Below are 135,404 nucleotides of genomic sequence, written 5' to 3' on the forward strand. Positions count from 1 at the left end.
AAACTCGGTGGTTCCTTAGTATAATATTGACCTCATATTATAGTAGCCAACAAATATTGATGGGCATTTTTTCAACTTATTTTTAAGACATTATTACAAGACATACGAAAGGCACTCCAAAAAAAAAAAGGGACACGGCATTCAACGAATAGCAACAGATATACATACTAAATTCATATTCAATTTGGCATTTTTAAGATATACGAAAAAAAAAAAAAAAAACCAGTAATTTAAGGGATTCATATAATCTTTATTCTTTTTGTAAACAAAATCAAAACTAAACACGTTAAAGACTAACTACTCTAACATATATACATATATTTAGACTACATACACGAATCTTTGAAAACAAACTACAGTCCAATTAATCCTAAAATAAATTGAAAGGCACCAAAAGGAAAAGAAGAATCAGCGCAGGCGGAAATGGGGGTGCGCCTCGAATCTCCGAGAGGCATTATTAAAGATGATAATGGAAAAAAAAACCTCTTTAATTTTCAAAGGGATTTTTGCGATTCTAGTGGATTTTTGAGGTTGGACCTTTTGTAAGTACTAAACAAACTTATATTTTTTTTTTAGGGGGGTTTCCCGGCTGAAAACGATTCAAACTCATCTCATTTATAGGGTTTTCCATTCGATTTTAAGAAAAGAGAGAGGAAGTGCGGTGGGTGATGTTGGGATGGGGAAATGATGAAGGAGGAAGAGAGGGTAGGGTAGACAATAGGAGAGGAGAGCTGACAAAGATAATGGTGGGGATGAGATACGATGAAAGAGGATAGAAACCCTAGTGGTTTCTTACATAAATGACTTTAAATAATTTAAAATGTGGGCTTGGGTTGGTGAATTTTTAAATTTGGTTGTTGCTTTAAAATATGGGCTAGGTATCAAACGTGGGTTGATGCGAAATATTTAGCCGATTCGGATTTGAGTTCTAAATTAAATAACGGCCTTTTCAATTAATGTGTGCTAAACGTTATTAATAACAAAGTATGTATTTATTAGTGCTCGGATAAAATAAGATTATATGATAATCGTAATAATATCTTGAAAATTCAACAATAAATAAACGTATTCAAAATAAATGTGATGCGTGTGCATAAGTAAAAATCGATAAAAAATTACGAATTATAATAATTCAAAAATAATAATAATGAATATTATTATAATCATAATAATAATAATAATAATAATAATAATAATAATAATAATAATAATAATAATAATAATAATAATATTTGTAAGTTGTATTCAATAAAACTAATAATTATAAAAAGTAATTATTTTCGAAGTTGCCAAAATATACTAGGAGCATAAGTAGCTATTTTGGGGAAGACGGGACAAAATCGGGTGTCAACAAGAATCAACTCCAAAATCGATATCATATATATTATTTTATTGAAAAATATACATATGAGCATTATGACGTAGAAAATGAACCTGAACATGATTATTGATGTGAATTGTGGCTGTTGCATCCTTTCACCCATTTATGCGAAGATAGAAATGAGAGAGGCCGATTTTACAAAGTTAAATTTTTTTGAAATTAGCTAAAGTATAAGCAATAATTTTGTTATTCTCCAGACCATTTGAACATATTACATGAATAAATTATTTAACCACCATTATTAGACATCAAAAGAAAAACAAAAACCTCTTAGAAAATATACAAAATCTCAAGATTGTGCAAGTTAAAATTCAAACAACAATGAACTGAAAATTACCTCTGCAGAAAGAAAAGAGAGGGACATTCTTAGTGTTGCTGATTGTGCTCATATTCTTAGGTCATAGTTCAACGTTTTATGAAGTTTTATTTTAGTGCATAATTGATCAGTAATTGCAAAATTAATAGTAGCAGTGACTATCGCTAATTGCAAAAGTAATGGCAGTGACTTTTGGACTTTGTAAACTGAAAAAATAAAAAAATAAAAATGTTACACCATGTAAGAGTCCGTGCTACTTGACTTAAGACAAAATGAACGAGTTAAGAAAGTTCAAGGAAAGTTAATCGAGTTAGTAAGAATATCGTTATATATATATATATATATATATATGGTTGCCTTAATAACATGGCAACCTAAAGAATTTGAAATCGTGTTATGAGTAAAAAATGTGAGTACCCTTTTAAATTATTTGAGATTATTAGTAATGATATAGAAGATGGACAAAAGATATGAATATACTTTTGCGATTGATTTTTCCAGCTTTGTAAGTTCTCTATATTTAAAATTCTCCGAAACACGTAGGATTATATGTATATGAGTATGTATATATATGTGTAAGAGGTTACATCTTAAGAGCTTAGAAGTTAAACGAATCTAAACGAAATGAATTGAATAACTTCAGAAAATCTGATTTTTAGCCATATTGTTGGAGGCAATCTCCTAGTATTAGGAATGTTTTCAAATAAAATGAAGTTCATTGAGTCTAGTTTTCAACGCAACAAACCACTCATCAAAATGATATCGGGATAAGGAGATATGGACGATGCAAGTTGGGCTGGCAGGGCACATGCATTTACATTTACGCCCATGAGTCATTTCGCATATCATTAATTAATTATGGAAAATTCATTTGAGGGCTGGTCATTTGCATCTAGGAGCTTCCAAGAATATTAGAGAGAGAGAGATGCTTTTGAGAAATGACGGATCCCCAAGCTCAGGAAAATTGTTGTACGTTGCGTTGCCTTCAATTTCAGCTAAAAATCAGCCAAAATGAAGAGTGTTGACGGATACTTAGGTAAGAAAGATTGTTAATAGAGAGATGAACGGAGAAAATAGCGTTATAAACTCGTTTGTTGTTTTGTTGAGATTTATGGATCGGAGTTTTAGTTGAATTAAATGGATGGGATTAGCTGAGTTATGATGTATAATAATGGTTGGTACTGTTGTTGATGATATTTTGATTTGTTTTGTATGATTTTATGAGTTTTGTGATGATATTTTGGGGCTATTTGGTATGATTTTTGTGGGCTGTTTTGTGATGATATTTTGAGAATTTGTTTGGTATGATTTTCGTGGTTGTGTGTATTGTTGATATTGTTGTGATTATTTTGGGTTGTTGGTGAGTTGGGACGGATAAGAAAAATAAAAATGTTGCCAGTAAATTTCGTTAGATTGTTTGTTAGCTTACAAATATATAATGACTTTCATCTAATTGTGGCGTAATTATTGCCTTGTTATAGATTACAAACTTGGACACAAGACGAATAGACGCGCTTCAAGGTATGTAAAACTATCCCTTCTTTCTTTTTGGCATGAATTACATAAACGAGCGAACAATGAACATACATGACTCCAATGAATTCTAGTTCTCAGTAGTGCTTGACATGAGAGTTGTCTTTGATTCTCAGTATTCTAATTATTCTATTGAGTCTCGGATGATGATTTAATTTGTATATGGTTGCTCATGATATTCTACTAAATATAAATATATCATTCACGTACAAGAGTATGTATTTATGCCATGTAGTTCACCAAAAGAGTCCTAAATATATATATATATATATGATTATTTCACCGAGACTTTTACTAGAGGGCCAGATGAGGAATTATATAGATATGCATGACTTTTTGCATTGGTATCTTTGATTATCATACTTATCTCCCTTGTCATCTTTTGTTCGATCATGATCTTCTTTATTGTATTTCATTTTATATACTACATTTTTCGTCTACCCCTTTTCTTCGGGGGGGTCGCGTTTCGTTGTTGGTTTGGTGATCCTCCAATTTTTTTTGGAGAGCTCGTTCGTCATTTTAACGGATCCTTTGATATAGACTTATGCAATCCGGGGGGTACGGCGGGGCCTTGTCTGTCATATTTCACTATTATACTCTTAGAGGTTAAACATGTGTGGGTTGTATATAGGTTTTGGTCGACTATATCGATATGGTTCGTTTTGGATATTCCCGTATATAGTGTATTAATTATGTTATGTTTTGATTAGTTGTGACTCCTCGGAACGGACTTTATGATATATGACGTTATGAGTCTATAAACTTTTACAAATTTCCATATTGTCCTTAGTTTCGGTCTATATCTAACGAGTCCGTATACGAGTGTCCGGCTCGGGCACTAGTCATGGCTCATCGGGTTGGGTCATGACAAAAAAAGAGTAATTAATAGAATGTAATTAATTAAGAAATGAATTTTCTGTTTTTAATATCTCATATAAATAGGAAAAAATAGGAAAAATGTCAAAAAAATGAGAAAAAAGATAAATATGAATGGTGGCCATAGAGAGGTGCCGCATCATCTTATCTATGCCTAGCTTTATAATATATATAGATTCAACCCCGTACCTTCTTTGTCTAAATATTTATTTACTTTTATTCCGATTGATGGAAGTTGTGTGCAATGGGCAATTTGCACGATTGCCTTCTTTGGGGGTGGTCTTCAATTTTTGTGCTTCGCCTAAAATATTTTTCGAACCACGGAGTCATAAAAATAAAAATAAAAATCGCAAGGCAAGGCTTCGCGAAAAGTCTGGCCTATGCGGAAGACATTGCCTTAGGACGTAACTAAAAGTCTACCGGATATGGAAGACTTTGCTTTATACGGCAGACAAAGTTTTGTCTTAAGACAACGTCTGCCGCATAAGGGCATACCTTTTTAATCAAATATTTTGACTTTTTGCAAAGCCTTGCGTTGCGATTTTTTTTTATTTTTTTATTTTTTATTATAGTTAGAATTGCTAATGGGGAATTTTTCTACAAGCCGCAATTTAAGGGGCAAAAGTTAAAGACCAGTGCCTTTGAAGGACAGTCCTCGCAAAAACATGGCAGTGCAAGGGAACTGCGTCTAGAGGCATTATTAAAGATGATAATGGAAAATCTATTCTATGTTTATTGGACCTTGTAGTACTAACAATTGGGCTGAATGCAGGGCTATGTTGTTTGGGCTATAACAATAGGACTGACCAAGATAATTGCTAAAACAGATGAGAAACTTACATAAATGATTACATTTTGAGGGTTAAAAATTTGGTATAACTGTACTTTAGCTAATTACATTTCATAGCTATATTAGATTGTATTCACGCGCTACAGTAGATTGTATTCAAAATTCGGATTGTATTCAAAATTCCGCTGCGTCAGATTTCGCTGTATTCAAGTCAGATTTCGCGATATTCAACTAAGTTGTATTCAATTTAAATGTATTCAACTCAATTGTATTCATTTGTAGCTACTTTTTCACTGTATTCATGAAATGACTATCTGTATTCATAAACGGGCTAAGATTGAATAAAACGAAAAGTTTGAATACATAAAAACATAGATACACCAAAAATCAACAAATACACCCTAAAAAAATGAATACAATCTAAAAGTTTAACTAAAAAAAGCTTTAAAAAGTGAATACAATTGCCGTATTTGTGAATACAACAATATCAACCACTTTCCTAATTTTTTTTTGTGAAAATTTCACAACAACAATAGCAACTCTTATGCTAACAAAATACACCCTAAAAAAATTGAATACAATCTAAAAATCAGCTACGAGATTTTTCTAGGAGACACATTTAAAATGAAAAGTAGTTATATGTAAGTTTCGTTGAAATTATATCTTAGGCTCCAGCTTTTCTAGAATTATGACGAAGTGACCACAAGTTTAAATGTCAAATATTGCTGTAAAAAACATTGAATTGCTTGAAATTCCACATGCATTAATAACGCCCTTCATTTGCATATCATTAATTAATTATCATTGACCTGTGACCGGATCTGGGGAGAGATGCTGAGAAATGACGGATCCGGAGGAGGAGACGACGGAAAATGATCGGATCTGGAGGAAGATATAGAGAGATGAACGGATGCATCGGAGTTGATAGCGGAGTTGTAGGGTTTGACTAGAGGATAACGACGACGACAATGGAGGTTGAGATACTCAAAGCTACCCTTAAATTTTCAATCAAGATATAAAATAATAAAAATAGAGTATTCTATTTTAAATATATATGTAGTTATTAGTTATATTTAACATATTACTCTTAGCTATGAGATGTAATTAATCTAAACTATAGCTACTAAATATAAATATGTACTAGAGTTAGTTATGTCATGTAGTTATCAATAATTAAGTAAACTTCTAATTTAATTCCCGTTCGAAACAATCAATTTTTTGCAAAGAAAAGTTTAATTTTTGCCTTTCGCTTAAAAAGGTGATCGAATGTTATTCCTAGCGTTAAGGCAAGACTTTGCAAAAAGTCTGCTTTTGTAGTCTTTAAAAATGCTTTATAAGGTAAAGTAATGGATGTTTTATTTTTCCGGAACACTAAAATCAAATTTTTATGTCACGAATAGAAATATTTTAGGCGGAGAGCAAAAATTAAAGACCAGCAATTTGAGGGGCAAAAATTAAGACCACCCCCAAAGAAGGGCAATCGTGCAAATTGCCCCGAAAAAAATAACCCAAGGGGGAATGCTACAAGCCGTGGAGGAAATTAAGGAGTTTGTCAATGAAATAGTAGTGTTATTGTGACGCTGCTACGGAGAAGCTAGGTTGCGGATAAACTGGCATCTCTCAGGCATACCCAGCAGAATTAACTAGAAAGTTCATTACTTATCTATCGCTAAATAGCTCATAGCTAACAAAGTTTGTTGATATTCCGTCGCTAAATAAGATTAGTAAAGAATTTTACTAATTAACTACAAAATTTATTTGTCGCTAATTCCTAAATTTTTTTGTGTAGATGATTTATCCAACTAGATAATGAGAGTTGATATATTTCTGAATCAGACATCTAAAGACAGCAGAAATTAATTTTGACAATTGTAGCTAAATATTTTCTTACACGTTTTGGTCTAACTCTGACATTCATCCATGCCGGTTAGAGGTTGGTATACCTATCTCTCATAATTCATGACAGGGTAAGGTTGTATGTCCCCACTAGAATTGTTTATTCTTTACTTTCAATAATTAAGTAGACCCGTTCGAATAAAAAGAAAAGTTTATAGAATGTTATTCTAGCGTTAGTTTTACTCTTAGCTTGAAGCTAATGGATGTGATTTTTCTGAACACTTCAAAATGTCACGATAGAACATTGGGAATCAAAATGTAATTTTCTCACATGCAATGCCAAACGAGAGACGCCTATAGAACACGTAGGAATCATTAAGTGGTCGTTTGGTAAGTAGCCAAAATTATCCCGGGATTATAATCCCGGGACTAATTTATCTCACCTTTTGGGATTATTCTATACCATCTAAAAGATGGTATAAAATAATCCCGGGATAAGTGGGATAAGGTGGGATATCCCACCCTTGGGATTGTGCTTCATTTTGTACCGTGTTTGGTAGGAGGTATAAATTTATCCTGTAGACCCGTTCGAATAAAAAGAAAAGTTTATAGAATGTTATTCTAGCGTTAGTTTTACTCTTAGCTTGAAGCTAATGGATGTGATTTTTCTGAACATTTCAAAATGGCCCCATAGAACATTAGGAATCAAAATGTAATTTTCTCACATGCAATGCCAAACGAGAGACGCCTATAGAACACGTAGGAATCATTAGGGTTTTCGTTACAGAAGGTTAAGTTAAGATTATGATTACCCGTTTGGCCATGAGAAACTTTTTACTTTTTTCCAGAATTTTTTTTGCACTTTATTTGAAAATCAACATTTGGCCTTGATAATTCCAATTACAACTTGAAGTTGTATTTAGAATTTGAAAAACACCTAAAACCCTGTTTTCATTTTTTCTCTCACTTTTTTCACTTTTGGTTAGGAGGTAACCAAATTTATTTTGCAAAAAACTTAACCAAGACAAAACTTCAAATTTCCAAATAAAGTTAAAAATATTAGATTTTCATGACCAAACGCCTACTTAATATTTTTGTTTTTAACTCATGGGTTTAAGAAACTGATGCTAGTAAATGTCAAATTTATTTACGTGACAAAATTGTCATTCGATCGTTGTGTCAAACAATCGGTATTTCCTTCTTCAAATATATCATACGCACTAAGGCAAGTAATTAATCACCAATTAGTAGCTACAGTACCAATTTTCTGTATACAGTTTAAAGACGATTATGAATGTAAAATTAGGTTTGCAAGAATCGGCAAACAGAGTTTAAAGGACCGAAAGAAGATAAATCGACAGAAGTGAAGCAACGAGGGGGCAGGGGCCTTGGAAGAGGCAGAGAAGACCCCATGAGTAGGGCTGTTCACTACTTAATACTTTTTTGGTTTTTTTGAAAAACATAATATTTGGTTTGGTTATGGTTATAGTGAAAATAACTAGTAAATAACAAATTTATAATTATATACATAAATTTATAATTATTTATATGTATAATATTAATTTTCATAAATAATTAAAGATATTTTATACCTTTTAATTATTAATTTAATTTTAATCTACTTATTTTTAAGAAACTGATGTCTTAAAAGAATATATCAAATTTATTTACGTGACAAAATTAATAAATCATTCGAAGGCAAAAAAGTAAAAATTAATCTCTTTTTCAAATATATCATAGTAGCTACAGTACCAATTTTCTGTATACAGTTTAAAGACGATTATGAATGTAAAATTAGGTTTGCAAGAATCTGCAAACAGAGTTTAAAGGACCGAAAGAAGATAAATCGACAGAAGTGAAGCAACGAGGGGGCAGGGGCCTTGGAAGAGGCAGAGAAGACCCCATGAGTATGACATACAGTCAAGTACAATTACTTTCAATAGGGCCTAAATCATGTTTAACCATAGATCATATATTAGCAAAAGGACATAGCACCGACAATAATTCATCAAACTAATATTAAATTGTTTCTGCGGAAATGAATCAATGGCCCATTTATAATTTGAATTGAAGAAAATGATCGTGCAAAAATGTCGGTTGTGCTTAATCAAGTTCTGGGCTTTAGTTTGCAGTGCGCTCATGTGTGTTGTGCATAGTATTTCTCACTACAAATAAGATAATGCAATTGGATGGACAACTATTTTGATTGATTCTTCTTCGAAAGAGGGGATAATCTACGCAATGCGCAGGGTATTTGCCGTAATTTCTTCCTAAAAAAAAATAAATAAATAAAATTGGCAATTCATTTCAAAAGAAATGCAATAAGAATGTTATCTCCACTCACCAGAGCGATGAGTCCAGAACTTTAGACTCAGAATAAATCTCATGGAAGTGAAAAACGATTGCATTAGCTAATTAATACTCCCTATATATACCATCCCATATGTAATTAGGGGTCGTTTGGTATGGCGTATAAGAATAGTACCGAATAAGGTGTATTAATTATGTTGGGATTAATAATATTGGATTAGTTATGCTAACATTATTTTTAGCGACTGTTTCGTTTGTTGTATTAAATAAATTGAGTGTATTTGAATATGAATAGTACTGAATAGGATGTATTAAAATATGAATAGTACTGAATAGGATGTATTAGAATGGGAATAGTACTGAATTGGGTGTATTAGAATAGGAATAATACTGAATAGGTGTATTAGAAGAGAAATATTACTGAATAGGTGAATTAGAATACGAATAATACTGAATAGGGTGTATTAGAATAGAAATAGTACTGGTTTAGTTTTACATGTGTTTGCTATGTATAAGAATAGTACTAAAGCTAATGTTCCCATTGATAATACTAACGGTAATAGATATATTATTTTCTCTAATACATCCTATCAGATGACCCCTTAATGTTTCATGGAATTTCTTGAGTTTTTCTATGAAATTTCCAAATTAAGGGGCTTGTAGTATCTCATGGGCCAACTTGAGTGGAATAACATAACTTCAAAGAGTTACAGCTATGTTGATCAACATTTATTTGACTTTGTATTGTTACCGAATACGATATACAGTAAATCTTATACTGCATGCGATCTTTTTTCTTCGTTTAATATCCAATCCAATTGTTGTTTGGTCGTCAATTGATCTTATTATATTGGTTATGTCTTGTTATCATAACTTCCACTAAAATAGTGAGTGCGAGTAAAACCCAAATTGCATCTTTTTCATGTGCAAAATTTCTCTCGAATCAAAGAGAATTATATATGCCATTGCCATTACTTTGTCAGGAGCCGGTACTGTATTAAATTCAGGTCTTCAGGAGTAAAACACATGTAACACGTTTATACATGTTGATGTTTATGTATTTGCTTCTAGTTAAATGAATAAAAAAATTCTACCTAAAAAGTAATTTTAATTCTTAAAGATTATTACTATTTAAAATGTAATCATGCCAAAAGTTTAACAGGTTGGTGGAACAATATATATGTCTGTAATCCGCATTGACTCATTCAAAAGATTTAAGGGTTCAAGGATTCAATGACTCTAATCTGCATTAACCCATTCAAAAGATTAGTTTAATCGAATGACAATTACTTACACAAAATTGGACAAGTTTTGTGAAACAATATAGCGCTAAAAGGAGAAACACGTGAAGTTGATTGAATTAAAAATTTAAATTATACAAATGGCTCATTTTTTAGTAACCTAACTTTATAGTTTCAAGTTAAGGAGAGAAAAATATAAAGGTTGTTTCAGGTCTAGTAGGTTAAATTATGACTCCCACCACCCAATCCATTTTTTAATTCAAATAATCAAATGGCTAAACAAATTACCCATCTAAGCTGGACTCAACTTGTACCTTTTTGGTACCTAACTTTCTTTTTTGCTCCCTCCAACACTTTTGTTTGTCACGTTTCGTTTATTGAAAGTCAAACTATATGTACTTTGACCAATAACATTTTAAGATGTAATTTTTCATTAAATTAATATAAAAAATTACAACTTATAATATTTTTCATATAGTTTTTGAACATATAAATTTTAATTTTAAAATATTAAATTAATCTAATTTAATTTAGCTCCAAAAATTAATTAAATTAGATGACAAATTAAGTGGGCATCACTATAAATGACTATATCTAATGTAATAAAATTTAAACTTTCTTTTCTATTGCTAAGTTAAGTGGAGTAGTGGTGGGCATTGCGGTATTTTAAAATATTAAATTTCTAATTTATCGATTTTTGGTTTTTAAAATTAATTAATACCATTATCGTACCAAATTAATTCGGTATGGTTCGGTAATATGTTCGATGGAGTATTATAAATACTCATATAGTGGAGATTACCCAAAAAACGTCTCGATTATTATGTACTGAATACCTTACATGTAAATTTATACAAAAAAGACATTTAAATCAAGATAGGAGTTTAAGAATTAGTTTTCTAATAATACTAGTTTATAAATTTGTTAGTATTATAATACTAAGATATATGAATTGTATATGTAATTATATACTTCGGTATGTATTCGGTATTTCGATATTTTCTTTATGAATACCGAATACCGTACAGAATACCAATTTTTTTAAAAATACATACCAAATATCATAGCAAATATCATAATATAGAAATCGCGATATAAATTTTTTTTGATTTCGGTATGATAATCGTTATATACCATATCATGACCACTGGAGTATCTAATAGTGAAGGCATGCAAGCGGCAGCTACAGTTTTCTGTTTTGTGTAAAACGTGATTCAAACTGTTGGACCTATGTAGCTAGAAATGGCATAAAAGCAAAAGGCATGGAGCCGTCTAATAGATTAATTAATTAGGAAAAAAGGTCTAAGGTCTGACGCGATAATTAATTTCTATACCCCACAACAGTACTCCATGTCTCTCCACTTTCACATACATCACATAACAGAGAGACGGAAAATGGAAATCGGAGTTCCAATTATACTCCTTTAACTAGTATAAATAGATCCATATATTTCAAACTGGAATACACAACCCTCTCTTATCTTTCTTCATTCTTTTCTTGTCCCAACTCCATTAAAAAAACAAGTAAAATAAATAATATTTAATCATCAGTATGGCAAGCAGTACTTGCAACAAGTCCTTCTGCAGCAACTATATGTTGCTAAAGCCAGAAGAATGTGGTATATTAGATTTGGCAAAAATATTGTTTTCCAGTAAAATTGGACAAAAAGAATTCGTAGACTGCCCTAATGAAGAAATGACTAAAGAACCTTTGTCAAGTAGATGGGTTATTTTTTTTTCCGTTCTAATCCAGAAACTTTTTCTCGCAATAGCTAAACCTTTGGCAGGATTTGGCAATGCAATTGAGTACTGGCTTAACCTTCAAAACGTTAACGGTGGTTTCTTCCGTCTTATTTTCAACTCCATAAGAGGTATTCCTTCTGTCTCAATTTATGTGACACATACCTCTCATTTTCTAAATGCGGCTCTATTTTTTTATTTTTTTTTTAATTGGTGTGGAGGCTTATGATTTGTAGGTAAAGCTGTAGTGCCGGATAAAGAATCAGCGGCCTTCTTGTCATTTATTGGAAATTTGGATAAAAGAGTTGAGCTAGATAGTAAGATTGTTGAGCTTGGAGGTAGAAGATACGATGAGGCAATCAGTATGATGGCTGCCAAAGCAGCTTATGAGAACAAAGCATATCTTGACACTGTCGTAAAGGATCACTGGAAGGTGAACTGCCTATAATATTTTCTCTTGTTTTTTTCCTTGTAATGAAAAGGATGTGCTTAGATCTTGCCTTTCAATTTTATGCAGATGGATCTCGTGGGCTCCTTTGACTTCTGGAATGGTAAGATATGTATAAACTATTGCAAACATTGCGATTATATCTTGGGCTAATGACTCATATGGTCATTCAATTATTGAAAATGATATAATAAAATTACTAGTACTTTTTTTCATTCTTGTAGTTACATAAGACTCACTCAACTATTGAAAATTGTATAACAAATGGTCAAGTAATATTTAATTATTTTGTAACATAAAAATCAGTTTGTTATTGCAATATCTCATAAAATATACTCTTTAGGAGGAAACGTATTTTTCATAACTATTTAATGACGTGACATTCAATGTTTAAAACCCAAAAGATAAGAAAATATTTAACTCTACCATATTAATCAATATAGGTCTATACGATCCATACCCAGCTATTGAAATGATATTCTTGCTATGCTATCATGATAAAAAATGTACCTTCTGCCTAATCCAACCCAAAGCTAGCTCATGAGTCATGAGGGATTACCACCAAATAATCTACTCACAATCAATACGTGGGACCTGACACTTAAAGCATCAACCACCTGCAATCAGCTACTTCCTTCGTTTCAAAATAAGTGATTGTCATTTTGGGCATGCTCTTGAGAAAACTACTCATTCATAAAAGAATGTTTTTCCCAACTTACCCTTAATCAAATGTCCCGAAAACACATGTCACACAATAGTACCAACCTAAGAATTTCATCCCAAACTTCATACCCGAAGGTTCACATGATGTCTCCAACAATTCCCTAATACAACATACGAGTCGCTAACCGGAGTCTAACAAAAAAGGTAAGCCATAACCTACATGGAGTGCCGAATAGGAATCCCAAACAAATCACTCGAGCGCCTTGCCTTCCTCAATGTTGAGAAAAAATTACTTGCTCTTTAATGATTTTTTGGTTATTTAAAACTCCATTTATTTAAATAAGTGTAAACTTGGAAGAAAAAAATTAATATTTTCTTGATTTTGTGAAGCACCAATTATTTTAAAACAAAATGAAAAGAGGAAAACATCACGTATCATGAAACAGAGGGAGTATATCCTAATACTGACTATTGTCATTAATCAACATGTTAATAATCTGTTATGATATGTTTCAATATGCGAATTAAATGTTTGTTATGGCGATTTCGAGGCCATATTTAAAGTGCAAGAATTCTGCACAAATATTTATATGCATATACATTAAAAGTTAAGATAGTTACAAGAGAAATGACTTATGGTGAAAAGAAGTCATCACATCACCCTTTTTTCTGAAAATTTGACACTATCGTCTAAAAACTCAACGGATGGATTTTACATTTCTTTTTCTAAACAGTTTTCTCGTCTTTTTTCTGGCTTTTAACAGATTATCAACAAAAAGCTAACACACAAGCATTCGTGCTTCAAGATAAAAATGTCGACCCCGAGCTAATTGTTGTTGCATTTAGAGGAACAGAATTCTTCAGTTCCGATGATTGGATCTCAGACTTTGATCTCTCTTGGTATGAGCTGCCTGGCATGGGCAAAATGCATGCTGGATTTATGAAAGCTCTGGGGTTACAAAAGAGCCTCGGATGGCCTAAAGATAATGTTCAAACTGATAATAATCAGCCATCTCCAGCCTACTATTTCCTCAGAAAATTACTCAAAGAACTTCTTGAGAAAAATGAAAAGGCAAGGTTTGTGGTAACTGGTCACAGCTTAGGTGGAGCACTTGCAATTTTATTTCCAGCAATATTGGCATTTCATGAGGAATCTTGGTTGTTGAAAAGATTAGAGGGTATTTATACATTTGGTCAACCAAGAGTTGGAGATGAAAATTTTATTGAGTATATGAAGGGGCAATTAACAAAACATGAGGTTCCATACTATAGGGTTGTCTACAGCAATGACATGGTAACAAGATTGCCGTATGATAATGCTACCTTCTTGTTCAAGCACTTTGGAACTTGCATTTACTACAACAGTCTGTACAAAGAAAAAGTAAGTTACTCTTTGAATTTATGTATATGTGACGGGCGTGCTGGATTTAGTGCATACAAATATAATTCGTTCAATGACAAATTGGGTATAATCATTGACAGGTCATTTTGGGCACAGCTCATTATTCATTTAAAAGGTTGGGCCATTTGGGACAGCATAAATGGACCCATAAGAAGAAAATTATTAATATAGTCATGATATAAAAGAAAAATTCCTTATTAGTTTGTTTTGGTAATAATTTTGAGTTTGTCATGTTGGGTGAAACTCATTGTTTTGCCCAAATTGACCTGTTCATCTTGACTCAAGCAAATATTGAGTTATAACCATCCCAATCGTATTCCTTCAACCTATTTAACTCGTGCAAATATGATTCAAATTGCGCATTTGACATCCTTGTTATGTAACGTGGTGCATACAAAGGCGAAACATTAGGCAAGTTGCTTTCAGGTCGCCTATGTCTACACATGCAAAAAGTTATGTAAGATGTATACATACAATAAGATATAACTCATTCTAAATCTTGAATTCTCCTATGGTAGCATAGAAAAAATAATTATTCTCCTTTTTTTATGTTTATCTATTTGACGACTATATGTGTTGTTTGAATGTTGTAGATTATTTTAGGTGAAGAACCAAACAAGAATGGGTGGGCGATGTTACTGATCATACCAAAGATGTTGAATTCGGTTTGGGAGCTGATCAGAAGCTTTATTCTACCTTGTGTAGCCGGAAGGGAGTATAAGGAAGGCGGGCTTCTTCTTTTCATGAGGGTGATAGGCATTATATTTCCAGGCATGCCAGCTCATTGTCCTCAAGATTATGTTAACTCTACCAGGCTCGGATCACCCACTGATGATGTCGCAAAGTACCAAAAGATTGGCGTAATCCCAGCATAATTAAGAATTTGCCAAGTGTGTGCTTTCTTAGTCTTATTAATTTAAGCCTCTCAAATGAAAACGAGCATTTTTTAGTGTAGCCTAATCAGCACGTGAATAGGAACAAGGTCCTTCTTTGCAAAAATGTTTCTGAATTCTCATCATATCAGTAGCCGCAGAAAGCATGACTTATTGAAAATATCAAAGAGATTGTTTAGACAAATCATTTTGTCTATGGTCGATGTTCCCTCCACCAATTTGGAATGTATTGTATATGTTGCTATAAACATGGAGGCATTGTTGAAAAACATTTGCCGGTTGTTATTCCAAATAAAGTTTAAACTTTGCACACTAACAATAGATAACTCTATATAATACACAATTATTAGTAACTAGTATACTTAACCGCGCTTCGCGCGGTAGGAAAAAGAGTCCTCTTATAAATATAAAAATTATAAATTTAATGAAAGAAGATAAATATAAAAATTATAAATTTAATGAAAGAAAAATGAAAAGCACAAAATAAAATGGATGCAGATAAGTAAAACAAAAGTATAGATCTCAATTCCCACATTTAGTCTAAAATATATGTTTCTACCGAGGATATGAAATTTAAAAGATAAATGCACAAAATGTATATGTCAATAAGCATTACAAATGTAGATTTACTGAAAAGTAAGAAATGAAGGTAAAAAAAAAAAAAAAAAGGGAGGGAGGAAGGGGGGGGGGGGGGGGTGGGATAAAAATATAACACTTGTGTGTTAACCTCGAGTCTCTTTGAGAGCATCTACTTGATACAAACAAAATTAAATATCCAAATGAATTACAACCCAGAAGCACAAAGTAAAACAATTTAAGAAAACTAAAAATCACATGTCAATTAACAAAATTAAATGGAAAACAAATAAAGGCACACTATAAAAACAGTCCTAATGCGACTACTAACTAAAGCAATGATTATAAAGCACGCCATAATTTCACGATAATTCTCATGATGCCTTTAATCGCGCAAAGATATTGAATAGAGCGTAAATATGAGCCTATGGACCTGAAAAGAGAGAGGAATAAAAAACAAAGAAATATGAGCATATGGACCTGAAAAGAGAAATAAAAACATAGTACGTGCTTGTTAACTGTGAACCTCTCTGAATGATTGACCTGAAATTAAAATCACAAACGTTGTAGCCTATAAGCACAAAGTAAATAAAAATAACTTTCTGACTTGAAAGAGTAAAGGTATACTATAAGAATAATCCTACTCTTATGAGATGTTCATCTTTTAATTATAGATGGAAGCTTCTAGAGTTCCGTGAGAATTCCTTCATCTATTTTGTGGTTCAGTTTATTCTTCATGATAGCTTTGCCTACAAAATTAATATGAGTAAAGTTAAGCAACAGGAAACTATTGAAAACCAAGATAATAAGTTATGTCCTATGAACATTATTCATACTATGAAAGTAAGAGGTTGAAGTATTTCGACATGTATCCAGGACATCCTAACTTGCTTGTGATTAGATAGATGTATGAACTCTCATTTATGTTATAAAAAAAGTTTTTTGACACCTGTCCAATATAATTTAGATGAAAGATTTAAAATACCAAAAACCATTTATAGATCTCTTCTGTTTTAACATAAATATAGTAACTTAAGAAATCACACATCCAAGTCTAACCTCAAGTTGGTTACCAAAGAACAACAAAATTAAGAATATATCGAATGAGAAAAGTGACTTGCCAATTTATTCTAACTTGGATGTCTCTCTTTTTTGATCAACTTGGATGTCTCTCTTAATCGTGTTAGCTTTATCATTCTTCAAATTATCAATTCCACATAAGCAACTAAAAATATTCTCAATATGAAGGAAGATAGATTATAAGAATTATGAATATAACTAGTTAAATTGCCCGCGCTTCGCGCGGTTAGATATATATATTTTTTCTAAATTTTGTTAATATAAGGGATAAAAAGATTATACTATACCAAAATGAGTAATTATCTTTTTCCTGGTTTATTTAACATTTAAAAATTCTAAACTTCAGCTATTCATTTAAATAAAACTCACACAAACTGCTTCGGTTAAACTCAACAGGCGCTTCAGCCGCTTTCTTTGTCTACTTCATTCAGCCTCTGTCTTACTTTAGCTTCACCATACCGTTTCACGGTATTTTTCCCCTGTTAAATTTCATCTCATCTCTCCATATAAAATCAAAAATCTGCAGAATACACGAATCTTTTGCTTTACCGCTTGGATTGGATAAGTAAAAAAGAAAAATAGAACGATGAAACAGCCATGATTATATAGTAAGAAAACTTAAGTACTCACCATTAGGGCATCTTAGATGGTAATGTAGGGGCAATTTTCATGAGGAGCACAGCGGAGCAAGCAATGCACTTATGCAAATTGGTCCTCCTTTTGTGTCGGGTACCTGCACATGCATCACCCTCTAATCATTCTACAATATATAAGTAATTCATTCTAGTAAAACTTCCTGCAATAGTACAAAATCCAGATATATTAGTCTATTTTAGTAATCATCAACCATGTTTAAAAGGATAGGTAAATGATGAGCACGTAAAAGACAGAACAAAAAAGAGGGATGATGCCTTTATGTAGAAAATCGTAAGACATGAAGGTTTGTCTTGATCCAAGCAATTAACCATACCTTGGTATAAAAAAGATGCTGCAAAAACGAAATCGTGCATACCTTGACTCGCGAGTCACATAAATATAAGCCTGCTATCACCATTCACCAAACAAAGTGTAAGGTATCCATATTATCTCTGGTGAACTCTTGAAATGGAGCCTGGTTCTTTCACTGATTTTGTCTCTTCTCTCCCAAACAATAAGAAGAATAGTCGACAGACATTGTTCACTGAAAATACATGAAAAAAATATTCAAAAATTGGTCATACCCTTTCAGCAAGCGCTGGGTACCTTTCGGCTCCTAGTAATGTATAAAATAATTTTAGCTCCTCAAATGCAAAAGCACTCTCAAGTTATTAATTCAAAAAGAGAACTCAATTAATAAAGCCAAACCAAATAAATGAGAGACAATGCATTCATAAGCAATACATGCGCCAAAATATATACTCTTATCAGTTGCGTTTTTTCTTTCAATCAATTTCGTGTCTAATTTAGTAAGACATATTGTCTCAATATAGCTTAAAACTACAGATTTATATGAAACACTTCATTTTATTATATTCTCACACATATAAGACATATGAATTGTAAATCCATAGTAAATGTTACTTGCTGGCCACTGGATAGAAGCATGGTAAGCCGGTCTTATACTAACCTTTCTCCACCAAAACCCAATTAATCATTTGTATAAATCAAGCACATTCATAAATTATCCAAATTAAGGGCAAATGAAAGGATAAGTAGTAAAGCCATATAACATGTTTGTTGCAAAGGAACAAATTAAATATGCTTTCCATCTCTCGTTAAATCGTTGCCTCGTAACCCGGTGCAATACATATAGTATCTGATTGAATAACACAAACTATGCTTGGTTTCTATTAAGTGAGTCTCCCACAAACATGTGTCTCTTTGTTCTCAATCAACGACCTTGGTTTAAGCCTAAAATTTAAAAAGCAAATTAAGTAATTGTTCGAAGATTGGACGAGCGAAAAGGAAAGAGAAATTAAATTCAGGAAAAATGGTCCTCCAAAAAAATGACTAAAAGGTGCAAATAAACAATCAATATGAAGTGAATTTAAGAGGCCTAAATTCCCCTAACATAAGAAAGAGTGGCAACCCTACATGTGGGAAATTCCAGTGGGAGATACTTTTCAATATTGGTATCGATACGGTGGTCTCTAAGCCACTTTAACACCATATTTTAGGCGAAGAAACCATTAATTTAATAAACCCTAATTCAAACCAATTATATTGACATAAGAAGAAATTTGATAAACCATAATAGAGTCAAAATAAATGCATTGTAGAACCGAACCTATTGAATAAACCGCAATATAATCTCTTGAAAAGAAATCTAAGCACAATTGAATAAAGAGATAAACACATACTACTATAAGATAAGTGAAGAAGGGGAGTCAAAAGGAATTTCCTGGAGTGGAAATTTGACAACGAATAGACTCATGTTGAGGCTTTTCAGCCTATGTCTTGATTTGTCGTTCATTTAAAAAATGAAACAGGATGATAGGCAAAAAAATACTCCTAACTGATTTAATCACAAAAAGAAGAAAGAAAACGAAAAGAATGACACTTCATACAGGAACAACGTACCAACAAAATTTAAGAGATGAAGTGAATCTGTGGAAACCGAGGCAAGCCGGTCGGAAGTAAGAAAAATAGGATTTGATGGAAAATCTTAGAATAGAATATCATATTAAGAAAACCAGTGAGAAACGGATATAACAACCTTATTTTGGTGTCCACAGAATCTCCCCCAATTTTCAACATGCACAAGTAATGAGCATAAACTTGAAGTCGCTCAAGGGAACCATTGTTACCCACCCCCTGACCACCGGTTCTCTTTGCTTTGAGGCGAGGAATAAACCGTAACTGTACTATGTTTCTTCTTCTTCTTGCGAAACATGAACTGATTTGTTTGAGAAGAGGGAAAAGGCGTGAAGAGGAAGAAGAAAGTGAGTGGAAGAAGCGGGAAGACGATTTGACAAACTACGTAACCTGGGAATGAAGAAGAGGAGGGGGAAGGAGGCGTATGTAAGGGTAAGTGGCGTTTCGGTCAAAAGCATGGGACGTAAGTGGCGAATCGGTCAAAAGCATGGGACACCTTTTTTTATTTATTGTTATTGAATTTTAAATGTGAAAAGGGCAAAAAATTGTGGTAAAAGATAAATAGGATTTCTGGCTTTATAAAGTGCCACGTTAGCGGGCCCAAGTCCTGCAATTATATAGATATATAGATTAGAAGAAAAAGACCTAGTACAAAGACAAGAGTTTACCCATTCTCTCTAGCATATCAAACTCAAACGCTTGGAATGAACAAACGAATCCACAATGTTTCGTAACCAAATGTACCAGTGAGCACTACTCACTTAGGTCATAAATGGAGTTTAATAAATTCCAATTCACGAGACGCCCAAATTTCAGGAAAAGACGTGAGACCACCATAGTACTCCAAGAATCTTAATTAGGAGCATGTATTATCTCCTCCACGTTATCACATTCATTCATCTAACTTTAGCACAAAGTTTGCCAGATTCTTGTAAGAAATAAAAAGGCGTTACAAATAATTACTCGAAACACCATCTCCACAAAAAACCTCACAGGAACAACCATCTATCACAAGGTTCTCAAGTAGAGGGAATTTGTTGATAAAATGCCACTAGGGGTGTACATGCACCGGGTTGGTTCGGATTTTTTAAACATCAAATCAAACCAATTGCGCCGGGTTTTAAAATTTATACACCAAACCAAACCAATAAAATTCGGATTTTTCAACCTCGGGTTTTCTCGGGTTGTTCGGTTTTCTCGGATTTTTCGGGTTTTTTTTCGGAATAGTCTTGATACAAAACATATAACTTTTACTTTAAATATTTCTTTAGTCCTAGTAAGATACAATTATATAATTAAAGTGTTTCTTAAGAAAATAACACAAAATGTGAGAAGAGTGATGACATTATATTAAAATATTCAACAAAAGCTAATATAATCGGTTAAAATAAATATTGCTAATTAACAAGCCATAAAATAAAATGACCATAATCTAAAAATATTAAGTCATGCTAAAATAAGTATTAATTATATGACAAAGAAAAAAAAACTTAAGTTATGTATTTTTACTATCTAAATCAATTATGCAAAACTAAAGAATAGATATCCAACATTATTGTCATTTCTAGTGGTAAATTGAATTTCTTTTGTTAGGATTAGTGTTGAGTTAGTTTTGGTTTAGACTTTATTTGAGTTACTAACATCCATAGGATATAAAACTTATTGACATTCAAAATTCTAAGTTCAAGCTTGAATAATATGATAATAGATAAAAAATTACGAAAAAAATTTAAGAAATATTTATAAATTACTTTACAGATAAATATTTTTATGTATAAAATATTTTAAAAATTTAATACATGTAATGTCGGGTTAGTTTGGTTCGGTTTGACTTTTTTTAGTTAAAACTAAACCAAACCAATTATGGTCGGGTTTTTTTTTCCAACACCAAACCAAGTCAAACCAAACCACTAGTCGGGTTTTTTTCTCGGTTTGACTCAGTTTATTGGTTTGGTGCGGTTTGTCGGTTTACTTTGTACACCCCTAAATGCCACAATGTCCTTTATTTGACATAAACTTTGTGCACTGTCAAATTCTTGACAATAGTCTTTGCATGATTTCTACTTTGCACTGTCCACCCACCTTGGAGTAAGTAAATACAAGAAATTTCAGAATTTTGGACTCTATTTGTGATAATTTACCACTACAGTCAGTGAAATTCATCTTCCCAAATTTAGGCTTTGATTTGCATCAAGCACAACTCTTGTGGATAAGGCTCAATGATTTGCCCCTCGACTCGTAGTAAACCGAACATGTAATCCGAAAATACAACATCAATATCTATCTCGGCATCATATAAAAAGAGTGACCTTAGATTAGAAAGCATTAAATAGTATGAACAATCTGATCACCCTGGATACTTAACACAACAAATGACTATATTTCACAAACTGAATTTGTTCCTTTTTGCCTTCAAAACACCTTTTATTTCTTTATTTGCATATAGTTCAGGCTATGCTAAGATGATTAACTCTCCAAATTGACCTCTAATTGATGGATGAATCTCTATAATCCATAGATACTGGCTGGTTAGTAATCTTCTACGCTAATCATGTTGCCAAAATCCTAGTTAATGCATATTTATGAACCAATATCCACAAAGAGCGAAAGAGGTAAAAAGACAATCAGTCAGTGTAGTAAGACCGTATAATAAAACCTTTTGAGCAATACATATGTTAACAGAAACTTTGAAATCAATAAGTCAAACTTAGCCCAAGATGAATTCGACTTAGCTGTATATTGTAGCAATGTCGTAATAGCCTTCTAGGTTAAATGCAACAAGCTATTTCCTTGCACTTAAGATTTTTCCAGCCTGAATAAGTAGATTAATAGATACATGACTGAAAGGGGGTCAGTAAGGAGTTCAACTTATTCAAGAAAAAAAAGAACATATTTATGAAAAATCATAGATGTTTAAGATTGTATCTGATAATATATCAAATTAGTAAAGGTAAATAAAAAGATTATAGTATGTAATTATTTTCATCATAAAAAGGGATCCACCTTCAATTAACACATCATTTTGCAAAAGATCAATGCCGGGGAAAAGTTCGCTAAGCATCGAAAATAAACCAGTACAACAATGTCTGCACTAATCTCCGCGCAAAGGTAGAAGGGATTGCTGAAATATGTAATTGATAAATAAAAACCCTAGGAAAAAAAAAGTATGGATACCTTTTCAAACCGTCGTCTTTGTCAGAATGGTTTACGATGACGGTTTTGCAATAAGCGAGGTTTCTGAACACTTCTTCAGAAGCAATCTTCCAAGTATCGGCTTTCCAATGATGGGGCTTTCTGATTTCATTAATAATGGCTTCAGAAATGGCAGGTGTGGGTTGTGGAAAAGGGATTGAGAAGGAAGATCAGTTCTTTCCTCGGATAATGAAGACGAAGAAACGCAGGGTAATTAAGAAAATTGAAGACGTGTCGTTTAATATGTTTATTTGAAGATTAAAGACGCGACTTTTAATAATTTAATCTGATGAATAAATCATTTTTCGGGGAAAATAAGGAAAAAGGCCAAAAATTTGACAAAAAAGATAAATAAGAATTCTGCTCTATGAGGACGCCACGTAGGCGGGCCTATTGCCCAGCTTTATATTGTTGGGGTATATACCATTAACCATGCGTTTAGACATGGTATATTCTAACAATTGTGTCATGGTTAAAAGTCTAAGTGGGAGATTGTTGGGATATATACTATTAACCATGTGTTTGGATATAGCATTTATTATAGAACAATTATTTATTCATTGTTTAATAAAGATTTAAATAGATCATGTACTAGTATGTGTGTCCTTTGCTTATATAATAGATGATTTAGTGTATAGAGTTTATAGATGATTTAGTGTATAGAGTTTAACTTATACACAGAAGATTAAATCGTCGGTTCTTATAAGTATAAAATTTATGTTCATAATCTAATATGAAAATTGGACAAAGCCATCGCTATGATTGTAGCACAAGATTAATATAATGTATCTTCATTATGGGAACGGTATAGTTCTGTCTTCCTATGCTAGTACATTTTGTATGTATTGAACGGACCAAATAGAGATAAGTGTTTTTGTACTGAATATATAAAATAAATTTTCTAGTTCATTAAATGTACTTATACTCTTAATCTTGATATAATTATTATGATCAATGTGATTTGTTCATTATTTTGATTTATTAAAAGGTATGACTCAATTGCGGGTCTATGTATTCCTGGTAAATTGGATAATGGCAAATTACATTTGTGAAATAATAATTAGTTGATAGAATCCATGTCTCGACTTTGAGATTGATGATGCTTATAAGTCTCATGTGAAAACCCTGCAGGTGGATTTTGTATCCGTCACATGATGTAAGTTAAGCAGAAATATAAAGGATTCAATTAGTCAATGAATTGAATTGTTAGTAATTTAATTTAATTGATTGACATCTATAATCTTAACATGTGGAGTTAAATAAGTTTTAATATATGATTTCGAAATTGAGTGAAGTGCGATTCGATTTTTACGTGGAATAATTCGTAATTTATTATGGTAGGATTAATTCATTTTTTTGAATTAATTCCATAATAGGAAGACTCGTTAATTATATTCTTTGGTCTCTGTTGTGCCCGAATAATAAAAAATTAAATGAAATATTATTTCTTGGTGGAAAATAAAGACCCAACAGGTTTTGAAAAAGGGTGAAAACCCTAAACCTGTAGTTATAAAATAGGGGTCTTATTCCATAAGGAGGCTAAGAGTATTTGAAGTTTCTTCAACTTTTCCATAGAAATTCGCCCACGCGAATTTCACAAATTTTGGAATTATTCGGGTTACACAGCAGAAGACTGTGGAACTGGAGGATGAACGCGTGGACAGCTTTTGCTCGTGCTTGAAGGTTCGATTTGCAGCCGCGGTCACGCTCCAAGAGATAAGTATCAATTTTATGTTTGATTAAATTTTTTGATTATGTGTTATCTATATTATATGCAAGTTCAATCCTGGTTATTTGCTTCCGCTGCGTATGCGTATATTCCATCAATTGGCATCAAGAGCCGTACTTGCATCTAACTAGATAACATGACGTATATTTGTATGTAAGTTCGATTATATACATGAATACACAATTTTTAACCTGGGTTCTTCCTTTTAGCCGAAATCAATTTATTTGATTAGTAGTATCTTGATAACAGTGGTATACAATTTTTACTACGTGTGGGAATGAATATTTAACATTCTCTGTTCTTGCAAGATAGGTTATTACTTATTGTATTGCAAAATTAAAAAAGAAGAGAGGGTGGCGGCAATGGCATAGAAAATCCGTAGATTATTATTATTATTATTTTTTTTAAAAAAAGGGTAGAAGGGCAAAGCTAAGGTTTGAGGCTGGCGGCTGAGTGACAATTATATAGCCAAGTCCCTTTTGGCAGTGGAAAGCTTTTCCTAATGACAAGCCAAAATTCGTGTTTAGCCGTGTAGGGGAATTCCTTATTTAATGCTCCGGAGGTTGGAACTTGTTTCTGTTTTTCGATGCTTGACTCATACAGAGTATTTGTTATTTTTCCCTACTGTGTATAATTGTCCTTGATGTTGGGATTACAAGGTGGCGGCTGGCAAAACCAGTTTTAGGTTTTGAACGGCCGCGTCATGTCGTAATATGGCATGGCATATCTATTTAAAATAGTGTGAATTAAGAATTTGTGATTAATAACTAGTTATAATCAAAGTGGTTAATTTGTTCGGAATCTTTGAAAATTCTTAATAGCTTTATACATGTGAGATTATATTAACACGTGGATTGAGAGTTATGATTAATAAATAGGATCCATTAATATGGTTTATTTATTTGAGGCATTGGAGTATTCTCAGTGTATTGTGAAAATTGTCCTTGAATAAATGTATACTAGTGATGGTGGTTTTATCTACTGATAGAAAATCTACTTTTAGACACTAGTAAAGCTTAATTAATTCATGAGAAGACATATTGAGGTTTTCACTCAAAAGGAAAAAACATAATATCTTGGATTCTCAAGTGTATTAATCGAGTGGACAATTTGTTGTAATTAGGTGTTGTGTGTCTTACCCAGAAGAAGGGACACAATGTATGCCTTGAGCTCGTGGGATAATTATAAAAGGAGAATAGAAACCTGGATCAGATTATTTCATCCTTAGTTATGCCTAAAACGGTTATTTTGACGAATTTGTTTAGTAGTGGAGATCAAGAATTTCACGAATTCTTATTGACCTGAAATTTGGTGTGTTCATTGGAAACACATAGTAAGAAATAATTTTTGAGGCTGTTTAGATGGGTTAGGTTGTTCTTTCTGATTAAAACGTGTTTTAAGTATGAAAAAATACTCTCTAGGTCAGTTTTATTTATGTATCATGATTACACATGATGATTCAACATGAAATTGATATATGATAAGGATAGATCAGATTATGTTTTCCTTAAATTGCCTGAATCTGTTGTTTTTTGGATTTGGTCATAGTTTTGGAGATCAAGAATTTTACAAACTCCGATTGACCTGAAATTCAATAGGTTCATCGAAAACGACCCAGTAAGCAATACACACTGCTTTGCAGTGAATCATGTTGTTTTTCGGTGATTCGGGGTTGTTTAGATGGTGTTTTGGGCAATTTTCGTTTTTTTAAAAAATAATTTTTTTTAGGAAAAATTACTTGGCTATGATCTAATGGTGATAGAGATTCTTCTTTATGGTTTTCATTACTAAATACTAGTGAAATAATAAATTTATGTGTTAACTTTAGGTCTTCCTCCCAATCGGATAGATTTATTATGGGTTGTCACTAGGTATAATCACTAGTTATTGATAACTTGTATTAACTCTGCATCTGAATTACATGTTGGGTCAATGGAACTAGAGATAATGATTATGATATTCACTTGGCATAAATTAGCAGCATACTCTTCATCTGAGTTAGCTCTGGTTTTAAGTTTATAGAGTGAATATCTGACATCACATACATATGTTGCATGAATTGTTCTTTTATATTGAAATTTGTTGTTCAAGATGCATGGATATCTATGTGCTGTGTTTTGAATTTTATATTCTATAATTATATAAACATGCTAATTTCCAGAAAGCAACACTGAGATTATGTAAACATATTTTAAAATTTTGTTCGTTGTTCTTGATTCATGTATATTAGTACACTAATGATGATATGTGATAAGAACTACTAAACAAATGTATATGTTTTTTAAATTCTATTTTGGCTGGAAAAAAAATTATATGAATTGGTCATGGTTTTGGAATTCTGATACATGGTTTGGAATTCTGATTTTTGATGAACTCCGATTGACTCGAAATTTGGTAGGTTCATCGGAAACGACCCACTGAGCAATACTCACGAGCAAAATTGGGCCCTTTTTGGCCATCTAGGGTCATTTAGATGGGTTTTTGGTCGTTTTTTCTGTTTCCTGGAAACCTTTTGTTAAATAATTTTTTTTTATTTCTTCAAACAGTGGTGGTAGGGTTCATTCTCTATGGTCTCCATTGTATGTAACAGTGATATAATGAGTTTATATGTTGACATAGGTCTTCTTCCCCATCGGATAGATTCATTATGGTAAATTACGTAGCTTCGGTCCTAGTTAATTGATAGCTTGTCTTGACTCTCCAACTGAGTTACATGTTGGTTCAATGGAACTAGGGTTTATTAAAAGTGATATTTACCTAACTTAAATTAGCAGTTTACTCTCCATCTGAGTTGGTCCTGTTTTAATTTATAGGGTGAATTATCTAGCATGACTCATATAGTTTGCATGAATAGTTAAGTTTCCCTATCGAATCTAGCTATTCAGTATGCATGGTTGTATGTGTGATGTGTGTTTTGAATTTTATTATTCTTACTGCATAACTAATGATCTATTTAATGATTATATCTCAAATTCTCAATAGACTTTATCCAGCCCACTTACTACTAGTCAGGAATTTCTTCTGATAGAGATAAGACATTAATTAAAGAATGCATTATATGTAACTTTTGTTAGAAAGAATTTATTTTCAGTTTCTAACCAAACAAGAGATGGATAGTTAGTTTATTTTTCTTGTAACTCTTGTGTTATTGAGTTTGATAAACATTTTATCTCTTATGGTACATTGATGCGTGGACACTTTAAATTAATAACACTTCTGAACTGAATAATGTTAGTCTGTCCGATAAGAGAATTTATTTTTCTTTCGTGAATTGAATGAACTTATCTGTGGCACTTGTGTCTAGGTCATTTTAATCTGAATAGAATTTCAAAGTTGGTCAAATGATGAATTTTTGAGGTTCATTGAAAGTGGAGGCACTACCAACTTCTGAGTCTTATTTAGAAGGAAAAATGACTAAGAGACCTTTTCTCTTAAAAGGAAATAAAGTTAATGATAAGTTAAGCTAATCCATTCTGATTTGTGTGGTATAATGAACTTCAAGACAAGAGGTGATTTTGAGTATTCTGTGACATTCATAGAAGATTACTCATGATATGAATATATTTATTTGATGCTCTATAGGCCCGAATGTTTTGAAAATTTCAAGGCATTTAAAGCAAAAATGAAAAGCATCAGGGAAAATATATTAAGTCATTGCGATTTGATCGTAGTGGCGAGTACCTCTTTGTAGAGTTCATTAGTTACTTGTTAGATAGGGGATTGCATTTTCAATTGTCTACACCAAGTATTCTACAATAGATTGGTGTGGGAGAGAAAAGAAATATGACTCTTTTGAAGGTGGTAGGATTAATGATTGACTTATTTATATTTGTTTTTTCGTTTTGAAATATGTCTCAGAAACTGCTAGTTACATTCTTAATTTAATTCCTTCTAAGGTAGTACCTTTGATACCCATAGAACAGTGGATTTGATGTAAGCCAAATCTGCAACATGTTTGGATATGAGGTTGTCTAGCACATGTGTTCAAAAGGAAAACAGATAAGTGGGAATCAAGAACGGATGTACGCATGTTTATTAAATATCCAAGGGAACGAAAGGAGGTTTATTTACTGTCCTAAAGGAAAATAAGGTAATTGTTAATACAATTGCTAGATTTTTAGAAAAGGACTATTTAATAAACCAAGTTCCTAGAAGTAAACTAGTTTTATAGGAACTGAGCAAAGAAATAACAAATAAGTCATCTAAAAATTCAGAAGTTCAAGAACCTCTAACCGACAAGTCAGGGTTGACGTTCCATTACATTTAAGTAGTGGGAGAAACGTTCATAGACTTAAGGAAATTCACTTCCCCTAAGTACTAGGAGTGATGTTGAGCAAATAACACTATATGAAGGCGTTAATATTTCAATATTGAAAGAAACATGCTTGATAGTGTGACTATAATAGTAGTAGTACTTAGTCGTAGTGGGAGAATAATAACCAAGATCGGTTCGATGTATACTCTTGGGACAATTTCATGATAGGATTCCTGAAAAGAAATACATTTTTTTGGAGAGTTTCATGATAGGATCCTTGAAGATCTTAGTACAGAACCGATCAATTACAACGAAGCACTACTAGATGAAGTTGCATCAGAAAACAACTTGGTAAGTTATTTTTTGCAAAGAGCTTATTGGCTAAGACTTTTGGTAGTCGTGCAAAAGGAATACATATGAAAGTTGTAAATGCATGGTTAAAGGTCTAAGTGGGAGATTGTTGGGGTATATACCATTAACCATGTGTTTAGACATGGTATATTCTAACAATTGTGTCATGGTTAAAAGTCTAAGTGGGAGATTGTTGGGATATATACTATTAACCATGTGTTTGGATATAGTATTTATTATAGAACAATTATTTATTCATTGTTTAATAAAGATTTAAATAGATCATGTACTAGTATGTGTGTCCTTTACTTATATAGTAGATGATTTAGTGTATAGAGTTTAACTTATACACGTGAACAACTTTTGCTTGTGCTTGAAGGTTCGATTTGTAGCCGCGGTCACGCTCCAAGAGATAAGTATCGATTTTATGTTTGATTAAAAAATTTGATTATGTGTTGTTTATATTACATGCAAGTTCAATCTTGGCTATTTGATTCCGCTGTTTATGCCTGATTTCCATCATATATATATATATATAGATAGTTGAAATTAATAAATGCTAAGTAACCTTCAATAACAAGTCAAACTGTACTGATAATGCCAAAAAAATTTACAGTAAAAATTAAATCCGTTCCGGATGTTATATATATTACATTGACTTGAACTGCGTCCAGAAGCATAAAGAAAAAATTCACTTTATCCAATGGAATTTATGGCACACGAGACTTGAGTTCTAAACTTGGCACTTCTGTTGGTGGATATTCTTAGGGAGGAAGAAAGGATCTTAATGATCTCCACGGTACGACTAATTTTTTTAGCTTTATGCTGCTCATAATTTCATCAGATTTCCCAATGCAAAAGCTATTTGGCTTATCCGATAAGTCTTGAAGATTAACAACATACTTTTGATCTGGAAATTGTCCAGATAGTGTGTACAAGTGGATTTCCACGGTATCACTCTTGGAATCCTTTTCACATTTCACGAGTTTTTAGCGTGGAAGATTTAAAAAATTACCAAAAGACCGACACTAGCAGAGAACAATAGAGTATTACTAATATATTGCCAGCTGTTTGAACTTCTCAAAGTCCATTACTACTCCTATAATATTGGCAAGGCATGTCCATACTGAAAGATGCTAAAGTCTCACCTGAACGCAACTTCCATAGATCTCTAAAAAGCATAAGAGACAGTATAGTCTTGTACAAGAATTCATCCGTTTTAATTTCTTCTTCGTTAAGCTAAACAAAGTCGATCGAAATGAACACTTGTATATAAAAGACCTTGGTAACAAATAAGCTCTTAATATTGCTATGTTGATCTGCAAAGATAGTACCTTCATAAAATAATTATTACTATAGTCAATTAATCGCACACATCATGGAACGTGTGAGTAGCAAGAAGTACCTTCAACTGAAACCAGATGAAGCAAGTCTTTTCGATCTCATACGTGTTCTGTTCTCTGGGAATCTTGGGAGCAAACAATTCATAGAATCTTTGAGAGTGAAAGAGATAGCCTTGGAACGTCGAGGATACATCTTTCTCTCCATGTCCGTGCAAAAAGCTCTTCACTTCTTTTCAAAGCTTCTGTCAATTTTAGGTTCAATTTCAGAGTTCTGCCTAAATCTTCTTGCTAGTAACCAAAGTCTTCCTACATTGTTGTTGAGAATCCTACAAGGTTAGACAACACTAGATTTGTCTAAATTCCGGTTTTCTTAAATTTGACATTTCCATTTCCTTCGATATAGTTTCGTTTTCTGACTTTACTGTTATAGTGGATAAATTGAAATTAGTCTTGTTTACTTTGGTAGGGAAGGTAGTGATGCCAGATAAGGAGTCAGCCAACTACCTCTCGGCTATTGGATTTATAGACACAAGAGTAAATTGTCATAAGAAGTTCAAACCTGAGGATAAAACATATATTGTTGCGCTTTCTGCAGTGGCATCAAAAGTAGCCTACGAGAATAAAGCTTTCATCCGAGCTACTGTCGAAGATCAATGGAAGGTCATCTAACTCGCATTTCAATAAGCTCATTCAATTAGCAGGGGGGGGAAAGATAGTACTGTTTTGAAAAACTTGTGTGCTGTTTTTGTTAGTATTAATTGGTATGCTAGCTCATATACATTCATTTTACCTATTAGTTCAACTACTGCTTTACTCTAGTAATCTGTAGACGTTTTGCTTTTTGTGCAGATGGAGTTGCTAGGTGAGGGTGCCTATGATTTTTGGAATGGTAAGATAATTATATAAGCTAATCAGAATAATTGATTGGGTAGCTATAATGTGGCAAATATGTGCAATATTCCATTACATACCATTAACTTATTTTTCAACTCTTTTCTTACTAATTGGCTAATGTTAGAAGTGTAACCAAACTGGAACAGAGGTAGAACAATCTCCATGCAATATCTTAGTAGTTTCTCTGACACAAGTTGTACTTGGCAGAGTATCACCAAAAGAAATCGACTCAAGGATTCATATTTCATGATAATACAACCTGTCCAGACAGAATTATTGTGGCATTTAGAGGCACCGAACCCTTCAATTCAGATGATTGGAGTACAGATTTCGACATATCTTGGTACGACTTCCAGAACATGGGAAAAGTCCACAGCGGTTTCATGAAAGCTCTAGGCTTACAGAAAGATAAAAGTTGGCCTCTCAATATCCCACAAGACAACCAACACCCGGTAGCATACTACACAATCAGGGAAAAACTAAGAGACTTCTTTCAGAAAAATAACCAAACCAAGTTTATTCTAACAGGGCACAGCTTAGGCGGTGCGCTTGCAATTCTTTTTGCAGCTGTTCTTGCATCGCACAATGAGTCCTTTATACTGGAAAGATTGGAAGCAATTTACACATTTGGGCAGCCAAGAGTTGGAGATGCTGAATTTGGTGATTTCATGAAGGAAAATTTCAGGAATTATGGCATTGGATATTATAGATTTGTCTATAGTCATGATATTGTGCCTAGATTGCCTTATGATAACACTACCCTGTGTTTTAAACACTTCGGAACATGCCTTTACTATAGCAGCATATATGAAGGAAAGGTAAGTACAACAACAATATCTTATAATCTACCCAAAGAATCTTAACTTGTTTTATCTTTTAAGGTTACTAATATTACTTTTGCATTATGTGCAACAGATTGTTTCGGAAGAACCATACAGGAATTACTTTTCTCTGAGATCACTAATATCAAAGAGGGTCGATGCATTGTGGGAGTTAGTGAGAAGCTTTCTTCTTCCATATCTGTATGGAACAGAATATAAAGAAAGCTTGCTTCTCCAAGCACTTAGATTGTATGGACTTCTATTTCCTGGCATGCCGGCTCATGGTCCTCCTGAGTATATTAATGCAATTTGTTTGGGGGATGCTACTTTACTCATCAACGTTCATAAATGATCAAGATGATTCTCAACTACTTTGATGTCTTATTGGAAGAAAATGGATATTGTCCCTCCATTAATCAAGGTTTCGTATTTTTATTTTTATTTTTTTGAAAGCGTCATGGTGGTCCATTTAACTAGTAATAAAGCGCGTATCACATTGATCCATAAACGACAAAACATCTAGATTTTTTTTTTTTCTTCTACTCTTCATCGGATGATCAAATGTAAAGTTTGAATTTCTATTGAGTAATTATTCTGTTGCTTTTAGCTGTTTTGTAATGTTTTGAGACTTAGAGCCCGTTTGGATTGGCTTATAAGTTGCGAGAAACGAACATAAAAATTTTTCACTTTTTTGAGTGTTTGATTGGTCAACCGAATTAAAGCTGTATTTTTGTTTAACGTAAGTTCAAAAATAATTGGGCAATTTAGGCTTAACTTATCTAAAGTAATTTATACGTGAAAATAAATTTTTAAAAATTTTTTTTTAAGCCCATCCAAACAGGCTCTTAGAGCGTGTTTGGCCTAGCGGTTTTGAGGCCAAAAGCACTTTTTTTTTGCTCGAGAAAAAACACTTATTTTGGATATTTGAGGTGTTTGTCTAATTAGTAAATCGCTTTTTTATGTAGAAACAGAAACAGTTTTTCTGCGGTTGGAGAGAAACAGAAAATTTCTGCTTCTTGAAAAAAGCAGAAGCAGAAAAATAATTTTTTCAAGACAACGATATCCCTGCCATAAATACATATTTACCGAGTATATCCCTCATTAATCCATTAATTTCTAATCAATAATTCTCTGTGTTAAATTTTAATTTGTGGAATGATTTTGAATTTTGTTTTGGTTGTAGTTTTTTAGTATATTTAAATCATCGTGTTAATATTATATCAATACTTAATATTTGTTTTTTTATTTATCTATGTATTATATTAATTGAAAATTTTAATATGCATTATTAAATTTTAGTTAAATAAAAGTAAAAATTTAATTGAAGTCTTCCATAATAGATATTTAAAATAATTTCTCTTTGTGAAACAATCTTAATGGTAAACGTCTTGTCCTTTTTCATAATTTGACACTCAAAAGTACTTTTTTAAGAAGATTAGTCAAACACAATCTGCTTATTAAAAGCCGTCATAAGCACTTTTCAAATGAATTGACCAAACGCAAACTGTTTCTCACGAAATGCAGCAATGAAATTATTCTTTTTTTAAAAAACGCTTTAAAAAAAAGCATGGATTCAAAATAAGTAGTTTTTTGCCGCTAGGCCAAACAGGATGGTTACATTAAGATGGAATGAAATTATACTTTATTTTCTCAGAGTATTAAAAGGTAGAATGCGGCAATGAAATTATTCTTTATTTTAAAAAAAAAAAAAAATAAACAAACAAACAACAACAACAACAACAACTTAAAGGTGGGTGGAGGGCTAAAGGATGGTTACATTAAGATGGATTCAAACAACTTTATAAGTTAATTTTGGTGTTTTTTATTTAATGAACCAACTACAATTCTATCCTAAGCTAATCGGGTTGAGTTCTGTGAATCCTTTGTGACCTAATCCATGAAGAAGCGTCAAATATTTTATGCTTGGCAAAAAATGTTTGGAGAAAGGTCAAATATATCTCTGGTTGTACGTTGGGTCCAAATATACCCTCCTCCGTTAAAGTTGTCCAAGATGGACATCAAATACAACGTGACACTAATATTTAATAAAGTAGATGACATGTGGCATGCCATCTCACCACTCCTAACCCATTTTACCCCTCTACTATTTTGTTCTTCCATCGCTAAAATATTTTTATCTTTTGTTGCATCTTTCAATCTTCAAATCTCCTTTGTTAATGGATTCTCAATCTGTGTTTTCGCACAAATTGTGGCCGTTGCTTTCCTCTATTTGCTGGTTTTCTTGGATTTTCACATTCGGATCCAATTTCCAATTTAATTTAATTGTCGATTGAACGGTCAATCAATCAATTAGGAAGCTGATTCCCATATAAGAATCGTATGTTTCCTTTCGATTGGTTCCAAATAATGCTGATGCAGCTTTCTCTTGGATTATTATGCACCAGTTCGTTTTAATGTCTTTTCTTTTTAATTTTTAGGTATATTATTTAATTTATATTTATCTTTACATTATTTATGTTTCATTTTCTAACTTTTACCTCTAGTTGATTCCATGCAATTGCTCGTATTTTTTTACTCTTTTTTTTTCATTTAGTATAACTGCGTTATTTTTTTAATTTTTTTATAACTAAACCGCCTACTATTTTTTTAAAATGAGTCATAACAACTTGGCATATAATGAGTAATGACATTAAAGTAGAATTCATTGGTGAAATGAGGTTATTGACTTACACTTTCCTCTTCTTTTGAATTATATTTACTTAAGTTATATTGGAAGTATAATTAATTAAGTTAAAATATTATTAATTTGAGAAATATATAGAAATTATTTTTTACAATGTTAGTTACAAATATATGATTATTAATTAATATTTTTTTTGAGAAATAATTGTATCTTAAATACCTAATTAATATCATTTATAAAGGTACATATTTGTCAAATATTAACTTTTAATTTTTGATAATTCTTAATCAAATTTTGTGATTACATTTGTGCGATCAAACAGTACATTTATAATTAATCTATAATTACATTATGACAAACAAACATGTCTTCGAAATTACTAATTACACTAAGGCTGCATTTGTTTTTTTTAAGATTAAGATGTCTGGATCTGAATATTAAGATATTGTATATGGATCTGAACACTGAATGATTAAGAATGTTTGTTTTTTATCATCTAAATGTGTATAATATATCAATATTTAAACATAATAAATATGTAATTCAAATAAAAATAATAATTAAGAATTATATCAAGAAAATATTAGATAAAATATTAATTTAAACAACAAAATTATTATTTTAGAGATAAATTAATGTATTTAAAAATATAAATAAATATTTTATGCATGATATATTGAACTATCTGAATTAATAAAAAATGATATATGGATAAATAAATTGTTGTAATAAATGTAATCATAAAAATTTAAATTCAACACAATGATTGTGTTCCTACGGACTATCAGAATTCAAACGAAAAAAAGTAAATATTTCATCACAATTTGACATGAAACAAGAGAACAAATAGTTAAGAATAAGTGAACCAAAATCATTGAATGTCAAAGAATCATAATTTTCCATGATTTTCATCAAAGATATATTATATAAGATCCAAAGTGTCCATGATATCCTTTATATTATAACTCATATAAAAAATGCCTCCGCACCGAAAGAATAGGTGAAAAAAAAAAAATCAAAATCGCTGAATCCGCCGAGAGCATAAAATCGACATTGTGTTATTCCGCCCAAAAGAGCAGATTATAGTGTAAGGAGTTTGTAGAAGACACAGTGTTTAAAGGTTTGTCGTTTGGAGAAGAAAGCGTGGTCTTTTTTTAAGAGTTTAACAACGAGTTTAGTACTTGAAAGAAAGTGGGCTTAGGTCTGAATAATATTAAGACACTTTAACAGATTTGACCGATCCCAACTAAACTTTTCAATAATTATATTTAGGCCTTCCTAAAATATAACATATTTAAGTCTATCTAATTAACATTTAAAAAAAATAAATTATAAATTTAAGCAAAAAAAAATAGATCATCTCTCCTATCCCCAAATTTCAATTCCTAATGTTTTGGATTATGTCAATATATATCCCTTAAATTTCATAATTTTGACTATATTTAGATTTACAATAAAATGTTGTTACCAATTCCTTGTTTATCTCTAAAACAGACCCTATGTCACAAAAATAATAAAAAATAAAAAGTTGCAAACGAGGGAGATTTTTGAAATATAATGCAAAGAATATTGTGAAACAACGGGGTTATAATTGTAAAATTCCAAGGCAGGCATATACGTTTTCAGAAAGGGATTAGAAAGCACGAGACAGATAGGTTTGGGGTTTGAAGGAGCTTGAGCGGCGCGAGGAAGAGCGAGCGAGCGAGCCTAAATAATTAATTTTCGGATTCCTAGGGTTTTGGAATGAGCGAGTTAGGGTTAATCATATATAATAAGGTCAGTGGATTTTGATTATTAATCTAATCTAATTTCTTTGGTATCTGAAAGAGGTTAGAGAAATCGGTGAGTTTGTTATAAAAATATGATGATGATGATATTTGTGTGTGAGAAAGAGGTGTGTATCTGTTACGTGCAGGAAGAATCGTCGTGTGTGAGCGAGTCGTTTATAGAGAGGAGAGGTGTGGTGAGCTCTTTGAGTGTTTATCCGACGATTTGTCTGACAAGTCTTCGTTACCATGTCGGAGAGGAAGCTCGTGGTATGTTTTGCCTTCTTTCTTTATTTTTATTTGGCATGTTTGCGTTTGATTATTACATCTTAATGTGATTACTTCCTGATTTTAGGTTTTAGGTATCCCATGGGACGTCGATACAGAAGGTCTAAGGGAATATATGATTAAATTTGGGGACTTGGAGGACTGTATTGTCATGAAGGTCAGCTGCTTTGACTTTTATCATATGTATTTGTATCAGATATATAGCAACTTTAATCGACTAACTGGGTGCAGTCTTGTTTTTGGTGGTGAAAATGCCAGTTTTTGTTAATTGTGCTACAAAAGGCTATATATCTGTTGTCTGCTGGAAAGCTTACAACTTTTAGTGCGTATAAAATCTCTTGTGAAATAATTAGGGCTGTTGTATAGTGAAACGAAAACATAACGAATTTCATTCGGGTTGCCCCCAAACTCTTTGCCCCTAGCAGTTTGGAGAAGGTTGTTATTTCCAGTAATCTATATGAAACAGGGCACTAGACTCGCCACGTGACACCTCTCATTTTTGGGGTTTCCTCCTTTGTCCTTAGATTTTAGAACTCCTAAAATAACAGCGTTCCCATTAATTACAAGCCAAAGAGTCGCAATAGTTCGCTAATTACAAACTGAGAGGCGCAAATAGTTCATGAATTACTGAAAATAAAAGGAAAAAACGCATCCTGTCCCTGGAATCAGTTCCTTTTTTCCCACTAAAGACATTCCATCTTCTTCCAATATACTGGCGGGTTTCGACGCATATGAGTGTCACCAACAAAAAAAACACACAACAAGACACTCAACTGCTACTCCTGAAGGTGACGTTACAATGCAATGCGGACGACACTATTGAAGAACTCAACGAACTGGACACCCTTCAATTTCAAAAACTGGCATTACTGTCGCTACAATACCAATTCAGAAATGGTATACTATCTATAAGGATCTATCACCTTCAAAATTTGGGAGTCAGTTCTCTGACCATGTTAGAGATGCATGCCTTTAAGGTTTTCTTTTTCTTTCATCGTTCTATTTTTTGGTTTCTTTTTTGGCTCCTTAGAAGAGTTTAAATAAAAAAGAATGGCAAAGTTTGCAGGGAGAAAATTAATTTAGGGGCAGTGACAATGGATCTTTAATTAAAATCAGTGGGGAGCCAAATAAGGAAGAATAGTATTGGATACAGATTTTTAGGGATCTCTCGAAGAAAATTTGGATATTGAAAATTAAGACTTGTACAATAAAAGAAAAAAAGGGTAAACAATTCAACGCCGTTGTTGACATCTGAACTTGTGGTTTCCTTTTTTAATTTAACTTTATAATTAGGAGTACATTATTACTTTTGGTTACTTCCTACCCTTCCCTTTTTCTACGGTCATTTTTCCCTTTTATAATAATGAAATTAATTGAACATTTTGAAAAACAAAATTCAAAAGTGCATTCTGTTTCGAATCCTAAAAAAGTACATTACATAAATCGTTAAGATATTATGTAACTTTCTTAGTTTTTATCTTTAAGGAAGTTTTAGATTTTAGGCGAGATTTTAGATTCTAGAGTCCCTTATAAAACCAAGGGAAAGAGGCTGAGATAAATCACTTTATGGAGTATAAAGCATCTTATGGGCTGATAGAGTGTTTTTCTTTCAACAAACTACCCACTAAGATCAAATGCTTCAGCTGGATAACGATCCACCTCAAAATGCCAGTCTTACTATAGATAATCTTAACAGGAAAGGACTTCAACTGGACAATAAGTGTTTTTTTTTCTTTTTTGCCAGAAGGAAACAGTCAATCAAAGTTTCTTCATTGTCCAGTAGCATTTAATTTTGGAGCAGTTTTTCACTATTTTTGGATTAAGTTGGGTGATGCCTCAGAATCTGAGAGAGGCATATGTGAGTTGGAGTAAATGGAAAGTTGATAAGGCCATCAAGAAGACCTGGTTGATGATCCCTGCTGCTATTTTTTGGAGCCTTTGGAATGAGAGAAACAGTAGGTGTTTTGATGGCATCTCAACTCCAAGTCACTCTCTTAAAGCGAAATGTTTAGTTCATCTCTTTTGTTGGACAATGATTTTATTAGCACTTTAGCTCTTGACTGAGACATTGTATTTTAGGCAAACAATGTTCTCCTACACTTTTGTTCTTTTGTAATTAGCCTCCTGTAACTTTGTATCTTCTTGATGCGTATCTATGAAACACATTACTTCATCAAAAAAAAAAACAAAAAAAAAACTGTATGTAGTTTGTTGGGGAAAAGATGACACGTTGTGGTTTCTTCATTCTCATTTTTGGACACGTTAAAATATGAGAGCTATAAAATCACAAAATTATAACTTATTTACGGAAAAAATAAATATGTATTTAATTATGTTGGAGATATTATAGTGCAGAAGTGTACTCCCTTACACTTTAAATGGAAAATTTAGAGCATTAATTGTATGAGGAATTAAATATAATATTTAGAAAATCAGATGGAGTTTTCAAAACTTATAGTATAAAAGATTGAAACAAATAGAAACAACATTTTTGTGATTTTTAACAAAACAAAAGAAACTGCCGATATTATATTTACAACTAAAGGTCTCATAATTTTTGTTAAAGATATTTGAATACATTAAAACTATACAATTGTGACGAGAACGGGTAAAAATGTAGTTTTGTTTATCATTTATGTAGGAGTACCGTACATTTTATTTTTATTTTTATGTTTGTTGTATTTGTGTTAGAATTATATGGTTTTCATAAATTTAATGAGGTTTTGATAACTGCGCGAAGTCGGGCCAATTTTACTAGTTAGAAAATATAGCAGCACTATCCACTTAAAAGATGTCACTTTTGGAACCCAACCAAGAATGTGTCCCAAACAGGCTAATTTCTTGTAAACTACCCTGGTGGGCACATCTTTTCTAGTAGATTGCATTGGGTTACTTTCTTGAGAAAGTTAACATATATATTAACCAGCACCAAGGAGGTGCTTGTATCAATATTTACAAGTACAAAAAGCCTTAATGGATTTCGGAAGGAATGTAGTACTCCAAGGACCAAATAACAATAATGTCAAATAGGACTAGAAGCTACCATTTACATGCTCCTACTTTACATGGTTGTGTTCGTCTCCAACGTATTCTTTTTGTCCATTTTTCTTTCTTTGGATAATAGGTTAACAGCCTGAACTTATACCAAACTTGGTCATGTTTGTGTACTTTGATTCTGGTGTGTTTTTCTTATCACTTGGATGATTGCTTTTCTGACAAGTATAAACTTAAAATCAAGAGCAGTATGTCCAGAGCTTGTACCTTTTATCCCAACAATTGTTTGTGTGTGAGGGTGGGGTGGGGTTAAGAGACCACGAAAAATTGCCATTGTTTTCCTAAAATTGTATGTGAATGGGAGGTCCTCAACAATGCGGTTTCCGGAGATTGATCTCTTTTACTAGCTTCCTAGAAGTGTGTGGTCTTGTTAATTTAGTTATGATATATTTGCGTTTTAATGCTTCTAAAAGTCAGGGTCTCTTTCTGGCGCAAAGTTTCTTAGCATCTTATTGAAGAAGACTAACATGTATAGATCTTCATTTAGGAGCGTGCTACTGGTCGTTCTCGTGGATTCGGCTATGTCACATTTGCTACAGTTGAGGATGCTAAGGTGATTGTGGTTTTTATTTGTTGGTTTTCATGTCATTGTTGCAACCATGTTTGTTTACTGCTCTCGAGTAAAACCTTCGTACATGTTATGGCCTTGTTCCTTGTAGTTTTGATGCGAAGTTGACTCTCTATTCTTATCCATTTGTATGATGCAGAATGCGTTGTCCAAGGAGCACTTTCTTGGAAACAGAATGCTAGAAGTGAAAGTGGCGACACCTAAGGTGCACTGTTTTTACACTTTCATGAACTTTCTTTGTTACTTTAGTATTTCTTCCAATGCTCTGCCATTACTTTCTAGGCCAACTACTAATATATTGCAGTGGCTATATTTGATTAAAATGGAATGGGTGACATGATTTTATTATTGATCTCTTTATTTGGTTGAGCATGAAAATTGCACTTAATCAAGTAAAATCCTAATTTTATAGTTATTGTGCCTCTAAAGGTCTTAGTTAAGGTCTAATACAGATGCTACTCATTCTTTTGGCAGGAGGAGATGAGGGCTCCTGCAAAGAAAGTGACCAGGATTTTCGTTGCTAGGATTCCGCCATCTGTGTCTGAAGCTACTTTCAGAAGGTATCTTGGAAGGATTGCTTAATTATGATTATTTTTAGCTGGTTGGTTGTTTTATTATTAGAATTTAGATCCTAATTTGAGTTTCTTTTGCAGTTATTTTGAAAAGTATGGTGAAATAACAGATCTATACATGCCAAAGGTTCACCTGTCTCTCTGTGACCTCATTATTATTACATATTTGCGTTGTCCTGTTCAGGCACTAAATTATAGTATTCATGACTAACTAATCTTACCCAATCTGCAGGATCCATCTACTAAGGGACATCGTGGAATCGGGTTTATTACTTTTGCAAATGCTGGTATGTGTCCCGTCCTTTTTTTTTTTTTTTTGTAGTTATTTTTTCCCCCTAGTTTCCAGGTTTTTTTTTCTGGCCACCTTCAGTTATTCCTCTGCTTAATCCAGCCGTTAGGAACATGTTTTTAATTAAAAAATAGGTATCTTATTTCTGGCGGGAATTGTATCTGATGGGAACTCTGTTTTTTATAGGAACTGTGTGAGAGAATCCCATGTACATCTTTCTATGCTTTTATATAGACTTGTTTAGACACTCTTCTTATATTTCAGGGAGGGAAAACCATGGAATGTTCTAGTTGCAGATATAGTTTTCCTTCTCTCTAGTATGTGAGGGTATAAATTCTTGTAATTGCTTTAGATATGAAGATCTTGGACCTTTCTGCTTTCATCCATTACTCCTAAAACTTCACTTTCTTGATGATAGAAAAGTACCCTTTGCTTCAGATATTAGTGGTTGAAATATTTCTGTTATTTTTGGAGTAGACAGCTCACTGGCAAATGCATGAAAGATAAGTTTTAACCCGTCACCTAACAACGGGAAAAAAACAATCTGGGGAATAACACTTTCTTATTTATTCTATGCTTGGTATATTGCCTTTCGGGGTGCTTACTTTGAACCTGATCATGGGTTGATGAGAAGGAATTTGACATTTGAGGAGTTTTTACAGTAGCAAAGCAGAAGTTTTGATCTAATCTGAGTCTTGATTCGTCCTCTAGTTCTTTGTCAATTTGTATGAACCCCCCCCAACAGTTACCATTGGCAGTCTAGTTATACACCCTCGGTATTTTGAGTTACATATGCGTCTCACCTTTTACTGTACTTGTGCTTCGTCTCATAGAATTTTTCCTAAAGATTCAGTTTCTGTTAATTTGTGTAGGCATGTGGTAGGTACCACCTTGTTTTTATTTTTTTTAACCCTCAGAAGGCAGTCTCCTACATGCATGCTCTTATCATATGTCTTCTAACAGACTACAGTTTCTAGTCCGTCTTGTAATGATTTCCTATGAATTGAGTCACTCTTGGTTTCTTTCCCAGAATCAGTTGATGATCTGATGAATGACACCCATGAACTGGGAGGTTCCACAATTGTGGTCGACCGAGCAACACCCAAGGCAAGTTAAACATAACCAAATTTTGATGTATCCCCGGTGCAACACCAGATGTCGTTGGAATTCACATTTTCTGCTGATGATTCATTGACATTTACATTTTCTGCTGATGATTCATTAACATTTACATTTTCTGCTGATGATTCTAGGAAGAAGATTTCAGACCTGTTAGTCGGATGTCTCAGGGTGGAGGAGGATATGGTGCATATAATGCATATATTAGTGCAACAACTAGATATGCTGCGCTTGGTGCTCCCACCTTATATGATCATCCAAGCTCTATGTATGGAAGTAAGTGAACAATGATGAACAACAAATAATGATAAATGTCTTAAGCATGATGCAACATCAATCATACTTCTCATTTAACATATTTTCTATACTAAGAGAACTTAATTAAATAAACCAGGAGGAGGAGGAGGAGGAGGATTTCCATCTCGTGGCGGCATGGGCAACAAAATCTTTGTTGGTCGACTACCTCAAGAGGCAACAACTGAAGATCTTCGCCAGTATTTTGGTAGATTTGGCCGTGTTTTAGATGTTTATGTTCCAAAGGTAAGAATTTCTCTTATTTTATTCCTTGTTGGTAACAGATCTTGTCTTAAATAATTTAGTGAATTGTATTATTCTTTTAAGATGGTAATGCTTATCTGGTGTAGGATCCCAAAAGACCAGGGCACAGAGGGTTTGGTTTTGTCACATTTGCTGACGATGGTGTTGCTGATCGTGTTTATCGAAGGCCTCATGAGATATGTGGACATCAGGTATTTGTTGGGATTCCAAGGGCCAGCTTCTTTATCTTTAGCAACTCCATCCCCGAAAGAAAACCATAGACACTGAAGTATCAGTTAATCAGGTTTTGTAATGAGACCATGGCTGAGGAGAACAACCCCCGCACCTGCCACAAAAAAAGAAGGAATTATAGAAGGCATATAATTAAACTGAGGACTAGATGCAAGTCTCAAAAAAAAAAAAAACGGAGGACCAGATGTGCGTGAAATTCTTGTCCAAACCTCTAGAACACACTTGGTGGGGGATATCTTAAATTTCCCTGTCCATAACCTAGGATGTTCTACGACAAAATTAGGGCATTGGAAGATTGTTCAAAAGGCTATAGAATTGTACGAACTGTTTCTGCAAGACTTATAGCTTATATTGGTTGAAACTGACCTAGCCATTTTCGTGGATGTACTACTACGAAAGGAGGCCACTAAAAGATTGTTCTAAAGACGTTAAAGTTGTATCTGCTTTTTTCGCAACACCTAGATAGATATATACATCAATGTGAAGTTACCTTTTGGGAGTTTGAACTTTTGCCTTTTGAATTCTTACCCTCCTAAAAGGAGAGCAGCTTGTGGTACCCCTTTTGGCTTCACTATTATCAGTGACATTCATGTTATGCTGTGTGGATCCTTATTCCTAGTTCGACCTTGCTTTTTAGGTTGCAATAGATTCTGCCACTCCCCTTGATGATGCTGGTCCAAGTAGTAATTACATGATGGATCCTCCTCCTGCTCCTGAAGCATATGGGGGATACGGTGGTCCTATGCGTAGCTATGGCAGGATGTATGGGGGCCTAGATTATGATGATGTAAGTATTTGAACCTTACTCCATTGGATAAACTTCTCTCTATGTTATCCTAACTTTTGACTTCCTTGATAAAATTGCTTTTTTATTGTTAACATTATTGTCATGGAAAGGCAACCCTCTGTTCCCTTGACTTTTTATCTGGGTGATTTTAAACTTCCAATCCTCCCGTACCCCTCTAGAAAAATGGTCAATTACTGGACCTAATTCCTGATTATTTCAGCTGTTCTGCCTGGAAAAAAATTCGTTGGTGAAATTTGTTCTCCTATCTGACTGACCTGGGCACGACAATGCATCGTGATGCTTTTCTTGTGAATGATTGTGAATGGAAGAACTGTCATGTTGACGACATCTATCCATCGTTCAGTGCCAATTATTTCAACTTAAGCAGCAAATTTTTTTATCTTGTTGATATTTACCATTCTCACAAAATAAAATTATTTATCCTGTTCATACCTCTTTCAGTTTTTTCCCGCACATCTATAGCATAGATAAAGGGCAGGATTGTATTGATAAACATATATTCAACCTTAGGCTTATGAACTGTCTGTTCCTTGTTAGTCCTTAACTTGTGAATAGATGAGAATTCTGATGACAACCTTTAACTATGTGACTTTTCTGGTTGACAGTGGGGCTACGGCCTGGGTGGAGGGAGACCTTCAAGATCAGATATGAGATACAGGCCCTACTAGCGGGCGTGCTAGTAGCTTTGTGTGGAAGCTTGGTGTCGGGTGTCAACATAGACATGTCATATTTACTCAGCTTATTAGGTGGACATCATAAGACGTGCTACTGATATTTCCTTAATTTAATTGAAGGAACAGTACTGATGGATTGTGCAATTCACTTAATGCTTGACCCTTTGTATTAGAATTATAAAATAAACAAAGAACAAGTTTTTAATTTCCATCCAAAAGTACGGTAGTTGTAGTAAAGTGGCATACATAGACAACTGGGCAATGTTTTATACTTCTATCTCTATGGCCTAAATTTTTTCTGGGGATATCGGTCAAAAGAGTGATCCGACTGGTCGGAAGAATGATTCTGCTTAGCCCCTGCCTAATTAACGTGGCTGGGTGCAAAAAGAATTTAATTGTAGTTTTAAAATACAGCTGATACTGTCAAAGCACCGTATCATTCGAAATTGGAACACTGAAATCTGTCATGAAGAGTATTTCACTTGTACAAGTACGATCTAGGGCTTTTTTTTTTTAATTACATAGGTGGTAGGGGAAGGGAAATGGGGGGAGGAGATTTGAAGTCTCACTAATAATATGAAGGTTCAGATAGCCAATCGAATTATTAGATCTCTACTACGATCTAGGACTTGGTACTTGTTAGATGAATTTTATTTTTTCAGTGAGTAGGATTTTGCCAAAAAAAAAGTTTCCATTGGTTTCTTGATTATAGATAGTTTGTACCAGTGAAGTATATTAAGTTGGTCTTCTAGTAAGGGTGGTCGGACATCATTAGGACATGTTGCACTTTTTACGAGCAAAAGAATGCATCTGATACCCCCACTGCATTTTTATTTTACCATAATTGGTTTTGGCGTACGTATTCTTGCTGCGTATTTCATGGTCATGAGACTGAGAGGTATCATCTGTACAGAATTCCGCCAGATTCAGTGACTAGGCCTGAATACATAATACTGAATAGAGCAGTCGGCTATGAGTTATCAGTTCCTAAAATCACCAATAACAACAGATGCTCCAGGATTTGACTTGAATTTTACTTTAGAATGCCTGTACACAATTAAGGGATACGGCAAACAAAGCAACTGCTAAATGAGGCAATCTTGAAATACTCCCGAAACGGAATGATTCTCTGAGAATCCCTTCGAGACTGACGGGGCTGGCTTTCCGAAGTTGCACGTCTCATATCTTGGGCCTTCAGCTGAGCATGTCTAAGCCTGTTCGCAATCTTATCCATGGTTGCTGACCTTCTCCTTTCTAGTTTCATCTGAAATGCAAACAATAGTTAAGTCCTTTGATGCTAGTCCTATCTTTTAGATAAGTTCCTGGATAACTATGCATAAATATCTTCACCGGACCTCAAGCTTTTGGATTTCTGCTTCAGCTTTGGCCTTCTGCAAGTTCTCCCAAGCAGTTATCCTGGCTTCCTCTCTTTGCGACCTTCACAATGAGGAAAGACGGAACCATTATGCATATTTAGTATCATTGCTCTTTGATAATCACCTACTACGGTTATATTTTATTTGGGAATCTAGAGGTGAAGGCTAGTTATTCCGCTACTTGTCTAAATAGTTTCTACATTCTTTTACATTCTTTTGGAGAAGCACTACCAGCTCCCTTGAGAATATTTGGTACTGAAGGACAGGTTAGCTGCCCTAGCAAACATAAGAAGCAAAAATAAGCTTGAAATGAATGCTTACTTTGAAATGCTGTTTACTCCATCTGCAACATCCCACGGTGAAATTGACTCACTCACATCTGGTAATTCTTTCTCGGGTTTCCTTGCCTGGCTTTTCCGAGATAGCCCAGAAAAGGGGGCTCCTTTGTCAACCTGCACGTCTCTAATCTCGATTTTTGCAACATGCTGCTTGCTCTGCCCCACTCCAGGAGGGATTGAAGGTGACCTTTCTTGGGGAGAGGCATGTGTACTGCTATCAGGGCTCATTTGTGTAGCCATGTCTCTCCTCGAAACTGTGCAGGAAACAGAATCTGGCTCCTTGGTGTCATCATCTGGCCATTTGGATTCACCAGCAACAGAATATTATTGAATTATAGTGGTGTCCTATGCTAAAGACAAATCTTTCCCAACACCTTGTCTGTTGGTGATTTTACAATATGTTCTATAACTGAACAATGGTGTTTGGCTTGTCAACTAAAATAGTGCTTAACAAATCTCAACCGAAGGGTGGAAATCAGGAAGGGACTTAGGGTGTAGTTAAGAAGCATGATTAATGTCAAAAAGTCATGTCGACACTGCTTGTAATCCTAGCATAACAAGACGATTATTCATCTAAATCAATGATACAATTGCATACAGCTTTTGCATCTGTCATAGCACATAATTAATTGATTCAGATGATAGAAAGTCCTCACACTTACCTTATGATGAGTTTGTTGCTTTAACTTTGATTAACCTTCTGTTTTAGAGAACACTTGTTACAAGATCCATGTATCACTGTTAGTTTATTTACTGTTTTTAAAATGTACCAGTTAGTTATTCCCAATCCCAATGCTTTAATCTGCAGGCTAGAACTTCCTCCTCTCAAGCATCAATGTGGAGACTAGAGTCTTAGTAATTAAGTTTAATCTATATGCATTTAAACCTGATGCATAGACAGTACGATCCATCGAGGGCTTCTTTTGCAAGAACTAAGAATAATATTGCTAATGCTCTTTGATAACCAATTAAGATTCAACAGATGAAACAAAATTATGGTAAAAACTAATGAAAGTATAGCTTATCTATTGGATAACAACCAACATTCAACAATTTGTCTAAAGAATCATATGCATTCAAATGCATAGGCTAATGCGGAAGACTCTAAAGCACACAAATTATCTGCAAACGGGAGGAAATTCATACCTTGGGAGCTTGTTTCTGAATATTCACTGGACAAATCTGACAGATGGGGAGCACTAGTTGCTCGAGCCATATTATCCTCAGCATATAGAGCACCAGGGATTCCAACACCTCTAGCACCATAATGAATGGATACACCATTAGGCACAAGTACGCCTGTTGTAAATGGTGAATTTGCAATGAAGTTACTCATACTTTCACCTTCTAACACTGGCATGGAGGGTGAATAGTTCGGTAAGTACATAAGCCCAGGCGCCCCAAGCGGTCCACTTTTTGACTTGGGGCGCCTGTAGAGTTGCGTGTTTGGAGTCTTCCAAACACCGTAACTCGACACTGGGCTAGTAATCCACCTTTCAGCATCATCCCATTTTGAAGGCACTGTCCTTCCACTATTGAAAGGCATCAATGCAGTGGCACTAATATGCCTGTTAATTGGCAATGGGACTCGTTCAGAACTCCAGCCCTTTTGATATCCTCTGACATGATTAATATCTCCATATTCTGGTGTTGCTGGGCTAGTATACAAACCCGAATTCCTCAAGGAAGTAGAATTCTTCTTCATGACTTTCAATAATGGCAAAATGCAAGCCACATTCCTTGGTTAAATCTTGCAACAATGACTCTATCCAAATAGGTAAGAAATTAGGAGACCATAAATCCAAAATAGTTTCAAAATGTTTCAGCTTTTGCCTATCCAAAATTTACAAATTTTACCTAGGTTATGGCCTGTCTTAAACAGCACAGGGAAGCTATTTTTTTCTTACAAGAAAAATATGAGATACTTAAATCCTGGAATTGTGGTCAATTTTGGGAATTAATTTAGAGGTCACAGTCATCAAAAGTGAGGACCACTGGAAGAGTTTTAAAGTCCAAATACTGCCAGCATTGGAACAAATTTATTACTAGTAGGTTCAAAAGAAAATCGACAAAACCTTACAGAGAAGCCGATTTCAAGCCCCCAGAATTTAATTAACAGTATCTCCTGCCCCCAGAGTTCAGAACAAGAAGTAAAAAAAAACAATCAGCAAGAAAGTTGGTTATTCCAATTGCCACTTATGTACTTCTATATACACAAAATTAAAAAGGAAAAAGTGCTTCTTGCAGAACCCCCTAAAAAGGATGAGAGATAAAGGGGAGAAGCAAAAGCAGAAAAAGTTCCAAACTTTTAAAGCAAATGTGATTAAGTAAAGCTTACCCTTTAACTAATGCAGAGAGTTCAGCTTTTACCAACTTCTGTTGTGGTGCTCAAAGCTGATTAAAGAGTGTGAAGAAAAGTTATTGGCAGTGACAAATGAGACAATTATTTAATACCCACAGAGTAGAAAACATAAAAAGGAATAAAGAAAAGGAGAAGGGTCACCTAATGTGAAAAAAATCAAGAATTTAATAATGTAAGATTATAGTAACCGGGGGTTCAATGATTATGGGATGTTTGAGGATTGGACCCTGCTCTTTATTTATTTTAGTGAAAGAAGAGTGAAGTGGTGAAGAGAGTGAGATTTTTGTACCATAAACTTGAGCATTAAATGAGGGAATAGAAGAGAGGTTTTGTAAGTATCGAAAAGGAAAGGAGGACCGACAGAGAGGAGAAGAGCCAAGAAATGGTTGAGAGTTGGCACAAACAAGTTTGTCCAAAAGAAGTGGGCATTCCCACGTGAGTAACCTACCTAAATTACGGGTTATGCTGTTTGGAACATTGCCCCTAATTCCATGCATTTCTTTGTATTTAACTTTTTCTTTTAAAAAAAAAAAAAAAAATTGTGTTCCGATATATATGTACTCGATTCTTTTAGACCAATGAAAAAATCACTCAATCTTTTTTAATCTTTATTGAGATGTGAACATCTCAACTATTCATTGCTTATCTTGTACTTCTCGTTAGTATATATGTATTTTTTTAATTATTTTTATTTATTTAATTTTTCTCTTTCTTCTTCATAGCTCTGAGCACCAAAATTTAGACCAATGAAAAAATCACTCAATCTTTTTTAATCTTTATTGAGATGTGAACCCGATCTTTAAAATTTATATTGACTTTATTGACCTCTAGGTCACATCGATCGTAATATATAAATCTCTTTATTTAAGTGTTACTATCTTCTCTTTTATTTTTATTTTTGTTCCTTTTTTTTCTTTTTTCGTAGAAGGTTTTTGAGGTGGGGGCCTGTAAATAGGAAGGAGAATGGTCAATGGATGATTTTGATGACATTTAAACCCATGCATTGAATGGTGATGATTCTAGAGGAGATCAAACAAATAGGCAGGAACTCCTAGGGTCCTAGCATACATGGCTAAAATCAGCTTATAAGTATCTGATCATTGAAAAAGAATGGTACTTTATTCAAAAGATTTGGTTATCTATCTCCCATATTATGAGACTCAGGGCTACCTTCTATCGGGTTTTCATGATAGATAGTGTGGGAGCATGTGGTATTTACTGATGTTCATGGTGGAAGCTAAAAATATTGTCTGAGTTTTTTGACTTGGTATAAATATTGAGTTCTCTTGGAAAATAAAATGATGGACATAGTTCTGTTAAATTAAGTGATATTCTATTGTAGTATATTCTTAATTTGTACTACAAAGAGGCCTAAGAGGGTGGTACGACTGTCGAACAATTGGGCACTAACGAATACATGCAGAAATGACACTTGAGAATTTTTGAATCTAAGCTTTGACGGGAAAGCTTGTTTGTCCTGATCTAGTGTGGAAAAGTAGTAGGTGCTCGATAAATGACTTATAACATTATAAAAAATGATATACTAAAAAGAGACAAGTCATATACTCCGTAGTATCTGGTGAAGTATTTTTTTTTTGAAAAAATAGACCATACCTCGTTTTTTTTCTTTAAAAAAATAAGCCACGTATCAACAAAAATAATTAATTTTAACAAAAACTTATTTTAAAAATTTATTTAAATAATTAAAAAAAAATTAAAAACAACCCATCCTCTCCGATAGGCCTCACCGCCACTTTAATTTGGTTAAATTTTTAATCATTAAAAATTAATTTTAAAAAAACTCTTTTTAAAATCTATTTAAATAACTAAAAAAAATTGAAAAAACCCAATCCATCCTCTCCGATAGCCCACCTCGCCGCCGCCAGTGAAATTTTTAATCATTAAAAATTAATTTTAACAAAAAGGTTTTTAAAATCTAAAAAAACTTATCCTCTCCGATAGCCCACTTCACCGCCGCCAACGCCCCCGCCGCCTCGCTTCAAAATCTATTTAAATTTTTAAAATTAATTTTTAATGATTAAAAATTTAAAAAAAGAAAGCGGCCATTATATTTGAAGTGGGCTAAAGGGAGAGGATGGGTTGGAATTTTTTTTAATTATTTAAATAGATTTTAAAATAGAGTTTTTGTTAAAATTAATTTTTAATGATTAAAAATTCAAAAAAAAAGAAAAAAAATTGGTCTCACGCTCTTACTATTTATTGTAAATTTATGTAAATTTTTACATATAAATTTGTACTTTGTTATAAAAAATGATATACTAAAAAGAGACAAGTCATATACTCCGTAGTATCTGGTAAAGTATTTTTTTTTTAATAAGCTTAGCATGGAGGCAAAGGCTAGCTTTAATTTGGTTATAGTGTTAGGATTTCAAAAAACTTTTTATGTTTTCTTGAAATCCAAATTATAAACTCTTAGCTTCAATCTTTTAAATTTTTTAACATTGAACCATTATATTTCTAAAGTTATCATATCTACTATTTATTGAAATTTAATAAATTTTTACATATAAATTTATACACCCATCTCTAACCATAAGAACAAAAAAAACAAAAAAAAAAGTATTTTAGCACGGTAACATAGATTCATTATTAGAACCACAGTTGACATTATTCAGTTAGTTAATAATTCAAATGTTGAAAGAAATACTAAGGGACTCACATACGAAAAATGAAAAAGGAAGTACAGCATATCTTAATCCATTATTCTTGAAGGAAGGCCATGTCGACATTGCACTTGAAAAGTTCCTTTTTTTGTTAAGAATATATGGGTAAAGCTAGATACTCATAGTCCCACAATTTAGCAGACAGAGATATGAAATTTTGCTTATGCAGTTGGAAAAGCAAATTTATGAGTATCTCCAACAATTCCAAGTCTGATCCTAAACAGTAGAAATTGACAATTCCGATGTACTAATCTTGTGTATAAACTTTCAAACTTGCAAAACCAGTGTCATTTGCGAGAACGTCAATTCTATGCATTTTGATTGAGATATCGTGTATATATTATTCTAGCCAGGAGTAGTGGTGTTCCCTTAAACCAAAGAAAATGGAAAATGAAACTTTTTACGGCCCCGTATGGACATGATTTGAATTCAATGATTTGAAATCAGTTTGATTAAATTTTGTTTGGACATGCAATTTGAATTTCTTAAATTGTAAGTTTTCTCATAAACATGAAAACCCCAAAAGTTGTGAAAACTATCAAAACCTCCCTAAATCTAATACGATCTTACCAAATGAGCAAACTATACTTCATAACAAAGTTAATACGTACAACATCTATTAGTCAAACTTTAGTTCAATAAAAAGGAAAATTGAACATGAGTTGTAGTGTAACTACTCTTTAATATAATCCTCCCACGTGGCACTAACAATCTCTTCTCGTCGAGCTTGCATGTCTGATCAGATGACTGAGAAGACGAACCAACATTGTTACTTTGAGTCAAGTTTTACATTTTAAAAATATATCTACCAACTTATGAATCTTTTTTTATAAAATATAAATTTGAGTCAAGTTTTACATTTAAAAAAAATAAATTAAAATCATGATTTGAAATCCCAAACCCTACTTTTAAAGAATTTTAAATTTTGTGCAAATTTCAAAAATCAAACTACGAAATAATGATTCCAAATACTAATAAGTGGTTGAGATTGTTTCAGTCATGACTACAAATTGAGATTGTTTCAGTCATGACTACAAATTGAGCTTTCATTAATAGGGAATCATTTAACAATCAAGCCGAGAATTTGGTACCAGTTGGTTCTTATTTTGGCGGCATAAGATCCCGTTTGGATTAGTTGGAAAAAAGGGACTTTTAAACATAAGTATTTAAAGTACTTTTAAATGCTGAAAGTTATTTTATAAATAAGCAATTACGTATTTGGATAAAAGTGCTTAAAGGGTTTTTAGAAGTAAGGATATTATTAGAATTAACTGAAAATATAAGGAATAAAAGGATAAAGTTGTTGGTCAAACCAAGATGGCTTTTAAGCTAAAAAAAATAAGTTGGGGTTGAGCAACTTCTTGGTTTTGGCTTATTTTAAGCACTTTTTAACTTAATTTAAACTGTTTTTTATTTTTACCAAATACTTAAATAAGTTAAAAATAACTTATAAGCTGGTCTGACCCACTTTTAAGCCAATCCAAACGGGCTCTAATTCTGGTATTCGAACTATATTTTAAAGTAAAGTAGCGAATTACTTTATGTTAAAAATGGAAGTATTAGCATTTTCAACTAAGCATAGGACAGGGTATTGTATATTGGTTTCATTTAATTTGTCATTATCCCTTTTCTTTCTTTGGCCCTGCCTTAGCTTGTTTCGTCTCGTGACTCGTCTGTGATTTATAAATTGTTACCGTTTGAAAAGAAAGTTTTCAGAAGCTTGGCTGTGCTCGTATGACCAAAAATATATTTCGGAAATTGATGTTTGGTTTCTAGTCTAGAAATACTAGATAATGTGAAGCCCGTGCTAAACGAAAAATGAGTCGGTCTGATAACAAAATTATGAAAGTTTTATTATATAAACACAATTACAATTCAAATAGCATTTGTTATAATCCTATATTTTTACGTACAGACTAAAGGATTGAGCGCTAGCTTTGGCGAGCTCCTTGTCTTCCACGATTGAAATGAAGGGTTCAAATCCCATTAATTGTATATAATTCCTTTTTCCTAGTTGCTCTCTCCTCTGATGTAATAAGAAGAATTTTTTTTTACAAAACAACTAATGTATCTTAATCCTTTTAAAAAAATATGTGTACACAAGTCTTAGTGTTTTACGGGTTCAATCTTAATCCACCTTTTTTCTTTTAGTTTTCTCTATGTTTAGCTTTAATTTTTCATGAACTTATTATGACTCGCCGGATACACCCCTTATATTTTAAAAGTCAAACACTTATACCTCCTATGCTACGAAAATTATACACCTTCACCCTATGAGGTATATTTGTACTAAGTATATTAAAATGTAATTATTAAAAATAAATTACAATTATGAATAAGAAGCTATTATTTATTTATTTTATGAAATTTAATAAAGAAGATAAATATTTCTTTGAATATCTTTATTCACGCATTTGATTAAAATAGAGAATAAATATTTCTAAAACATGTATCTTTAGAAACTTATTAATAAGAAATGAATACAACTTAATTATAAGATATACCAAACTATTAGTAATAATTTCCTATACTTTAAACACAATTTACTTTTATTTTATTAAAAGATATAAAAATCTTTTAAATATTAATTAACACATTTTTTTTAATATTCTGTTAATTTTGTACAATAACCAAATGTGGAAGTAAAATTTAATCATCCCTTATATCTGAATTTTTTTTTCCGAATGAAATAAATAAAAAATCTTATCGTAAATATTTATTATTTTATGCCTATATAAATGGAGCAGTAATGATCCGGTCCACACAAAATATCACTACATCATTGAGGACCCCACGCATGACTTCTTTATGCAATGGCTTAAATAAATGCCCTCAAAATGAATTTTAATCTCCAATAAGTAACATGCACACGTGTAGAAAGCCAAAAAAGAGTTGCAGAATGAAGCATCATTTACTCATACTTTTGAACTTATTTACGTAAATGCCATTTGGTCGACCACGCTCCTGATTCTCACCTACTCTTCTATTATAGTAGAAATTTTCCAAGGAAATTATTTTCCGCTTAAAGAAGGGAAATGATAAATGACCTCGCTCTGTTGGACATAAGTCATTTTCCTTCACAATTATCTCAATATTTTTTTAATTTTACATCTCTACTTTATCCTTTAACTAACATCTAAACACATATTATTAATCTTTAATGCTTAGAAGTTTTCATCAAACGCTATTCGATGTGCTAATATTATTATCAACATTTAACAAGTTATTTTTATGAAATTATTTTTCACTCATCCAAGCAAACACCGATAAAAAATAATTATCCTCTGAAAAGTAACTTACGTTATCATCAAGCACACCCTGACTTTCTCTTAAAATTTCAAGGAAACCTCTAAGGATTTGAAGGTTTGAATTACGTAATGCTCATGCTATCAAAGGACCAAACTATAGGGCTTGGTGGAGTAACACTAAGAGTGTCCTAGAATTTAATATGTGTCCAGATACTTGTTTTTTGGTTGATGATGGATTGTCGAGTAATGTTGATAAGATATGATAAAATTTCGATGAGAGTAATTCTGTTCTTATTACTAGATTATGTACACACTCAGATTCTCTTTGAATCTCGAATCGTGACATGATCAAGCTTCAACATTAGTTTCTTCTAGCTATTCGGTCAAGTAAATTGCATCTTACAGGTCCATAACCCAATAAAATAGATTTGATGAATATTCTTCAATTGCACAACTTTCAGCGAAAGGAAAAAAAAAAGGGAAGGGAGATACAAAGCAAAAAGGGAGAAAGCCTATATTTGATTATTCTATTCTTAACTAGTCAATTTCATTTTAAATAATAGGAAAGCCATTTCTAAAATATCTTGGCAAGAAAACAGAGACGTTTTAGCTTCGTACCACACGATTGCTTTACCACAAAAATACATGTGGATGAAGACTTGGATCAAATTTCCCACCACAAAACCATCAAAAAATCTAAAGCCAATGTCTATCTTCCTCAAGCCTAGGATAAGATCTTGTTCATAAACCAATTTCTTTGTAAACAATAAAGTCTAAACTCTAACGGTCTAACTCGTCAATTTCTGGAACCCCATACATGGTGGAGTAAATATCTCAAAAGGTCACTCAAGTATGAAGAATTATGTTGTAAAGTCATTAAACTTTGTTTTGTATCAATAAAATCACTCAACCAAATTTGTCATAAACAAAACTCCACGTTACTCTCTTAACATTTTGGATTTGGAAAATAATGCCCCTTCAAATGTTGAATGGGATAATAAACTCCCTTGATCTTAAACCCCTCAACTCTTGCAAAGTGGAGTTTTTCATGAAATAGCATATCCTTGTTCATGAATACTCATAGGAAATTATACAAAAAAGAAGAAGATAAACTTACCTGATTTGACCCTCGTAGAGTAGATTTGTACGTTGCAAGAGGTTAATAGATAAACTAAAATTAATATTTTTGAAATTCGTATGAAAGGTAGAGAATTTCAATTGATTTTAAACTCTACTAATATGAGCAAATCTTTGTCAGAATTTAATTGGTTATTGATGGGTTTCTTAAAAGGAAAGAGATTATTCATTAATAGCTTAAGTTTGTAACTGATGGTTTTCTTCGACTGATGAGGAAATTGATAACTGTAATTTTCAATTATAATTACTCTACCCATTACAATATGAAAGGTTGTACTTTTTAACGCACAATCATTAATTATTATCCAATGCCGTATAAAAAAAATTAAATTCCACAAGCTTAGAAAATCTCTACGGAGAACACCATATTCATGGGTTGTCTTTCTTTAATTTAACTTTTTCTTTTATTAATCTTTATTAGGACGTGTATTAAAGAACCTAATAATGATCGGTACTGGAAGAGCCTCATTAGCATTATCTTTTTATGGGTAATGAGATCCAAGGAGCGATGGATGAAGGTGTGATGTTGAAGAAATTTTGCCTCAAGGGTTTGTGATTAAAGTCAAGGAGAAAGGATTAGTTGTGTCAAAAAGTGTGCCTCATGCCCAAATAATAATTTTAAAAAAAAAACAAATTAGTTAAATCATAATTTTTTATATTAATAGCAATCAAGACATTATAAAAATATGTGTAATAATCTAACTCATTTCTAACCATTGATTTAAGATTAAGAGAGTTTATTATCCATTCAAAATGTGAAGGGGTATTATTTTCCAAACCCAAAATGTTTAGGGGGCAAAGTGAAGTTTATTTTATGGTAAATTTGTTTGAGTGATTTTATAAGAGAAAAACCCTAAGTTAAGTGATTTTATTGATACAAAACAAAATTCAATGACTTTATTACGTAATTTTTTATAATTGAGTGACCTTTTGAAATATTTACTCTGGTGTTACATTACGTTAAGAAAGTTTAAGATATTCTTGACAAAGGGCTAGCTTTTCTTAAGATACAAGGGAATTTTTTTTTCCCAGCTTACTTAGCTACAGCAGACTGTAACAACAATTTACGAGTTTGAAGGACTCAACATTGTGACAAGGGGTATTAGAGCCAAAATTGTGAAAGTAATGACTAGTGGGAGTCCGCAACTTAAATGACCCAAAAAGTGGGTTCGAGTACCAAAATAATGCAGTAAAAAAAAAAGTAACCAACGTATCCTTTGCGCACTAAATTAGTGCGCAATAGGACTAAACTACAAATTTACAGTTAATTCCTATTGCGTACTAAATTAGTGCGCAATAGGGGTTATATTTTTTTTGTACAATTTTAAAGTTCTCAAATTCATGTTTTTTTCATACTTTGATCAAAGATTAGTCATGCTTTAAAATGCCGGAATACCAATATTTTATATAGAACCTGATATATTTTTCTGCAAACAATAATGTAGGCTCAATACATTAAGTATACGTAAACGTTTGGATCGTTATTTTAGGGGTTGTAAAGTGCCCCGAAGTAAGTTTTGTTTGTTTGAAAACTTGCCATCTTTAGGTTTAAGTGTTTAATTTTATAGAGCAGTAATCTACTGCGTTAATGACGTCATTAAAAAAAATTATTTGAATAACGCAGTAAATTAATGCATTATGCAAGTCCTATAAATTTTTTATCCAATAGACTTAAGTAGTGATAAAAATAAGATAAAATTATCAAATAATGAATATAGAGAGAAAAAGTAGTTTAAATTGGTGAAACTTTAAACAGTCATAACTTTGCGCTCGGACGTCCGATTTACGCGATTTTTTTTTTTTGATTTTGTATTTTTTCCGAGATCTAGGCCGCGCGCAAACTTTCGCAAGGAGGTTTGGCCAGGCCAGTTTTTGGAAAACGTCTTTTATCCCATTCAATTTGAATTTTGCCCCAAATCGGTGCACAATTTTTATTCATCTTTAGTAAAAATCTAGTGATAAAAAATATATTTAAAGATAGTAATCCCGTGGTAATGATGTTTTGAATGTCAATTTCAATGCTCGAAATTCAATTTATGAAACCAAGTTAGATAGCATTAGTGAACATTATAAAAAATAAAAAGTGTCTACATTGTAGCTTTCACCAACTTGGCTTGGTGGTTTACTTCTTTTTTATGCCAACCACCTGGGATTAAATCTAGGTGGGAGCATTGAGAAAACAACTTGGGTGCATGAAGCATGGTTTAAGTAAAAATTAAGTATACTTTTATATTATTTTACTCTTTGTTATCATTTATAACTAACTCACGTGATATCTTAAACTATAAATAAAACACTTAAACCTTTAGATAATAAGATTCAAACAAACAAAACTTACTTTTTGTGTGTTGTTGTAACGTGTAGAAAATGAATGAAATCATGACATTTACAACTCTTAAAATGACGATCTAAACCTTTACGTATACTTGATGTAATGAGCCGATATTATTGTCCGCAAAAAAAGATATTAAGTTCTATATAAAATATTAATATTTTGGAGTTTTGAAGCATTACTAATTTTTTATCAAAGTATGAAAACAACGTGAATTTTAGAACTTTAAAATTATACAAAAAAATATAACCCCTATTGGCTGTTGCGCACTAATTTAGAGCGCAAAAGTTACTTTGATAACTTTTGTTTTTTATTGTTAATGTTGTTGAATTGCCTTCTTTGGGGTGGTCTTTAAATTTTGCCTTTCATATTTAAATGTTTAAATTTTGCCGTTTGACATTTAGTTGTAGATCTTGGGACCCATAGGATTCCAAACAAGGTTGCGAACCTTGTGGACTTTAAATTTCGCCGCTAACAAGTACATTATGGTTAAGGAATTACACATTTATACGGCCTTACACATACCTCATGTTATGGGCTTACTCGATGCGGGCGTACGATAACTTTGATAATTCCTTCACAAATATTAGGTATCATAAGACAAACTTTTATCTCGGGGGATGGGGTCGGCAATGGCTCTTCTACTTGGATTTAGTCCTCTCCCGCGTCTTACATGAATAGGATTTTACCACGGTGATATGTTTAAGATTGATAGGATAAAAGTTTTGGTTTTTCATAAATGTTTTACCTTTAGGAAAAAGGCGGACGCCGCATATCTTAAATTTATTGATGTGTTGTGGCCTAGGGGTCGGGCGACCGCAAAAATCACCCTTTACGCACCTAGCGAAATTTAAACTATATTTTACTTAATTTTTTTTTATATATACGTCCGCGTCGACGGTACCCTGCTTCCGCATGATCGGAACTGTCATGGAAATTTTAATATGTTTGTTCATGGGTACGGCGGGGCCGACTCACCCCAAACGTAAGGGCATTTTTTTTAAATACGCTATCATTTAAATTTGTGATAGGACGGGGCGATGTGTCCTTGTTGTGAGAAGTAAAAGGTCGATAATCGTGAAGGCTGTCGAAATGGATCAACAGTAATGGACTTGGATTTCCTTCTTACACAAATTGAAGGAAAAAGGGTCATAAATACCTTTCTATTTTGGAAAAAAAGCTAAAAATATCTTCTAAATTTATTTTGGATAAAAAATACCCCTACATTGTAGTTTTCAAATATATCTCTTTCTTTTTATGATGAAGATTATCCCCAAAAAAAGAACCCAAAATCATTTTTAATTATCATTCTTTGTACATTTAAACTAACTCACCCAACTAAATCAAACCTACGTATTAGGGGAATAAGGGAATCTTATGAGTTACTAATTAGTTGGTTCAGGTTTAAATGATATAACGAATTTAAAAAATGATTTCGAGTTATTTTGGGGGATAATTTCCGTCGAGATAGGGATATATTTGAAAACTTTAAGAAGAAAGAGGTATTTTTAATTCAAAATAAGTTCGGAAGATATTTTTAGCCTTTTTTTCAAAACAGAAGGATATTTTTGACCCTTTTCCCTAAATTGGATGGAGAGATTTTGCGCCAAGTCTTATTACCTGTAATGTAATGTCCAATCAATGAAAGTTTGCAAGACTTGATGTCCGTTATAAATCAATGAAAGTTTACAAGACCTACTGTTCGTTATAAATCGCTTTTCGAAACTTGTTTCATATTTTTAAGGAGAAGAAAATTATGAAACAATTAAAAAAAAAAATCACCTTCTTTAAGTTCTGTTAACATATTTTTTTAGTCTAATTATTTTTAGTCTAATTATTTTTTGCAAGACTTGATGTCCGTTATAAATCAATGAAAGTTTACAAGACATGTTCGTTATAAATCGCTTTTCGAAACTTGTTTCATATTTTTAAGGAGAAGAAAATTATGAAACAATTAAAAAAAAAAATCACCTTCGTTAAGTTCTGTTAACATATACTAACTTTTTTTTAGTCTAATTATTTTCTGGACTTGATGTCCGTTATAAATCAATGAAAGTTTACAAGACATACTGTTCGTTATAAATCACTTTTCGAAACTTGTTTCATATTTTTAAGGAGAAGAAAATTATGAAACAATTAAAAAAAAATCACCTTCTTTAAGTTCCGTTAAAATATACTAACTTTTTTTAGTCTAATTATTTTCTGGCTGTGGTCTGGTCTGAGTTTGCAAGACTTGATGTCCGTTATAAATCAATGAAAGTTTACAAGACATCTTGTTCGTTATAAATCACTTTTCGAAACTTGTTTCATATTTTTAAGGAGAAGAAAATTATGAAACAATTAAAAAAAAAATCACCTTCTTTAAGTTCCGTTAAAATATACTAACTTTTTTTTAGTCTAATTATTTTCTGGCTGTGGTCTGGTCTGGTCTGAGTTTGCAAGACTTGATGTCCGTTATAAATCAATGAAAGTTTACAAGACATACTGTTCGTTATAAATCACTTTTCGAAACTTGTTTCATATTTTTAAGGAGAAGAAAATTATGAAACAATTAAAAAAAAAAATCACCTTCTTTAAGTTCCGTTAAAATATACTAACTTTTTTTTAGTCTAATTATTTTAAAATTCGTGATGCGGTCTCGGTCCGAGTTTGCAAGACTTGATGTCCGTTATAAATCAATGAAAGTTTACAAGACATAAATCACATTGTTTCATATTTTTATAAATCACTTTTTAAGTTCCGTTAAAATATACTTGTTTCATTATTTTTAAGGAGAAGACTTGATGTCTGTTATAAATCAATGAAAAAAAAAAATCACCTTCTTTAAAGAGAAGAAAATTCAATTAAAAAAAAAAATCACCGTCTTTAAGTTAAAATATACTAACTTTTTTTAGTCGAATTATTTTCTGGCTGTGGTCTGGTCTACGTTGTGCAGTGTATGCCATGTAATCTATTTCCAATGTTCTTTTTATAGTTTTTGTAAGTTAGTCAATTACAAAATATCCTTAAACCAATTTTAGGTAAATACCGCCAAATTTTAGGGATGATATTTGTAAGTCGTTCGCATGTGAGAGACTTATCAGATATTTCTTCCTCTTTTATTTTAAGGTTGGTCAGATTATAAAACTACATAAAACTAACACAACCACTGGCGGATTTAGAGGGTGTTCACCCGAACACATTCAGTAAAAAATTACAATAACACGCTCGGCAAAAAATTACATTATATATAAGATAATTTTATTTATTTATATATATATTAATTTAAAAATATCCTAAATAAATATAAAAGGCTGGCTCAAATGATCTAGAATGCTCAAAAGTCAAAATTATCTCTCTCATTCAATTTCAGGAATAATATTATTTTTTATATTTAGCTTTTGTTATTTTTTCTAAATTCGCCACTATTACAAAATCATAAACCATGGTGGACCACCGAAAGGGAATCAAAAAACAAAAAAAGGAAAATAAACGTCCACCATAAATGAGTAAACAAACGTCAAACTCAGCTTAGTAACCCAAAGAAGCAACAATGAGAAGCCACCTGGCAACATGGAATCTGCATAATTGGTTCATCTTCTCCACCATGGATTTTTCAATCTTCCTTACCCCACCACTGTACTTATCACACCACAATTTTCCACTTTCTTTTTTCCCTCCTCTATTGCCTAACTAACGCACTTTGGCCTCATTAACAATTCCCATAAATCATCTCCCACTTCTTTTCAAGAATCATACATTGATAGAGAGAAAAAAAAAACCAATCTTTCTTGAACTTGGTTTCAAGAAAGTTCAAGTAAAAGATGTATTCAACTGTCTTTTACACTTCAGTTCATCCCTCCATTTCAAGAAAGCAGTTGCCTTTACTAATTTCCAAAGACTTTCCTGCAGAGTTGTGTAATTATTTACCTTGCAAGAACTTAGAAAATGGACATATCAAGAAGGGTAAAGTAATAAAAGCAACAATAGCTGAAGCTCCAGTTGCTCCTACAGAGAAAAGTGGCTATGGGGTTAACGGTAAGGTACCAGAGAAGAAGCTGAAAGTACTTGTGGCAGGTGGTGGGATTGGAGGGTTAGTTTTTGCACTGGCTGCAAAGAAAAAGGGGTTTGAGGTATTGGTGTTTGAGAGGGATTTAAGTGCTATTAGAGGAGAGGGGCAATATAGAGGACCAATTCAGATACAGAGCAATGCATTGGCTGCTTTGGAAGCAATTGATATGGATGTTGCTGAAGATATTATGAATGCTGGATGCATCACTGGTCAAAGAATTAATGGCTTGGTTGATGGTATTTCTGGCAACTGGTAATATTCACATCACTCTTAATTTCTTTGTGCTAATTAAGGGCTTGTCTTTTTTGCACTGTAGCTGAATAGATTAATAGACATTAATTATACACAGTCTTTTGCTGCATGATTCTTTTCTCTGAAGTGAAACAGCTATTGAATGATTGGATCATCTGTTATTCCACTCTAAAATTCATAACTAAGGACAATTTAGCAATACCTAATTCTTAGATATGAAAGGTTTGCTTTTACTGTTCAGATTCACTATTTAATACTCCCCTGTACCAATTTGCGTGACACAGTTCCAATTTCGAATATCAAGTTTTTTAATTTTGACTGTGAATTTGGATATAGAATTGCAATTTTTTTAAAAATAAATCATATATTTAGAAATTACATACAAGTACTATAAGTCACAATAATTAACAATTTAAAAATATTTAAAAGGCATTTAAAAGATTACGACCAAAGAAAAACTTGTTTAACTCTCAAAATCAGAAAAGTGCTACGTAAATTGGGACGGAGGGAGTAGTGTTTAGATTTGAAAACCCTTTCTTCTTTACTTTTATTAGTAACTATCACAAATACGCTTTTTTACTTAGGAAAAAACAAGAAAATAATGAATTCTTCGAAATATTTAGCCTTTCAGAAACTATATTGGAATTAGTAGAATGGGGAAATCCTTTAGAAATTAATTTAGTCGAAAGTTTATTGAGTCATAGTTCTCAAACTTATGCCGGAAAAGCATTCATTTTTTTTAACTTCAACCTTATTGATAAATTGGTCTCATTATTGTATAAGCAGCTTTCTTGTCTGAAAAATCTTTATTTATTACTTGAACTGCATGCAGTGACAATAGTTGAGTTTCAGGTATTGCAAGTTTGATACGTTTACTCCAGCAGTGGAACGTGGACTTCCTGTGACAAGAGTCATCAGCCGCATGACTTTGCAGCAGATCCTTGCACGTGCTGTCGGGGAGGATATTATTATGAATGAAAGTAATGTAGTAGACTTTGAGGATGAAGGGGACAAGGTAATGCTAGATTGGGTCTTTTTGTTTTCTAATATTCTCAACATTTCAAGAAAGATTATAACTTTTGTTAGTTTCATTCAAGATCGTGAAGATATTTTATTTGAAGTTTGCATCAGTGTCAACTCTAGCTAATTGTTAGTTTGCATAGCTAATTGTTAGTTTGCATCAGTGTCAACTCTAGCTAATTGTTCCGTCTTATTCATCAATTTTCATTATAGCTTTTCATGTGTTGTGTGAAATCAGGTTACTGTGACTCTTGAGAATGGACAGCAATATACAGGTGATCTTCTGGTTGGTGCTGATGGTATAAGGTCTAAGGTATTCAAAATTGGTCTTCTTTCTATTTCCTTTTATTTTTACTACTTTGCTTAGATATACTGACTTGTTTGGTTAATTCTACTTCGTTTAGAAGATCTCAAACAATGGCCTTTTATTGTAGGTACGGACTAATTTGTTCGGACCTAGTGAAGCTACATATTCTGGCTACACTTGTTACACTGGAATTGCAGATTTTGTTCCTGCTGATATTGAGACAGTTGGGTATGATATTTTTACTTATTGGATTGTGTTTTCCCACTTCATGTCCTTATCTCTGCTGGTCCGGTTATGCTCACGCTATGTTTTCATAGTAGAGGTTAAATTGTGAATTCTTTTCTGAAGGTACCGAGTCTTTTTGGGCCACAAACAGTACTTCGTTTCTTCAGATGTGGGTGCGGGCAAGATGCAGTGGTATGCATTTTACAATGAACCAGCTGGCGGTGTGGATAGTTCAAATGGTAAAAGTTTAAGGCCGCTTAAAGCTATTTACTATAATTCAGGATATAGACGTACTTACTAGAAAACATTTTTGAACGCTTGACTTTTATCATCACAGTTTAAATTGCCACTATGATGCTCAAGAGGTTGGGAAATATTTATAGTCATCTTGTGATTACATTGGTTGTTCAATGTTTTCTTTCTTCATGCTGCAGGTAAAAAGGAAAGATTGCTTAAAATATTTGGGGGGTGGTGCGACAATGTTATAGACTTATTGGTTGCCACAGATGAAGATGCAATTCTTCGACGTGACATCTATGATAGACCACCAACTCTTAATTGGGGAAGAGGTCGTGTTACATTGCTTGGTGACTCTGTCCATGCTATGCAGCCCAATTTGGGTCAAGGGGGATGCATGGCCATAGAGGTACACTCGTAATATTAGCCTTTGTGACTTTGTTTACTTAATATGGCATTATTAGTCGACTGTATCTCTTAGTCCCTTCTTGCTAAGAAGCAGGGCTAACTGAGGACTTACTAAAATCATGCAGACCACAATTCCTATGTGGACATGTTTAGGGAGATTGTAGTTGAGAGAACCTAAAAGTTTTTAGTTTAAAGCAGAGGTATGGCCCTGAATTTTTCCTTTTACGACTACAGGATAGCTATCAATTAGCACTAGAACTTGACAAAGCATGGAGCCGAAGTGCCGAGGCAGGAAGCCCTGTGGATATTATCTCTTCTTTAAGGAGGTAATCCATCATTTATTGGCTCAAGTGCTATATAGTTGTGGTTGGTTGAGTACAGGTTGCAACTTCATGATAATTAAAAAGTCAGTTCCAATCGGCCTGCTTGAAATGTCATAACTGAGCCAGTGAAGGAGATGAGGCATAATATTCACATAATATCTAAATGGAACTTCTGAGCTCAAAATTGTGAATCTATTTGAAAAGCTACTATTTCTGCCAATTAGCTGATTTTTTATGATTTCCATTGTCTGCAGCTATGAAAGTGCTAGAAAACTTCGAGTTGGAGTTATCCATGGACTGGCTAGAATGGCTGCAATCATGGCATCAACTTACAAGGCTTATCTTGGTGTCGGACTTGGTCCATTATCAGTATGGAAATCTGTCTATCACTTGAAATTGAAGTAGCTAGTTTGTCTGATTTAGCCGAGTTTTTTCTAATATGGTTTTCTATTATTTTTGCAGTTTTTGACCAAGTATAGGATACCACATCCTGGAAGAGTTGGTGGCAGAGTATTTATTGACTTGGGAATGCCTCTAATGTTAAGCTGGGTTCTAGGAGGCAACGGGTAGGAATATGCAAGGCTTATCTTGCTTCAATATCTTAAACGTCATCTTGGTTTCCTAATGAGATCTGCCAATAGCTGGAGAGTAAAACTGCAAAGCTAAATAATTATTTTTGCTTCTCCTCCTAATAGCAGCTCTGGGGGTGACTCCCGCCTTTTATCACAGTTCATGATTATTCCGTTGATTCTTTTTAGTCAGAAATTTTACCAGAAATTCTTTTATTATATCTATAGCTTTGAATTGTTCGTTTTTTTTAAAGAAATATTAGAAATTGAGCTTTTCCTTATCTTATCAGGGGAAAAAAGGAATATTAGAAATTGACCCCCTCTATAGTTAGGGCAATGTCTATTGTCTAGCAATTGATTTGCTGGAATTTTCTGTATCTGGCACTACATCTTTGAAGACATTAATTACTGGAATTCTTGGAAGTTGATATCCTACGTCGTTTGACTCAGTCTTTTTTTCTTGCAGCGACAAGCTTGAAGGCAGAATACAGCATTGCAGGCTATCTGAGAAAGTAAGTAGTGGAAGGAACTATTCACTCAGTACACGAATGCAAAAAATATTTGTGGCTTCCATTGTTATTTAACTAAGGTCCAAGTATGAATTTTATGGGATTATTATTGTACTGTATTATGGTGATGAAGGCAAACGACCAATTGAGAAAGTGGTTTGAAGATGATGATGCTTTAGAGCGTGCTACTGATGCAGAGTGAGTTTGAGAAGCATAACATTTACGAATTTTATTTTTATGTATGTCCTATTTTCTAGTTTTCTTGCTGAATTTGGTGTTTACTTTTCATCTTTCAGGTGGTTACTGTTACCTGCGGGGAATGGCAACGCTGCTTTACAACCTATTGTTTTAAGCAGAGATGAGGGTATCCCTTGCACTATTGGGTATGCTTCTATGTTATGGTTTATTGGATTTTAGATTGTTCACAGCTGGCTGCATTTCTTTACCTGAACTCTTATTACTTGAAGCTCTCCAAGTATCCATAATTATTCAAAAAATCATGCATTATGGTGCATTCGTTCCAAATATCGCACCATCAATCTTCTCTAATCAACATATCCAATCAAAAGTGTGAAGCAGACAGGAAAGGAATGTTATTTAGCTAAACTTGGCTGTAACTGAAGAATCTATATTGCAGTATTGTTTCATTAGAATTGTTCCTGACAGTCTTTTGGTTTCAGGTCTGTCTCGCATACAAACATTCCCGGAAAATCAATAGTTGTCCCTTTGCCACAGGTGATCGCAATATGATTCTATAGCTAAGTATCTTGGACATTCTGCTGGTGAATGCATGCTTAGATTGTCTATTTTCCTTTTTAAATCTTAGGTGTCTCAAATTCACGCCCGGATATCATGCAAAGACGGAGCTTTTTTTGTAACTGATTTACAAAGTGAACATGGTACATGGGTTACAGAGTAAGTTCGACTCATCCCTGTCTACAACTGTACTACTATTTATCACAATTTATTAAGACAAAATAATGATTGTTCTGCTTTACGTAGTAACGAAGGCAGAAAATACCGGGTGTCTCCAAACATTCCTACACGTTTTCATCCATCAGATGTTATCGAATTTGGTTCTGATAAGGTGAGATTCAAAAACTCTTCCTTGATATGCTTTTACATGAAGTATTGGCGTTAGCATTATTCATGAAGAACTTGTTTATTGATGTTGCCCAGGCTGCATTTCGTGTAAAGGCAATGAAGGTTCCTCCAAAAACTGCTGGAAGGACGGAAGAGCGCAAAGCAGTGGGGGCAGCTTGAGAATTATAAAAGCTTGACCTGATATAAACGGGAAATTGTACAGCATTTTATAGCAACAGTAGAAACTGAGCAATTTAAGCCCAGCTAATTGTATACTGTAGGTTCAGAAGATTGATAAGCAAACACCATGCAAGAAAATACAGAGATTATATGTTTCTCTAAAGAATTCTGGAGAAATTCATGGTCATTGTTTCTCTCTACCATTGCTAAAAATATACTTCGCTATGTGTATATATATATTTATAAGCCTCTGTCCTACTTCATAAGTTTCTTTTATATATTTTCTTATGAGTCTTCAATTCAAAGTTAACTGCTATTTTAGGTTTTGTCTTTCTCTTACTGGGACTTATCATATTTACTCCAATTTTGAAGTAGCAGTTGAGCTGCATATCTAAACATAGGGTGTTTTGGTATAAAGGAAAATATTTGATCTTAAAAAGAGGAAGATGCATAACCACAAGAACAATAGTCAAGCACCGAAAGGGACAAGAAAAAGTAGGAAAATAAATATCCAACATAGATGAGTGAAGAAGCAGCAATGACAAGCCACCTGGCCATAGAATCTGCGTCATTGGTGCAGCTTCTCCACCATGGATTGGTTCTCAATCTTCCTTGCCCCCCACCCCTGGCACTGTTTTTGGTTAACAATCACCTCTCTCACTACTTTCTGGCAACAACAATGACGGCTTGCATGGGTGTCTCGCCGTAAGTGGGGTGCCAGGTTAAGGTGTAAGGTGAGCGGAGCCAAGTAGGGCTTAGGGGGTTTGTCCGAACAGTGTTTATACATGGTCATAATTATTTTTTATGAATATGTAGTAGATGTTGGCTTTTTCGTGCGTTAACTTCTTCATATTTTGAACCCCTTAGTTGGCTCCACCATTGTGTGCGCGCAGGACCTTACCCCTATATTTGTGGGGGCAGAGAGGCTGTTTCAGAAAGTTTTTTTTGAAAAAAAAAAAAAAAAGAAAAAAAGGAAAGGAAACTAAAAGAAATGGAATTCCATGCAACAACCAGCGCTCTCATTATCACCCTAAATTTTCACTTCCTTTTGTCCCTCCTCTCAAAGGCCTAACCTACGCACATTGGCTTAATTAATAATTTCCATAACGACTTCTTCTTTCCACTGAATCATACATTGATAGAGAAAAAGCTAATCTTAATTTTCTTGAACTGTGGTACAAGCATGTATTCAACTGTGTTTTACACTTCAGTTCATCCCTCCACTTCAGTTTTTTCAAGAAAGCAGTTGCCTTTATTGATCTCCAAGGAGTTTCCAGCAGAGTTGTTTCATTCTATACCTTGCAGAAGCTTGGAATGGGCATATCAAGAAGGTAAAAGGAGTAAAAGCAACACTAGCTGAAGCCCCGGTTACTCCTACAGAGAAAAGTGGCTCTGGGGTTAACGGTAAGGTACCACAGTGAAGTTGAAAGTACTTGTGGCAGGTGGTGGAATTGGAGGATTAGTTTTTGCACTTGCTGCTAAGAAAAAGGGGTTTGAGGTATTGGTGTTTGAGAGGGATTTAATTGCTATTAGAGGAGAGGGGCAATATAGGGGGCCAATTCAGATACAGAGCAATGCATTGGCTGCTTTGGAAGCAATTGATATGGATGTTGCTGAAGATATTATGAACGCTGGCTGCATCACTGGTCAAAGGATTAATGGTTTGGTTGATGCTATTTCTGGCGACTGGTAATACTCACATCACTCTAGTATCTTTGTGCTAACTGCTTGTCTGAAGAGAAACTCTTGGTGTTACATAGAATCTGTTTTGCAGTAACAATCATATTACTGAAGAAAATCCAAGAAAATCATGAATTCGTTAAATATTCGAAGGCGTTTGGCCGTAAATTCCAAATATTTTTCACTTTATTTGAAATTTATGAAACACTCGAGCACCCATTAACCGTGGCGGATACTCTATGTAGACATATAGCAAATATTGAAATTTTGGTATAAACTAATAAATAGCACCCAAGAACCAATAAAAGATCTTGGTGCTCTGGTTAAAAAGGTTGTAGGCTTTAGACTAAGCCATGGAGGAGCCAAGTTCGAATCTCACTGAAAGCATATATTTTTTGTTGATTTTAAGGTGAGCACCCAGGACCATTGAATCCTTGGTCCGCCACCGAACATACCCAGTGTAATCCATGGGGTCTGGGGAGGATATAGGGTACGCAGACCTTGCCTCTACCTTGGGAGGTAGAGAGGCTGTTCCTATAGACCTCGGCTCAAGAAAAGCATTTCAAAGAAGTGCGGAAAAGGAAATAACGGAAGTGAAGAAGTCATGGCAAAATACTGTAGAAAGCATGACAAAGCGAAAAAGGAACAATAGCTATAACACAATAATACGATAATCGAAGTACAAGGAACAACATATAATAACAGAAATTGAAGGACAAGTAACTACAAGGGTAATATGGAATTCAACTCCAAGTTGTATTTGAAAACATTTAACCAAACATTGATTTTGAAGTAAAGGAAAAATTATTCTATAAAAAGTTGAATAATGCTCATGGCCAAACGGCTCCTTAGCTTTTCGGAAATTATACTAGAATTAGTAGAGGGAAAACTATTCATGTCGTCAAAACTTTATTGAGTCATAGTTGTCAAACTTATCCAGGAAAAGGATCCATCTTTACCTTCAATCAGATTGATAAATTGGTCTCATACTCTCATTATTGTATGAGCAGTTTTCTTGTGAGAACAGAACCATTATTTATTACTTGAACTGCATAGTTGGGTGTCAGGTATCGCAAGTTTGATATGTTCACTCCAGCAGCGGAACGTGGACTTCCTGTAACAAGAGTCATCAGCCGCATGAGTTTGCAACAGATCCGTGCACGTGCTGTTGGGGAAGATATAATTATGAATGAATGAATGAAAGTAATGCAGTAAACTTTGAAGATGATGGAGAGAGGGTACTGATAGATTTACTCTCTTTGTTTTCTGCTATTCTCGAAGTATCAAGAAAGATTATAACTTTTGTTAGTTTCATTCAAGATCATGTAGATCCTTCCATTGGAGTTCGCATCAGTGTCAACTCTAGCTAATTGCTGTGTCTTATTCATCAATTTTCATTATAGCGTTTCATGTGTTGTGAGAAATCAGGTTACTGTGACTCTTGAGAATGGACAGAGATATACAGGTGATCTTCTGGTTGGTGCTGATGGAATAAGGTCTAAGGTATTCAAAATTGGTCTTCTTTTTTTCCTTCTATTATTACTACTTTGGTTAACAAGGATAGATTGACTTGTTTATATGTTACTTGAGGTTGTGGTCCAGGTTAAAAATATATAAGTCTGAATTGCTCAGTGAGCCTTTGTTGGTTAGTTCTACTTGGTTTAGAAGATCTCAAACAATGGCCTTTTATTGTAGGTACCGACTAATTTGTTTGGACCCAGCGAAGCTACTTACTCTGGCTACACTTATTATACTGGAATTGTAGATTTGGTTCCTGCTGGTATTGAGACCGTTGGGTATGATACTTTTACTTATCGGATTGTGTTTCCCTTTTCATGTCCTTATCTCTACTGGTCCGGTTATGCTCTCGCTATGTTTTCACAGTAGAGGTTAAATTGTGAATTCTTTTCTGAAGGTACTGAGTCTTTTTGGGCCACAAACAGTACTTTGTTTCTTCAGATGTGGGTGAAGGCAAGATACAGTGGTATGCATTTCACAATGATCCAGTTGGCGGGGTGGATGCTCCAAACGGTAATTGTTAGGCCGCTTAAAACTATTTACTATAATTCAGGATATAGGCATACTTACTATAAGATATTTTTGAATGCTTGACTTGTTACGTAACTTCAATTTCATCTAAGAAAGATTTTTCCTCGTTGAGACAGATTTTTCCTCGTTGAGACCTGATTGTAGTGTTGCAATAAGGTAAAGAAGAAGTCGAGATTACAATGAGATAGACTCCATGAATTATGAGTTGGAAAGTTTTGAACTGAAGTGCTGCTTCGTGTATAAACTAAATTGTGGTAAGCAGGTGCACTCTAATACATCTACTTAATTACTGTAGAAGTTTCAGAGAATGATGCACCACAATTGTTTGTATTTACTCATAGATGTGAGGTCCTTACTTCACCACAGAAATTGTTTATTAACTTGTAGCTGAAAGTAAAAGATTGTTTTTAATGTAGAATTTATTGGTGAGGCCATCTGATCAGTGTAGTGTAAAAAACAAAGTCAAAAACTGATAAGGTTTCAAGTAACATCCATACTTGCACGAAATTTTTGCAGACATTTATGTCAAGTGTAAAGAAGAAAAATGTCATCAGATCTTTACCTATTAGGCCTCCAATATTCCCTTTTCACTCTTTTGCCATATATATCTTGCAATCTTCTTCGGGTAAGTTTGTGATATTCATTCACAAGTTAATCCATCCTTTTTCTTTGGGGGTAAACAACAAATTGTTGGACTTACAAACAGTAACCTGGGATTCATTGGAAAATTTCAGAATTGGGTAGTGATTCAGTAGCAACTTAACAGTTTCTATTAGAATTTGTTCTTTTCCATATCAGTTCAAGGACAAGAACTTCTTGGAGGTAGTTCGCCCGAAATTAATCTTAACACGGCAAACATAACCCTTCTTTGATATTTTTGTAACGCAGTTTTCATAACTTGCTATTTAAGGACTGTTGAACTCGTGTTTAGGGGATTTAGGTTGGAACGGTAGTGTTGCTACTCAAACTATTGAGGAGATGAGTAACTTGAATAAGCAGTTGAGTGGGTTCGGGGACTACTGATTTCTATTTCTAGAAATATACAATTTCATGAGTTCTAGGGATAAGGAATACTCATATATTACATTATATTTTCTTTCGATAATTGACATTTCGAGGACACAATTGTTGGAAGCGGACTGGAGTTATCCGGCAAGGGTACTGTGATTGACAATTTTTTCATAGTTGATTTTCAACTATAGCATGATTTAAGTTCATTTTCTTGCATTGAAAAGATTTGTCTAAAAATTGATTACTTGCATGCGGACAAGCGATAGTATGATCAATAATTGGATATGTACTAAATCATCTTTACCATGACTTTCGCATACTTTTTATCCTTGAAACTCTGTTATTTATGAGGTGCTATATACTATTGGAATTGATTCTTGACACAGATAGGATATGAATATATTTTGTACTATAAGGAAGATCCTTCAGGAGTAAATTTTGCCAAATCGCCGTTATCGAACGTCGGGATCGTTAGAGCCGGTGCATCTTGTATGATAATTTTCCTTCGCTAGTAGGAAAGAAATAGTATTGTGCAAATACCCTATAGAAGGGAACCTAGCCGACCGGGTAATTAGACGGCTATGGTAAATCCATAGCGGAGATTGTACACTCGGTACTGGCATAGGGTGCTCCCAATAAATGACGATGTGATTAATTAACTAGGTTCAACCACAGTTTTCATACATGAATTGTTATGTTAATTTAAATAAGATATTTTTGATGATTTTATAAACTGCATGATTTCTTATGTATGCTTGTCCCAAATAAAATGCTATGGTTGATGTTATTACTCGCTCAGTCGGTGTGACTGACCCCGTTCTTTCTTCCTTTTCCCCTCTACATATATTTTAGCTGAGAGTGACACTTTGACTCAGATGGAGGGACACACAGAGCTGATGACAGTTCCAGTAAGCCTCGCACTTGCTTTGCGCGGGCCATCATTTTGTTTAGACTACTGTAGTATATTATTTTGTTTAAATTCTAGAGTTTTGCTCCTTGAGTCAGTCTCGTAAATGTTGTTTTGGCTTGTGTTAGTAAAGAAGTGACTTGGAACTTCTAAAGTTCTAGTGAAAGCCACTGACTTCAGATTTTGGTATTCTCTTAGACTTAGTATGTTGGTGGTGTAGTATGTTGGGTTCTTGTTGACTGAGTGCTGATAGGTTGGATTTATGGATAGCTCCCGGTACAGAGGGAACTCTGTCAAACTTTTAGCATGAAAATTGTTTAGGCTTAGTCTAACTTAGCGCCGGACATGGCTTAGGTGGGTCGTGACATTAGCGCTGCGGGAGATGAGTATGTTATCATGACAATTTAAATTTCCACTATGACGCTCAAGAGGTTGGAAAATATTTATAGTCGTCTTGTCATTACATTGGTTGTTCAATATTTTCTGTTCATGCTACAGGTAAAAAGGCAAAATTGCTTAAAATATTGGGGGTGGTGCGACAATGTTATAGACCTGTTAGTTGCCACAAATGAAGATGCAATTCTTCGGCGGGACATCTATGATAGACCGTTAACCTTTAAATGGGGAACAGGTCGTGTTACGTTGCTTGGGGACTCTGTCCATGTTATGCAGCCTAATTTGGGTCAAGGGGGATGCATGGCCATAGAGGTACACTCTTTATATCAGCCTTAGCTTTTTGACTTTACTTTATATGGCATTATTAGTCTTCTTGCTAAGAAGCAGGGCTGACTGAGGAATTATGCAGGCCACGATTCTTATGTGGACATGTTTAGGGAGATGGTAGTTGAGAGATCCTAAAAGTTTTTTAGTTTAAAGCAAAAGTTGAGGAAACTTAAAAAGTACAAACTTAGTCAATGGTTATGGAATTTAACTAGACCTTTAATTTTTATTTTATTTTTTCCTTTTGCCTTTTAACGGAGGTGGAAAGTGGGTCAGATATTGGTTTTACCTATTTCTCAAAAGAAGACCTTTGTCATGACAAGACATTTCTGTATTTCTCTCCACATTGTTTCTGATGTTAAATAGGGGTAACATATTTGTGGGGGAAAACGGGGTTAAATATTTTCTTGTTAGTAAGCATCATGAAGTGTAAACTGGATCACCTAATTGTCTTTGTGTATCGTCATCTGTCAAATACACGTATTATAGTGAGGTTGTGTGTACCACTGAGTTTTTCCCTGTACAACTACAGGATAGCTATCAACTAGCACTTGAACTTGACAAAGCATGGAGCCAAAGTGCTGAGGCAGGAAGCCCTGTGGATATCATCTCATCTTTAAGAAGGTAATCCATTAGTTATTGGCTCAAGTGCTGTATACTGGTTGACTAAGTACAGGTTGCAAACTTCATGATAATTAAAAAGTCGGTTCCAATGGGCTGAAGGCTTAACCTCAATCTACCACCGGCCAAAACGCCTGCTTGAAACTGAGCAAGTGCAGGAGATGAGGCAATATTCGCATAACATTCTATATGGAACTTCTCATCTATTAGTTCTGAAGCATCTGTCTCGTAGTCTGAGCTCAAAGTTGTGGATTGATTTGAACAGCTGTTATTTTTGTCAGTTAGCTGATTTTTATGATTTCCCTCGTCTGCAGCTATGAAAGTGCTAGGAAATTTCGAGTTGGAGTTATCCATGGACTGGCTAGAATGTCTTCAATAATGGCATCAATGTACAAGGCTTATCTTGGCGTTGGACTTGGTGGATTATCAGTATGGAAATCTGTCTATTCCTTGAAATTGGAGTAGCTAATTTGTTTGATTTAGCGGAGTTCGTATAACATGGTTTCTATTATTTTGGCAGTTTTTGACTAAGTTTAGGATACCACATCCTGGAAGAAAGGTGAGAGTATTTATTGGCTTGGGAATGCGTCTAATGTTAAGTTGGGTTCTAGGAGGCAACGGGTACGAATATACAAGCCTTTTCTTGCTTTCTGTGAAGAAATAAAGTTGATTTTTTGGAGGTACAAAAAATCCTAGATATTTAGTAAGGGATCTAGAATAGTCTAGTGTAGGATCTTGGATAATTAGCCTAAAGAAAATCTAGATATTCTAGAGTAGTGGTAGAAGATAAAGTTTACTAGATTTTTCTTGTGTATGTATCTAAAATAATTTCTAGAACCATCCCTACACAAGTATAAATAAAGGATGGCCTTAGTGATTTGTAATGAACCCACTTTAAAGCAATTCAAGCCAATTCAAGAAATTTTGTTCCATAATAAAGTTCTCCTTTTCATAGCTTCCCTCTTCTTTAGTTGAATCTTCCGATCTTAGTTAACGATGTTGTGCGTAAGGTCTCTCTCGATTTACCTTTTTCTTCTATTTCTCTACATGGTATCAAAGCCATAGCCGTAGTGGGCTTCTGGATTTTATTTCAAGATCCGGCGTAGGTACATTCAACCGATTTCTCTAAATGGATTTAAGCTACCGTGTTAACGGGATCGTGGATGGAGTTGTTGCATCAGTCCAATTACAAGTGTACGGAAGATACGACGGAGTCATACACTCGCGGGAGCAGGATCGGAGACGTTGTTAATGGTAGTTACACAAGTCCTCCTACCGACTAGACCGAAAATAGCAAAACAGACAAAGAAGTGGAAGCAGATTACGCGAAGGCGGGAGTTCATCCTAAAGAGGTCCATCTCACACAACTTGTTTGATCATATTATAAGGTGCAAATCCACCATGAAATTGAGGACCCTTGATCGTTTGTTCAACAAGAAAGACGAAGCCCGCTACACAAATATCGGAGAATGAATTGCGAACACCACTCAAGGTAATCTTTCTATTGCCGAGTACTTTTTGAGGATTAAGAACTTATGTTCAGAGATCTCTTTATTAAATCCGGATGAGGCTATCTCTGAAGCACGAATGAGAAGAACTATCATTCGTGGTTTGAAGTCAAAATATATTCCTTTTGTTACATCAATTCAAGGATGGGCTCAACAACCATCCTTGGAGGAGTTTGAGAATTTGTTGTTATCACAGGAGCTACTAGCCAACATGGCTACAGTGTATGTTTTAAAGAAGTGGAAGGGAATGCTCTTGTAGCCGACAAGAGGAACTTCAAAGGAAAACATTCAGATACGCCACACTCTCGATCTCGTGTTGTTTCCGCCTCGCTAGAAAAGGAGAGTAGTCTACTAATAACTATGCTAAGAAGACTCTCAAATGTTACAGGTGTGGTAAAATAAGACACATAAAAAGATATTGCCAAACAAAAGAGAGCAACATGACTCAAGTTGAGAAAGCTGCTGAAGAAGAAGAGGACTGGGGAAGGTGCTTTATAGCTGAGGCTCGAGTTGTAGATGCCCTGGTTTCCTTCAATTTCGAAAGAGACCGGATCATTAATTCAAGAGATAATACGATCCATTACGTGGAGAAGGAAGGCATTGGTGTCATCAACAAAAGCAAGCAGATTCCAAAGATGTTCGTACTAGTGACGTGGTAGTCGCTATCGAGGAAATCAACGCAACAGGTATCCTAAAATTAGTAATAAAAGTCCGGACGTGTTGAGATCCCGAGTGAAGTTTCGAAACTATATATGACAATGGTGACCATTCTAGAAAAGATCGAGGGAGTCAGAGGAAGTCAGTTCGATCAATCATCTCCGCATATCGTAGTCAATCACTATATCAAATGACAATGGTGAAGAAAGCCCAAGGCCCAATTCATAGGAGAGACAGATATGGTTCCTGATGCCCCGAGTCGACAAACACCATCGAGAGCCGAAAAGGAATCGTGGATCCTAGTTGAAGTCTTCGCAGAAATTAATGATCGTATCATCACCGACTCAAAGCTTCAAATAACACAATTGTCAAGGACTCAGAGTAGTGGGGAGTCCGGAAACTCAAGAACGTGAAACTTAGCAATGAAGAGATTCACGTGGTTCGCAAAGGCTAAAGAGAAATATGTCAAGTCCGGCCGAACAGATATGAAAATTTTATCAAGACGTATTCATGCTTCTTTACAAGCCCAATTAATGAAAACCTTCGTCATTTGAAGAAGCAAGAGGAGATAGGAAAGTATGTCTGAGATCTTCACCAAGGCAAACCCAAAAGCTTCGTCTGAGTTCTTCTGCAACAAGCTCAGGGTAGTTTCCAAAAAATCACTTTAAGGGGAAATGTGGAGAAATAAAGTTTAGATTTTTCGTGAAGACAAAATCCGATATTTAGTAAGTGATCTAATAGTCTTTCAACAGTAGATCTGATAATTATCCTAAAAGAAAATCTAGATATTCTAGAAAGAGCAGGATAAAGTTTACTAGATTTTTCTTTAGATGTATCTGTACCAATTTCTAGAACCATCTCTATACAAAGATAAATAAAAGATGGCCTTAAGTAATTTGTAATGAACCCACTTTAAAGCAATTCAAGCCAATTCAAGAAATCTTGTTCCATAATAAAGTTCTCCTTTTCATAACTTCCTCTTCTTTATCTTCCGATCTTGGCTTAACGATTTTCGGCCAATGGCTCTCTCTGATTTACCTTTTCTTCTGCTATATTTCTCTACACTTTCAATATCTTAAACATCGTCTTGATTTCCTTATCTGATCAAACAAAAGCTGGAGAGTAAAACCGCAAAGCCAAATATTTATTTTTGCTTCTCCTCGTAATAGCAGCTCTTCGGGTGACCCCTGCCTTTTATCACTGTTCATGACTATTTTACTAGAAATGCTTTTATTATATTTAATGCTTCAAAATCAGAGATTTTATTGAAAGTTCTTTTATTATATCTAAAGCTTCAAATTATTCTGTTTTAAGAAATATTAGCAATTGAGCTTTTCCTTACCTTATCAGGACAAAAAAGGAAATATTAGAGAGTGGCCCTTATATATTATCTAGCAATTGATTTACTGAATTTTTCAGTTATTTGTCACTAAACCTTTTAAAGATCTATTAGTTACTCTGAAGTCAAGTGTCATCACGTGAATCCTTTCTCAGGAAAAAACAAACAGTGCAGGCATGTGATCCATAAAGAGTTTATTGGAAATCTTGGAAGTTCATGTCCTGTGTTGTTGTCTACCCTATTTTTGCCAAGCGACAAAATGCAACATCCCGTAATTCCATTTATTTAAAAGCAGCCGCCACCTAATTAATTATGGTGAATTAGGCACCTAAGGTTAATTAAAGTAATTATCTAAAGCCGATTTTAAAATCTATAAATTCACTCAACTAACCTGTCACAAGGTATTAGGCATCCTCTAAGTTCCATTAATAATGGTTAATCCGACCGGACTTAATAGTTAATTAGGCTAAGTGTAAATATAGTATTTAAAGAAAAGAAAACAACTTTATAAGTGTTGTTAAAGTTATAAATATAATAATATTATTTAAAATAAGACTTATAGAAAATGTAATAGTTTGTATAGAAGAACTTTAACGGCTATTTTAAAATATGACTTATAAAAGTTGTTAAAGTTTGAAGAAAGAATATGATGATGATATAAAAAACATGCTTGTAAATATTGTTAATGCTCAAATGGAAATACAATAATGTTATTTGAAATAAGATTTATAGTAGATATAGCAAATTTGCATAGAAAGGAAACTTTAAATACCATTGAAAGTAAATTAGGAAAAAAACGTAACGATTTGTATATGAATAATAGATTTTAACAAATTTGAACTTTGACTAAAATAGCAATAGTAAGATAGATACAAACTAAATCTAGCTTTGCTTTTATAAGGATGTGAATTTCTTTCTCTTTATTTAACTATGTTTGGCTAAAAATATGCATAATTTGAACAAACCTTAGGAATGTTTTACAAAATATTTTTTTAATTCCTATTTGCGTGTTAGTGGCGTTTTAAAATTTTCAAGATGATAATAAATAAGACATAACTCCTTTAATTCAAAATATGCTATTTAGAAATCAATTATTTTGAAATTAAATATTAAGGTACTATAAATAACTATAATATAAAGGAAGAAAATGAAACTTATGGTATTAATTGTTAGTTCTTCCTATACTAAACTAAAATCCTTAATGTCACTAAGGCTTATCTAATTAACAAACAAAAAGAATATTAGTCATACAATACACATTAAATGCACAAAAATAAAATAAAAGGGTATAGTTAAATGACTTTTGAATTGGCCTTTGAGAATAATTTGGGCTTTTTGGTCAACTCATTTCTTTCCTTTGAATATCCAACCGATCAGCAGGAGGAACAATGTTTTTGGGCGGGGCCTCGCCCAACACCGAATGCTAGAGACGAGCCCTACACATACGCGATGTTCATGCATAAGTAACAAAGGAAAGGATTAGTATGGAACCGATAAACAAGACTAACACATAAAATATAGACCCTAAAAAAAAAAAATCAAGAAGTCAATATACTATGTCTCAAACACATAAGAACATGTTAATCAAAAATCAGATAATACTTGCAAACAACTATGCTGGCAGTTTGGTACATTAATTAGAAAAGTATCCTAGCATCCAACCAATCAACGAGACAAAACTCCATCTCTCTCTCTCTAATCCAATGCCGACGAAATAAAAAGAGAAAAGAAAGAAGAGACCAAAGAGAATGAAAAACATACAAAACACCTAAATGTTTAATAAACTCGAAGAATCAAGGACCATAACACAAAGGTAGATGAAGCATATCATGCACATATATATCGTATATCATGTCTACCGTATTTGGCCCCTATTGACTTATAAATAGTTGTGTATACCTTTACCGGCCATATCTAACAAGAGATTAGTGATGAGGTCATTTTCAACCCACTCATAGACTTCCTAGATTGATAAGTTCTATCACAACAAATACAACTCAAAGCTAGGACAAGTAAATAACCTCGCCTAAAGTACCCCTTATATTATCCCTCGAATGATTGAACACTATAATTAGACAAAGGACCAAACTACACCTAAAACGAGAATTTTATTTTCTCATATGAGACAAAAAATTAAGGTTCGTTCGAATAAGATCTAACAGAGACATTCTACTAAATGGGACAATCCTAACCAAATAGGAACATGCGATCGCCCGGATATAACGCAAAATTAAGCAACAAGTTCATATATTATTTCAAGCTATTGATGGTTTCTTTAAAGTTATTAAGGCAGAGTTAGGCTTAGATTAGCACACCAGCTTCAAGCAGGAGCAGGTTTTATTCACCAACGAGAACTAAATGAACTTAGATGCCAAATACATAAAGGGAAGCAAGGATAGGCAAAACCGAACCCAAACACCTCCATTCAACTCTAAGCAAAAGTTTATGCTTTCTAAGTTCTACTTAGATTACATGATTGTTAGTGAAAACTAAATACATGATATGGACTTCGCATCGACAAACAACATAGACACATTGTGTAATTATTTTTAATGAAACCCATGGGGGCATTAAACTCATAACATGATATACAATACTTGAACGAATAGAACAAAAGAGAGAAAGTATCGACCTATTTGATTACACACACAATATACCTAAGATATACTCCACTATGTCAAATGTATACCGAATGTATATCTTCTTCTTATCTTGTTAACCTATTGTATATCCTATGTATATTCGTCCTTAAAGGGGTTTTAAATCCTGGAAATTCAGCCCAAACATCCAAGTTACAATACATGTCTTTCAAATTCATTTTAATAAATGTCAATCTATCCTAACAGCTCCCAATCATCAAACGAATAACGCGACGACGAAGAGAACCACAGAACACAAAAAAAGAAGAGCTAAAATTTTAGCTAGAGCAGGAAAACCAAACGCTGAAAGCGATAAATGTGTCCAAGTTTACTTTGCTTGCGTGCGATGAACTGGGACGGGGGGTCACAAATCTATTCTCGCAACGAGCAGATCCGAAGCTCGAAAGAATGAAATCGAACGGTTTGTTTATAACTATCAGCCAATAGAAACGAAATCAAACCTTTATTATGGCTAAAGTTCCCGAAATAAAGAAAGTCAAGATCGTCCCTCTTGGTACCGAAGATTTCAAGCGTATTTATAGTAGACGAAAACTAGGGTTTCACTCGTTTTTTTTTAGGCGGGATTTCAAGTGGAGTAACCGTTTGAAATTTAAATAAAGATTTGTTTTTTTACGAATTTTTTTATGTTAGAGCAGAGGATTTCATGGAAATGGAGAGGCATGGTTTGAATTTGAGAGAAAGTAGTTTGATTTTTCGTTTAAAATAGAAGAAAAGGGCAGAATGTATTACACGAACACGGGGTGGCAAGATCTGGAATGGCAAAAGGAGTCTGTGTTTTTGCTAAAATGGGGAAGACGATTTAGATGAGAGAAAGAGACGAGGAGAGAGGAGAGAGTCCGAGCGTGAGAGAGAGAAAGAAAAGAAGCGGCGTGAAGAGGAGAGAGAGAGAGATTAGGTTTAGTCGTATAGGAATAGTGGGCCGGGTCGGGTAGAGAGGTGTGGACGGGTGAGTTGTGAGACGTGGGTCGGTCCGTTTGGGCCATTCATTTTGGTCGAAATATGGATCCTTTCTCCTCCATTTTAAATCACTTTTGGGCTTCTAATTTAATAACTAGTATAATATATACTATGTGAAATTGAATAGTAATTAGCAAGTGATTTAACGAAGTAAAAATTAATTTAACGAGTACAAATCCTAAATGAACGATGACGGGTCCTTTAAAAATTGTGATAAAGTACTGCTAGTAATGTTTGAAAATAAAAGTAGCAAAATAAAGTATTTAAATCTCGATAAATTTAGAAGCCCGAGTATATAAAATTAAATGAAGGAAGGACAAAATTGGGTGTCAACAATCTTTTTTTTTTTTTCTTGAAGCGACAAACTTGAAGGCAGAACACACCATTGCAGGCTATCTGAAGAAGTATGTAGTTCAAGGAAACTATATATTCACTCAGCACACGATCACATAAAAGATTTGTGGCTTCTGTTGTTACTTAATTAAGGTCGATATATGAACTTTATGGGAGTATTAATAGACGGTATTGTGGTGATGAAGGCAACTGACCGATTGAAAAAATGGTTTGTAGATGATGATGCTTTAGAGCGTGCCATGGATGCAGAGTGAGTTTGAGAAGCATAATATTTACTAATTTCATTTTTACGTATGTCCTATTTTTTCTAGTTCGCTTGCTAAATGTGGTGCTTAATTTTTATCTTTCAGGTGGTTCCTGCTTTAAACAATAGCTGCTAAAGCAGAGAAGAGGACATTCCTTGCACTATTGGGTACGCTTCTAGGCTATGGTTTATTGGATTTAAGATTGTTCATAGCTGGCTGTTAGGTCTTAGCAGTTAGCAGAGAGTAATCTTTGTTGATGTTTTGTTTATATGAGCAAATTGGCGTTCTAGTTGTTATGATATACAGCATTTAAATGACTTAATTGCCTTTGAGGAGATGGTTTAAGTCATTTTATTTGAAATGAACATTTAAGGCAAGAGTATAAAGGCTACACAACATGAGATTTCTCTTTGTTTTATCTAACCTCTTATTACTTAAAGCTGTCGACATATTCATAACTATACAAAAAAAAATCATGCATTATGGCGCATCCGTTGCAAATTTCTCACCATCTATCTCCTCTAATCAACATACCCGATCCATGAAAGGAATGTCATCTAGCTGAACTTAACTTTAATGCGGTATTGTTTCATTAGATGAAGAACCACTAATGTCTTGTGGTTTCAGGTATGTCTCACATACAAACGTTACAGGGAAATTAGTAGTTTTACCTTTGCCACAGGTGATTGCTATAGCTAAGTATCCCCGACATTCTTGTGGTGAACCCAATGCTTAGATCGTCTACATTTTATTTTATTTTATTTTATTTTATTTTATTTTATTGCAAATCTCAGGTGTCCCAGTCTCCCAGATGCACGCCCGGATATCGTGCAAAGATGGAGCATATTTTGTAACCGAGCATTTCCCACCTCGCCTTTGATTTCCCTTGCCGTGTAGGTAAAGCTAGAAGAGCATCATTGGCCCGACAGCTGACAAGCAAACCTTCCATTCTTATGTTTACATCACTTCTCTCTTTCTCGCATTGACCGGACAAAGGTTTCAAATGAGCATCCCATGGGGCAGCCATAGCTTGTGGATTTTTTTTTTCTCATCCTTCCGCTTGGAAATTCAGTTTCATGATTGAGTTTCCCCTTTCTTCTACAGATGCTGGGGGTCCAGCCCTCATAGGAAATTGCCTATGAGATCGCATTCCATCGGTTTTTTAAGATCCCTCTAGTGCTAAATAAAAAAGATCTTTGAGCAAGGGCTAGCTTTTCAACAGGCGAAGAAAGGCCTCACCAAACACTTCATGCCCAAAGGAAGAAGCAAATGAGCAATCGAGCCACGAGGAAACGAATAGTGATGCGATTTACGAAGTGAACATGGTACCTGGGTTACAGAGTAAGCTCCTGTATACAACTAACTGTACTATTAGTGTATCACACTTTATGCAAGACAAAAATAACGATTGCTCTACGTTATGTAGTAATGAAGGCAGAAGATACCGGGCGTCTCCAAACTACCCTACACGTTTTCATCCATCAGATGTTATCGAGTTTGGTTCTGATAAGCAGGTGAGAGTCAAAAAACACTCTTACTTGATTTGCTATACTTACACCAAGTATTGATGACTTTTAACATCTCAATCTGTTTGTGTATGTTGTGCAGACGGCTTTTCGTGTAAAGGTAGTGAAAGTTCCTGCTGGAAAGAAGGAAGAGCGCCAAGTAGTGGAGGCAACTTGTACCTGATATAAACGGGAAATAGTACAGCATTTTATAGCAACAGTGGAAACTGAGCAATATAAGCCCAGCTAATTTTGTGTACTGTAGGTTTAGAAGATTGATAAACAAAACGCCATTTCTCTATGTGTAGACATCATTATAGGCCAGCGTCCTACTTCAATAAATATATTTTTATATATTTGCTATATAAGTCTTTAATTAAAAATTAATTGCTATTTTTATTTTTATTTTTATTTTGCTCCAACTGGAACTTATCATAGTTACTCCAATTCCATGCTTATGTTTATCCTTAGCACTCAAACGTTTCATTAAAACACCGCACGAGTTTGATTTTGTTTTTGAACATCTTCAATAAAATATTTCCGAAGAAAACAATACTCCGACTAAATGGTCATGTTAACTAGTCATATTCGAAATGTTGTTACCAAGCGGGCCATGTAAGAGTTCTCTCACTGCCTTGGCCCTTTGGGCCTAATATTCAAAGTCCAAAAAATTTGGGTTACTGATGTTTTACTAGAGTTGTTACTTTCTTAGTATTGGATCGTCTTTAGTTTTTTTATGGGAAATCTACGCATATATATATACGCGTTATTAAAAAAAAAAATCGCAAATATTTAAAAACGTAACGATAGTTTTCCTTATTTACAAAACATAACGATATATTACAAAACATGACGGATTTTCATATATTTTTCGTTTTTTTATTTTTTTTCCAGAAAAAATAATTTTTATATATATTTTTTAAATATTAATTTTTTTTTTTTTTTGCTCAATGGCTTAAAAAATTACCTCATATTTCTATGTATGAAAGTTGTATGAAATGTGTATGTGTGAGCAAAATTTTTAATATAATTTTCATATACAAAATTTTGAGCGAAAACTTTAAGCCTTGAATATTGTATGAAAATTGTTACAATGTTGTTGTAGTTGTATTAATTTTACGTAAATCTAACATGAACTTTATACATGAAAATGTGAGCGAAATTTTAAGACATGAGCAAGATACAAATTTCATATTGTTTTCATACACACAATTTTTCAAGCGGATTTTTAAGCCTTGAACGAGATACACATTTCATACATTTTTCATACACTAAATTTTGAGCAAACTTTTTAAGTCTTGAGCGAGATATACACATTTCATACAACTTTCATACATAAGTTTTTGAGCAAAAAAAAAAAATAAATTTAAAAAAAAAAAATTAAAAAAAAAAAAAATTAAAAAAAATGATTTTTAAAAAATAAAAAATAATTTAATTTTTTTTAAAAAAAATATAAAGCATGTTTTGTATAGGATTTGTAATGTTATGTTTTGTAAATATAAAACTATCGTCACGTTTCGTAAATATTTCTCCTTAAGATGTATATATATGTCAAAGACCCTTTTTTTTAAAGGGAATTTTACATAAATGACTTACGTTTAGGGGTTTTAAATTGGGCATAGCTACATTTTAGCTTTTTACATTTCGTAGCTACAAACCACGCTGGCGTAGTTTGCTTGGCTCGATTGTATTCATAAATCGGATTGTATTCAAAATTCGGTTTTCGATTTTGTCGTATTCAAATCGATGTATTCAATTAAAACATCAAAAATACAAAAATTTGCACTAAAAAAATTAACTAATACACTCAAAAACTGAATAAAAGAAATAAATTTCACTCTATTCATTTGTATACACTTCAAAATTCACTGTATTCATTTGTATACAAGAAATAAAATTAAAGAATACACTCAAAAAATCGAATACAAGAAATAAAATTCCGGTACGATTCTATCAAGCATTTGGTTGTTCCGTCCAGATCCGACCGTTGTCACCGTTGTCGTCATCAACACCGATTGTATTCAAAAATAGAAAACCATTTCCGCCGTATCCGACCGTTTCCGTCCGGATCCGACCGCTTAGGCGGAGTTGTAAGCCGCCGTCGTCGTGAAGAGAAGAGAGAGAGACGGTGAACAACAACAACCACCACAAACCAACAACAACAAAGAAGACCGTCAAAATGAATACAAAGTCTCCTAATCTTCTCCGCCACAATAACAAAGAATGCCATCGCCGTAGCTTACTTCTCCGGCGAACCACAACAACAACAACACGAACCACAACCAACAACAACATGAATTAATCAGTGATTCCCCAAGTACAAGAAATATCCCTACAATGTTCCGTCCGGCTTTCGCGTACGTCGTTATAATAAACAGCGATGAGGAAGCATTTCGTGAGCTCATTCACCGGAGTTCCGACGGTGATATTGAGAGCGTAAGGAGGGAGAAGGAGGGAGAGAGAGAAAAATGTGGATACTAGGGTTGCTTTTTTATTTTAACCTATTTTGTATGACTTTAGTTATGGAGTGTAATTGATATACACCTTTTAGCTACGAGGTGTAAATAAATTAAAGTATAGCTACTAAATAAAAATAAGGTCTAATGTTAGCTACACCATGTAGATTTCCCTTTTTTAAATTACTCTATGACCCGAAACCCCTTATTGGGAAATAAAGTTGGAGATAATAATAAGGGAAACTTACAGAAATGACTATATAATTAGAGTTGTTAACAATCCCTAGCTATGTTTTGTGTATTTATATTTCCTAGGTGGTTTTTAGGTGTATTCGCGTGTATTTGAGTGTATTTGAATACACTTTCCAGTTGTATTCGTAGCTAGGTTTTAGATATCCCCGCGTGTATTTGATTGTATTTGAATACACTACTCTGCCATATACATATGTCTATAAATAAAACAAGCAACACATTAAATCAAAAATCCAATTCATTTGGCAAACATACAGTCAAAATATGAATTCAGGCATATACATATGTATATAAATACACATACAATTGTATTCAGCTTCTACAAAGACGTAACTCAAATACATATATACAACTGCATATAGCAAAGAAATGAAAATTATAGCTACGAAATGTAATTAACTTAAATAATACTACGTGGTTATTAACCATAAATACCTCTTAGAGTTAGCTATCATGTAAATTTTTCTAAAAAAAAAAAGGTTACGAAATAGGAAAGAGCTGAACAAGATAGATACTAGCAATATTCCAAGGATATTCAAAATTTAATATGAACGTATAAAATATTTTTTAACTTATATATGCAGTATAATTTTCTATATATACAATATAATTTTTCGACGAAAGGTATGCAACTGGCTATTTTGGATCTAGTGTGGGTTGGCCAGTTGGTCTAACAACCTTTCGTGACCCGTCGAATGAAAATATTCCGATAAATCATATCCATGAGACGAGGATCGTACCTAATTATATTACTTGAATCAAGCAAGACTTAAGCCAACATGTAAATACGCTTTTCAATATTTTGCTTATATACGTACAACTACAAACCAAACATTATCACTTTCTCTCAAGCCTTTCTTGGTTCAAGATTCAATATTTTGGTGTTCTAGGTGTTAAAATCTCTGAGACGCTGCAAGCAAATGGTTTTTGTACCTGTAATGTTCCTAATGATCCACTATACTTAACAATATACTACTGTTTCCCGCTTCCTCTGATTAATTCATCTTTGCATGTATAGTTGTCTCTTGTCTTAGCCATCCTACCTAACTGACAATCTCATTTCCATTTTCCTTGTTTTACGTTACCTGGAGAAATGATAAGTTCGTAACCTTTCACATCTTCAATTTGTCGTCACATGGCAATTTGGGAAAATGGCGTCACTGGCGCTAGTATTCTCACTATTCAGCAGTAGACGCACCTCCAGCTATGAACATATAACTAACTTGTAAGATAAGGTCTCTTTTTGCACCATTTCACGGACCAAAAGACAAATTGAGGCCACTGGCCACCGCCATCACCTCTTCTTCAGACAAAAGACAAATTTCATTTAATGCTACATACCTCCTAACCGTCAAATTTTATCCCAAAACAAAAGGAAATAAAAAAACAGATAAAGGCCCCTCGTCATATTCTCTGGACCGGCAAACTAGAACACCCATATGACCGAATTACTAGCTTTAGTGGTAAAAATTATATGTCGCACTATTTTTTATAATTTCTACACGCAAGAGATCGAAGTTCAATTTCTTTGCGTCTTTTTTCCCCACACTACTTACGTGTCCTCTTCCATCCAACTTTTTTTAAATCAAATATGCGAATTTATTTATCATTTTTCAAATTCAGGTGAAGAAATTTCCCCTGGTCAAAAGAGGAAAGCCTCATTTTGTCACAAAACCTGCAAAGACTTAACAACTGTGGCTGAGCTGAGCTCCATACTCTTAATTATTTATGTGCAGTAGTAGTATTTAATACGTGAGAGAGTGAGATAAATCACTCTCTGCATGAGCTCGAGAGAGAAGGGGTTACACGCCAGTGTAGTACGGGTGGCACATGATGATCACAAGCGTATGTCTATGGGCGGTGGAATGACATGTGATTTGAGCCAACGGTCGGTTCAGATTCAGTTGGTGACCGTTGCTGCATTTACTTCTCTGTCATTACTCATTACCAATATCAGATTCAAACAATAAAACCTTGTGTATATAACGACGGCTTACATGCTAAAGGCAAAGGATGTTGCAATATAATCATGAAGTCAAAGGTTCATGTCCAAAACAAGTACTCCTATGTTCTATGTACTAACAAATATAAAAAGGATTTTTACAAACACTGGCGGAACAATATTTTTACTTAAAACATTAAAATTTAAAAAAGGTAAAACATACGAAAAATGGTAAGGAAATTTAATATCAGTGAAAAAAGCTATTACCCATATACACATTGTAACTCTTACGAACAATTGTCACTTTTTTTTTAACGAAGTTGGCTCCACTACTATTTGCATTATAGAGATTGATAACTTAGAAATAAGACAGGATGATATTATCATGGCAAAGCCTTGACAAGGGATTAAAAAATGTAATACTGTAGTTTGAATCTATATTTCTCTTATGTTAAAAGACTCAAAATATATGTATAAATAATTATTGTTATCCTATTTATGTAAGTATAACTTTTCGATATATTGGAATTCATTGGAATCCACTTCATTACACGTGGCTCCACCGCTAACTAATACAACAGTTACATCACAATAGTCAAAGTCCTAAAAAATTTCTAAAATCATAAAAGGATCTAAGTTAAAGCTATGGGTTCAAATTACCTTTTGCTTGCAGTTTCAGTTAGTAGTTGTAAACTTTGTATGTTATGCATATTTTTCTAAAATAAAACTATTTAATTGTCTATAATATAATTTGAGTCAAATAGTAGTAAATGCGTTCCCATTTACGGTCAACCAGATAGATCTGCCAGTGAAAATAAACCCCCGCCAACGTCTCCTACCCCACTTCGCTCTTTATTTTCCTTAGATTTTCTTTTTGTCTAAATGTTCTTCATCGTTTAATTATATCCTTTGAAAGGATTCCATTGGCATTATTCTTGGGCAAGAAGACCAGTCAAATTGTTATTTAGTCAAGTACAAAATAGTTATTACATGCCCCCGAGATTATGACTCCGAAAGCATTGTAATTTTCATCGTTTGGAGGATTTTTTCTAAGTTATAATCCAACTTCTCCTTTTTTATGACGTGATATAAGGAATGATTATGAGGAGCCTTTTTGGATAGGCTTCCTCTCGAAGCAAATAGATGATCAATACTTAAATTTTGTGTCGCCAGAAAATGACCCAAAGATAATTTACCTGAAAACAAAGAGTGCCCATTTTCCCTAGGAGTGAATGATGACACTTGTCAAGCAAAAACTAATTATCGATACATTTAGAAAAAGGGGTTTGTTTTTAATTGTATGATTACATTTTGAATAACCTTGAGTTAAAACAACAGTAATGTCAAGGCGAAAAACGAAAGAACTAGAGATAAATCCTAGTATTAGCAATTCTTTGAAGCGCTCCTAAAAGAATGCCGTTATGGTGTGATTGATAATAAAGTACCAAATGCAATAATAACATGTCTAACTTGTACTAATATTGGATGCTTCAAAGTGGAAAGTGGCCCCTAGTAGCTAATTAAGGACATTCTTCATGCTTTGGAGTATTAGCCGTTCCTTGGATTTTGTTCATCTAAGCATTGAGTACCCCTTGCTTTCCTTTCTCAAAGGCCAAAGCTTAGCTATACATTTGAGATGTCATGCTTCAACTTTCAAAAAGCCATGTCCTCTCACCCTTCACCCAGCCGATCACCCTTTTTTCTAGTGGACATCGGTACTATGTTTTACTCCGTCCAATCTCAACTATTAGTCATTTGATGGGTTTTAGAAAGAATTGTGTCAATCAAAGCTACGACGACGAGAGATAGCATCAATCTCACAACTTAATATTAGATAACAAAATAGTAGATTTTTTCCCAAAAATCCTCCACAACCCGCCCGCCCCGCCTTAGGAGAGGCCACGACCAGCCAAAAAATTTCAAAATATTTGATTTTGTAAAAATCCTCCAAATTCTCTTTTACTCCTTCAATTAAACGAGTGTTAATTAAGTAAAATATTTTAAATATAAATAAAAAATTATTTAGATAAATATTTTTATGATGGAAATGAGTAACTATCTTTATTAAGGAGTGTGCAAAGACAATAATATCAACCAAAAGTATTGTATTTCTTTTTAACCTTTCCAAGTAAAAAAAAAAAAAAAAATACCCTTTCCAGACTCTGTTGTTGTTGTACCTTTTCAACTAGAGCAAAACTCAATTAATAAAAAGGGAATGGATATATTTTGTTAGCCTCTAATTGGAAAGTCTTACAAGGATAACTTGGCATACTAACGAGATTATACCAATGTGCTATTATCACTACCAAACGATTGTCACTATGTATCATATGATCATAACAGCTGACAAAGACAATTATGCTGTCAATTATATAATTCTTAATTTTAGAAGTTAACTACTCAGATACACTTTTTTCTTTTTCTTTTTGTAGAAAATTTTGATGTTACAGCCAATGACGGATCCAGAGAGTAACACGTTGTTCACAAGAATCGAGTAACTTTTGTCCAGACCCAATATATGTAATAAGATTTCTACAAATATTTAATTGTGAACAGAATTATCATTATATAAGCCATATTAACTTCAGATCGTTGTAGAAACTCACAAACTTTAAATCCTGAATTCATCTTTACAGGAAAAAAAACAATGTCAACGGCCACTGGATCGATGCCTAACTTTAAGATAGAAAGGAAAGGAAATGGTCTATTCGGGAAATGGTGTCAACGTCAAGCTGAAAAACGAAACGAATCCGAGAGTAGTAGATTGTACATGCAAATCCAAGAAAGCAAACGGTTCGTAAAATTTAGAATATGGTCAAACTTCATGAATTAAACTTGTTCCGATATACATACTGGTTCTAACACCGTTCTACAAAATTGTGAAAAGCAATACCAGCAATCATTTGGTACATCGCATTGAAAGTGTCCCAAGATTACAAGGAGCGTCTGATACTCAAATGCAACCAATTATTTGGTACATCACATTCCACAAATTAAATTTATTGTTTTGAATTTGAAGAAATGGTAACAAAAATGTACAGATCTAGAACGTGAAATTAGTCCCCACCAGTTGGTTCAGTAGGCACCATTAGTGTTCCCCCAACACAACATGTATAAACTATACCTTCCAAGAGTACGATCCGTCCTATTATATCAATCTTACAAGCCACCTCACGTGCTCCACTTTTTTAACTGAATTTGCTTGTCACCCACATTTGGTTGTTATAAACTCACATTATTGTCTTGAAATTTAAAGTTTGAAATTCAAATTCTTTTACATAATATCAAAATCAATTTTTGGTAAGTACGTCCTTTTTGTCATTGTCTCTGCCTATTTAATTCCTCTGAGTTTTTTCCGGCAACTCAGCCAATTGAATCGCTAACCTTGTTCTTAAATCACTTAGAGCCATTCCGAAATGTCTGTTGAGGAAAACAAATTAAGAACCATTATCTTTGCTACAAACCAGTCCTCAAGCTTCTCATTTATATAATTAGTACATTTCATTTTTCAATCATCAAAACTTACCTGAGTCGACATAAATCTTGTTGAGCAATCTCTTTTGTATGACTTGATTTTAATTTCACACAATTATTAGAAATCAATAGATTTAATTGGAGACAATAATATCAAATTAAGAATTTGAAGATAAAAAATAAGTACATAAAGATGTCAGATCATATTAAACTTAATAATAGTAGCAAAAGTATACTCCATTAATCCTATTTATAAATTAGAAGGCTTATTTTATTTTAGATAAGTTATTTTTATGGTGGAATATCAAAGGAAGTCTTTCAAACAATACGCAATATAGCATAAACTACTAAAATCAATATCCAATCTCATGGGAAGAAGGTGGGATAAAATTTCTACGAACCTCTTAATTAAAAGACAAGTTGACTAATTAGTCCGTGAAAACCAAGCAAGCAATCCCTCGTTAATATCCCATCACTCTGACTTGTATAATGAGTTAAGTAAAAAAGACAAGTGTAAACAAGATTAATTTAATTTTAGTACAAACAAACACTATGTCTATTGCTAATCCGAACTGTGTGGGAACAAAGAGACCTTCCAACTATACAACTAGGAATGAAGAGACCAAGCAAAAACAAAGCAATAGATAAAAGGGAAAGAAAGGGAATAGAGACAGAGCCGGAATTATTGAAGGTTTCAAAAGCAAAGGTAGTACCTCGTTGTTGTGTCTCTCAAAAGCCAAACTATGAGAAGTTTTCGAGTGTCAGCCTTCCTCTGCCCCTATAATATTCATACAAAGCCTTCCCAAATTCCAAAGTAGAAATATAAAGTATGTACATTTATACATTGCTATCCCTATCCCTTTCTCAGTGTCTCAACTCAAATTGCTATCCCTATCCCTTTCTCTGTCTCAACTCAAAGACACTGCCTCAAAAGAATAGTCATTCCCTTTCACTTGCTACTCCCGTGTAACTTCAATTCTTCCACCCTGACTGTCACGCAATATTTTCCTCCCTATCGATAATTTCCACTCATACGCGAACGATAATATTTGGATTAATTTGCGGGCATATCAACTACTTAACCGAATAATTGTAACTTTTTCATCAGCATTTGCTCGGTAATTACACGGAGTCGATACTTAGGAGTCGTTTGGTATGTGAAATATTGATAATAATTCCGAGATAAAATTTGAAATTAACTTTAAGCCCAAGTTTGATTTGAGGTATAAGCTAATCCCGAATTATTTTATCCAACCATTTATGCTAAAATAGTAAAATTACTATCCCATATAGATTGCTTATCTCATCCGACGTACCAAACGACCACTTGTATTAAAACATCCAACTGAGCTGATTTGAATTCTACATTTACATATAGGTTTTTGTGTATCCTGAAAAAGGGTTAATGTGGAAGGAGGAAAAAGGAAATAAAAGCAGAAAATTTCATACTGAATTTCCTGCCAGACCAAACAAATGGAGTACATACATATATCTCTGCATAATTTGCCAAACAGCACGAGCATACTCATTTATTACACTGATGAGCCACTGACAATTATAAAAACGACGCCGTGGGTGGCTATCGCTTACCTCGAAAGCAATGACACTGTCCCACCCCCCACCCCCCGCTACTGCATAAACTCAAACCCCTATCTTAGGCCATTGATTTGAGTTGATACAAGGCTAAGTTCAAGGGAGGGACCTTAAAGCAACGTCTCTTTTCTCAAAGAAAGGCACACACGTGCACTCCCCCATTCGAAACCTGTGCCACCTTCTAATCCTTACCAACTATAGCATACCACATTATTATAAGTTCACTAAAACACTTCAGCTGGCCTAATACCCATAATGGTGGTGGAGTTCTAGATTTTGGGCACACAACCAGCCCGCAAATACTCCCAACATGCTATAATATTGTCTATTTTGAGCTAAATTTGCTTCTTCTTTTTTTTTTTAAATCGCACTGTTTATCCTTAACATAGATAACAATTAAATTTGTACGCGATGCTAAGGGTATGTGGTTTGATTTAACACAACATTGAATTATGTGACAAACGATGAAGTAAAATGAAATATAACAGATCTGATCGCGATGAGTATCGATCGGCCTCGGGTACTAAGAACCGAGAACAACCAACTGTGGCCGGATAATGAATAGTGAACAATGGTGAAGAATTTAGAAAGATGAATAAATGCTGTAATTATATTGCTTGCTCAATACATAGGTGTGCATGTAAGAAAACTCTGGCAAAAATAAATGGGAACCTCCTCTTTATATAGTAAAGGAGTCCTAACCCTAATACAAATCTAGGCACAAAATCCCTCAATAACTGATGGCGAGATCGGTGCCGAAATATCCGACAAGTGACGGATATTTCGGTCTTCCCCTTATGGTGATTAACTGCATTCCTATCGTATCCCGGCATCTCGTTCCAATTCGAGCTCGAGAACTCAGGACCTGGTGTGACAGTTTTGACTCCAACAGAGCCTAGTTTTTATGTCGGGAAACCGAGGAAATCCATGCCCTCGGTTTTACCCATATACACACACCACTATTAAGAGTTTTCTACATCTTAGTTATATGTTAGACTCTCAATCGTCTCATACACCTTAATTATATGTTGACTCTCAATCATCTCAGTTATATGTAATACCCTACACCTTAGTCATATGTTGACTCTCAATCGTCTCATACACCTTAATTACATGTTGACTCACTCATCTCAGCTAGCAAATTTTATTGTACACCCAAAAGTAAATACTTATTTAATTTTAATAAAAAATTTCAATTTCGAGAATGGAGTATCAAGTAACCTTTATAATAAATGCCTTACCTTGAGATTTTTTGGAGCAATACAATTTTAATCGTGCCCCTGAATAAATATTAAACACGATGAAATATAATTAAAAACAAACAATAAAGAACTTGGAGCTGTATAACATTAACATTTTTACCAACAAGCTATATATTCCAATACGGAAACAACTTTAATACACTTTATCGCAATTTATCCCACCTTTTGAAATTCTTTGTACTTTAAATAATACATCAACGCGTATTTGTTTTTTGTTTTTCTTTTTCGCCCTCTTAATATCAATTGGTACCCAAAAAGAGGCATATACCAAACCCGAGGTTTCGAAAATCTAAAAAAGAACATGAAAAAAAAAAAAGGAATCTCGATGTTTGCCGGTAGCCTGTAGCCCAACTCTATGATGATGACCGCGAACGCGTTACCGACTCAGCCAGTTTCCCGATTCTTTCGGCGAACTCAGGTGACAACTTCTTAGCCGGTTTCTTCTCCTTCTCGAGTCGATAATCAAACCCGAGTGCGTAAGATACTTCTTCGGAGCTCCACCCGGCTTTACGAAGCGAATCCGAAAACCGATCCGCTTTCACAAGGAGAGCATCTAAAACCGCTTGATTATCCAATAATATCATTTCACCTTCAAAGAAACCAGATGCTGAAACTTGTACTATCTCTTTCACATCTGATTCAGCCCACCCGCCTTCTTTCAAAACTGACCCGATGTTATCTACGTACTCGTCCACCCATTTAGGCATTTTGGACTTTGGCATTTCAAAGTACCTGAAAAAATATATTCATAAACTCTATGAACCAATGCTCTCTACATTACTCCGCAGTATGAAAATAGCCACTAACATACCTATAAATAGTACGAAATCTATTCCTATATAAATTTAACTACAAATTCTAAGTGTACATGAATTAAAACACTAGTCCATTCATCCCAAAATATGCGTCAACTCCCAAAATATGTGCAACTTTAGGAATTCAAGACAAAAAGTAGCAAGTGTTTTTAACTATTGCCTCATAACATTAAAGAAGTAGTCACTCAATTTTCAAAAAACATCTAGGCTAATTTAGTAAACTCGATGGACGTGAATTTTGGACAGTACCTTTCCGGTGAGGATGAACATGACGATGATGAATTCGAGCTCCTCCGCCGCCGATCTACGGCGGCGTCACTCCAGAACTCCACCCAACGTGGCGTCCGGCCACCGGAAAACGCATCAAGACTCCTTCTCGAGAAGTTGGTTGACGAACCAGCTGATTTTTCACTCAAAGAGCGTTGTTTTGATAAAATCTGAGGATCTGAGTTACTTTGGAACAATAAAGATGATTCACGATCAAAGAAATCAGATAGATCAAACCCACAGCAGAAAATCCGATTTTCATCCACGTAGAATATTGGGTTACCAGCTAAAGAAGGATTACAAGGAATATAACAATGGTTAAAAATGGGAATTAAAAGTGGAGCTCTTTTGAGTGCATTTCTTGCAATCTTGATTGCTTTTTCTGGATCATTTGGTCTAGGTCCCCAAGACTTAGACCAAAGAGCATTACGTGCAATATGAAAGGAAATAGCAGCTATGGGTAAGTCAATAGAAGCACGAAGATGGAACCGGGCCGGACCGGTTGAGCGCCAGTCAGGAAAACCCGGTCCGATTGGTAAACCGGCTGAGAGAACTGCTTTTAAGTCAGGTGGAAAAGCAAAACCAAACTCAGCTTCAGCTCTAGCGAACTCAACATCGGATAACCCGGTTTGGACATGGATATTAGAGGTTTTGAGATGAGATATAACTTTATCGGCAAGAGAAGAAAAGGAAAGGAGACTATTACGTGGAGGAACAGGAGTAGATGGTGAAGACGCAGCGGCTCTAGCGGAGAGACGGCGCAGACCGGCTAAGTGAGCCGGGTTCAAACCGGTCATTCTCCGGTCTACGTCAACCATTGTAAAAAGAACTGATCACAACAATAAACGGTATTCTCTTTAATGGAGCAAAAGGGAGTGTGGGTGAACGGTACAGAAGGTGAAGACAAGTGAAATTTGGAAAAAGGAGAAATTGAGATTTTGGATCTTAAAGAAAGGAAAGGATATTTATAGCAAGTGTCTGGAGTGGGGTCCCACTTTAAAGATTTTGGAAATAGACCTCTCTTTTTTTTTATTTTTTGTCTTCTCACTATACTTCATAATTTATGGAGGTGACACTTGATAGCATAGTTTTAGTTACGCCTTCAATTTAAATTGAAGTAACATTTGGAACTTCTCTACAACATTCTACATCTTTGGTTAAAAGTGATACTCCCCGTAAGTTTTTCTTTTTCTTGCTCCTTTCTAACTTCTAAGAGTGTTCAATTGTTTAAAAAAGAAAAGTTTTCGCACCCATCCACCCCAATTTAAATATCTCAACTGATTTAGTATTATTATTAAAATGATAGAATTTTTGGTGTGTAAAAACAGAGATAAAGTTAAATTTAAAGCAATTTCAAAGTTATTTGGAATAAAAGTGAATCTCAAAATATCATTTTTGTAAATATAATTATTAAAGGTACATATAAGTGTGAAGAAAATTATATGAGATCACAGTTCCATTTCGGGAGAGAAAAAAATTAAATTCTCTCTTCTCTTTTTCTTAAGTTTTGGTGTGCAAATTACTTGTTACCTCTACTAGTAAAATCTGTAATGATGAAACAAAGTAGAAATATGGTGAAATAATTAAGGTGCAGCCTGACAACCTAAAATATGATAATATAATTAATCTAGAATATGTGGGAAATGATTTGTAGTATTATATAGATCATGGGATCATGTTTTATTTTTCAGAAATGATTTTTCGCTAATTTGTGTTTTCAAAAATTACAAATTCCAACATGCAATACCATATTAACTTGGCAAAAGCATATAATTTACTTTGAATATTGTCTTACTAAAGGAGCCAGTGGAATCTATTAACAGCCAAGGCAAAAGAGAAAGTTGCAGCATTGAGGTCAATACTACTATAAGAGAGCCGCTTTTAGGGGAACGGCACGTTGTCTTGTAGAAGGAGGACCTATTTTGTGGTCCACTTGGAATTTTATTTTCTTCTAAAAGGAAAAATAGAATGCAACTCAATACTTTATCCATAAGCACTATTGATACTATTTTCCAAACAAAAAAAATGTAAATATTTATATGACCATATATCCCTCCGTTTTCAGTATTATTTTAACCAGACTATGTCCTTTACGAGAAGAGTTGAACTGCAAGTATTTATGTTAAGTCAAATTTTCTGAGAAGTTGAATAAAGAAACGGTTATATTAAAAAGAGTGAAAATGAATACCACTTTTGGCAAGACCTAAAAATGAATGTAATGAAATGCCTTATTTTAAATTTTGGATTGTTCAAAAATTGTGCTATTTTCCAGAAAGAAAAATACAGTAAATTTTACTAACAATTCATTCTATTTTCAAGTTCTATTATAAAGGTGAACTTTGTTACACTATTGGACCTATTTAATTTAATTACGTTTCAATTTAACTTTATCAACTGTACCCAACGGAGATGAGAGTCTAGATTGGAACAAATGAATAAGAAACAAATTACCATTGATTAAGTAAATGTAACACAAAGTTACCACAAAGGATTGCTAAGTATACATAAATGAATTCTATATATTTTTGACGCGCTAATTTCTAAGCAGTGGATTTTCCTCTGTATAGAAACTAGCTGTCAAGGGTAAAGTTAAAAAGAGGGAGTAACTTCCTTAGACCTTAAGATGAATAAAGAGAAGAAAATAGTTGACTATAAGTGTTAAAGCCCAACTTTTTTTTTTTTTTTTCTTCTTCCAACTCTTTCCCCTGTCTAAGATAAAGTGAACAGAAGAAGTGTGTAACGGACAAAGCCAAAGTAAGAAAAAGAGAAAGCCAAATTGAGTATATGCAAATGGATTATAAGTTTGAGTCCATTGCAGTGCGAAGTGTTATTTTATTAAATTTGGATATCTTAACTTGTAACGGCTAATTTAAACGAGTCGCTAGTCCTAGAATAGTAATTTTCATAATTCTAGACTCGAACGAGCTTTTAAATACAGGTTTGACGTGGACAATAAAGATTAGTCTAACAAAGTTCAACTTAGGCATAATACCTCGAGACCTCTAAATTTGATATTGTCGTATCAATGCATATAAACTATTTAATGTGGAAATTAAAGGTTCAAAAACAATTCACTTGAAAGTTGGTTTTCTTCTTCACTCTCATGTGCCTAAAAGAGAGTATTTATGCTCTTTATCATGTCAGCATCCTGGGATGAAATACTTAAGACAATAAATAGTTTAGATATGTAAAAAATAAATGATGTCGAGTTTAGAGAGTTCCGAAATATTATATTGCGCAACTTACTTTGAGATTGAAGTGTAGTTATTATCGTAGAAATGTTGAGTATTTTCTTGATTATCGTGGAGCATTTAATTGGGTGGTATATGTTAAGAAAGTTGGGTATACCGCTTGGGATTAATTAATTTGTAGAGTCGCTTTTGGGAAAGATTCACATGAAGTAGTTGATCATATGCAGGCACGAGATTACCATTAAGTATTAGCAATTCTCTAATCACCTAACCACCGCCCTTTGTAATAACTCCATTCACTCTCAAATTGGTCATCAAAATATAACAATTTTTTTTTTTTTTTTTAGAAGTCGTTGGATCAATGTTTTGCCTGACAGGAATTCACGTGCTCAATTTTTTAATGACGTCCAAGGACTTCAAGCATTTATGTTTTTGGAAAACTAAATCTAATAAGATGATTAGTTCTGACGTTAATTAAAAAAAACTAGCACTAACGGTTACTTTTCAAACAAAATATGTTCAAACATTGATCCAATTGACAACATCTCTTAGATGGGCGAAAAGGAAAAAGAAGACGTAAATCAGGCCCAAAAGTTTTACCCCTAGTACAATAAACCGAACGCAACTTTTATTAAAATAAGTTAAGTTGGTCCGTTAATAATGGCAAAAACATATACACAGTACATTTATTTAAGAATTTAATTGTACGTTAAAAAAAATTCAATTTGTTAGTAATTTGGCGAATACAAAAGCTGGTGAGCATTTCAAAATGATGGATGACAAATGGTTTGTTTTGCCTGCCACTACATGCAAGTCGCAAGATGTTGTTCATGTTTTTTCTATAACGTTGAAATTAAGATATACACCGGCTGTCGTTTCAAATAGAAGATATTTTTTTTTTCCATACTCAAGGTATATATAATACGCCGTGAGATAATGAAGAAATTATTGTCCAACTAGCATGTGGAGGAGGTGACATTAACATTTCGTAATTGTTTGACTAAGAAATCTTTAAGAAATATGATGGCCATTCATACTTGTCGTCTTCGATCAGACGTATAGTGTTGTTACCATAGTAAATTTGCGGTTTGAGTTAGTTACTATAGTAAATTTGTGGTTTGAGTTAGTTATACACTATTTGGCCCAAAGATTTGGTCAGTAAGCAGGTAAATAAAAGTCAACGTTTTGGTTGCCCGGTATATGACAAAACTGAGCCCACATTTCTTTACAAACCTGACTTTAATCCTTCTATATGTTAGAAAATTAATAAGTATAGCCACTCTGGTATCTTCAACTCTTTATGTTCAAGAAAGAGATGAAATGGAGGCACCATTTATAAATTTCTACTTATCAGATTTATCTAAAAGATAAGTATAGTTAACTGTGTAGACTAAGTGAGATAAAGAATATGCTACAAGAGGTTAATATATATCAATAAGATAATTTTCTTATAATATTAATATAAATTATAAGTTACGTATATTATCATAAAGCAATACCAAGTCCTTTTACTAATTAGCTTATTAATATGGACTATATGACGCGGGAAGTCACTACAACCAAATTATTCAATGGTTCTACTTTCTTCATTAAAGGATTAATTGTCACTTTCAGGGGGTCTACAAACGACGTGGGAGAAAAACTTTTTCATTTTTTTCCTGTTAATGTGGCTAAAACAAAGGTAATTGTAAAATGTAGACGAGTTCCTATTGGCTCGAACATTAGATTTCATAAACATATAACCATAAGTTGTAACAAATTTACGTAATATATATATATATATATATATATATATATATATATATATATATATATATATATATATATCTTATTGTTAATAATATTATTTTGTCCTACATTTAAGACTTTTACCTAAATAAAGCAGCACGCCTCTAACACATATTTTCACATAGAAAAGAAGAGGATTGAGTTAGCTAGATTTGTAGGACATAGGAAGAGCAGGTACGTAATATTCAATAAGCAGCACTTATGTCTCATGAGTCATGCCATAAGCTATGGGATTCCATGAAATGTCACAAAGCTGTAGTCAAAATCTATAACACAGAGAGGACAAAGAAAACTCTTTTATTTGGAAGAAGAGGACGAATCCTCAGGGTGGATGTATAATACAATTTATGAATTCGGCAGAATTCAGTGATTTTGGTACAAATGGTGTATTTGTGTTGAGAAGTCTACCTCATATATATAAATAATCTATTCCAAATTCAAGAACGATTCTGTCCTAGGATTCAAAATTTTATAATTTACAATTCTGAATCCGCCTCTGAGAGTCGATCTAATGGCCATGCATTAGGGGGTCCACTATGAATTTGATTTTGTGAGCTTGTGGAACCGTAGTGGGGAGCCATTGCTTCCTTGTCTTCCCCAGATCTAACCCTACTGTTCCCTTAACTTGTGGTTAGTCATTCTATCACAATTCCTTCATTTGCCATGCCTCATAGGGAGCCTTTAGAAATGCTGTCCCTTAACTGCCCCCAGCGATTAAAGATGGCGATTTCTCACTATGCATGTTACGTTGCTTTTCTTATTAAATTGTTATTTGGGTGATGCCGTTGATTAACACACGTAAGATAACTAGCTATATATGTGTGCTAGAGAACTTCTGATTTAGTAGGGATCGAATTATTGAAAATATGGCCAAATTAATATATTTCACCCTTGTCAATTTAGTTCGCAGGAATGCATCAATTTCTCATTGGAAAAGACAATGAACTTATAAATTGGACAACTTAAATCATTAACATGGCTTTGTGTACAATGTTGATCTTAAAGCTTCGGACTCCGGGGGATTTGAGGTGGTCGTAGAGGGAAATTAAGTAAATATCTTGTTTAATTAATTGAATCCACAGGACTTAACTTATTCTGTAATAATGATATATATTAATATAGACGGTTTTAGTGATAGTCGCATTCGTACAATAGTGAATTATTTGGTAGGTATACCTTTAACACAAACCCAAACTTTTTTAATATTAATAAAGACGAAAATTATGTAGAAAATTCCTATAGTTCCATGTGCTGCTTATAATTAACAAATTGCTTCATCAAGAGAACTTGGCTCTGTAGGAACAAATCTATCATTGACGATACCAGGAAAGCCGTAACATGGAAAGCCTAATATATATATTAAGAAGTCGATTTCGGAAAATAAGGATTGCGCTTCGTTACTCCACAATTTATTACTATAAAATGTATTCATCTAAGGATCATCAAGAAGCACTTGCTTGGATAATAATGATTTAATGTGAACATAGTACTAGATAGATAACCAGCCTAGATTAATAGGGACATCATAAAGCAACACAACCAAATGATGTGTTATCAAGTACTGACGCAAAGTTCTGAATATTATAACAATAATAACAATGATTACATAAAAATCAACTAAAGGTCAGCGAAGCGGGTGATAATCAATGGAATCACGGTTTAAATCTCAGCAGAGACAAAATCATTGTGAGTCGAGTTATGCAATACCTGCTATTGGTGGAAGCTAGCAATTGTTAAAGATATAATTAAGTAAAATAAAAGTGTGTTCCCTGAAAGAATTAGACATGCACATAAGGAGGTGTATTGAATACATAATTAAGTTAATAAAGTGTGTTCTCTCCGGCTAATTTCCTAAACTTTTAGATGTGATGTTCATAAAAGTTCAAAATCAACTACCTATGTATTGTAGTAGTAAAGATGAGCTCAAAATGATCCGGACATCACACTTATTAAAGAAAAAAATACTAGGAATATTTCCTAACCTAGCTAGTTGGAGTAGTGGCCGTCAATTTCAAGAGTATGGTAATACATCTTAGAGCCTTGTAGGTGGAACCCAGCTTTGATATGTATGGGCAATGTCAATGGCCCAAACTTGATAACTTCTGATGGACTCCTTTTCCACTATGAGATTAAAAAAATGGAACTTATAATCTAAAAGTAAATAAATACAAGTAGTACTCTTTTTGCTCCGCTCGTGTGGTGATTGCCTTTTGTTCTAATCTATCTAATGAAAGTTCTTTCTAGATATCTTACCTAAGAAAAGATAGGTACAAACCTATAAGTAAAAAGTATGGGGACCAAATAAAAGTTTTATGAGAATAGAAGATTAAAGTTTACAAATGGCAATCCCTTTCATTTCATTTATGGGATACCTTGCTTTTGATCGGATTGGAATAAAGCAAAGTTTTCATTTCAAAGTAAAGTTAATCTGCTAAAATATATAGATCTCGTGTGTGCACGGGAGATATACTAGAGATGCTATTACGTTTTTTCCTTTCTGATCATAACTTTGAAATACAAATGATGAAGGAAAGGTACCTAAAATGATAAAATAATAATAATCAATAAAAAAGATAACAGCTTTTGGGTAAGAAATTAAAGAGTACTCTCCTTTGAAAATTTCCATCAACCTCTTTTGCTTTGACGAAGATGCAAAACCCAAAGGGTACGAAAAGAATAATGGGTCGGGTACCATTTTAATTAGTTTTTATTATTTTGAATCATTCACATCTAGAGAAAGATATTTGGTGTTACTTATATTTATCAATGATGTCTTTTCAGGCACCATGTATATACTTTCTCCTTGCTCATTGTATTATGACTCTATCTAAATCATGAAACACGCGTAGACATAATATACTTATAAATTTATGTACAAGACATGCTCTAGATTAGACATGTAGCCAGCATGTACATGTCCATGTAATGTAAGGTGAAAACTTGATTTTTGCGAATTTCTTTTTACAAAATGTCCTTACAAGCTTTGCAAATGTATCCAGATGACCAATATTTTAATTGAACCCCTTAGTAGCTCTTTACCAAATTTGAATGTTGCAGCTATATGTTCATATCCCATTAATGCTTAATAAGAGTTGGATATATGCAGTGAAAGCTTAAGTTTGATGACCAAGAGAGTATAATCCAACATGTAAAGGTGAATAGTTGTTTGACTAAGTTAAATCCTTTAACAGATGATGTATATTCATACATATCACTACGACAAAATATGCTTTTAGCGGTAATTAATTTGCGGCAATAATTTAATTGCTGCCGCTAATTATATTCTAATCAATTATTAATGCGTCTAATACAAAACTTTAAATTTCTAATAATAAATGTCGCTAAAGGCTTTAGCTTGATCTAATGGATTAACCAATTCTTTGATAAATATTTTTGTACAAGAATAACTATTACCGCTAAAAGAAAAATATATTGCCATTAAAAACCTCTTTTGGTGTAGGGCATGTTGGCTTGAATCATACGTAATACTGAAGCTGATTTTTGGGTACCACAATCATGTGGTCGATAGGCACGTAAATTAAAGTCAACGATTTGGTTGCTCATCAGTAAATGGACAAAAGTGAACTCACGTTTCTTCGCAAACCTAAAATTGACAAAATACCGTTACCGCCAATACTTTCTGTGAGCTACCAATGGAAAGGTAAAATATAATATTGGACACTTTTTACTTAGCTTTGCATGGCCTGGAAGTCACTGCAACCAAATTACTCAAATAGTTCTTCGTTTCTTCATTTACGGATGTGTCACCTACATGACTTCACTTTTTCCCCTCTTCGTTTGTTATCATGTCCTATTAATCCTAAAGGCATTGGATGGACACCATATATATTGACAGAGAAAAAAAATAACTATATCTAATTAAATTGAAACTAGCACTAGAATAACGTGTTTTAACCATTAGGTTTTTCTAACTCCAAATCTATCTTTACTTTGATCGGTTTTTTTTTTTTTTATTATTGTTATTATTATGAACCAAGACCGTGAAGTGTTTTCTTGCTTATTGGGTAAAGGTGAGATCTAATTAACCCAAGGATCTCTTGTCTGCTTGGATGTCTTACATATATATGACTTTGCCAAATAAAGCAGCAAATGATATCTAACGTAACACAGATTCAGTTAGAAAACAAGAGTAGTGGATTAGCTAGATTTGTATGACAAAAGGAGAAGGCAAGTATTCGACAGCCCTCATGCTACTATGAACTATGTAAATCCATGAAATTTCACAAAGTAAAGTTGTAGTCAAGGTCTACAACCCAAAGGAGACAAGACAAAACCCTTTGCAAAGAATTTGGAAGAAGAAGATAAAACTTCAGTGTTTACATGGCCATGCATTATCCATAGGGGTCCATTTAGAAAGACCAAAATCACCTTGTTTCATTTTGAAACCAGCTTGTGGAACAATAGTGGGAGCCATTGCTTCCCTGTCCTCCCAAATCCTATACATATTTGTTCCCCTTAACCTCTGATTGGTATTCTGTCACTTCATTCATTTGCCTCTACTTTGAAGTACAACGATTGTGATTTATCACAATATTACGTTGCTTCTCCTATTCAATATCATCATTTATGAGATAATTGATTAATTCACACGTAAGTACTAGGGTAGAGAGCATTTCATTATTGAATGATTTGAAATTATTGCCAAATATGTGTCACCCTGGCCTAATTATTAGTTAACAAGCATGTTTCTCTTTCTCATCGGAAAAGACAGATGAATATAATTCGACCACTTATAATTTAAATCTTTCAAGGGGAAATATATTGGGTGTGATCTATTAGTGAATTATCCATGTATTAAAATTCGCATAACTACTATGCTTGGTGGAAGTTTAGTTTCTATGTATAAAATTCAACACACCAAGTATACAGTGTTTGGTTACCAGTTTACAATCCTGCATAACTAATATATGTATAAGTTATCATGGGGTAATCTATGTATTATTTTATGCAAAGTAGAAGACGGAATAATTAAACCCTACATAACTGCATAAGTTATCATGGGGTAATCTATGTATTATTTTATGCAACGTAGAATATGGAATAAGTAAATCCTACATAACTGCATAATTAACTCATGCATTTTTAATACCTGCATAACTCTTACCAGCAATCAAGCAACCCTGTAAGGCTTCGTTTTAGTACACCACAATCCTTAACTTTTTTGGCTAGTATTTTAATGACATTTTAATCATTTTATCATAAAAATAATTATCAACATCGGTTTACCAAACACACTAAATGTGGTATTATCAGTTTCAACTCTTCTATCCAAATATGTAACTGTTTATTTATAAAATTAGATTTAGTACTTGATAGTTATCATCTACTTTTAATCAACTAATCCAAAGAGGCTCGAAACTATCAAATGGGATGTGTCTGACAAGTTACCAAAGTAAGCAAAGATCCTAAGTTCAAGTACTTTGAGGCAGGGGCAGAGCTGCACTAGGTTGAACATCTCTGTCACGTAAAATTGTACTATGTATATAAGTAAAATTTTATTATATTTCTGGATATACGGTAAAATGAACCCCCTTCAAACAAAGAAGGAGTTAGTCCAACCGTTAAGGGTGTTCAAAATGCCCTAAAGATTGTAGGTTCGATCCCCTACTTGCTCGAGACAGACCAAATGCGAGTCCGTTGCATTTTGCACCCCTATCATATGCCTTCTTTTGTAATTTGCACCCTATCCTATTCATTTTAATGATTTTCACCCTAACCTCCTTATTTTCTTGCAAAACAATAATATTACTCTTTTATAAGAAAATTCAAGAGGGACAAAATAGGAAAATATAAATAATAATAATATTTTTTATTTCTTAAAATTATTTTTTACTGTTGGAGGTAATTAAATTAAACTGAAATCTTTGTCTGTTCCAAATTCACTTGCCAATAGCGTAAAAACGTACAACACGATTAATTGAATCCTAATTCGTTGGAATATTTAGGTAGATTGATAAGTTGGTTCATGCTTATGGTTGAATCTTAAATAGAAATTTGCTTCGATCATTGATTTCTATGTTAATGAGATTTGAGTATCAACGAATCTAATGAATCACCTGATAGATTATGTTTTGCATCATCTGAGCTTTTCAATCGGAGTACTGAACAGTTCTTAAATAGTTTGTCTTTTAAACACATGGCTCTTCGGTTCAACTTGGCACGAACCAAGAATTTATCGACATCCTCGACTTATATATTGTATGTCGAATTCTATCGACCAAATACAACCCATTAAGTGTTGTTGCGTCTTCTCCGTTGCGCATTATCAACTAGAAAGGCATTTAACTTCTCCAAGCTAACCTACAAACAATTTCTTTGGACCTGCAATCAACTGCCAATTATATTATAACTTACTAGAGGGTAAGGTTAAGTGTTGCAGTCACCTCGTAGTTAATGCAGTGGCCGTCAATGGATCCATTTCTATTTCTCGGGCAAGCAAGAATGTAATGAATAAAGTATACTGTGATTGCTTCTGTTCTTAAAACAAATCTTCACTAATTTCCTCCCAACAAACAAACTAATAGAACACTGATATTGAGTACACGTACGGTAACATAAGGTAATTTTGCTTTGGAAAGAGACCAGTCTTTTTTTTGTTTTTTTTTTAATTTTATGCAATTTCTTTTGGGTTTTTATTTGTATTTTTCCTAATTTACCCTCCTGAAAATTTTATAAAAGAGTGGTTTTATTGTTTTGCAAGGAAATAAGGAGGTTAGGGTGCAAATTATTAAAAAAAATAGGATGGGGTGCAAATCACAAAAGAAGGTAGATGTTAGGGGTGCAAAACGCAACGAACTCACCAAATGCTGGCTTCATTTACTCATTTTTATTAATAAAAAATGGAGTATTCTATGGTTTGAATTACGTCACAATACATGGCTTTTAGAATAATGATCTTATTTTTTAATAAATTTATTTTAAAAAGGGGAAAACATTTTTTTTTTAAATAGAACAACAAATTTTCTATGCCTTAGCTAATATTAGGTAGTTAGATTTAAAATTTTATGTGCACCCACTCATCAATTTTTTTTTAATTATTTACTACTTTAAGATTTGAATACCCTTAGAAATCTTTTTGGCTCCGCCACTGCTTTGAGGCAACTCATTATTAAAAGGAAATCAATAGATACATAATCAAGTAGAGATGGTCGCATTTGTACACGACTAGAATCATGTGATATGGCGGACTCGAACACACTTGCTATATTTCTTTATCACAATATAGATTAATGAATAAATAATTAAAGAAAAAAACATCTTAAAGTAATTCACCCTTGCATGTGCTTCATCAACCGTCCTATAATTAACTAATTGCTTAATCAAGAATAGAAGTCTCATAGGCTCTATTGGAACAGCCTATTCAATAGAAAATTAAATACCATCAGTAGGAACAATGGGTCCTTAAAAGCCTAACAGAAGTCGTTTTACGGAAAATATGGACTGCCCTTGGTTACTTGATTATTTTATTAGAAAAGTCACAGGCTCAACCATATGAAAGGCTTAGATAAAAGGTGATCCTCCTGAAAGCAATTGATTACATATTTATTTAATGGGAAAGCATATTAGATAGACAACCAGCCTAGATTAGTAGGGTAATACAAAACAACTCAACAAAATGATGTTTTATTAAGTAAAGGAATTGGGAAGAAAAGTTTCTAATTATATAACAATATTAGTTAACGATAATTACATAAAAGATTTCGAAAGTAAGTCTATAGTGGCTGTCAATTTCGAGATTGCTAACACATCATACTCGTACATTGGTAGAAACCAATTTTGATATGTCTAAAGGATCATAATTTAAAACTTGTAATGGAGTTAAGCAAAGGAGGAATCATTTTTCCATTTTTTATTTTTTTTTTGGCTTTTCCACTGTGGAATTAAAAAAATGGATTGATAATCTAAAAGAAAATACTACATAGTACCCCTTTTTCTCCGCTCGTGTGGTGGTTGCCCTCAGTTCTTTAATCTTCTATTGAAAGGCCTCTCTAGATGACAAGCCAAGTCTCTGTCATTGGCCTTGAAAAGAAAAAAAGATGACTAGCTAAATCGTGATAGGTGCCCTAGACCTCAAAGGTTGTGGGAACCAAATAAAAGTTGTATGACAATAGAAGACTAAAGTTATACAAAGGGGGAATCACCTTCATTTAGATTAATGGGGATCACAGGGATACTTTGCTCTTGATCGGATTGGAATAAAGCAAAGTTTTCAAATCAGAGTAAAGGTTCCCTAAAACAAATCACATTATGTGCTGGGGAGATGCAGTTACATTGTCCCTTTTCTTTCTGATTTACAGCTGTGAAAGAATGAAAAAGGAAAGCTACCCAAACAAAAAAAGAACGAACTATAGCATAAAGGAATATCTTTTGGATAAGAAAGAGTATCTTACAAATTTCATCAACTCACTATGCTTTGGTGAAGATGCAAAACCAAAGGATAAGGGATTAGTCTGAATCATTTGATTGTTAGACAGAGATCTTAGTTAGTAATTAAATCCATCAATGATGTCCTATCAAGCATATAGTTATCAGAAATTGATGCTGAGTTGGTTTACGTCATTCGTGGCTGGCACAAGCACACAAATAAAATCACCTACAGTCTCCAATATTTTTCAATAGTTCCAGTCTGACAATATGATCCAAAATATCTAACTACACACCCTTTCCCCATGTCCTGTCAACCCGTTAACAAACACCACACATCTTGGCCTGCCAATGGCGCGATCTACGCTTGCTTTATCCGATATATAGTTAGGTTGATGCCTCCTTCAAAATGGTCTTGCGTCGTTAACGATATAAACATAGTTTAACCGCAGGTCACATTCTAAACATCATTTACAACTAGTTTTAATCATTACAATGCCAATATTATATCGAGGTTACTGGCGTGAATATCAAAATTTTAGGACTTATCTCTCTTCTTTTGTTCTTCCAAAGGGGAAGCTACCAGTCTTCAAGGCCAAAACTGTGACATTTTTGTTACGACTTTTATCTAGTAGATTCAAAGCACCGAATTACAACAAGATACTACACATTCTTTCTTTTTTGTCTGCAAGCTTCTAACCTAATCTCATCTAGTTCTTGTTTTGAAAAAATTATGACAGTTAAAACCTTTTTCCATTTCTCAAAGGGGTGCCACTCCGTCATCTTCATGACAAAGATGCAATGGATCGGATCATAATGCACTTTAGCCGACCACCTTCATTCCAACTATTTTCTAACCTGGGTAAATCCTTCAAACACATTACCGTTCTCATGTGACATCAACCTCCTGTATCTTAAACATTTCTTATTCTGGGGCTATGCTTAGTTCCCGGAGCTATACTCTATCCCGAGAGCTCCGAGGATTGCAAACTAGTTTGCGCGGCGTGTTGCATGTACACGCACTGGGATCTGACTCGGGATTCAATTTCAGATAATTACCTAAAAATACAATAGTATCTTGATTTATACATGCATGCATGCTTGTAGAACTTCAAGCTCACCCAAACCTATTCTTTCGCTAGCTAAATCTTTTTCCAGCTTTTGGTAATTCACTTGGTAAAACATGTAACAGGCACAAGTTCTGGTATTGATACATTATCCTAAAGGAGCTCAAATAATTTAATTATCACGCTAAATATCCTCTAAAAGTTTAGAAGAAACCAAAAACAAATAAACACAACACAGGAATAAAACATCACACCATCAACCCAAATTCTGCTTCAGCATGAGTTTAGCAGTAACAATACAGCAGTCATATTTTTTTAGTTGTAACAATACAGCAGTACCATATACCGCACACAGTTTAACACTCGTTCACCTTGATCAGGTTTATGCATCCAGTCATGCCTGAAGTATCAGTATCTCGATCGCCTCCTGCTGCAATATCAGCTCATGTAAGTCATCTAGCACATCAAAACAAAATGGCAAAACACGCAATTGAAACTCACCGAGGTGAACGAGACCGGGAAATGGAACGAGAAAGAGAGTGTGAACTAGAGTGAGAACGCGAAGGCGAATGTGAATGAGAGTGAGACCGAGTGCGCGACCGTGAGTGAGACCTTGAACGTGAACGATATCTACGAGAACTCCTTTCTCTGCTTGGGCTCCGGCTACGTCGATGCCTTCACCCATTTCAAATAATTCAGTCGTTAGCAGTGAAAGATAATAATTTGCAGAGACATGACGAGAAAGTCAACCAAATCTTAAAAAAAGAAAAAATCAAACAGAAGAATAACACTGCTAAATATTGTTCAATTTAAATACCGGACTTTTTTTTTGGGGGGGGGGGGGGGGGGTAAAGTAAGCAAATTGATTCAGAAAGGCATCAAGTAGATGCAAAGTTGCAGAAAGAAATCTAAGCTTCAAACATATAGCTACATGAAGCCAACAAAACCTATGCTACCTTACAAACTCTGCTAAGTAAGAGTCAAGGAGCCAACAAAATCCAAAAAGTTATCAACACTGTTTACAAGAGTATGGAAATGCCAACTAAACAAACTAATGAAGCAGATTCCTTTCAAAGAACTGGTAGGAGTTGAAGCATAACCTGAGAAAGAAAAGATTTAGTAATACATAACAGATAATGGTTTGTGGGGAAGCACAAGATGAGCTGTTGCCTAATAGCAGCAATGTGACAGCGGAACTACGGAATTTTCTTCTAAAATTGTTTTCTGTTAGTTGGCAATGTTCGAAGCTTCTTCGGTGCTAAAAACTAAGGTACAAGAGACTAGGAAATATCCAAGTGTTAAGAGGAACCAAACGCTTCAGAAGGATTGGAGAAGTCTTTTGACTACAAGTGTCAACTGGGTGGGGGTCAAATGGGAAGGTTAGTTCAATATAGATTAGCAATGGGTCATAACTCAACTAGTCCAACTCAAATTATAAATAGGGCACTACATCCATGCCCGTGTGTCAACAGAAACTGCAGAATAATGCATCAATCAACAATTATACAACCACATAGTTTGATGACTTTGATCTGCATTCCCCATAGAATGCAAGCAGTAGCAATAATGTTCTCTCCCACTTCCTTGACACTTCCTCTATCCCACTTCACATGACATTAAGTTAATAGGGGAGAAATAATTTTGTTCTTTCACTAGAAATTTTTTCAAACATTTGAAGTACTTTAAATCATAAAACTTCATTTTCTAATATGTTTATGTAGCTTTAAATCAGAAAATTAACTTCTAAAAGAATAAGGAATTAATGGCCAATTCACACTAAATCTAGGAGTAAATTGTTACAGTGAACCAGAAGTTATTCAGGAGCACAAGTTCTTCAGGAGGTCTCCAACAAATGAAACAAAGGACTGCTTAGATAGTTAAATCTCCGTCTTAACTATAGGAATTCCTAAACTTTAGCAGTCTCAAATAAACCAACTTTTTCTACTTACAATTTTTCTCGAGTTTGTTATGAGCTCAAATGTGACCTTTTTTTTTTTTTTTTTTTTTTTTTTTTTTGGGGTGAAGTAAACAAATTTCATTAGAAAGGCATCAAGTAGATGCAAGTTACAGTGAGCTCAAATGTGACTTCTTCATCAGACAACAACAAATGTGTTTTAAAAGAAAACAAACAAACAACTTCAAGTAAGCAAATGCTTACTCCCTTTTCACTCCAATACCCCCACTCCACCCCCACCACCAAAAAGAAAAAGAACAAGAAAAAGAGAATGGTCACAACAACTCCGGCAAGACAATGCTTACTTCTGACAGATTCAACTCTCCTACACATCAAGAACAGTATAACAACAAGGATGAGTATTAGTACCTTCGAGGGGAACGGCTGTAACTTCTACTACGGCTTCGGCGGCGATACCGACTTACTCGGCTTGTCTCTGCTAGCTTTTCAAGCCTCTGTTTCTCTTGTTCTCTTTTCTTGGCAATTTCAATAGCTGTATCTTTCTTGACTGCAAAAGGCATCATTTTAGGTAAAATGTACAACGCATTGCACGCAACAATATGACCCACACAATCAAACAAAAAGAAGAGAGACGAGATCTTTTCAAATAAAAAAATGAAGAGGCGTGAGGTCCTCATTCTTGTTATATTGCTGCATGCAGCACATTACAGAAGACAAACAGTTTACTCCTCGGATGCACATGAAGTAATGTATACTTTGTTTGTTCAATTGTTTGCTCATAATCCTCTTAAGTCGCTCCTGAGGTGTTTCCTTCTTTTCACCCTGCTGCTGTTTAGAGAGGCTTGAGCTACTAGTTGTCTTGTTTAACTTTGATAGTGCTGAGGATGCACTGCCAAGACCAGAAAAAGGACAAATAAGTAACTAGCTTGTTTTTTAAGGAGAGCAAAATTGAGAATTTAATCGCCCTCATACACTTACAAGCACAAAATAAATACATGGGGGAGGGAAAGAACAAATAGTCAAATAGATAGAAAGTGGAAAGGTGTAAAAGACATACCTTGTCGGTGTTTTCAACATTTGGCCACCCTTATCCTTATCAATAGATACCCCAGATGCAGGATCTACATGGAGGGCCTCAAGAATACGACCAGTTGATGGCCTGCAGAAAAGTGAGATTTTAAACAAGACTTGTTTCGTGTTATCATGCAAATTGAACAGCATCAAGTAAGTTCAATTCAGGGGAAATGAGCTTCAGATCGGAAGCTTGCTCCCTCTTCCCCTTGACAGTTATTCGAACACGTGTAAATGGTGATATATTCTAAACCACATTAAGTTCCTCAGCTAACAAATGGATGAAAAGCTGCAGCAGAGAAAAGACTGTCCAATCTAGCTTTGCAAGAATTAAAGGTGAAGTGCTCCGACCGGTTCAATGGATCAGTTCGAGACGCAGGAGACGGTGGTGGAGAATATCCCTCAATTTTAGGCTCATTTTCATCAGCTGCGCCACCAAATTCAGTAATATACTCTATCTTCGGAGTTCTCTCCTTGCCTTGGTAAATATCATCAGATTTTCCTCCACGTTCGTAGCGCCTTGAATGGGGAGGCGAGTATGACAGAGACCTTGACCTGGATCTGTGCAGATGGAAAAAATGATTAAACCAACATTAGACAGACCACTGGGCATGTAAAAAGTGCATAAATAAAATACCAAAGATAACAAACCTTCTGGAACGTGAATAAGCTTCGTATGTCGGACTTCGTCGAGACTCACTGCATAAAGAAAGAGGAAAAAAGAGAGTGAGTGAGGGAACAAATCGTACAACTGGGCTTTTGACCTGCTCTTTAGTATACAAGAGTAAGTGTTATAGATGCAAAAGAGCTAAGAGTACCGATAGGGATCATGATGGAGAACCCTACTCCCAGTAACACGGGCTGCTTCTCTTTCCCTCTCCCTTTCTAATTGAGAAGCCTTTCTTCTCTCTTTGCGACTAAGCTTCCTCTGCAAAGGTATGATTAGTATGACAGTATACCTAATTTAGCAACAATTAAGTCCCACATAAAGACAACTTACTATTGCAGGATCTCCCTTGATTACTTCTCTTTGCCTCCTTTCTTCCTCCTTAGCCTTTTTGTCCATGTAGACAAGCCACCCATACCTTTTCACTCCATAATCTTTGGCAATTGACTCCATCACTTCATCGTTGCTATCATCACTGTTAAAATCTTCTTCCTCATCATCATCCTCGTCATCATCACCATCTTCTTCGCCATCTGAAAAGTGAGCTTCGTCTTTTCCCTCTCCGTCGTACGAAAAACCCACTTGTGAATACGAGCCCTTGCTCGCTGAAGGCTGAGAAAGTTGAGGTCTGCAATACCAAGAATTTTAGAAACTATTTAATGTAACATCCCAGTTGAGAAGTGTCATATCACAGAGTTGAAAAGTGTTGTATCACAGAGTTGAAAAGTGTCATATCACAGAACACCAAGAAAACCCACAAACAAATAACAAGTTTCAATTAATCGCAACATACTTGCAGAAGAAGCCAATCAAGACACTAAATATTACCAGCACAACTCTGTACCAACTAATAATCTCTATAGTGAACATTTCATTAAGTATCAACATGATAATACCCATCTACAGAAGTATATTTTTGCCTTCACATTACAAAAGCTGACAAAGAGTGAGACGAAAAAAGAAGTACCACTTGTGAGAGTCAATAAAAACTATAAATTATATTAAACAGGAAATGCAACACACAAACATGATGAATATTAGAAATCTAGGCTGTAGAATATAAGAATTACACGCAAATGTTCTCTTTACTTTTTACACAGAGTGATTTTCATTACTAGGAACATTAATAACAGACAAAGTAAGAAGTCAATTCTTCAATTTTCCTAATAACCTAAATAATTTTATTAAAGATGGGGAAGATACCATAAAAAAAATTAAAAAATAAAAAATAAAAAAAACAAGTAAAGAACCTATATCAAGATATTTCTACTAGAAACTCAATCTTCTATATAAATAGGAATCTCATGGGTGCACCGAAGGCAAGACACAAGAGGCTACATTTCAATTTTACAAAATCATTGTCAACCCCTACAAACGCTGTCCAATTTCTCTCTTTCTATATCACCCACAGAGGGCTAATGGAGCAACATCCCATGCCCTCAGTGTCCCGTTCCTCTTTCCAAATGCCAAACTGTACAACACTTCCTTCAAAGAGTTATTTAATATCTTTGAGTCAAGACTAACTATCAACTCTGAACAAAAAAGAAAGAGCGACTATCAAGTAATTAAATACTAAATAGTAGTTACTATGTTGTAGACGACAACTGTAAACAAACAAAGTTCAACAAAATTCACAATGCTACACAAAATCTAAATGCAGTGATCAATAAGTCTGCATCAAATAATTGAACCTAAACCGTTTTCACTTTGGGACAATGCCATCAAGAATATTTTTCATTTTAGAAAGCTCTCATGTTTGCTTCTTCCCTTTCTTTTCTATTTATCTTCGCAGAGTAGGGGGAGCGGACAACTAAAAGACAAAAGACCTAAAGTGAAAATAAGGAGAGAAAATAGGAACCTGTCAGAGCCAAGAAGTGCAGTGGTCTTAGCCTCCATCTCCTGATTAACATGCTCCATACCCTCTTCGTCCTTAACTGTCAATACATAATGTTAACTCGGGCAGTGGAATGGTCTCCCAAAAAATAGGCAGAATTATTTCTAAATGCCTCTATCCTATAATGAAAAGTAAAATGTAAGGATAGTCAAAAAAACCAAAGAAGTACCGACATCCTCTACGCCGATGCTTAATTAAATCCCGATAACGCTGAAAATTAACAAACTCTTCTAGTTCTTCCTCTTCGTCTGTTCTTTGTGGGGCCCTACGATGTCGGGAACTAGTATCTCGAATAAAATCAAGAAGAGCACGCCCATCAAATCTGTAAGATGATAGTCAAAACGTCAGTCAGCGAAATCTCGTACGACAATCGGTAGTCTATCATCATAAGAGTTGTGATTAAATACACTGGGTATGTAGTAGTAGTTGTTTACCTGTCAATCAATATGTCGTGTTTGCCATTCCAAGGTATCCTGATAGATATAGAAAGAAATTAGGTCATGGAATTGATATTGAAATGTTTAGTGTATCAGGGAAAAAGGCATACAGGCCTTGGTGATCCTGGGTGGCGTGATAAAGAGCGTCGTCGCGATAAATACGAGAACGAGAGCCGATAGCTTGAATGGATTGTTGAGGATCGCCACGTCGTTTAGCCAGGAAGATAGCGCGTCTCTGAGCTCTCTTACGAGCAGCATCCATCATATCGTGCACTTTCTTCTCCGACCTTCGAGCTTCGTGCCACATCTTCAATCCCAATTCCAAACCCTAATAATAACACTTTGTTTTTTCTCTGCGATTCATTGCTCTTTTAATATATATATGGAACTACCATCATGTGATAATCACGTGCGACACCAATTAATTTGTTACTTCACGACTAATTAATTTCACCAGCTTACTATTTGTATCTGTCTATCTTCTATATTATAATAATATTAAATTCAAAAGTCTCATTTTATTTTTTTAAACACGCATTTAATTAAATACTAAGACATTTAAACGTAAGGACGGAAGGAGTAAGATTTATGGAGACTCTAGAGATGTTTGTCTTTTTATATCTTTTCTTTGTCATGGTTAAAGTGAAGACGGGTTAATTCACTTTTTATGAGCTTCATCTATATCTCTTCTCTAATAATGTCCTTACATCATCACCTCACCAACATTAATCATTTAATTCACTCCAACATTAATCATTTAATTCATAATTAATAATTTCTGTATGCACTATTTAAAAGGAAATAAAAAATATTTAATTTTTTGCGCTATTAGGAGGGCTCTCATGTTAATGACATGTAATGAAGAAAATTTTCGTTACAAATCTAGGAACTCTTAGGAAGGAAAGAGACAAGTTATTGCTCTCCCTATTTAGGGGTCGTTTGTGTATAGGGTAAAATCTGACATTACACTAGCAAGAGATGGTGTTGACACGTGACAAGCAAAGACATTTAGGAAGCAATTGGTTCGCGAACCCGGAGGAGACTATTCCTTCCGTATCCATAGCAATGAATCCGAAGCAATTGCCACAAAACGGTTATGTGCTTCATGCGTTACATTACTGATTCGGATATGCAGTTAAACTTTACGTTCTTGCAATTAAAGTACCATTTATTGATCACTATTATCCATAATGAGAGAGCGATTCACGGACTCCTGCTGGAGAATTTGTACGTATAAAAGGAGCCCAACATAAGTGTTAGAAGGCATCCAATTCTAGCTTTACAATTTACACTTTACGCATTCTAGCGAATCGTCTTACAATTTATCTACTTTTTCTAGATCCATATTGTTCTTTAAGATTGAGTATTCAACCGAAGTCATCTTCACTGTGAGATTCCTCCGAGCTCATGCGACCCAGGCTTAATTTATTATATCGCCATTTATATTTACTTGATTTCATTGTTTATCACTTGGTATTTACTTTATATATAACAAATCCATCCACATATCCATTAAATTTCCGCTAAACAAATTCATCCGTACCTTTTGAAGGTAAAAAGTTTGGTAGGAGGTAAAACATAATGCATACATTAGCTTTGTATATTACTAATACCTTGTTCGGTACACTTTTTCAACCTATGCACGATTAAGACAAGTATTAGTTATACGCGTATTTGGTATTATCCTATGTATAACCAATAATACAGAGCAAACCATGGTATTAGTAATGCAAGGGTTTTTAGATGCATAAGCACGGCTAAAGACACAATTGCCCCTGAAATCTCTCGAAACCTTCTCTAATTATTAAATTGGAGGGTATTTTTGTAAATAACCAATTTTTTAAAATTATGCAATGCATGTTATTTTTAATACACCAAACCAAATAGTGGATAAAAATAACTTAGCATAACTAATGTCAGCATTACTAATACTAGCATTATTCTTATACACCCTACCAAACAGCCCCTTAGTGATATATTATAGAAGACTCTCCTTTATATAATTGAAATTATACTAAAATTCTTTGTTTCCCTCTAATTAGGGAACTTTGGAATATTGACAATTCTTGTCAATAATGTGCTAATGAATCAACTATTTTTAAAGTTACAAATGTATACTGCTATTATTCTATTAAATAATGTATTATATGTTTGGTATACACGTGCAACGCAGGTGACGAGAAACTAGTAGTATAATAATTGCGAGAGAATTGTATTTTTAGTCCCTCAATTAGCAATTTTTTTTTTCTTTGTTAAACGGGTATTTTATTAAACAACTAAGCTGTTACAACCGGCCGACGAGGTGCACAGTTGCTATCCTAGATAGCAAGAACATTAAGGTTACCCAGATTAGCTAGACTATTATACATAGTTAAAGATAGTAGTTTAGTAGATGCCACTCCTCCTTTTATCTTCTTTCAACTTGCGGGAGGTGCTAACAAAATAGATAGTTGATTATATGTTTCAAGCTCAGTACCCTGCCTTGACAAAACATCTGATAACTTGTTTCCTTCACTGAAGTTATATCGGATCACTGGACTCCCCAACCTCCTCAGCGACCTGCATGAAGCAAGAATAATATGATAAATAGGTTGTGGTTTCCGTAGCACTCTAATTATTTGATAAGCATTCATCTATAAAATGCTAATTATGCAATATTAGTTCTTTGATTATCCTTTATGGAATATGCGATGAATCTTCCTTCCCCTTTTAGAGTTTTCGTAGAAGTATGTATAACTGTATAGTAATGTAGTGGTACTTCCCGATAAAATAAGTTAATGCATACTTGAAAGTTATGTGGTTCTCTCCTCCTTAGTTGTGTCTCTTTCTTGTCTTCTTTTATTTTAGTTAACTAAGAAAGGTGTCGTGACTTGCTGCAGTTATTAAAAATATCGATTAAATTCACATAGTCATACAAAAAAGTACTAAGTTTAGAAAATAATTAGTAAGCTAAATAACGAAATTAGAATATTATTGCCTCTTTACTATGCAAAAACACACGTATAAATAGCTTACATTCGAAAATTTATAAATTTTGTTTATTCATATCAATACTTACATGTAATGTATGGTTAATTACATAGTACCTGTATAAGTTTATTTAAGTTTTAACTAATAAAAAAGATTCAAAGATTATTAAAATAAAATCTAAACTTAATTAAGAGTTCCATAATTTCATCTTAAAACTACTAATTACACAAATAAAACACATTCAAATTATTGTTATTTGTATACCGAGAGAATATACATGTAAAAATTATTAGTTGTAAATTTTTTTGGTTGTTAATGTTCATGCTCAAAAATATTTAGAGCCTGTTTGGATGGGCTTATAAACTGCTTTTCACTTTTATAACATAAGTTCTTTACATGTTAAGCAAAACGGCTCAATTATTTGTTCGGCTTAATTTAAGCACAAAATGGCTTTAAAATTTAAGTTACAATAAACACTCAAAAAACCTGAAAACAACTTATAAGTTGTTTTCAGCAACTTATAAGCCAATCCAAATGGGCTCTTAGTGTTATATCCCGTATTTTTGTACGATGAATTATTCGTAAGCTAATCGACATAAGTCCGAGGACAAGATTATTTTTGGATATACGACAAGGACTTTTAATCCCCGATTTTAATTAGTGCACGATTTGCTTATAAATTTCAAATAGCATAGAAATATTAGTGGAGATTAGGGATTAATTAACCATGATTAGATTATTAAGTGGGGATTAGTGATTAATTAAGATTAATTAAGTTAATTAGACCACTAAGTGGGCCCCACAAAATGTGGCTGAATCTGATTGGTGCTTGGTTGAGTGGGACACATGTCATTATGGTTGGACACATGTCCTTATGGCTGATTGCATATATAAAGAGGTGGATGACTCATTTAATTATAATCATCTTCATAATTCATCTTCATCTATCTTCACAATTGTTGAAAGAAGTACTCCACCAACCAGCCATGGCAGCTCACGGCCATGGCATTCACAACCAACCCCAAATGAAAAAGGAAGAGAGTTATAAATCCCTATGGTGTTCTAGTGATTCAAGGAGGCAGCCATGGCTGCCAAAGCTCACGGTCAGCCTAAGAAATTAAAAGGAACAAGAATTTTGATTCCATAAAAGTGTTCTAAATGTTCCAAGGAGGCAGCAAGATTAGAAGTTAAAGTTGAAGAAGGTGAAGTGGGCAAATGGTGCAAGTTATTGTAGGGCTGTCCTAATTAAATTGAGGTAAGATTTCTTCTTTTGTCATGAAATTGGAGTTAATGATGTTGTAATGGAGAGATTAATTTGTATTAAGTGGAATTGGAAGTAAGAAAATTGCATGATTGATATTGGCGTTGAAATGGACAGAATTGGAGTTGTTCAAATTAGGTTGGGTTTGATTGTTGTTATTGTTATTAATGTTATGGATTATGTGTTAAAAGTGAAGGAATTATATATGTTAATGTTAAGGTTCCGTTTGGGCGGTGTTGAATGCCGTTCTAATCTAAAAATGGTGGATTAATTTCGATTAATGTTGTCGTTATTGTTGTCATTGACTATATGATGAAAGTGAAGGGATATGATAGTTAAGGTTATAGTTGTATTGTATTGAGAACGATCTGGTTCGGGTTGTGTTATCGTTCTTGTTAAATTGGAGGACTAAGTGTAGTAAGATCATGCATTGTGTTGTAATTGTTGGACTATTATAAGGTCGTTTCGATAAAGTGTTATGGCTATAGATTATTAAGAATAACTTGAATATGTCATAGTCGTTATGTTAACGATTATTGAATGTTGTAATGTGTGGGCTGATTTGGAATGTTATGCGGGCTGTTCGGAGTATTCTTGAATCTTGTCTTGGCCAATTGTGATATAGTACTTGAACGTGCGGTTGTTGATGTTGACTTGGTCATTTCACCTCAAATGACCTATTTTCTCATTTTTTTTCCCAACGACATTTCTCCTCCTCCTTCTCCTCATCCTCTTAATACCAAAAGAAAAATAAACAAATCTTCAGAATATTATATAAAAATGGAAAAAAAAACTTGTGGATTTTGGAAAAAATGAATTTAGAGTGTTAGAGAAAGATGTGTAATTATAAGTTCATCTGATCTTTTGGAGAGGATTTAAAAAGTAATGAGGGGGTTAATAGAAAATCAATAATTTAGACCAAAAAAAAAAATGATAACTGAAAAGAATTGGAAAAAAAATGCAAAATACATCTAACTCTTGCTAAATATAAAGTAGACGTTTAACTTTTATAAAGTGTTTTGAATTAAATTTCAGAATATTAAATATAAATGAAAAAATTAAGAATTTTGGAAAAGGAATTTAGAGTATTGGAGAAAGGCGTGTTATTCATCTGATCTTTGAAGGGATTTAAAAATAATGAGGGGGTTAATAGAAAACCAATTTAGACAAAAGAAAATAAGTAATATGAAAACTGAAAAGAATAGGAAAAACAAAAGCATTACTTCTAACTCTCGTTAAATATAAAATAGACGCTTTAACTGTTATGAAGCATTTTGAAACGATTTTTCATATTATTATTTGTTGATCTTTTGCAGTAGAATTTAGATGGAAAACAGAGAAATACTATCAAAAAATTAGCATCTTTCAATATTTCATATCTATCACCAAACATGTACATTTCAAAATGAAAAACGGAACAAATTTCTGCTAAGAACAATCACTCGTATAATTGATATAATCACTTTATTGGATTTCTTGAATTCAATCCTATAGTATACTATATTCTATAACATATTATCATAATCATAATGTTAATATTATCATAATCATAATGTTAAATCACTTGTTCAATAACCCATCTCCAATATCTTTTATTAAAAGTATCTTTTCCCATTTGAGTTACCCCATTAGATTATTTGATCGGAAAATCAAAGAGCAAAGACATACACAATCAAAGTTTTATGAGCAAAAAAAAAAAAAATCTTTCTTACAAACTTGAAAATAAAAAGACCAAAAAGAAATGTATTTGCTTACCTTGGGAATTGCTTGGGAGAGAGGAGGTCGCACTTTGCATATTAACAATGACGAAAGTGTTGTGTTAAATAAACCGTTGCATAAATCTATAACCAAAATAGCCAATATTCTTCTTGCGAAGTGTATAATTCTGGAAAGTGTTTAAAAAAATACGTAGGCCCTCTCGTTATACACCTTCATACATGGAGTACAAAAAGACAGAAGAAGACGAAATAACCGTTGTCATGTTAATTAGTGATAGGATGGGGACATGGGGTAGTAATAGCAAGGCGTAACTGTTGCCATGTTAATTATAATGGAATGTTTAAAAGGCGTCTCTTGGATTAATAATTATGGAGATGTCTTTTAAGAGGTGTTTTTATTTTTATTTTTCATATGAGTCACATAAATTGAAGAAATAAGGAGAAAATCCAAAAAAAAAAAGGAGATAAAAGAAAAATGGGTTTCTTGGATGGAGAGAGCGTCACATCATCGGGTCTATGTCTCTCTTTTATATATATATATATAGATAGATTGCAATTGTTTGATTAGGATTTAATGAAGTAGATTCGTCAACAAATGAAAAATGAATTTACGTAAAAGATAAATGTTGGTAGCAACTAGTAATAAGATTATAAATGTTCACAGGTGTATAAAAATGTGTAACGTGCCATCATGGACAACAGTAAATTGAATATGAAGCGTGGAGCTATCCTTTTTTTTCCTTAAAAGTAAAATTAGCTATGCGGTGAAATTGAAACCAGGACCTATCTTAATTGTCAAATTTTCCATTCACACGTTAATCGATGAACCATCACGAACTCCATAACGTCAAGCCGCTTAGCAATAATTTATATTTTATAATGAATAAATTCACAAACCTCTCCTAGGGGTAGCTTATAACACATATACTACTATAGTACTTTATAGAAATGGGAGTTTAGGGAACCAACAGAAGACGAACAAGGGTATCAAAAAAAAAATACTATAATTGTTTGTCAAGGACAATTTTGTATTTAACCCCCTTTCATTCCTTTACACTCAGTTAGAAGCTTCTACTTTCTTCCATTGAACTCTTCCTGAAGTGCTCAAAAATCTCTCTCTTTCTTTCTTTCTTTCTTTCTTTCTTCATATAGTCCTAACCCAAAAATATAATTGACGAGACCAATGTGCATAGGTATTTTCTGTTCGTACTCTGTCAAATTATAGTAAAGTTTAAGATATCGTCCCACAAAGATTAGAATCACCTAGCCTACAAATTTGTATTATTTTTGTTACTATTTGAGAGGATCAAATTGATGAAAAGGGAGTTGTTCAAAAGTCTTGAAAATTCTGATAACAAAACAAGAAATATTTTTGGATTTTTCTATAAAAGATAGAGGTTGGGATTTTTTGAATCGACAAGATAAAATTACTATAATAAAATCAAAAGTTTATTATTTATTTCTTCTGTTTAAAGAATGATTGCTTATTTCTAATACAATCATTCCACATAATCGACAATATGTTAATAGCACCACTCTCGCTTTATACTATTAATTTATTGACAAGTAATTAGTGACATCAAACAATAATTAAGTAATAACACCTCTTTCGATTAGTGTAGTTAACCAATTAAAGTAATGGCTTCAAACAAGAATTATCTTAGTTGAGTGCACCAAGTGAACAAAAGCCTCTTTCAATTAGCTTTTGCTAAATCAATAAACTTATTTGAGTCAATCCCTCCGTGAGAATTAGGATTGAAACAAATAAGACAAAGATCCCTTAAATCAATAAACTTATTTAAGTCAATCCCTCCGTGAGAATTAGAAATCGAAAGAAATAAGATAAAGATCATTTAAATCAATAAACTTATTTGAGTTAATCCTCCGCGAGCATTAGGACTAAAAAGAAATAAGATAAAGATCATTTAAATCAATAAACTTGTTTAAATCGTTCTCTTCTCCCGAATAAGAAATAAAAAAACAAGATGAAGATTTTTGCAAAGAGATATAATTATATCCAATAATAGATATAATTAATACCAAATACCTTGGTGTATAAAAATGATAAAGAGAAAATCCCAACATAAGAAGATAATAAATAAAGATGTTTATTATAATAGTTTCTTCAAGCTTTATCTAGTATCCCAACTAAGGATACTGATTCCAAAAAAATGTTTTTGGAATCAAGTTTGTACAACTTTGCTCGGTAGGAAGGACTGATCATTGGGAACGAAGGAGGATGAAGTAACGAAGATGATATGCAGGTTATTTAGCTTTTTTTGGTAGCCTCAACGTTGCTCATTCGCACGTAAGTAGATATGCAGCCTTCTGTTAAATTTTTATGATGAAAACAAAAAAGTCAAACGTCAAATTGCAAATGTGGATTAAGTTAAAAATTCAAGCTTGGACAGTACAATGGATGAATGCTTAAGTATATGTTTTAATTTTAAAGCTAAGAAATGTATGTTTTGTTGTGGTCTTTTCTTGAGATAGGGCACAATAGACAGTAGAATGGATGAATGCTTGCGTATATGTTTTAATTTTAAAGCTAAGAAATATATGTTTTGTTGTGGTCTTTTCTTGAAATAGGACACAATGGACAGTAGAATGGATGAATGCTTAAGTATATGTTTTAATTTTAAAGCTAAGAAATATATGTTTTGTTGTGGTCTTTTCTTGAGATACGACACAAAAATCCAAAAGATAGATTCTCACAAATCCTTCCTGTCCCCTTTTCTATGATTATGTCCAACTTATCTTCCTGTTATGAGGTGGTTTCTTACTTTCACCATTTCCAATGCAATTTTTAATTTGGGTGGGGGTACCTTAAAATTTGATTAAAATCTTCATCATCTTAAACAAGATCATTTTACATGAGGGATGGGTTAACGTACACGACCGTAATTGTTTGATGGTTAAGTAGGCTTAGAATTTAGCACAAGTAATATAAATCAGCTGTTAACCTGAGAAAGAGCTAATCACGGTCACCCGGGCTGCCGGTAGCACGAAAAAATCAAACTGTAAAAGACGTGCATAAAGAAAATTAGAGTTGAATACCAAAGGAGAAGAAAAATTTACCAGAGTAGAATATAGCTAACGCTAGAATCGTGAGAGAGAGAAGTAGATGTCTCGGGCTCAGGTAGATTCTAGATTTGTCTATGGATACGAAAAAGAAAAGATGTATACATAGGATTGTGTAATTACAAATCTTTCCCAAAATAAACTTTGCATATATTCTTCATGTCATTGTCAACTTCTTACAGGTTAGATTATGTTTGAAATCATGCTACTTGGGCACTCACAGATTCTTTAAATCTTTCATATGTTCGTCGGTTACATTTTTAATTGTTTGAAGAGCTGTTGGAGTGAGGTTAGCAACTTATTTTATCACAATTTTTTTCTTTATCTGTATTTCTCATCATTTCTTTAAGTCTATTTAATGGTTTGCTACCTAATAGTATAATTCTGATGGATTTTAGAATGTCCATTATCATTGTGATCTTGTAAATTAAGATATCACACTTTGAGGTTAAATCATAACCACTTTCTCAGTGAAGCTGCAAATAGTGAGTTTTTGAGCTCGAATGTCTAAGTTATGATATGGATCATTACTTGCTATTTAAAAAATCTATACTATAGTTTACACAAATCTAGCAAAGTAGTGTAATGTAAATAAAACACAAATCAGTGGCTAAGACTCTCGATCAAATGCAGTCCTTATGCAAGATCTTGGTGGTTGGAATGACACTTCGGAAGTTCAAAGAGTTATCTCTGGAGCTAATTCTGAATATTTGCCAAAACTAAAGTGAAGTTGCTTCAAAATTAGCTTCATATATTGATAGAGTGATATGATTGATTGTTGGTTAAACTATATCAGGAAAGTTGAGATGCTAAACATATCAAGACACATGGCTGCTTAAATGTCTTTTGCTCCTTTCTACTCTAATGCCAATTAAAATAAGTGGATTAGGAGCATAAGGGAATACAATGAATTCACGTCAGCCCAGCTTAAGTCTATAGTAGAAGTATTTAAAATAGAAGTACATTTACATACGTTTGACCTATAAAATGTTGGTTATTTTCTGACGGATATGGTTCTAATTTTAGCCCGTGTTGGTTTGTTATTTGTATATTTATCCCATCATTTCGAAAATCTAACAGATTATGCTATTTTTTTTTTTTTTTTTTTTTTTAGGGAATTGCTGTTGGTTCTCACATAAGGTTTGTTAATGTTTGTGTGGGTATGGCTTAATTAGCAAGTAAAATGTACTCAGTAGTGAAAGATTTTCATTGAGGATGTGTCTTATTTTAGACAATCTTATTTTCTGAAGACAAATCACATATATCTTCAGATTTTCTAAGAGTATATGTTGCTTTTAGTCAAATGACTTACCCTGTTTCAATTGGGAACATAGCTGCTAGATATATTGGGCAGAGCTAATATTATCGTGTTTAATGTCCTTGTATATTTGAATGAGAGTGCAAGCTTAATTAAGTGAATTTCAGGTGTGGGCAATTCTGAAATCTAAAATTTAATGTCCTTGTACATTTCACTACTTTCTCTATTTTTTCCCATTAGAAGTTGTCCGGAAATCTAAAATTAAACTATATGAGAGTCTTGATGTATCTTTCAAGTTATCTCTTTGTGATCTCTATTTATGCATTCCTCTCAATTTCAACTTCCTTAATTGATGATTGGTGTTTTATCTTTTTTTCCAGGTACTTCAAAATACCTCCATGCTCTGTGGTTTTTGCAATAGTAAAGGTTGACTACTAAGATTAGGGGATTGTAGCTCCTGCTCATATGAAATGATAAATAAAGATGTACTTGAAGATGTTATTTGAATATAGTTATGCTAAGCAATGTACTTATCTTTCTGTAGTTATGCTAAACAATGTACTTATCTTTTCTTATGGTATTCGGTTTTCATATATAACAAATCATAGTTTCCTGGTAATGTCCACTGCATGAGTTGATAAATATTGAATTATCCCCTAACCATCAACTGCTACATTAACAGCAATCAGTAGCACTAAAGGTCTGTAATGCAAATTGTATTACTAGAAAACCGTGGAAGCACGGGCCTTGCCCATCTAGTCTCTTAGTATATGATATTGAAAGAAAAAAGATCTCTAGTATATGATACTAATTACTCCTTTAAATATTAGTGAATCTCCCATTTTGATATTTAGTGTAACAAAATTATTTTATAGCTTAATAATGAACAAACTACCCTATATGTGTTGTTAATTTCATGTTTTCATCTATTTGAGTATTAATACTAACTAAGATTGTTCTCAACAAATTTTCAAGTGCCGAAAATTAACTGCAATGAAAAATAAAAGAAAAACGTAGTTTTATTGATGAATCTTGTGAGTACAATTCTGTTGTTATCTTGATTCTTGTTCCTAAACGTCTCCATGATTCAAGGGCTTTCGGTACGTGTTGCTCAAATTGCAGGATGATTTGGACCTCCTAGAGATGTATTTGATCTCCAAGAACGCTCGATAGCTTTGATAAAAGCGATTTGATGCCTTGATCTCTTTGTGAATATCCTGAACATTTATGAGATTTTGAGATATGCCATCTCTTGCTTAATATCCTTTTAGTTTATGAGATACTCAAGATGTCTTTTCACAATTTTGAATACGTGTCACTAACCCTATGACGATATTGGGCTCATCTTGAGAGTCCACACAAAATTTTGATGTCTACAATTTTTTTTTTATTTTTAAAATTACTTTAAGAGGCCTGCATTTAACCACCCATTCATCCAAAATAATATTCAAACAATATCCACACATTAAAAATGATGAAGAACAAAATGAAAAAGATAATTTTATGTTCCTTTTTTCAGCTCGCCTGTTCTTTTGAAATTAGGGTGGTTTGGGTAATCATCTTGCATTTATAACTGTTACTCCCCCGGTCCCAATTGAATTGTCTTACTTTTTTTTTTTTTTTGATTTATTGGAAAAAGAGGATTTATTTTTCTATTTAGTAAGTTGACAATTTAACTATTCTACTACCATAAGTTTCAAAGGATATTTCAATACATTACATTATACATATCTTTAATTTAAAATCACAAGATTCAAAAATCTCTTTTTATTCCTTAAATTTTGTGTCCAGACAAAACACATGAGTATGTTATTTTCCGGTATTATTTTTCGAATTTTCTTGACTTTGCCTAGTTTACAAGAAACTAATGGGGAACTTTAACAAAAGCAAGGGATTAAAGAACAGATCATCATGACTCATGAGTCAGACCAACCAAAGCCTAGCGTGTAAGGCCCACAAACACCGCCACGTCATGTGGGCCCAATTCCCCCTCTCTATCTCTCTTTATATAAACGCGTTTTTCAACCCCATTTAAATCACAATTAACCTACACGCCCGAGCCATCGGACCTCCCCTATCACCCTCTCATAGGGGGTCGGGTCGGGTCGGGTCTCCATGTCACACCTTACCGGAGCTCCACCGCTTGCGCCACCGTCTGCGGCGGCGTCTCCTTTATACAAACAGAAAACATGGTCACCGGACACGTTTCGCGATGAGGCGTGGCAACAGCGTAAAGGTACACATGGAAGCCGCATGAAGAAGCGAAGCAAGAGTGTTACGGATGAGGATCTTGATGAGCTTAAAGCTTGTATTGAATTAGGGTTTGGATTTGATTCGCCTGAAATGGATCAACGATTGTCTGATACTTTTCCGGCTTATGGCTTGTTTTATGCTGTGAATAAACAATATGCTGATACCCTTTCAAAGACTAATTCTTTATCGTCGGTTATTTCCGATTGCGACTCACCTGCTAGTCCCCACACCATTGTTGATCCAGGTAATTCTCTGTTTTTTGTCCATTGTATTTAAATCGTGTTCATCTGTCTCAATTTTCATTCGCACTCTTTGAATTTAGAATGTTCTGAAATGCTTTAGACAAATTCTATTTCTATTCGGCTATTCTTAGATGTGGTTACACTGGTATGTTGTTGTTGTTGCTTTTCTTTGGTCTTGTGGAAACAGTCTCCCTACCCCTACCCCTACCCCTACCCCTACCTCTATGGTAGGTGTACGGTACAATGTACCCTCTCCAGACACCACCTCGTGGGATTACACTGGGTATATTGTTGTTGTTGTAGTAGTAGTATTCGGCTATTCTTAAATCAAGTAATTCAAATTTATTCATCTAATCAAATTTTAAATTTTGACATGAGGTTGCTTTTCAATCATGACTTTAATGTTATTTTTAATTATCAATAAACTATAGATAGGTCTACCCATTAAACTCAGTGCCCGTCATATATAATGGGATTACTAGATAATTTCAATTACACAAATCTTCCAAGTTTGTTAACCTTCTTTGTTAATTTGAATGCCTATGCTTCTTATTATGATATAGTAATTATTAATGCACAATTTAGTTTGCCTACACTAGTTGGCGAGCTCGAAATTCCTATAGGGGGTTCAAAAGAAAAAACCTTATGCCATGGGGATTCAACAACATTTATAAACAATGCAAATAAAATTAATTTTGCACTATTCACATAGTTGATTTTCAACGAGTGCACCCCTATGCCTACGCCCCTTTCCGATTTTGGGAGGTTAGGAGGGGGAATAAGATTCTTGGAATGAACCAGAGAGTTGAACGTATGGTTGCTAATATTTTGAATAAATGATGTAGGAGATAATCCTCAGACAGTGAAGACAAGGTTGCGGCAATGGGCACAAGTGGTAGCTTGTGCGGTGCGTCAATCTTCATATTAATGGATGCTGGAAGCTGCATATCTGTTGATTGAATGAATAGGATGATGATGGTAATTTGATGTACTAGTAATATGATATCAGGACACTGAAGCAAGAAGGGACTAAACCAAACAAATCATAGTTAACTTGATATGAGAAGGTAACCCAATGGTGAACCAACTTATTCAATCTTAAAGCTAATAGTATGTTGATATGATTTTTATTAATATGATTGGGCTGCAACCACAAATGCAACTGGTCCATCGCCAACAAACTCTTGTTATTGCTACTAGTAGATGTTTGTTGATATTTGCATCATTGTAACATCCTCCAGCAAGTGGGAAATGATGACTTGTGTTTATTTGGAGTACTGACTTTTTTCTATGGAATGTTTTGGTGATGAAGGTTTTTCTTAGTTTTTTTTTTTTTTAATCTTTTCACCTACATTTCATTCCATGTTTTCTGCACTAAAAAGGTCAAAAGTTGTTTCTTTAGCCGACTTCTTATGTTGTGTTTCTAGTCCTTTTCTTTTTTCCTTTCAGCTTTACATTGTAAAGCGGCTAATTGAGGTTAAAGGAAGAATACATCTGCAAAGGGTTCTCTTGTTCCTTTGCTTGATGCTTGTATGTTACATCTGATTTTTTTTTTTTTTTTTTTTTTTGGTTGAGGGAGCTTGCTTTGGAAGGTAGCTTATAGCAACTTTTGATCATCCTCAATTTTTCCTCTGCGCTGTCTCCTGCATTTTTCATGATAAGCAAAGTGCTTATTTCATTTTAATTGGTTTCGATTTTGAATTGGATGGAATCATTATTATTTTTTACTCCTTCAGGTGCATTTTATTTGACTAGACTTGGAGTTTAAGACTTGTTTGGCCATGAGAATTATTCACTTTTTTGGAAAAAATTTCACTCTATTTGAAAATCAGCGTTTGGCTATGAAAAATCCAAATACAACTTGGAGTTTAAGACCTGTTTGGCTGTGAGAATTACACTTTTCTTTCTCTCACTTTTCTCACTTTCAGTACTTTCAAATAACCAAATACTTTTGTGCAAAAACTATAACCAAACATAACTCCATCTTCAACTCCAATTTCAAAATTTTCAAATAAAGTTGGTTTCTATGGCTAAACGCCTGCTGAAAACAATGCTAAGACTTTGGGAATATGCCATGACTTTTTTTGATCATAAAAGCATGTCTTAGGGGTAAAACTGAAATAAAAAAGTGTCCAATTAAATTAAGGTGTTGTTCTTTTTGGAATGATGTCATGCAAAACGGAATACGGTACTTATGATCAATCCAAGCAGGTTCAGGCATTTCCTTTGGTTTCATGCTTGTGAAGATCAATGTTTCCCTGCTGCATGTTTGTTTTATTTCTCTACGAGAGCTTAACCAAATCTATTTTATGGGTTACAATGAGCTGGTGTTTGAGAGATTAATATGATTCTCTTTCCAATCATTAGCATGGTCGAATTATTTCTCTGGTCAAGGGTACTTTCTTATGTAACTATCACATAGGACACATCTATTATTCCAACTAGGTGACTGCCCAGCGATTCTGGCTACCCCCTGGATTGAATTACTTGGGATGTAAACGGAGAGAATTGCGCGTAACACCGCCTGTATTTCCCTTTTGTTATTTGTATAGTGGTTGGCTGTATTTTGTTAAATCCTTTGAATGCGTAATCAACAGCTCAAATGCGTTAATATTAAGGCTAACTGCATAAAATTAAGGTTACTTTTCTATGCAGTTAGTAATAAGGCATAAAATTAAGGTTACTTTTTTATGAAGTTAGTAATAAGGCTCTACTAGCATGAACCATAAGAGTATTAGACTCTGATAGTGCTCCTACGTATGTGTGAATGAAATGGTAACAGACGTATAATTCCGGCATGGTATTTGCGTCAGTTCTTCTACTACTTCTTCAATATCAAATGAAAAAAGAAAGCCAAGCCAACAACTTGTTTGTCAAATTCTTTTCAACTTCTTAATGCAGAGCTGAGATTATTTTCATGAACTCGACTTTTGGACATGCGTCATTCATGTAAAGCACGGGGACGAAGTAATAGAGTCAGGAATTTATATAGAGGAATTCTGAAAAACAATAAGAGTGTTACGCATGGAATTACGATATGCAACCTAAAGTAATTTTTGAACATCTTTTTCCCTTTCACTGGACTTTTTCCTTATACTTTGCCCATATTTGAACATAAACTTTCAGTAGAGGGATTCATCTCTCCACTTAGTTCCACCACTGATAGGGAATATACTAGTGTTAGATCAGATAACGGGCCTAACCTTCGCTGCGAAAGAAAAAGAACTTTTATATGGCTATTGTTTGCGGACAGGGACGAGCTACCCCCTTAACCAAAGGCGGGTCAATTGATCTCCTTTCTTCCAAAAAATTATGTTGTATATATAGGTCAAATTATTATTTCTATGTATGTATATATATTATATGTTGAATTTTCTTGACATTGTGTGTATATATAGATTTCTTTATATTTTAGTTCCCGTCAGTAAATTTTTTTGCTCTGCCACTAATTACAATTTGTAAACTCAACATTTAATGACTATACTCTATCAATAAACACCATAAGTATTGTTTCGTATCAGTTGATAGATAACGCACGAAACAGGAAACATCAATATCTCCATTTTGAAAATATATATCTGATAGAAGAAATATAATCTTGAACCTAAGTATGGTACTACTATTTAGTTAGTCCACGCCTTTTGGTAGTCAACGACCAATAGACCTGCCCCAACAAGCTTATATGTTTAGACTGGGTTACCAAACATAACGACGAATCTTATGGGTTAGTGATGAATAAGAGGAAAAATCCAAATGGTCCCTTAAGTACACGGGTACATTTAACAGTTGGTATTTTTTTTAATTCATCTTAAAAAGAAAAGGAAAAAAAAAAAAAAGACCTAGCTAAGCTTTTCCTACTCCTGCTAGGCTGCTAGCACCCTATCACTTGTCAAAAGCTCGTGGCAATTTGCAATAAATAACTCTATTGGCGGTAGATATAATGTGCCTAGGGATAACATTCAACATTTATTCTAGCTCATAATGCAGATTGATTAGAACATATATATCGGTATATCAAATGTATGGGCTTGGATGCTGCGTCAATTCCATATATGAAATTGATATTTACATATATCAAGCTAACTTGTTATTACTATAGGATTAGGAAGGAATAAGGAGAAAAAAACCCAGCTGTACCACTCATCATGAACTGGCCTGTTATTACTAAATACTGTATAAGAAAACATGGCTATGTCTTATAAAACTTGATAACATTTGGAAAATATATACCTTATAAATATGTAATCAAAATCGCACATTTTAAAGAAGAAGAAATCAACTAGTTAGATAGTTTCTCCGCTTCATATCATAATATATAGAGTTAATTACCTCCAAGGCCAACCAAATTGAAGTATTGTTTGGGATAAAAGCTTAGTTTCTTTGATGAAGCACAACCAAAGCTAGGACTCAACGTGTGGGTGAAATTGTCTTTGTCTTAATCAGGAACTATAGTAACCAACAACTTTTGGTGATATGATCATTTGGGATAATTTTAGAGACCTTTCCTCGTGTTTGACTCTCTAACATTCACCTTATTTGTGGTTTGAAATATTACGTTTGTCTTCCTTTTTTTGATTTCTTATAACAATTATATTAAAAAACTTATTATTAAATGCAAACTCATTAACATAATTTGACCAATTTGCTCCTTGTGATATTATGTTATTTTTATTAGTGCATGTGTGATTTCAGTGCGCACCTAATTCTCTGATACAGAGGTCTACAAATGATATATTCATGCGTATATAGACCAGACTGTAACAGTATACTATATAGTGTCGGCAGGTTTTACCACGTGTGGAAAACGTTAACTCTGAGAGAGACAAAAGCAAGAGTTAAGCACTGTTGCTTAAGAATGTGAAAAAGCATTATTGAATGAATATCCTGCTCAATATCTGAGTCCGAAACCAAAATGCCCCAAAAAAAATCACTTTGAATCAAAATACCCCAACAAAAAAAAATATTACAAAACTACCTTTAGCGCGAATTTAGCGCTAAAAGAAGCTTCACTGAGATTTTAGCGTTAATCGCGTTAGTGCAATATTTTTTCACAAGTTATAGAAGCAGTTAAAAAAAAAAAAATCTATAACGCAGTAAAATACTGCGTTATAGAAACAGTACCAAAAAAAAAAAAAAATTGGCCAACTTTATTTTTTGCAACACTTAGTGTTTTTTTCATACTTTGACCAATGATTAGTCGTGTGTCAAGACTCCGAAACGTCAATATTTATATAGAGCCGATATTTTTTACTGCGCGCGCGATAATGTAGGCTCAATACATCAGGATACGTAAACGTTAGGATCGTCATTTTAGGGGTTGAAAAGGTGCCCGAATTAAGTTTTATTTATAAACTTTAGGTTTAAGTGTTCTATATACATAGATGTCCATTTTGTTTGAAGACTTGTTGTCATTAGCTAAAGTTTTTTATTTTTAGGGTTTAGATTTAAGTGTGTTATTATTTAAAGCATAACTTTATTTCGAATATCTGGCTTTTTTTTACGGACGTCCGATTTGCGTTTTTTTTTTTTTTTTTGCAACATATTCGAAAGAAAGTTACGCATTAAAAAATAACACACTTAAGGAACTTAGTGTTTTTTTCCATAAAAAGATCGCAACATCTTATTTTAATAAATCTTTTCTTTGCGTAACTTAGTGTTTTTTCCATACTTTGAACAACGATTAGTGGTGTCAAGACTCAAACGTCAATATTTTATATAGACCCGATATTTTTCTCGCGTACTATAATGTAGGCTCAATACATCAAGGATACGTAAACGTTCGGATCGTCGTTTTAGGGGTTGAAAAGGTTCCGTAAGTTTTGTTTAAGGTTTAAGTGTTTTATTTTTTAAGGTTTTGATTTAAGCGTGTTATTTTTTAATCAAGACATAACTTTATTTTGAATATAAATATAATTCTAAAAAATATAGGGAGAAAAACTAGTTGTAAAGTGGTCCAGCTTTAGATGGTCATAACTTTGCGCTCGGATGTCCGTTTTACGCGTTTTTTTTTTTTTGAACTTGTGTATTTTTCGAGATCTATGCGGACGACCGCCGTTAGGCGGTTTGGCCAAGCCGATTTTTAAAAAAACACCTTTTATCCCATTCAATTTTAATTTTCCCCCAAATTGGCCTGAAATTTTCAGTTTTATTTACTTATAAGATGATGATACGCAATAGATTTCAACGTCAAAATCCCAGGGTAATGTAGCTGTGAATATCAATTTCACTTCTGCGGTTTCAATTTTTGAAAATAAAGCTGACTAATTTTCTCGACATATAAAGTTGACTAAAATAACCTTATAATCAAACACTAAGTTTTTCCAAACAAAACTTACTTCGGGCACTTTTTCAACCCCTAAAATGACGATCCGAATGTATACGTATCCTTGATGTATTGAGCCTACATTATTGTACGCAGGAAAAAATATCAGGTTCTATATAAAATATTGACGTTTCAGAGTCTTGACACATGACTA

The 135,404-nt window shown here is 33.7% G+C and overlaps 8 protein-coding genes and 1 pseudogene across 12 annotated transcripts; 6 read left to right on the plus strand and 3 right to left on the minus strand.

The window, feature by feature from the left end:
- The first annotated feature begins 11,725 nt into the window (after positions 1–11,725).
- LOC132046856 (triacylglycerol lipase OBL1-like) lies at positions 11,726–15,700 on the plus strand. The gene is made up of 5 exons (XM_059437656.1): positions 11,726–12,154; positions 12,260–12,456; positions 12,541–12,574; positions 13,899–14,515; positions 15,130–15,700. Exons 1-5 carry the CDS (start codon positions 11,836–11,838, stop codon positions 15,409–15,411), a joined length of 1,449 nt encoding a protein of 482 aa, XP_059293639.1. The 5' UTR covers positions 11,726–11,835; the 3' UTR covers positions 15,412–15,700.
- A 14,642-nt stretch (positions 15,701–30,342) lies between these two features.
- On the plus strand, positions 30,343–32,892 carry LOC132048323 (triacylglycerol lipase OBL1-like). The gene is made up of 5 exons (XM_059439228.1): positions 30,343–30,862; positions 30,996–31,189; positions 31,379–31,418; positions 31,631–32,241; positions 32,339–32,892. The coding sequence occupies exons 1-5, from the start codon at positions 30,565–30,567 to the stop codon at positions 32,594–32,596; spliced, it is 1,401 nt and encodes a 466-aa protein (XP_059295211.1). The 5' UTR covers positions 30,343–30,564; the 3' UTR covers positions 32,597–32,892.
- A 3,729-nt stretch (positions 32,893–36,621) lies between these two features.
- On the plus strand, positions 36,622–45,024 carry LOC132046859 (uncharacterized). Of its 3 annotated transcripts, XM_059437659.1 has the most exons (14): positions 36,622–36,664; positions 36,804–36,924; positions 37,010–37,099; positions 40,484–40,549; positions 40,704–40,769; positions 41,039–41,124; positions 41,218–41,263; positions 41,369–41,423; positions 42,456–42,536; positions 42,683–42,821; positions 42,937–43,084; positions 43,189–43,293; positions 43,971–44,120; positions 44,747–45,024. In XM_059437659.1, the coding sequence occupies exons 2-14, from the start codon at positions 36,904–36,906 to the stop codon at positions 44,807–44,809; spliced, it is 1,116 nt and encodes a 371-aa protein (XP_059293642.1). In that variant the 5' UTR covers positions 36,622–36,664; positions 36,804–36,903; the 3' UTR covers positions 44,810–45,024. The 3 variants fall into 3 exon arrangements, with proteins under 3 accessions (XP_059293642.1, XP_059293643.1, XP_059293644.1); XM_059437660.1 differs by lacking the exon at positions 36,622–36,664 and having other exon boundaries at positions 36,689–36,924; positions 42,683–42,820; positions 42,939–43,084; XM_059437661.1 differs by lacking the exon at positions 36,622–36,664 and having other exon boundaries at positions 36,689–36,924; positions 42,683–42,820; positions 42,942–43,084.
- A 596-nt stretch (positions 45,025–45,620) lies between these two features.
- LOC132046857 (uncharacterized) lies at positions 45,621–49,238 on the minus strand. Of its 2 annotated transcripts, XM_059437658.1 has the most exons (5): positions 48,868–49,238; positions 47,676–48,294; positions 46,513–46,822; positions 46,171–46,252; positions 45,621–46,079 (listed from the first exon to the last, which is right to left on the minus strand). In XM_059437658.1, exons 2-5 carry the CDS (start codon positions 48,232–48,234, stop codon positions 45,873–45,875), a joined length of 1,158 nt encoding a protein of 385 aa, XP_059293641.1. In that variant the 5' UTR covers positions 48,235–48,294; positions 48,868–49,238; the 3' UTR covers positions 45,621–45,872. The 2 variants fall into 2 exon arrangements, with proteins under 2 accessions (XP_059293641.1, XP_059293640.1); XM_059437657.1 differs by having other exon boundaries at positions 47,676–49,238.
- A 12,598-nt stretch (positions 49,239–61,836) lies between these two features.
- On the plus strand, positions 61,837–67,714 carry LOC132046860 (zeaxanthin epoxidase, chloroplastic). Its single transcript, XM_059437662.1, has 16 exons — positions 61,837–62,595; positions 63,448–63,610; positions 63,854–63,928; positions 64,050–64,150; positions 64,271–64,386; positions 64,582–64,793; positions 65,027–65,118; positions 65,370–65,484; positions 65,578–65,681; positions 66,151–66,196; positions 66,327–66,391; positions 66,490–66,576; positions 66,874–66,928; positions 67,020–67,108; positions 67,196–67,280; positions 67,373–67,714. The coding sequence occupies exons 1-16, from the start codon at positions 62,096–62,098 to the stop codon at positions 67,454–67,456; spliced, it is 1,989 nt and encodes a 662-aa protein (XP_059293645.1). The 5' UTR covers positions 61,837–62,095; the 3' UTR covers positions 67,457–67,714.
- Positions 67,715–68,186: 472 nt separating this feature from the next.
- On the plus strand, positions 68,187–84,056 carry LOC132046861 (zeaxanthin epoxidase, chloroplastic-like; annotated as a pseudogene).
- A 10,655-nt stretch (positions 84,057–94,711) lies between these two features.
- LOC132046862 (uncharacterized) lies at positions 94,712–96,676 on the minus strand. Its single transcript, XM_059437663.1, has 2 exons — positions 95,713–96,676; positions 94,712–95,380 (listed from the first exon to the last, which is right to left on the minus strand). The coding sequence occupies exons 1-2, from the start codon at positions 96,546–96,548 to the stop codon at positions 95,002–95,004; spliced, it is 1,215 nt and encodes a 404-aa protein (XP_059293646.1). The 5' UTR covers positions 96,549–96,676; the 3' UTR covers positions 94,712–95,001.
- A 13,604-nt stretch (positions 96,677–110,280) lies between these two features.
- On the minus strand, positions 110,281–116,493 carry LOC132046863 (uncharacterized). Of its 2 annotated transcripts, none has more exons than XM_059437665.1 (13): positions 116,256–116,493; positions 116,143–116,181; positions 115,882–116,030; positions 115,673–115,748; positions 114,148–114,442; positions 113,966–114,075; positions 113,799–113,846; positions 113,499–113,708; positions 113,134–113,235; positions 112,832–112,965; positions 112,485–112,623; positions 110,663–110,836; positions 110,281–110,588 (listed from the first exon to the last, which is right to left on the minus strand). In XM_059437665.1, the coding sequence occupies exons 1-13, from the start codon at positions 116,450–116,452 to the stop codon at positions 110,570–110,572; spliced, it is 1,692 nt and encodes a 563-aa protein (XP_059293648.1). In that variant the 5' UTR covers positions 116,453–116,493; the 3' UTR covers positions 110,281–110,569. The 2 variants fall into 2 exon arrangements, with proteins under 2 accessions (XP_059293648.1, XP_059293647.1); XM_059437664.1 differs by having other exon boundaries at positions 110,281–110,591.
- Positions 116,494–128,461: 11,968 nt separating this feature from the next.
- Positions 128,462–130,239, plus strand: LOC132046864 (uncharacterized). The gene is made up of 2 exons (XM_059437666.1): positions 128,462–128,930; positions 129,774–130,239. Exons 1-2 carry the CDS (start codon positions 128,549–128,551, stop codon positions 129,854–129,856), a joined length of 465 nt encoding a protein of 154 aa, XP_059293649.1. The 5' UTR covers positions 128,462–128,548; the 3' UTR covers positions 129,857–130,239.
- The last annotated feature ends 5,165 nt before the right edge of the window (positions 130,240–135,404 follow it).

Source organism: Lycium ferocissimum, chromosome 2 (genome assembly GCF_029784015.1).
Source record: "Lycium ferocissimum isolate CSIRO_LF1 chromosome 2, AGI_CSIRO_Lferr_CH_V1, whole genome shotgun sequence".
NCBI classification, from domain to species: Eukaryota; Viridiplantae; Streptophyta; class Magnoliopsida; order Solanales; family Solanaceae; genus Lycium; species Lycium ferocissimum.

Excerpts from the sequence above, each read along its gene's own strand:
- LOC132046864 (XM_059437666.1), top strand. The coding sequence starts at position 128,549 with ATGTCACACCTTACCGGAGCTCCACCGCTTGCGCCACCGTCTGCGGCG. Across the intron at positions 128,931-129,773 it reads CCACACCATTGTTGATCCAG|GAGATAATCCTCAGACAGTG; the intron begins GTAATTCTCTGT and ends TAAATGATGTAG.
- LOC132048323 (XM_059439228.1), top strand. The coding sequence starts at position 30,565 with ATGGAACGTGTGAGTAGCAAGAAGTACCTTCAACTGAAACCAGATGAA. Across the intron at positions 31,190-31,378 it reads CTGTCGAAGATCAATGGAAG|ATGGAGTTGCTAGGTGAGGG; the intron begins GTCATCTAACTC and ends CTTTTTGTGCAG. Across the intron at positions 31,419-31,630 it reads TGCCTATGATTTTTGGAATG|AGTATCACCAAAAGAAATCG; the intron begins GTAAGATAATTA and ends TGTACTTGGCAG.
- LOC132046862 (XM_059437663.1), bottom strand. The coding sequence starts at position 96,548 with ATGGTTGACGTAGACCGGAGAATGACCGGTTTGAACCCGGCTCACTTA. Across the intron at positions 95,381-95,712 it reads TGTTCATCCTCACCGGAAAG|GTACTTTGAAATGCCAAAGT; the intron begins GTACTGTCCAAA and ends ATATTTTTTCAG.
- LOC132046859 (XM_059437659.1), top strand. The coding sequence starts at position 36,904 with ATGTCGGAGAGGAAGCTCGTG. Across the intron at positions 40,770-41,038 it reads TGAAAGTGGCGACACCTAAG|GAGGAGATGAGGGCTCCTGC; the intron begins GTGCACTGTTTT and ends TTCTTTTGGCAG. Across the intron at positions 41,125-41,217 it reads TCTGAAGCTACTTTCAGAAG|TTATTTTGAAAAGTATGGTG; the intron begins GTATCTTGGAAG and ends TTTCTTTTGCAG.
- LOC132046857 (XM_059437658.1), bottom strand. The coding sequence starts at position 48,234 with ATGAAGAAGAATTCTACTTCCTTGAGGAATTCGGGTTTGTATACTAGC. Across the intron at positions 46,253-46,512 it reads GGAGTAAACAGCATTTCAAA|GTCGCAAAGAGAGGAAGCCA; the intron begins GTAAGCATTCAT and ends CTCATTGTGAAG. Across the intron at positions 46,080-46,170 it reads CAGAAATCCAAAAGCTTGAG|ATGAAACTAGAAAGGAGAAG; the intron begins GTCCGGTGAAGA and ends TTTGCATTTCAG.
- LOC132046856 (XM_059437656.1), top strand. The coding sequence starts at position 11,836 with ATGGCAAGCAGTACTTGCAACAAGTCCTTCTGCAGCAACTATATGTTG. Across the intron at positions 12,155-12,259 it reads TATTTTCAACTCCATAAGAG|GTAAAGCTGTAGTGCCGGAT; the intron begins GTATTCCTTCTG and ends TATGATTTGTAG. Across the intron at positions 12,575-13,898 it reads CTCCTTTGACTTCTGGAATG|ATTATCAACAAAAAGCTAAC; the intron begins GTAAGATATGTA and ends GGCTTTTAACAG.
- LOC132046863 (XM_059437664.1), bottom strand. The coding sequence starts at position 116,452 with ATGTGGCACGAAGCTCGAAGGTCGGAGAAGAAAGTGCACGATATGATG. Across the intron at positions 112,624-112,831 it reads CAAACAATTGAACAAACAAA|TCAAGAAAGATACAGCTATT; the intron begins GTATACATTACT and ends TGCCTTTTGCAG. Across the intron at positions 110,592-110,662 it reads TCCCGGTCTCGTTCACCTCG|CAGGAGGCGATCGAGATACT; the intron begins GTGAGTTTCAAT and ends CTGATATTGCAG.
- LOC132046860 (XM_059437662.1), top strand. The coding sequence starts at position 62,096 with ATGTATTCAACTGTCTTTTACACTTCAGTTCATCCCTCCATTTCAAGA. Across the intron at positions 66,197-66,326 it reads ATTGCAGGCTATCTGAGAAA|GCAAACGACCAATTGAGAAA; the intron begins GTAAGTAGTGGA and ends ATGGTGATGAAG. Across the intron at positions 66,392-66,489 it reads GAGCGTGCTACTGATGCAGA|GTGGTTACTGTTACCTGCGG; the intron begins GTGAGTTTGAGA and ends TTCATCTTTCAG.